This window comes from Lissotriton vulgaris, chromosome 7, assembly GCF_964263255.1.
Source record: "Lissotriton vulgaris chromosome 7, aLisVul1.2, whole genome shotgun sequence".
NCBI lineage: Eukaryota > Metazoa > Chordata > Amphibia > Caudata > Salamandridae > Lissotriton > Lissotriton vulgaris.
In genome coordinates, this window is record NC_141695.1 from 652,543,764 (window position 1) to 652,687,942 (window position 144,179).

Consider the following 144,179-nt stretch of genomic DNA (forward strand, 5'->3'; position numbering starts at 1 on the left):
AATGGGAAAAAGTATTGAGCCTTTCCACGACTAAGGAACGATAGAATTGGCAAGTGCATGCTTAAAGACTGTTGTTAATTGTTTTACCCAGAATCCATGAGAGGCTTTAAACCTGCTGCGGGGACTCCGTTGGGGCCTGGGGCACCATCTGTTCTCATTTTTTAAATTAGGTTAATTATCTCGACCTTAGTGATGACAAGAGTCTTGGTGACTTTTTGTATTTCTACAGGAGTTTGCTGTGTTTGGGTATAAGAACTGTTCTGATGTGTTGTATATAGTTGCTTTGCGTACTTGACCCACTCTGAGCCTACACCCCATTTTCCTTGATCTACCGCTATGGCTGTGTTGCTTAATGTATCTCCAAAGTTGGATGTGTCCTTTTTCTTTGAGGAAATTAAATATTTTCAGCCACTCAGCCTCGATTTTTTTTAGTCGTATTTCCCATACTTTCTTTCTGTGCTCCCTGCGAAGCACTGTTATTGCTGGTGTTTGTGAATTTGGGACACCTTTTTTTCTTGCCTTCAAGGCCTTTGAGAGATGTGTTTGGTCTGAACTAAGGCCCTTGGTTTTATTTGTGCTGGTGGGCATTGGGGATAGGAGGTCTGTGCTTTGGAGATTCCAGTACATTCCCCAAGAACCGTTTTTAATTCATCTAAGAATGTTTTCCAAATCTCCAAGGGGGATTCAAGGTGTGTGCCTGTGGAGCTCAACTCTTTATGTTTAATCCAATCCAGGGGCTTCATTTATGAGGCTGTGCATCACTTTTACACCGCCGGTGTGTCACTTTTTGTGACGCACCAGTGGTGTAACAAATGTGCCTCGTTGCGCCATATTTACATAGTGACGCATCTAGGTAGATGCGTCACTTTGTAAACCCCTGCACCACAATATATCTGCGCCAGGTATAATGTATGCAAGGAGGGCGTATTGAAGCAAGGAAGGGTCGTAGAAGTGACGCAGTGAAATCTATGAGATTTCACTGCGTCACTTTTAGGACGCCGTTGCATCAAAATGTTGCGCCTGCCTCACAGCAGGCGTAAGACTGACACAGGCCCTTTCACATGGGACTTGCCCCATGTGAAAGGACGCATTGCTGGAGTTGCGTCACTTTTGTGACACCCTCCAGAAATGCGTCACTTTGCGCTTACATATACGTACAAAATACTGACGTATCAGTAACTCCTTGCGACATGATGCGTCATACATTAAATATGACGCATCAGGAATGTCACAAGGAGTGCGCACTGAGAAGTGACGCATCACTGCTTTCACACAGCGATGCGTCATTTCTCATAAATGAGGCCCCAGGAGTTCTGGTTGTAAATTTGTGGACCATTTTATTCTTCCTAATACTTTGTGGTGCTCTTCACCGGTTGGAACCCCCAGTGTTTCCAATTGTTTTGCAAGTTTCCTGTGTAGCTGAAGAGATACCCTCAATGGTCTATGGTCACTCTTGTCCCTATTTCCTACTTCGAAGTTGTTAGAAAATGGTGCCAGATAATCCGCAATGAAGATGTTGTCGATTGTGGACTTGTCTCTGAAGGTGTGGAGAGGGAACCAGAGGGGATCCGCAGCTTTTTTGATGGTGTGGGCAGAAATCATATTGTGAGTGAAAAGGAGGCACTGCAGAGGGGCCAATTCGGTCTGGGTGGGAGTGTCCATTTTTGAGTGCCCCAACTCTCGGATATTCATGTCCCCAACAATAATTTGAAAATGTGAGACATATTTATTTATGAGGTCCATTTTAGTTGACAATATTTGTAGTATTTGCTTTTTTTGCTGGGAGGCAGGGTTGATGTAGCAGTTAATTAACAAGAGACAAATTGGGTTATTGTTACTTTTTAATTGCAAATCAGTACCGCTTGCAGATTAGCGGTGTTCGTTGTTAATAAAGTTGCCTCTATTCTGCGGGCTTGGCTAATAAAAATTGAGAGCCTGCCTGATGCTCTCCCAAAGATGTTACGTTTTATGGCTGCACAGTGAAGTTCGAAAAAGCCAGGGAGAATTGGAGGTTCAGTAGCCCATGTCTCTTGAAAGCACAGGATGTCATTTTCGCAAAGCTAATTGCTTACTGAGTTGCACCCAAGCAATATTTTTAGCCCAGCAACCTTCCATGTTCAAGTGTGATGGACAGCTGTATGTTATTTCCCGGTGCTCCAGTCGTGAACAGATGACAAACAGTCTTTATGGTGTTAGAGGTGCAGATGTGGTGGCTGTCCGTCTGGACCAGTATGAGTGCCATACGTGATGGAGTGCTTTGGCCCACTATTGTGTACTGTCCTGTGGTCAAGCGTACTTGTTATCCTGTAGGCATTGTGAAGTCTTGACTTTGCAGCTGGGCTTTTCCCCGATTGACTGCTCACTGTCCCCCTTAGGACAGAATAGAAGCCTTTCCTTGGCAGTGAGGCTGCTAGTAGGTGTGGGTATTTCTCAGGTATGGGGAAAGCGATGTCAATGCCCCAATCAACCATTTGGGCTATTTCATCTGGTGTTAGCGCCACCTGAGAGTGATGACTCAGCCCAATTGAGGTTGACTTCCCGTGAGAGTCACTGGAGAGACACAGGAACTTAACCCAGGCCAGGTCGTTTGAGTGTGCTTCTGAGAGGGACGGGATATGCTTGAAAAGTCAGAGTATGTTGCCTCTATTTAGAATGTCATGTCGGCCTTTGATGAAGCATCGCGGGGTGAGGATTACCTAATGAGTGGTTTTGGTGTCCTGGATTGCTTTGGGCTGAAAACTAGAACCCGTCTGTACAATGCTTAAGTTGGAGCTTGGGTCTGGGTCCCGTTGGCGTACCTCAGGGCAGTAGACAGGATTTTGAAGTGGCTTCATTGTTCACGTTTGAGCATGAATAACACATTCATTTTTTGTTGTTGGTTCTTGTTAGAAAGGGGGTCTCTAGTTGACAATGGTTTGCACCTTTGTCCAAGTAGGGAACCTTCTTCCTAGTCAGACTAAGGGGGATGCACTTCTAAAATTAAACCCATGCTCACTCCCTTGGTAGCTTGGCACGAGCAGACAAGCTTATCTCAGAGACAGTGTGTAAAGCATTTGTGAACACATATGGTAGTACAGTGAAAACACTACAAATGGACACCACACCAGCTTAGAAAAGTGATTGTAGTGTGTATACATTTTAAATAGTGGGGAAATCAAAGGGGGGGAGGAAGAGGTGGTGCTGTGTGGCACCGAGGTGGGCATGTCCTCCTCTTGCGAAAGTAACTGTAATCAGAAAGGTCCACCTCGAAGAGGGTTAGTGTGTATCCTGTTGACTATGGAGTACACACACTTTGTTAAAATACCCCTCACACACCAAACGGGCCCTTGGTGTCATGCTTCATCATCGGGGTCTTCCCGCCCGGCTGCCGGACGGGGCAGTGCTGCGACAAGCGACTACGCTGGAGCACCTTTTTAAATGTGGGTACTATGTGAGTGAATTTGAGTGAGAGTCAGTGGGGTCAGTAGTGACTACCACGGAAGCCACGGACGGAGGAGGAAGCACAACGAGGCAGGGGGTTGATTGGACCCTCAAATACCCTTCGGTCTAGTGTTGGCTCATGAGGCACTGATCCTCACCCTAATAAGCATACTACATCAGTATCTTAGTATTTAGCTAGGGATGTGTATTAAAATATAAATTGTATATCCATACACATTGATCGTTTCCACACTTTTTTGTACATACACGCTATTGTGGCGATACATTAGTGAGTGACAGGGGGATCTCTTACCCCGGTCCTGACGAAGGGGCATGGCGCCCCGAAACATGTTGACCCGCACAGGAAAGTAAGCCCATTAACCAGCTTACCCTTTCCGATACCACCTTTTTTAACAATACCAGCCAGTGCTTAATAAATAGTTTTTTCTATCACTAGGCCAGGTATTTTTTAACATCACTTTTTTATCACCCCTGACCCCACTGTAGGGCAGCCATGTTCCTGTAATTTGTGTGATAGAGCGCAAGATTGCTCTTTGAAATCCGTCAGTAGGCTGCAGTTCCTGCGGATCTGAAGGAACTGGACGAAAGGGAGGTTCTCTCTCAGTGGTCTTGGGTGGAAGCTGTTGAACCGCAGTAAAGAGTTCCTTGTTGTCGGTTTGTAAAAGGAAGTAGTGCGCAGGGTGCCATGTTCTGCTGTAATGTTGAGGTCCAGGAATGCCAAATTGGAGGCACTGGAGTTACTTGTGAAACTAAGGAATGGGTCAAGTTAGAAAAGTGTTTAATGTTTCCTGTGTGCCCTCCCAGATCACAAGGATGTCATCTATGTATCTGCACCGAGTTTTAATGTTATCCGAATATGGATGAGTGAGTGACAACATATGTTTCTGTTCGAAGTGGTGGACATACAGCCCTGCCACGCTTGGCGCAAAACGCTGCCCATTGATGTTCCATTCATTTGCAGGTGGTAGGTCCCATCGTACTCGAAGTAGTTCTCCTTGAGCGCTAGGGCTGCGCAATCTAGAATGAAGTGCCTTAGGGTATGGTAGGTCCAAGGGGTTTGCATGAGCACATCATGTAGTACTTGGAGTGTGGCATCTTGAGGGAGACTGGTATAAAGACTTTCTATATCAAGTCCCACCAGGAGTTGGGTGGTATGGTCAAAATTCTCATTCTTGATAGTGTTAAGGCAATGTTTGGTATCCTTAATGTAAGTGGGGGCCTGTTGGACCAGTGGATTAAGGAAATATTCACAGTACCAAGAAAGAGGTCCCAGTAGTGAATTGATCCCCGATACTATGGGTCTTCCTGGGGGTGGTATTCTGCCCTTGTGTACTTTGGGCATAGTGTAGAAGTAAGGAACTTTTGCATTTCTGTTGCAGAAGTAATCCGCTTCTTGAGTTGAAATATGGTCAGCGTCACTAGCTCTCTTGACCTGGGTGTGTATTGTGGTCTGTAGATCTGTTGTAGGATCTTTGTTCAGGCGTTTATAATTACGGGTGTCGCTGAGCAGTCTGCGGCATTCTTTATCGTAATCAGTTTTGTCCATGAGAATGATCTCTCCCCCCTTATCAGCTGGTTTAATGATCAGGTTAGGGTTGTTCTGCAGGCGTTTGCTGACATCACTATCTTGTTTAGACAGGTTACTGAAGGTGCCTTTTTGGTTAAATTTCTCTATGTCAGTGAAGACCGCTTGCTCAAAGGTAGAGATTTCGGTGGGTACACTGGTAGGTGGTGGCACAAAGGTGGATTTCAGCCTTAGCCCTGTCTCATTGGGATTGTTGTTAATGGCCTCCTCATCTGTGGTGACTCTTTCAAAGAAGGCCTTTAATTTGAGTTTTCTAAAAAACTCGGCCAGTTTGACGTGGAGTTTGAACTTATCCATTCTTGTGGTTGGGACAAAGGAAAGACCTTTGTTGAGAACCACAGTTTCTCTCTCTGTCAAAGGTGTGCTTGATAGGTTAAATACCAAGGAAGTCGCTGTTGAGTGGTTACTATTTGCTCGTCCCTGGTTGCTCCTGGGATTTGTTGCGTGTATTCGCACTGACTTGGTCCTCTTCTTCCACCAAGTGGACTTGTTGGTGGTTTTTCCTTCTGCCGCATGATCTTCGGCTCTGTCCTAAAAAAAGATGTCTTTGGTTCCCTTGGTAAAAAGGCATAGGACCCGGTGGGTAGAGTGCTGGGTACCCATAGAATGCGTGCTGCATTTGTCCAAACTGTGGAGTACCATAGCTGTGCGTTTGTTGTGGCCCCTGCCAGGTTTGTGGCCAACGTTGGCCTCGTCGTTCTCTGCTGCGTTGTTTATTGGAGCCGGATCTGGAGTCGTTTGATATAGAGGCATTGTCTCCTGAACTGTCACTTGTTCCTTCTGTCTTGTTGGGGGGACATAGTTATCATCAGCATATGGGTATACCTTGGAGTAGTTGAATTTTTGTAGATCTTTCTGGAATTTGTTAATTCTGCTTGAGTCAGGTAATCTTTATATTCAATTCTCACAAAAAGTATCCTGGAGTCAGAAGTACGCTCTAATCACAGACAACCGTTGGCATGACAAAGAAAGTGATTGTGAACTAAATTAAACTAGGCAACACGTGATACCATATAAACAAATGCACGTGCGACACATACACAAGGTGAGAATTTTCCCATCAGTTGTCGATCTGTTGCACCACTTTTACATCATTTGGGTTCTCCTTATCCAGGAGTTAGTGTGCACACAGTCACACAAGTTGGAAAAGAGGACTGTGAGAGTAAGGAGACTCTACGTTTTATCTAGTGAGTGGTGTCAGTGTGGTGTTACAACTGAAAAAAGCAGTGCAAGTGAAATAATTAGTGAAGTGAATAAAATTAGGTGAGACTGAGTAGAAGTGAAGGCTTTAATATTTTCTCCCAGCTCCCTAAATGTAAAAACAATAGTGAGGTAGCAGATTTAACAGAATATCCGCTCAGCGAGTGGTCAACATGTTTCTGCATATGAGGAAAAAGTGCCTCTGCATTCTTCAGGACCTAGGTGTTGCTACTGATGTTCAATATAGTGAAAGATAAGGATAAAAAGGAATCATATCACCTGTTCGTCAGGTACAGATCCTCCGCCACAATCTAAAAGTAGTCATGTCAATGAGAAAAGAAAGTGAGAAGAAACAAACATTAGTGACTCATACGATATCAAGCAAAATGCGTATGAAACGGCTACCATAGTTTAAACGAACGGAACCATTAACGTTGCCGCAAGCGATATACTGCAACTTCCCACTGGGAAGGAGTACATTCTAGCCGTGTTCACATCGCATATCTAACAAACACACACACGGCGTTCAAATGGGCCACACCCTATCCGCTCGGTGCCTCCCCAGTCTAGCGCAGAGGAACGCCCGGAGACACCGATGGATAGGTAAGCACGGTAGCAGTCCGCTCCACAGTGTGTGTGTTTGTTAGATATGCGATGTAAACACGGCTAGAATGTGCTCCTTCCCAGTGGGAAGTTGCAGTATATAGCTCGCAGCAACGTTAATGGTTCCATTTGTTTAAACTATGGTTGCCGTTTCATACGCATTTTGCCTGCTATCGTATGAGTCACTAACTGCCAAAAAGTAGCATAGAACCTGGCCCTATGCTTGCGACTGATGCCGACATAGCTTTTCTGCCGAAAAGTAGCATAAAACCTGGTCCTATGCTTGTGACTGATGCCGACATAGCTTTTCAGACGCTTTTTGTCTGATATTAAAGTTTAAACAAAATGTCGCAATGCAAGCTAATATTTGTTCATGTGTGTGCTATATATGCGGCCCCTCCTTGTGGTGGGAATGATTGATTCGCTTTTGAGCACAGGCAGTATAACATATGGAGTCTTTTCCTAAAAAAAACACAGGGAGTTTATGAATACTGAGGCTAAACAGACGTGTTCTCTGACACTATATACCACTCTAGGTGTCTCAGTATACTAGTCATTAATGTGGATTTTACTTCCCTATGGGACAAACGGTGGAATGTTTTTACAATTGTGTATCTTTTCATAACAGAGCGGTGCTCCTCAATTACCTGAGCTGCAGCCAGGTGAGGTGAGGCGCTATCCCCACAGAAACTGGGTGAGTGATATCATGCTAACTAAATGCAATGCCATGATCACAGAAATAACACTACTGATGAGTGTATTTTTTCAAAAAATGTTTGTTTCTTCTCAATTTCTTTTCTCAGTGACATTTTGACCACTCGCTGAGCGGATATTCTGTTAAATCTGCTACCTCACTATTGTTTTTACGTTTAGGGAGCTGGGAGAAAATATTAAAGCCTTCACTTCTACTAAGTATCACCTAATTTGATTCACTTCACTAATTATTTCACTTGCACTGCTTTTTTCAGTTGTAACACCACACTGACACCACTCACTAGATAAAACGTAGAGTCTCCTTACTCTCACAGTCCTCTTTTCCAACTTGTGTGACTGTGTGCAAACTAACTCCTGGGTAAGGAGAACCCAAATGATGTAAAAGTGGTGGGACAGATCGACAACTGATGAGAAAATTCTCACCTTGGGTATGTGTTGCACGTGCATTTGTTTATATGGTATCACATGTTTAATTTAGTTCACAATCACTTTCTTTGTCATGCCAAGGGTTGTCTGTGATTAGAGCGTACTTCTGACTCCTGGATACTTTTTGTGTGAATTAGGTTATGGTGAGGGGCATATATCCAGTGTGGAGTCGTTAAACTAGCCCTTGGACCCTCTTCTAAGTAGTGTTTGTTATAATCTTTATATTCAGCCATCTCTCTGTTCTGGTCGTCTAGTTTCTTCTTGTATGATGTATGATGTTATTTTGAAATGACTCTCCGTGGCTTGGATGTCAATGACTATGCCTTCTTTTAATAATGAGTACTAGCCAGTCTGAGGTGCAGTGCAGTGCCAGGCTATCTGGGCCCAGTCTTTCCTAAAGGTCGCATCATCCAGGAATATTCTGGGAGCATTGGTGACAAGGAGTCCCCTTGGTGCTGTATTATTGCGAAGGTATTGGGCGAGTATGACGCCATGTAAGATGGTTCTTCTCTGATTCCGTTTTTTCTCTGTCAATGTGTCCCAATCAGTTGTTTGAGCTATGGTGTTTAAGATATTGAAATCTACCAGGAAAGAGGGTTCAGTAAGGATCTCACTGATGTCATCTTCACTGAAAGTTAGGCCATGGTTTTCTGCCATGGTTAATATCAATTACCTTTCGCAGCTGTGCGCTGCCTATATATGTCGTTATCAAAGAAGAGAGAGGACTAGGTAGCTAGTCCGTATCCCCTGGGTTATATGTATAATCAATAAGGACTAGCCTATTTGTGAAGTTTTACGCTTGATTCAAAACTGTATGGCAAGGTACAAACCATTCTGTTTGTTCATGAAGCCTTTTGAGTCAAGCGTAAAACTTCCCAAATAGGCTAGTCCTTATTGTTTTCCATAAATGTCTGGGTTTGGTAGGTTTCCCTATATAGCTGCTGAGCAGGGACCAAACATGCATATGCCCTCCCTTGTAAAACCAGGTTGTTTTGTGATAGATAGTTGTGATGTCTCCACAATATGTTTTAGGCCCTTGCCTGTCATGTGTATTTGGCCTACCCACAGAAGTGATGTACCATTTTTATCAAGAGACCCGGGGGAAAGTGGGGTGGTAAGAAATTGGTGTCAGCCCTGTGATACCATAAATGTGAGGGGATCCATGAAAGTCACACCTCCCTGGACTTCCCCTGGTGTCTAGTTTTCAGAAATGTCTGGAATTGGTAGGTTTCCCGGGATGGCCGTTGAGTCTGAAATCACGAACGCAGGTGACTCCCTTGCAAAACAAGGTCTTTTTGTAATCAACATTTTTGAAGTTTCCAAAGTACATTCTGATCTGTTTTCTGTCATGGCACTAGGCATACCCACATAATTGAGTTACCATTCTTATCCGGAGACTTAGGGGAATGCTGGATTGGTAGAGGTTTGTTGCTCTCCTTAGATTCCAGAACTTTACATCACAGAAATGTGAGGAAAATATGTTTTTTTTCAAATGTGTGAGGTTTGCAAGGGATTCTGAGTAACAGAACCTGGTAAAAACCACACATATCACCCAATCCTGGATTCCCCAGATGGTCTCGTTTAAAAATGTTTGCAGGTTTGCTATGTTTTTCTAAGTGCCGGATGAGCTGTGTCCATTATGCTTTTTGGGCCATTTCCTGGCACTGGCACTAGGCCTACCCACACAAATGTGGTACCATTTTTTTTGGGAAACTTAGGGGGAATGGTGGGAGGGTGGGTGGGTGTTTCCATCAAAGAAATATGAGGAAAATGTGTTTATTGTTTACAAAGTTTGTGGTTTGCAAGGGATTCTTGGTAACAGAACCTGGTGGGAGCCAAACAAGTTACCATATCCTGGATTACCTTGGTTGTCTAGTTTTTAAAAATGTATAGGTCTGCTAGGTTCCCTTAGGTGCCTGCAGAGCTAGGGTCCAAATTCCATAGCTAGGCACATTGCAAAAAAGTCAGTTTTCATTGGAAACGTGATGTGTATTAGATGGCCTTTATTAATCATTAAATATCCCTGTTATGGTTGTTTTTTGGTATATTTCTTGAAAACTATATGTATGCCAGAAATTGTCACCAATTGAACATGTATGTTCTATGTTCACTTGAGACACCTTGCACTTGCTTTAATCAATTTGAAAACACTTATATAAAATAGTTTACATTCAGCAGTTTCTTGTTGGGGCATAGACCTACCCCAATGTTTGTCAATCAGAGAGGTAAACCTTGCAGTAGTGAAATACAAATTTAATGAGTTTTTCCACACCAGGACATGTAACATTTAAACCCACTAGTCCTACTATTTAAATAAAAATGCACACTGCCCTATGGGCCTTATAGGGATTATCCCATGGGTGACTAATATGTATTAGAAATAAAGCATTAGGGCTATTTCTAATACATGCACTACAGGCTGCAGTGGCAGTCTTGATACTAGTTTTAAAGTTCTACTTTGTGCGTGGCCTAATGAATGCTGCTGAACCATGTACTAGAGACTTATAAGTAAATTAAACATGCAAATCAGTGATCATGGTTGTTTAGTACTTGGCTCCCTCTTTCTTCTCATAAATCAGGGATTTGATCCTCTTTTATGATTTTTCCAACTCTTCATTGTTACGTGTGACCTTCTTTATCACATAATCACTCTTGGTAAGTAAGGACAGACCGTTGTTCTTTAAGACTTCAATTTTTGGCTCAGTTCCTGAACAAATTCCCATAATATGATTTTAATTTCAGTTATCTCTTCCCTGTTTTTGTCTGGAGGCTTATTCTCTCGCGCAATAGTTAGTATTTGCTTGACTCCTGTCATACATTTCTTTTTTTATGACATACATTTCTTCTTTTAATGATACTTAACTTTTCTCCTTTCACTTGCCATCTTTCCAATAATAGACCATTTTCTCTTATCTGTTTCACCACCATCCCTTTCTGGGATTGTTGCTGGCAAGTTGCTATTTCCAGTATGTGTTGGCAAAACTGTGATTTTGCCTACATAATTGGTGGTATTTGGGTATTTATACCATTTCACCATTTCACCACATCGCGTACTGAGAATCCTATTGCAACAGGCATGTCCATGAGCAGCATTTTCCAAGCATAAGCTGCATCTTCCCAAAAAGAGAGACAATTTGTTTTTATGCGAGCAGTCAACACATGTTTTGGGTTGATTCTTTTACCCAAGGTGACCATGTGGATAATTTTTGAGTAAGAAACTACAAATACAAATATGAGTGGCAGTTGTTTTAATATGAGTGACCAGGAAATCAACTACAAATTTAATTTTTGACTAGATTGAAGTTTTACCCAATGGACTGTACGGGTACTTTTTTGAGTACTAAACAATTTTTTTATATAACTGAAGACAATGTCCTAGAGACTAGGAGGCTACTGTACCGACAATAAAAACATCCTCTTCCTGTCCTGAAAATACCTCCCTCTGCTTCATGCAGCCCTTGGTATTTTGGATTTGGGAGGGAAAGCATCACTTTCTCTTTGTCTGCAATCTTTGCTGTAACACATCCTTGGAATTTTTGCATTTTTGGTAAAAGTCAAGTAATCAATGCATTAATTTGCATAAAATGTAGTGTTTTCGGCAAAGCAGACACCACAATGTTTCTTTTTTTTTCTTTTTGTTTGCTTGATGTTGGAGGCCTGGAGCTAGGAGTGTAGGATCTTGGAAGATTAAGTAGTTTTAAGGGATAATGTTTGCACGTCTTAGGAATAGTCGAGCCCTGGTCTTTTTAAATGCAATTTTCAGTGTTTTTTGTGAATTGTGTAAAGTCCTTTTTAATAGTCCTTGGGTTTCATTTCTAAAAAAAAAACATATTTTATGACAGCTGTGCTATATGTTTTTTAAAAATAATTTTAGAGATTTTGGATAGCCTTACACTCAATGACAAATCCAGGTATTTTTATGGCATGTGTCCAATGATATCTAGGGACAGGGTGGCTTGAATCCAAGCCTTGGAAGAATGACATACTCCTTTGTTATCAGCTAATTTATTTCCAATGCACTAACCAATAATTTTATTATGAGTGTGTGTATGTTATGGCAGCATTGATATTGAGTTTTACTTTTTTTTCTAAAACATTTAAAAGTATTTTGGAGGGAAAACTGATTTTGTCCCTGTCTATTTTTGGTGGGGGGATTTTTCAAGTTTTTTTCTGACATTGCTTATTTACTGGTGGTGGGTAAAGGCCAGTCCCATGTGTGGGTCCAGACACATTTTGGGAATATCTCTCGAGGCACACCAGCAATGTTTAATATATTTGAGTTTTGACTTCCTACTACAGCATACTATAGCATCTTTATGGGCCTTAGAGGGGCACAAGAGTTTTTTTTAAATTAATTTGGACACATTTATTACTACAAGCCTTCCTGCCGCTGGGTACCCATGGGCCCTGGAGGAGCATAATGTTAGTTGTTGCTGTGTAATGTCAAGCAAAGAATAGTTTAGGTATAATACACAACTTTTAAGCAAAGATTATGATGATGACTTGTATTACATTAGCTAGATTTTATAATTCTCTCTGACGTCTTGCTTCATACTTATTACCTGCAAGCTTACATGTTATCAAGAAGAAATTCTGAGCAGAAGAGAAGTCTGAGAATCAAGACAGTGACAACAGAGTCTAGCTAATTGTTTCTGCTTATGCTAAATGCTAACACATAAAAGAAGAGGGCCTCAAATAAGGAGGTTCTTGCCTAGAAAATGATCATTGAAGAGAAGAAGTATTTTCACACCTCAGGAATTAGGCCCTACAAATTTTTATGAAAACGTGGAATACCTACTGCACCCCACTCCAGGCCTGGAAAAGGCTGGGAGGAGGATTATCTCTGGTTTACAGGTGCCACCACCAAAACGTAAGCCTATGTGTTTATGTTTATGTTTATGTTTATGTTTTGGCAATTTGCATAGCGCGCAAATACCCAGGGGTGTCTCGGCGCTTAACTGATCAGATGATGACAATAACAGATCTTAATGTGGGAACAGCCAAGTTTTTAATTTCTTCCTGAAGCTAAGGAGAGTGGGGGAAGTTTTGATAGTAAGAGGAAGTGAATTCCATAGTCTGGCTGTGGAGATCACAAAGCATCTGTCACCCCAGTTAGCTTTCCTTGTGCGTTGGACGTTGAGCAGATGAGCCGAAGATGAGAGAAGGGTCCTAGAGTTTTCAAGAGGACGGAGAGCATCTTTGAGAAACTGCGGGCCAGAGTCGTTGATGGCTATGTAAGCAATGCACAGTGCCTTAAATTTTGTACGGCTCTTGACAGGAAGCCAGTGAAGCTGTCGAATGTATGGAGTGATGGAGGTGAACTTGGGTATGCCCAGTAAGATCCTGGCTGAGGCGTTCTGCACTAGCTGAACCCTATTGAGAACTTTTTCCTGTGCATTAAGAAGGAGGGCATTACAGTAATCCGTTCAGGTGAAAACGAGGGTACTGATCAGAGTTTTACCAGCTGAAGTGGGAAGGTAGGGGAGAAGCTTCTTGATCTTCTTTAATGTAAAGAAGGAGGTGGAGACTACCAAGTTGACGTGGTGGTGGAAGAGCAGTCTGTCGTCAAACACGACTCCAAGGTTACGAACCTTAGTGACGGGTTCTGGTGCAGGTCCCATCTCATTGGGCCACCAATGGGGGGACCAGGCAGGTTCAAGTTTCCCAAATGTCATTACCTCTGTCTTTTCAGAGTTTAATTTTAGACAGTCTGAAGACATCCAGGAGCTGATGGCAAGCATTCGCTGCAATGATAGCAATCATGGAGAGCAGTGAGTCTGAAACAAGAATGTGCCATATTCAGTAAGATATGGTGCATTCCTGCTATCCCACTGTGCTAGCGCACTATGGGGCTCATTACGATGATGGGCAGAAAGCCTCCTCCTGACAGTCAGAATCTCCTCGACTGTGTCAGAGTGAGCCCTTCCAACCGAATCGGTTGGTTTACATTTTAAACTCCCAATTACAATGTTCACTGTTGGAATGTAAACAGTGTGGTCATTCCGAATCAGTATTCATGTCGGTCGGCACCGCATCATACATCACTATGGACAGTGTTTTTGCCCTTAGGATTATGTTATTGATTTCCAAAAGCCTTTCCACGTCGGCCAGTCTGACACAGAAAGTCTGTCGGAAAGTGACTTTTGGGCCCTTAGCAGGGCTCCCTATGTCCCATAGGCCCGCTGCCTACAGTTGATGGCCAAAGGAGTACCTGAGGGCCCCCCTTGTAAAACCCTGCACTGTGTGGCAGATACTGTGGTGTACCTATGACAAGGTACAAGTTTTTACGCAAACACCCAGTTTTCCCATAGGAGCCTGTGTTGCAGCCGGTTGTCAGGTGGAACACGATTTCTCATAGGGAACAATGAGACTCCGATCAAACAGTGTTCTGTCGCATTGTAATCCGGTGGTCAGAACTACTGACCGCAAGTCGGTGAGTCCCGATTCTGAATTAGTATCGAGCAGAGGCTTTCCGCCCAACATCATATTGAGCCCCTTAGTGCTACCTAGCGCCAACACAGCCACCCTTGCACAATGGTACAATGGTGCCAGCATTGCAGGCAGGATTGCTTTTGTGGAAGATGGGACATAATAGCATCTTTTTTTTCTCTTTAAGTGAGTCGCCCAATGCAGCACACCTGAAAAGAGAAAACAATGACGGGAATAGATATGTCTCTATTGGGAAAGCATACACATTTGACACATTCCCTGTTTACTTATCATGGTAAATTTTGGAATGCACCAAAAGGCATGGGAGGATGAGAGGCAACACCTACTCTCCACCAATGTAAAGCCTTCCAGCAGAGTATTGTAAAGCAGTGTCTTCTGTTACTTGCTTTACTCCAGATTTTCAAAGCCATGCTGGCGGACTTTGTGTGGCATGGTAAATCTGACTTAAGGATTGTGTTGGCATTGCATCACCTTGCATGCAACAGCTACGTCAAGACTTCATAAATATGTGTCAACAATCAACCATCAAGTGTCTGTTCATCAAGTATTTGCCCTACTGCTGAACCCATGAGAAAGTCCATTTATACAATGAGAAGCTTGCAAAAATGTTAGTGCTTGACCGCCTCCCTTTTTCTTTCATGGAAGGAGAGAGGTTTCTTCAATTAGAGTGGACCCTCTGCCCACAATAGAAGGTTCTAAGCCGAACCTATTTTTTCACTGTTCATGTGGCAGCATTGCATCATTAAGTGTTGCAATTGGTTGGTGATGCAATGAAGGGAGCGTTGTTCAGTTTATCAGACTCACAATGGTCATACGGGCCAGTTGTCACACATCAGATTACATGGGCATCACTGCAATCTGGATCTCCTTCAAGAGACTAAAGCAAATGCTAACTGCTGGTCTTACCACTGATGATGCTTTTCTGGGTATTTACTTGAAATAACTACAGATCGTGAATTTCTGTGGTTTTTAAAATTTAAAACATTACATTGTTACTTAACATTTCACCTAAGTATAACGTCACTTGAAGCTTTGTTTTTTCGGTGGATTTCAATTTATTTTATATAAAGTAATATTTTATTACCATATATAAATCTAATCCCCGCCACACAAGGCCAACCTCCTGCATGCAGCGAATCCTACACTGCGCATGGCCTTTGGTGATACAACATAGGCTTCATATTTAGCCATGAGTTCCCCATCTCCTGATGCCCAAACCTATATATTAAGCGGATGTGGCATGTAGCCCCCTTCCCCAAGACTCAATAGGCCCTGGGGGCCCCAGTCCCTGGAGCACAATTCAACTGAATAGTGGAGTGGGCCCACTTCAGCAAGCCTTTATAGGCCCAGGAAGCCCCATTCACCATTGCTGAATTCCAAGGGTATGGAGTGTGGGCCTCATTATTAAGTATGGGCGAATTTTGCGAATCTCGCGTTCGCGAATTTTGCGGATTTGCGAACTCGCAATCCGCAAAATCCGCGAATTCTTGCGAATTTGCGTATTTTTTTTTTTTATGTGTTCGCAAGGATTTCTGCCAGTTCGCGAGGGTTTCGTACCAGTTCGCAATTGCGAACTTACATTTCGTCGCGCAACGGTCGCGAATTATGTTGTTTCTACGTCTGGTTCATCATCACAGGTTCCCAGCACCCTCTGTTTCACCACTGCAACCCTCTGTTACATCAATGCCACCCTCTGGTTCATCATTACTGTAGATTATGGGGGGGAAAAGCAAGCACACCAGCCCTGCTTCAACTGAGATGAATTAATTTGGGTTTAGTTTATTAATGTGTCACTGTTTTAAAATTCCAGTCTGGCACCTGCTTCCTTATCTGTAATTTTGCTTTCTGTTGCAGTGCATTTTTTTTCCCCAGGAGTCAGGACCTTCTTTGTGGCCTACTTGTAGCTATTGTATGAGCCTGCTGTGAGGGTCAGAGCAGGGTCATACAATTGTTGCAACTAGCAACTGAATTCTGGAGGGGCCCCAGTCAGGAAGCACTACCGGGAATTGTTACTAATGATGAGTTTGAACTCTTGCCCCTGCCGAGTGCTTTCAGTTTTGAAAAACTCGTTTTTCTGCAATTTCGCGGGGTTCGCGGGGTGCGAACACGCGCGAGATCGGATTCGGAAGCCGCAAATTCGTGCGAATATGCAATTTGGTTTTTTTGCGGCGTGTTAGTTGGCAAGGTTTTGTGCGTTTTTGCGAGCCGCTCGTAGCGCAAGACGCAAAGTTACCCTCGCGGTCGTTCAAGGGCGCAGCCATCTTGTTTGCCTGACGTATTTCCGTTTCCGGCCGCGACGTGTAATCTCGCATAGTCCGCGGCTTGCCAGTACAGTCTCGCGCGTGTTCGCAAGGAAAATCTCGCGCGAACTTACCCGCGCGGTCGTGAACGGGCGCGGCCATCTTGTTTCTCATTCATTGCTATGGTTCTGGGCATGGTCTTTGTATCCTCTGTCAATCTCTGCCATCCTTTGCTTGTTTGAAGTTTTTTTTGATCTATTTTACTTATTATCTATCCCTCTATTTTTCTAGCCCTATATTTTTGTGTTTACTGCTACTTTTGGTTAATTTTAAACTACTTTTGTAAACTCTTTTCTTTTCTTCTCTTCCCTATTCTATTTTCTTTATTCCTTTCCGCCCAGACCATGGTGAAGGGAGCCGGGAAGCATCCTGAGAAGGGGAAGGGTCCTGCACCCCGTGTCCGGCTCCCGTGCGGGCGTTTGAGGGGGGAGCTAGTGATGCCACGGGAGATCTTTACCCCGGAGGAGGTGGCCCAACTCATTTTTTATGTTCAGCGCCGCCTCCCCAGGACCATCATGGGAGGCGGCAGGATCAGTGCCGGGTACGGGGCCCGGGAGCGCCGGAAGCGGTGGGAGAAGGTGTGCCAGGCCATTTACCACCACTCTCGGGTCTGGCGCACCTACAACCAGGCCACCCACCGCTGGACGGATGTCCTGACCCGTGAGCGAGATCTGCTCGACCTCCTTGGCCTTGAGATCCCCGGGCTTGGTGAGTAGTAGTAGCTATGTCTTTACTACTATGTTTTCTCCTGCTGTGTTATTATATTGCAAATTTTTGTTTTTTACCAAGAGCAATAATGCTGCTCATTACATTGTAGGTAAATTTTATTTCAAAATCTTCTGTGCATTTCAGGTACACTGCTCTCCTTCTTCTCAGTAGTGTTGCTACTATGCTTATTTGTTTTAGATTTTGTGTTCATTTCATTGGCCTGTGAAATTATGTATGAGTGTAGTTGAAAGAACTGCGTAATGCTACACACTAAGGTTCAGATTTTTAATTACCGGCGCATCCCTGCAAAGTTGCAGGGATGCGCCAGTAATTGTGCGTCACCCCACCATCACCCATGGTGCGCCGTATTTACAATGCGGCGCGCCATGGGCCCAAAACGTCACCAAAGCGTTACGCATCTGTGCCGTAAAGGCGGCGCATTGCTGGAGTTGCGTCGCAACGATGGTGCAGCTCCATCAATGCTCTGGGGTGCCCTATCTCCCCAATGCTGCGTCAAGCCGTACGTCTGCTTCAAGCAGGCGCAGGGTTTGAGTCACGCATCATTGTCCTCAAAGTGACTGATTGAAATCTTGTAGATTTCCCTCAGCCACTTTTAGGATGCGTTCCTGCGCAGGAACGCCCTCCCTTGCGCCGGAACACCCCTATTGGCGCAGGGCTTTACAACGTGATGCATCTCCCAGATGCGTCACGTTGTTAATATACGCCGCACCAATGCGCCTCTTTTGTGCTGTCGCTGCGTCACAAAAGTCACGCAACAATGGAGCAAAAGAGCCGCAAGGGCCTTCTAAATCAGCCCCTACAGACTCAAGTCCAGTCCTTCCTTTGTACACATGGCGATAAGAAGAAATAGTGGTGGTGGATTAATAGTTTGAGTATTTTAATGACTGGTGAATGTAGTAGGAAACTTTAGTGTTGTCGCTGATCTTCAATCACGATGGACTTTGGCTGTCACTTTGCGTGCTGCGGACTGCTGCCTGCCAATCCTAGGCAAACCTTTTTAGTACTTTGTTTAGTGAGTTACATAGGGTAGTTTCCAATTCGATGGTCCGCAAATCAAGCAATACTAAAGTAATGACGTAGTCGACCACATGAGATTGGTCAATAATATATCCCGTGGAGTCGTTCCCTATTTGCTATTTCGCAAAAATATTTTGTTACTTTGTTAGTTCTTTTTTAAATGTTTGATTTGGTTGAGAAATATCATCCATGTTTTCTGTTTTTCTTTCTTTCATGTTGTACATAAGCTTCCCCCAGGGGCAAGAGGAGGACACAGGAGGAGGAGGAGGAGGGTGCTGTTGTCGATGCAGGCCAGGACCGGGCAGTCGAGGGCTCCTTTGCTGGCCCCAGTAAGTTTTAATTTTAATATAGAGTACTTATTTTTTCCTAGCGTTCCTCATTCGATTTTTTCTAAATCGTCTTTGATCTTCTTGTAGACAGGATCTAAATTCTTATCCTGCCTCGACTATGACTCCGTGTGGTATTACTAGATTATTCTTATTAGTCTGTCTGTGTAGCTAACTAAGATTGCACATTTGGCATTTCCATTGGACTCCCATTCTAGTCAGCAATAGCTGTATGCACTGAGTGTAGTCCTCTGGGATTGTCCATAATGTCTTTTCAAGTATTCTAAATGTTTATGCTTTGACCATTGCCAACAATAAAAAGGTGAATGACCACCACCAAGAAATAATAAGATACTACTTTACTTTTGGTTTGGATAGGAGGACAATCCATTCTACTACTGTTGCAGGGACAAATCTGCACAAACAGAACTATGGACACTAAATAATGCATCGCTTAGCTTATCAATTATAATAGGTGCTGTAACTGTTAGACTTTCCACATACCTCAGTGATAACAGACTTTGTAGTTGAACCCCCAATCTCCTTACTGACTAGATAGTGTGGCAGAGTCATTTAGCTCCCAAAGTCACCGATGGCAGAGGCACGGACTCATGCTTGCAAAAATTCGAAAACCTTTAGCTCATCCACTCTAGTCTGGAGGACCAAAAACCACAGAGTCTACTTAAGTTTAAAAGCTTTATTAAAACACATTTATTAAATTCAAGTTTGTCATAAAAGTGAACGTGTAACTGAAAATGGAAAAGTGGTTAGTGCTGACGATTAATTGGACACATTTCTTGTGGTCGAGCCGAGCTCTCACCTGGTTTGAACTTGATCCTGCTCGTGTTCTTAGAAGTCAAGGTTCTGTCTGTTAGGAGAAAAAGTGGTGCGTGTTAAAAAGTAAAAAGCAAACATTCATCAGTTGTGCCAAAAAGTGCAGCAAGACAACAGCCTTCCCTGGAAAAAGGGACATTTTTACTCTAGAGTACACAGTCAAAAATTATTAAATTGTACACTTTTTTTCACATTTCTTTCTTCCTCCTAGACCAAATATTATATAGTAGTGAGTGGTGTATTCTAACATTATTAAATGTACTTTGTAGGTGGAACATCTGGAGACGGGGCCAGCGCGGAGGTGGTGGTGGCATTGGACGAGGAGGACAACTCTGGGGAGGAGGCGGTGCAAGTGCCGGACAAGGACATGCCTGTGAGGGTTCACACGGTGGTGGCGGGCAGAGGTAAGCTATACTTTCCTTAGTCATTGAGATTGAAGACTGCAGAGTGTGCTTTCTGCACGGGTGTATTATAAAAAAAGCAGGTAGTAGCCTCCTCTAAATGTACTTCGACTTAGCTGTGAAGTTTTTGGCGAGAAGAATCCCAATCAGATCTGAGGTGAACTTGATGGATGGGATGAACGAAAAGCGAAAGAAGGGTGTAAGTAAGTGTGGAAGCACGAGAAATGTAATGATGACTGGCAAAGAAGAATGATATGTGTTTGCTTGGTCCCCGAGGTGGCTGGGAAGGTAAGAAAATGGTATGGTGCATGGCTGGGTGAATGATGAAGCAAGGATGGGTGGAAGGAGAACAGCCTGGGTGGGTGAGACAGAAACTGTATGTGTGCAATATACTTTGAATGGATGGATGCCTGGATAATTCATGGGACTCTTAGATAGCATATGTGAATCTAGAGAGAGTAGACGGTCACTGGATGAACTAAGTGTTACTTTGAAGAGCATGTAACACCGCACCCGCACGTCCGTTCCAGTGTAGGAAAGGCAAGGAAAAGAAGTTGTAACGTTGTCCAAAGACTACCATGAATAGTAGCAGTAGTTTGTATTGCAACTGCAAGCACAGCATATATCCAGTTATTACGGTGGACACTCTCTACCTCCCTTAATAACTTTAGTTTAGTAGTAGTACGTCATTCATGTGTGGGGGTATCACTGTTCACTCAATAATAAGCAAAGCACCTAAAGTCATCCCATATGTCATCAAATACATCCCATGTGAAGTGATAGATAATCAGATAATTTAGCTTCTTCATTTTCCTTTTCTAATACTCATTTGCACTGTAGGGTGAAAGCTAAATTAATTAAGCAGTAGCCCTTTTAACAGAGTATTCTCAGTGCCACCCGTAATAGAAAAGTAAGAGCTTCACCACCTGCATGTACTGGACCGGTACAGTAACGCAAGTCTGTCTCACTCACCATGGTGTGCGTCTGTTTTTCTCGGGAACAAGTTCACTGCGCTGGCATTATGGCGGCTTGCATAAGATAACGTACCAATTTTCCTAAACAAGAGAGAAGAAGAAGAATAAGAGTGGTGTACTGTCATAGTCGACTGTAATAGAAGTCCATAGTGCTCGTAGAATTTGTTCCTTAAACTCCCACTAATGTTAGAGCAAGGATGAAGAAGTCGGAGGTTACATAGATACTGTCCTCAATAGTTATGCACTGTGCTTTCAATTTGCTACTTGTACTGTGACAACTTTCTGCTCAATCATTTTGTGTTAATCTTAAGGAGCATTGGTTACAGACTATGTCTTTCTTTTTTCATGTAGTTGCTCCTTCCAAATCCAAGACACCATCAAGGAGAAAGGAGCTGGCTCGAATGGCCCGGCAACGGAGGCTGGATGCCACTGTTGCTGAATATCGGCGGCTGGTGGCCCTGGAGGAGGAGGAGACGCAGTCTGGTACAACAACAACGTCCACTGGGACAGCTGCATCCTCCTCTGTGCGTGCTGCCAGCCAGCGCAGTGCTCCAGCGGTACGGAGCTGGGCTACCAAAGCCAAATGCCACCGCCCAGCAGCAAAGAAAGCAGCTGCCCCTCACAGGATTTGCAAGGCACACCGGCGCCGCTTATCCCTCAGACTGTCCTACCTGGAGCAGGAGGTCCATAATTATAAGAACGTGGTGGAGGGCCTCCGCTTCGAACTTGCCACCCTCCGCAAGGAGCATGATGCCCTGGCTGCTAATTCCAACAGCACCCTGCCATAGTGTCCCTTGCCCCTTTTTTAGAGACTTTTGGGGGGTGGGAATTGGGAGTTGTGATTTTTGGGGACTTTTGAAGGACAATCGTTGGGGTTAGGGAGGGTCTTGCGGGAGATTCTTTTGTTAGGGCTATAAAAATATACTTTTTGAAACTTTATCTGACCATACCTGTTTTTTACTGCTTTTGAGTCTGGTGGGTGGGGGTTTAACATAACAGTAAGTTTGTTTTCCTGAATAGTCCTAGGACTTTAGTAGTACTACCGTCAATCAAATCTCTCGTCTCTCCTAATACTCCATTATACTACCTCCAACCAAACGCCTATCTTACCTGTAATTTCTGTTTGCAAGTAGGGCTAGGCCCAGGGCTGTCTCCACGGGAAACAGCAAATAAGGTTGGCAATCCTGGGCGGATAAAATTTCCTCATAGCGGTGGTACTAGTGGTGTGACACAGTGGCAGTTGCTTGCCTATGAAAAAAAAGAAAATGAAATCTGGTTTGTCCTCCTGAGCAATACAAAGGTACAATACAGAATATAGCAGGTGACAGAAGTACACTAGAACAGTGCCACATTGTAGCCTAACAAATGTTAAAGTATAACTAATTCGGTTGAAGTTCTTTGACATTAGCCATGGGTCTTTGTCAAGCAGAGTAAGAATATATCCTCGGATTTCTTCACCAGCCTGTTGCTATCACCTTATCCTCCCCAGCAAGTGTGTGGATTTATTGCTGTAATTTAGTCACACATCAATCAAAACCACACAGCCCGGGGGAAGAGGGTTAGGGTTTGAAAAATGGATGGGTACGGGGGTTTTTGGGAAAGGTTTTGGGAGACAAGAAAAAGTAGCACAGCATGGACACACAATTGTGAACATAAACAAATCTTTGGGTACAAACCTATCCATCAATCTTTGAAAGTGCATACACTACTGCATGCATGTCAGTTAAAAGTAAGTAGTACTTTCGACAACTATGGAAGAAAGAATGCGACAGTACAGGGCGTGGGTGGAAATATTGATAACTATATTCAACATAAGGTCTCTGTAGCCAGATACCTGAGAGCCTTGCTGGTCACTATAAATCCATTCACAACAACACTCAATGGGGTTGGTCTGGAAGGTATAGTAGATAGAAAAGGAGAAATTGCTTTTTTTCTAGGTGTCCCCTCACTCACCAGGGTTGCCCCTTGGTGCCATCCCAGTCCTCTACGGGCTGGGGCGTGCTGCGACTTGCGAATTACGTAGGAGCACTTACAAATGACTATGTGTGGTGCAGATGTGATAGTGGAGTGGACTAAGTGATGTGTTAAGGGATCAATTTAGAAGCCGAGAGAGAGCCAAGAAATGCAGTCACAGTCAGAGAAAAAGGCAAGGGATACTGTATCTATGTGGTTGTAGTGGTCCTGTTGGAAGTGGTAAGTAAGTTGCCTGCAGAAAAAAAATCCTCCTATTAGCGGCACTCCTCCATTGCAGCCGACGCTTCGTCCATCGATGTTGGTCACCAGAAGACACCCTGTCCACTGCCTGCCTGATGCTGAATTGTGGCTCGCTACTGTGAAGCCTGACTCCATCCTTTTTTCCCCATTGCAGAGACTGAAACCCGGCCTGTAATTATTCAACGAAAAACAGGAAGTGATATAATATTACAACACCACTGATAAATAAATATAAGGTATGTAGGCTGTGGAGTGCAAAAAGTCACAATTTGATTTTCCTAGTAGACAGTACAATATTTTTGAAAGTGCGTACTCTGAGTCACCTTTTGAAGGATAAATAAGTATGGGCAAATTAATGTAGCGGATCTTGCCCCTCAAGCTAGGTGTACTGTAAACTGTGTTTTAGAACAAAATTAGATCTTCCTAGCAGTGCTCCCACCCAGACCCTTACTAAAGCCAGTCGCAAAAATGTAGAAGACCCCCAATCAAATCTCAAAAAACGAGGCCTAGCAGAAAACTGGTGACAAAACTTACTTTGAAAGTAAAAGTAGGCCGAAGTACCCCCTTCCTAATTACCCATTACCCACCGTGGATTGCATTGAAACCACTTGCAAGCAACCAAGCAAAAGTAGCCATAGCCAGCATCGCTCCAAGACTCGAAATCCCCCCCACTTAAACACATGCAATAGAAATACTGCTAACCCTAACGAACCCTAAGTTAAGAATAGTGGCAAAGGCTTTCTTTAACTATGCCAAATCCCCCCTTTCCCACCTTGGATTTTCTTCAAATGACTTGCAACCAAAATTACACATTCTCACGAGTGCTCTAAGACCCCAGAACTCAGTTGGAATAATCTAGAACACCCCGAAACACATGCAATCCTGCTGCTAGGGCTAACCCTAACGAACCCTAAGTTACAAAAAGTGCCAAAAGGCTTTTCCGCGAGGATTTTGTCCCAACCCCTTCTACCCGGTATTAGACCTTCCCAGGAATGCCCCAAGACCCGCCAACCCACCCGCCAAGAAGCATAACACCCCCAAACAGGCCAAAAGCAAAATCTCATACTTGAAATATTTCTGGGCCTTCGGTCCAAACGCGCTGCGTAGCTAGGCCATAAGTCGGGGTTGGCACAACGGATTTCCTGAAAAGCAAATGCAATCAAGATTAGAGTGTCCCAGCAATGCTCCCAGACCACGAAACTCACCCACAAACAGACGGAACCCCCCCTAAGAGCACCTCAAAGGCAAGCAAGTCATCAAAAACACAAAAAATTTTCCGCCTGTGATTTGGTCCAAAACACTTTTATCCGGTATTAGAGCTTCACAGCAATGGCCCCAGAGCCGTCAACCCAGGAGAAAACGAGTAGAAGACCCCCAAACAGCCAAAGAGCAAAAGTACAAAAATGGGGACTTAGTCAATTTTTCACAAATTTCCCAAATCACTCCGCGCGCGCTCTGCAGCTAGGCCCTAACTCCCCTCTGCCACCATGGATTTGCTTCAAACCTCTTGCAAAGTAAAGTATGTATAGCCAGCAGTGCTCCCAGACCACGAAACTCACCCACAAACACCAGGAAGCCCCCCAAACAGGCCCCCGAAAACGCTACATAGAGCAAAATGTCAGAAATAGCCAAAAAAAAATCGGCCTGGATTTTGTCCCAACCACTTCTACCCGGTATTAGACCTTCCCAGGAATGCCCCAAGACCCGCCAACCCACCCGCCAAGAAGCATAACACCCCCAAACAGGACAAAAGCAAAATCTCATACTTGCAATATTTCTGGGCCTTCGGTCCAAACGCGCTGCGTAGCTAGGCCATAAGTCGGGGTTGGCACAACGGATTTCCTGAAAAGCAAATGCAATCAAGATTAGAGTGTCCCAGCAGTGCTCCCAGACCACGAAACTCACCCACAAACACCAGGAAGCCCCCCAAACAGGCCCCCGAAAACGCTACATAGAGCAAAATGTCAGAAATAGCCAAAAAAAAATCGGCCTGGATTTTTTCCCAACCACTTCTACCCGGTATTAGACCTTCCCAGGAATGCCCCAAGACCCGCCAACCCACCCGCCAAGAAGCATAACACCCCCAAACAGGCCAAAAGCAAAATCTCATACTTGCAATATTTCTGGGCCTTCGGTCCAAACGCGCTGCGTAGCTAGGCCATAAGTCGGGGTTGGCACGACGGATTTCCTGAAAAGCAAATGCAATCAAGATTAGAGTGTCCCAGCAATGCTCCCAGACCACGAAACTCACCCACAAACAGACGGAACCCCCCCTAAGAGCACCTCAAAGGCAAGCAAGTCATCAAAAACACAAAAAATTTTCCGCCTGGGATTTGGTCCAAAACACTTTTATCCGGTATTAGAGCTTCCCAGCAATGGCCCCAGAGCCGTCAACCCAGGAGAAAACGAGTAGAAGACCCCCAAACAGCCAAAGAGCAAAAGTACAAAAATGGGGACTTAGTCAATTTTTCACAAATTTCCCAAATCACTCCGCGCGCGCTCTGCAGCTAGGCCCTAACTCCCCTCTGCCACCATGGATTTGCTTCAAACCTCTTGCAAAGTAAAGTATATATAGCCAGCAGTGCTCCCAGACCACGAAACTCACCCACAAACACCAGGAAGCCCCCAAACAGGCCCCCGAAAACGCTACATAGAGCAAAATGTCAGAAATAGCCAAAAAAAAATCGGCCTGGATTTTGTCCCAACCACTTCTACCCGGTATTAGACCTTCCCAGGAATGCCCCAAGACCCGCCAAGAAGCATAACACCCCCAAACAGGCCAAAAGCAAAATCTCATACTTGCAATATTTCTGGGCCTTCGGTCCAAACGCGCTGCGTAGCTAGGCCATAAGTCGGGGTTGGCACAACGGATTTCCTGAAAAGCAAATGCAATCAAGATTAGAGTGTCCCAGCAGTGCTCCCAGACCACGAAACTCACCCACAAACACCAGGAAGCCCCACAAACAGGCCCCCAAAAACGCTACATTGAGCAAAATGTCAGAAATAGCCAAAAAAAAATCGGCCTGGATTTTGTCCCAACCACTTCTACCCGGTATTAGACCTTCCCAGGAATGCCCCAAGACCCACCAACCCACCCGCCAAGAAGCATAACACCCCCAAACAGGCCAAAAGCAAAATCTCATACTTGCAATATTTCTGGGCCTTCGGTCCAAACGCGCTGCGTAGCTAGGCCATAAGTCGGGGTTGGCACAACGGATTTCCTGAAAAGCAAATGCAATCAAGATTAGAGTGTCCCAGCAATGCTCCCAGACCACGAAACTCACCCACAAACAGACGGAACCCCCCCTAAGAGCACCTCAAAGGCAAGCAAGTCATCAAAAACACAAAAAATGTTCCGCCTCGGATTTGGTCCAAACCACTTTTAGTGCTTCCCAGCAATGGCCCCAGACCCGTCAACTCACCTGCAAAGAGGTAGAACAACACCCCCACAAGTGCTGAGTCTTTCTTTATTGGGCGTAAACCAGCCCTCTGCTTTGATGGAAATAGGAGTCTGGAGGAGGAGGATAGAGGAGCATGTTCTTCTGAACTTGTGAACCTGAGGAATGCAGACTGCGGCACCTTCAAATCAATTAGCAAACAAGTGAAGACAGTTCTGCTGATGGGCTTGTTTTTGTGATTATCTGATTAAAGTTTGAATTATATTAACTGTGCACAACAAAGAAAGACAGACACACAGGAATAAAAGTGAATAAGGATGAAAAAGAAAGTTATTGATTCGTTGTCTCATTTTCAGGGCTTGGTATCACGGTCCAGGAATAAGAATAAGGCTTCGTCATCATACTCTGCGAATTCAGGCAGGGTGAGCTCAGTGTCACCTGACAGAGTAGAAATTCCCTCATCTATGTTGCTGGCCACCTCCTCTTCATCCGGCACGCTCTCTCGTACTCTGAAATCTGGTGGTATGAGGTGCTGATTCATCTTGATCATTGTTAACCTCTCCACATTTTTGGGCGAGAGGCGGCTCCGTTTGGGAGTTACAATCCCACCAGCCGCACTGAAAACCCGTTCAGAAGACACGCTTGCGAGTGGGCAAGACAAGTAGTTTAAAGCCAGGTTGGTGAGCTGTGGCCACAATTCTTTTTTCCCATGCCAATACGCCAATGGGTCAGAATTAACATAGACCTCTGTTGAGTCATTCAGATAGTCCTTCACCATCGACTCAAGGTCCTCATCCAAGGTTCCTCCACTTTGCTTAGCTCTTGCTGTGCCTCTGACCTTTTGAGAACCAAACCCACGCAGAGCTAGCCAATCCTCTTCAGCCTCCAATGTTTCTGTTGTCTTTCGTGCAGATGATCCGGTTGCCGGTGTCTTTAATGGCTGAGAGGTCACTTGTGCCACAGCCACAGGTGCAGAAGTGGATTGTTTTGACTGGGGATGGCCTGCTGATGTACTGCCATTTCCTTCAATTTCCAGCCGTTCTGTTTCAAACCTCTTGGCTGACAAGGCTAGCCAACGTTTGTACTTTGGAACATGTTCATCATCAAAAGGAAAGAATGCTTGGCCTGCCAGCGCCTTTTTGTAGCGTGGATCCAGAATAGTAGCACAAATGTAATGCTGTTCTGAGTGGATCTTTTTAAGACGTTCATCACCTTGTAGGAGCTCTAATAATTGCTCAGCCAGAAGCAAAGAGTCTTGGTTTTTGTCATCTTTTCCAAACACAGAACACACCTCCTTCAGTTGGTCCTCCAGCATGTACAACAATGGGATAGCTTTTCCCAAATTAGAGTCCTCCTTGCTGACTGCACACGTGAAGAACTCAAAAGGACGAAGCATGCGTGTCAGGCTTTCAACTATGTTCCATTGCGGCCCACCCATCCTCAGCTCCTCTGTACCCTCTTTAAGGAAATATTGATCGAGTTCCGTATACTGCTCATACAGACGCTCAAGCATGTAGAAGGTTGAGTTCCAACGTGTTACCACCTCCTGGATGAGTGCTTTCACTGGCATTTGACGTTGATATAGCAGGCTCCTCAGCTGCTTCCGGGCCTTAAAAGAATGCCTGAAATGCTTGCACATTTTTCGGCAGGTCTCCAATACACTGTACGCTGCACTGCCTTTATTACCCAAGAATTTTTGGACAACCAGGTTTATACAGTGCGCCAAACACGGCACTCTGAAATAGTAACCGTCCCTCATGGCCTTAACTATATTGGCGCCATTGTCCGTGGAAACATAACCAACATTGCGTTTTAGTGGGGACAGCCAGTTAAGGACCTTTGTGTTAAAGACATCCAAAATGTTTTCTGCTGTGTGACGTTTCTCCAAACCAAACATGGCTAGTGTTGCATGTTTCCGAGCACCTTTAAAAACAATGTTCGTGTCAACACCTGCGTTTAGCTTTGCTTTAGCCCCTGAAAAAGAGACCCAGTGTGCAGTGATGCACATGTAATCAGCGCCTGCGCCACTGGTCCACATGTCTGTTGTCAGATGTATAGTGTGAACAGCACTCTTCTGCAAAGCTGCCCCAATCACCTTCAGAACATCTTCATGTAGTGCTGGAACCGCAACTCGGGCAAAATAGAACCGGCTAGGAACCTTCCATTTAGGGCAGAGCGCTGTCACTAATTCTAGAAAACCAACCCCTTCTACAAAAGAAAAAGGGAGAAGGTCCAGAGCTAGCATTTTAGCCAGCTTAGTGTTATACAGACGGGTCATTGGGTGGTTGCGTTCATATTGCGCTTCTGTAAACAACATCTTTTTAATGTTGCCCTGGACCAAGGATTTACGGGATGATGATGATCTCTTCGACCCAGTTACGCTCGCTGATGAACTTTTCCGCATTGATGTCTCACTCTCTCCCACACTCTTAGTGTGGCTCCCATGGGGTGTGCTGCTGACAGGGGAACTGGGTGTAAGTGAAGTGTTTGAATCGTCTTCTTCCTCCTCGTCATCATCAGATGAAAAATCAACGTTTTCATTGCGTGCAATTCCGGCTTCCTTGATCGCGTGTAGGTGCGCAAACCATTGGACATCGTGCGTTCTCCTAAGATGACCTCTCTGGCCTCCGGTACCATAGTTGGAACCCAACTTACCACGACTAACTCGAAGCTTACAAATGCTACAAATGGCTACGTTTTCCTTTTTTGGGCAAACACTAAAGAAGTCCCAAACTGGAGACTTGAAATGTCTTCGGGGGCCGGAGGAGGCGGCGATACTGGTGGTGGTGGTCCTGCTGCTAATGCCAGATGAAGTGGAGGATGTGGATTGCCGAACTTCAGTACGTTTTGCACTTTCACCACCACGAATTGAGGTCGAGGACGAGGTGGGTACCTTCTTGCGAGGAAGAAATATGGAAGCGGTAGGTTTTGGTGTACTACTTAACTCCAAATCTAATGATTCCATTTCCATTGCCTCCTCGCCGACATCATCATCACGCTCAGCAGCTTCTTGGGATAGGGTCAAAATGTCTCTTTGCTGCATGCCCGGTGGGGCTGCAGTGACCTTTGTGATGACTGGCTCGTCGTCATCGTGAGAGGCTTCATCACCAGCAGTATCTATCACTTCTTGTTGAGCCTCATCACACTCCATAGGTTTGAGTTTTTGGACGACCTTCCTTTTACGCTTAGGTACCGGTGTCAGATCATGGTGTGCCTCACTGTCAGACCGCAGTTGTGGTTCCCAAGCTGGATCTGTATCATCAGAAGGAGGTGGGCTTGATGAAGTTGTAGACACCCCCCTTGATCTTTTCCTTGCTAGGGATGTGGAAGACAATGAATGATCATCAGGAGGAGTGGCTTCCAATGATACCTCGGCTTCATTGTCGATTTCCTGATGTGCCCCTACTTCGGGAGGAACAACTATTGTGGGCACTTGTGAACCTCCATGCACCTTTGCTTGCGCATCTCCTTTTGCTGCCTCTCCTTCCACATGTACTTGGGCGTGTACTTGCACATGGTGTTGTTGTTGCGGCTGTGGTTGTTCAACACTTGTCAGATGAGTTACAACAACCTGTGTTGATTCAGGGACATTGCTGCTACTTTCTTGCGATGAGCCAACATCACTGGTCGATGGTGATTGGAGAAGTACACTGACTGCCTCTGAAGCACTCAAGGGCTTTGACTTAAGTTGGCGTGGTGGTGGAGGCACTGAACCCAATGGAGCAGGGGTGCTGCTCCTAGCTTGGTCCCCAGCAGATCCTGCTGCTGCAGGCGTACTTTTTTTTTTCTCCCAAAAAACGTGGCGGGTGGCACACCAGCCTCCTTGGTAACTTGCTTCTTCTGCTCCTTACTAGCAACTTTCTTGCTAGAGGAGCTACGGAGAACTTTCTTTGGGGCCATCTTCTTCAGAGCAGGTCAGACAGCAGGCCGCAGTTGCACGAATTGTAGAGTTGTCTGAGGCCAGACGTGACGTCGCGTGACGTTATGCTGCACACACACACCGCTGCAGGACTTCTTCCTGGCACTGGTGGTTCTCTTGAGTCTTGTGCACCTAAAAAAAATGGAAGACAGAGGAACATCAGTTCAGTTATAGAGCACAAAAAAATTGAAAAACACTGCAAAATCAGCACAATCCCATTCCATCCATGGCCTCCATGATGTTTAAATTCAAGACAACCCACAGAAAGACTAGGCCCATGCAAGACTCACTACCCCTGGGCATAAATAAAGGTTGAAAAGTAAGCAAAATGGTTGGAGGCCTAACAACAAAGCCTGCATTCAAAATGGCCACTTGCCTCCTAGCACATGGCCAGGGCCTGCCTGTACCAGCACTCAAAATGGCCCCCACCCACATGGCCTGTCCCCATGAACACCCCCAAAAATCGAAAAACACTGCAAAATCAGCACAATCCCATTCCATCCATGCCCTCCATGATGTTTAAATTCAAGACACCCCACAGAAAGACTAGGCCCATGCACCACTCACTACCCCTGGTCAAGGCCCCAACAACAGGTCAAAAATCGAAAAACACAGAAAAATCAGCACAATCCCATTCCATCCATGCCCTCCATGATGTTTAAGTTCAAGACAGCCCACAGAAAGACTAGGCCCATGCTAGACTCAAATACCCCTGGTGAAAAGGCCACAAGTACAGGCCCAAAAAACGAAAATCACTGAAAAATCTGCACAATCCCATTCCATCCATGGCCTCCATGATGTTTAAATTCAAGACAACCCACAGAAAGACTAGGCCCATGCAAGACTCACTACCCCTGGGCATAAATAAAGGTTGAAAAGTAGGCAAAATGGTTGGAGGCCTAACAACAAAGCCTGCATTCAAAATGGCCACTTGCCTGCCAGCACATGGCCAGTGCCTGTAGCTGCACTCAAAATGGCCACCAGTCACATGGCATGTCCCTCCCCATGAACACCCCCAAAAATCGAAAAACACTGCAAAATCAGCACAATCCCATTCCATCCATGGCCTCCATGATGTTTAAATTCAAGACAACCCACAGAAAGACTAGGCCCATGCAAGACTCACTACCCCTGGGCATAAATAAAGGTTGAAAAGTAGGCAAAATGGTTGGAGGCCTAACAACAAAGCCTGCATTCAAAATGGCCACTTGCCTCCTAGCACATGGCCAGGGCCTGCCTGTACCAGCACTCAAAATGGCCCCCACCCACATGGCCTGTCCCCATGAACACCCCCAAAAATCGAAAAACACTGCAAAATCAGCACAATCCCATTCCATCCATGCCCTCCATGATGTTTAAATTCAAGACACCCCACAGAAAGACTAGGCCCATGCACCACTCACTACCCCTGGTCAAGGCCCCAACAGCAGGTCAAAAATCGAAAAACACAGAAAAATCAGCACAATCCCATTCCATCCATGCCCTCCGTGATGTTTAAGTTCAAGACAGCCCACAGAAAGACTAGGCCCATGCTAGACTCAAATACCCCTGGTGAAAAGGCCACAAGTACAGGCCCAAAAAACGAAAATCACTGAAAAATCTGCACAATCCCATTCCATCCATGGCCTCCATGATGTTTAAATTCAAGACAACCCACAGAAAGACTAGGCCCATGCACCACTCACTACCCCTGGTCAAGGCCCCAACAACAGGTCAAAAATCGAAAAACACAGAAAAATCAGCACAATCCCATTCCATCCATGCCCTCCATGATGTTTAAGTTCAAGACAGCCCACAGAAAGACTAGGCCCATGCACCACTCACTACCCCTGGTCAAGGCCCCAACAACAGGTCAAAAATCGAAAAACACAGAAAAATCAGCACAATCCCAATTCATCCATGGCCTCCATGATGTTTAAGTTCAAGACAACCCACAGAAAGACTCAGTCCACCCACCACTGAGTACCCCTGGGCAAAAGCCCCCAAAACAGCCCAAAAATCGAAAATTCCAAAATTTTAATTGCAGCAACTGTAATGCCCCAAACAAACTTACTTGTAAAATTTCTAATCCAACAGTGATCCAAAGAAAGTCAAAAAGGCCTCAAATCCAAATATCCAGCAGCATCCACAAAAAGTAATCCTTCCAGCTCCAGACCCAAATGAAAAGTGACCAGGAGATGGACAAAGCACTGGGAGGAGCCTGCTGAACAGGAACAGGAAGTTGAAGACTGTGGGGCACTTCCTTCCTCCCACCCCCCTGCCCCCCTCCCCAAAATGGACTCCTCGCTAAAAAAGTGCAGGCAAATGTCAAACTAAGGAGTTATTCAGATAAAAATCATCATTTCTAGAAGGTTTATGCTGCTTGCTGGTGGATTTCTTGTGCAGAATTGCAAATTTATATTTTCGCTCGCCGCATCTCAAATCTCCCAATTGCGAAGTACCGCGAGACGTGATCTCGCCGTACTCGCGTTGACAAACTATCGCTGGCAAGCAGCGATGACGTAATCGCGCTCGCCAATGCCCGCGGGATCACACAGCAAGATCCAAAATGGCGCAGCACTCGCAAACTATCGAAAAAAACAACTCGGCAAACGATGATAAACGCCGCGCGCCGCAAAAATTGTATCACCAACGCCGCGCGCCGCCAAAAAAATCCGCTGCGTGCGAATTTGCGGATTTTGCGGGAAATTCGCAAATCTCGCGGATTGCGAATTTCCCAAAAATCCGCAAAATCCGCGAGCGTAACGGATTTTCCGCCCATGCTTACTCATTATCTGAATTGTATCAGACTCCGGAGACTTCATCTCCCCAGGCTGAGTAATAAATGTAGGGTGGTGCATGAAACCTCTCTCTTAGCTTAATTAAGTCCCAGGACCCCATTCTCTAGGGTCAAAATATAAATAAAGGGTGAAAGGAGCTGGGCAGCCCCTCTACTCAATTCTTATTAGCTAGTAGAAACCCATCCCCCTGGGCTGTACCTTATTTTAAAATGGAGGGGGGATGCATGACCCCCCTCACCCAAGCCTTATTAGACCCTAGGAACCCAATCCCCTGGGGCGAGTGGTTAATAAAGGTGCCCCATCTGGTTCCCCGCATGGTGCAGAAGCCAGCATTACTTCTAACCAAAGGTAGCAGCTGTATTTATGCTCTTCCCTCAGGGCGGAGGTAATAAGTTGCTCTGTTTTCTTGCCCACATCGGTGAGGGCCAGGAAAAAGAACACAAGTCTGCTCCCAGCGGGCAAAAGCATTTTCATCTTTTACTGGCTGAAGCAGACAAAGGGCTTAAATGTGACCATCAGACTCATGGGGGTGTGGTGGCCTCCCGACTGCCCTATTACAATTAGTGGGGTCCAACTGCCAATGCCCATCCACAGCTGCCCTGGAACCATCATTCCCTAGCAGTCTTGAAGTGGTCAGAAGCAGCAATGTGCTTGGCGAACTGCCATAGTCCCGCCAACCATAATAGGAGTTTCGTCTCCACCATGGTTTTGATGGAATTTCCGGCTCCATGGAAAAATCCTGGCAGAGAGGAAACAATGGGAGCCATACTGGGCCCCCTTATGCCTCTGCACTCTGGGGAGGAGGGACACAACATGTTAACCCTGTATGCACGCCCCATTCCCTTTTGTTTAAAATGATGGGCCTGAGGATGGGGCTCCCAGTGCATTTTTAAGGCTCGGGAGAGGAAGCTGCTCTCTGTATCCCTAAAATAAAAACCATGAATCACCCTCCATGCCTTCGAACACCTAAGCATAATATTAGAAGTTAGGTGCCAGCACTTGTTTTCTTTTTATTTTGCCACAGATTCACGGATGAATGGGTAAAACATGTTTTGGGACCCCTCTTTTGCTTAGCCCCCGCTTGATGATTTACGTAGAAACTTACCATGAGCAAACTAGTCCAAAAGTAGCACTGTCCAAGGCGGTTCTGGAGTGGATTCTCTTCATGATCCTGTGTGTGTCATCAGAGGTGAGGTTGGTCTACTTGGGCAGTGCCTTCTGAGGTCTGGATCCATTGGGTGCAGTGACTGTGGATGGGTCTTGGGTTGCGAAGCTGTAGTAGATCTCCTTGATCTTGTAGTGGAAGAAGGTGGTGAGGTTGTCACAAAGGTCTTGTGTGGTAGGAATAGCAGCTGTGTCTGTGCTGGCTTTGGCAAATTTTTTGACCAGGGTGAAGAGTTCTTTGCTGTTGTGTGCATTAGTGTTGATGCGTTCCTATGTGGCTGCTTTCTTTGTTGTTCTGATGAGATGGTGGTGTGGGGTAACAGCGATGTTGAAGGCTACGTTGTCTGCTGTGATCTTGCTGCACCTCCATCTTTTCTCAAGCCATCTGTAGAGGCACCTGGACTCTTGGAGAGTGGGCGAGAACCAGCTAGCTTTCTTGTAGGGCTGCTTGCCTGAGGGTTTCCTGAGGGGATCCATTGTGTCGGTGCAGTTGGAGATCCAACAGTGGAGTTTGCGTGCTGAGGTGTTGGTATCCGTGGATGATGGTGATGGGGTTTCGCTGAGGGAGGCAGTGATCTGGTCCTTGGTGACCTTGTTCCAGCTTCTGCAAGAATTGTTGAAAGAGCAGTGGATGTACTGGTGGTCGGTCCGATGTGCCTGATGGAGATGTTGTTGATTGCAGTGAAGAAAAAGTCAGGCGTGGGTCCTGTTGAGTGGGTTGGAGAGTTGACCAGTTGCTTGAGTGTGATGATGGTGAGGTTCTCCAGGTGGAAATTGAGGTCACTGAGGAGGCTGTAGTCTGTTGCGATGAGAGGGTGGTGAGTGATGAAGTCAGGTATGGCTTCACTGAATGGAGGGGCGTGATCCGGGAGGTTGGTAGATGAGGGAGCCGAATAGGGTGGTGTTGTGTTGGTCTGAATCTGGAACTGGAGGTGGAGATAGAGGTGTTCCACTGATGGAGCAAGTATTCACATGTGACGAGACTTGCTTGTATCAAGAACCTCAAATAACGTTAAAAAGTTAATTAACCACATCGCTGCTACAGCAATTCCCCTGCTGTGCTGAAGGGTCTTCATTCCCATTATACATGACGAGCTCAGCTCGTCATCAGCACAGCTCCACTGTGCCTCATGACGAGCTGAGCTCGTCATGAGCATGGAAGGGGTCAAAAATGTTTGTCTTACTAATATTGCACTTTTACACTAAACTGGGGTGTCCCAGAGACGCTTGCCTATGTGTTTACTAAAAGGTAATAACGCTTGCTTCTAATATGGTCGCTGCTCTGCCGGAATCTAGTCTGCGCATGCGTCGGTCATACCCATGTGATGTGACGCACTCGCAGTTCTGGAGGGAACTTGTTGCTCATGCGCAGTATTGCTAAAATGGCTGCTTTGTTTTCTCACATGCTCCGTGCTTGCACTGCTGCTTTTGCAAAGCTGTTCGTTCTGCCTAACTCCTAATGCTATAGTTATTATAAAGTAAGGGATGTAGTATAGCCATTTACGGTATACAGTGTATTCATTTCTTCCTGTGTTTCTAAATTGTTTTCGCTTACTTTTCATGTATCATCCTCGGGGTGGCCCGGGAGGCGCTGCTACTCCATCTTGAAGCCTGTATAGAACCAGTCATGTGATGGGGGAAAAAGAAAGTCATGCAGCAATGGAACCCAGCCAGCTGGCAGCCGAAGCCAAGATGCTCCTGGGAACCTGAACTCCAACCTAGCTGAAGAAGCTGACTTGTACCTGCATTTGCTACAATTGCATAATTTTACAGCATACCCCATTGTCTGCTAAAACCTCTCTTGCCATGGGAACTGGAATGTAAGGGGTGGGTTCGAAAATAAATATTAAGTCTGAGAAAGTCTAAAATTTAGGAGGTACCATGACCTAACCTCCTCCCTTGCCCAATCAGAAATTAGGGAACTTTTCACTTGCAACATTTGTGGGTGGTACATTGACCCGAAAACAGTATAATTAGCCTAGGTTTAGCTAGAGAAATTGTCTGACTGGTCCGAATAGCTGACCTGTCACTGACCCAACGAACTCTATAGGTGATTGATACAGAGAGCTGCGGAGCACTCTGTCCATAATTTCCACAAACTCAGTTGGAGTTTGGGAAACCTTAAGTGCTGGCGAAGCACTTTGCTGGGAGATTCGAAAACCCAATTGGGGTTTATTGGCAGATTCCTTGCAGAGAGGGGGTAGCGCAGGCGTTACATCCAATGCTGCAGGTGTTGGTCGTACCCTTTGGTGAGCCCAGCCCTGATCCAAATCCTGGGGTTATCCTGTCCTGACTGTCCATGAGCTGCACCTGCTCGCCTACTGGCAGCCTAAGTACTTGAGGATTCTTTCCCGCCTTTCTCAACCGACCCGTGGCCATGGTGGGTTTTTGTCTTTCTTAAACTACTTTCCCTTTTCCCGAATAAAGCATAATTGCCTATTGTTGTTTACCCTGTTTCTCTCCACAAATGTATATTAGCATATTCCATTCTCTCCCTACCCTTATTCAAATACAGAATCATATGCACATATAGTTTGTTCCATTCTTACCCTCCCTTTAGTGAATAAGAACAACTGGAAGAATCAAATTAAAGTTTCGTTTCTTGTAGACCGTTAGAGATAACCAAAAGTCTGCTTTGATTAGTATGTTCCCTTTTCTTACCCGCCTTTAGTGAAGTTGAGAAAGTTTGCTGATCTAAAATTAGCGTATTCCTTATTTTTTCCCTTCCTTTATTTACCGATTTCTAAATGTTTCTTACTTTAATTCATAGTTATACTATCTTCTTACTCTTAGTAATAGGCAGTTTGATCTGTGTAAATTTGTGGCTCATGGCAATTGAAAACGAAGAGAACTAGATAAAGGTTTTGAAAACTTCTTGCGTTTGTGGTTATTATAAAGTACAACCGTTATTTCATATGCTGCATGGTATTTTGCGTTGTTTACCTACTTCTAAACTAGCTCCTGATCCATTGTGAGTTTAGGTACCTGTTACAAGGATTGGTAAGTCTGGTACATGGAAATAGAAAGGAGGAAACTGAATTGCTGATAACAGCGTGTAGGTTACCTGATTTAAAATATATAAATGAAAATTATTTTTTATGGGCCTGAGTGTGCATTGTGTTTGGTCGGGTGACCTGCGCGCTCTATCAGTAATTTTCTGGTAGCAGAGCTATGGTTAGGACTAGTTAAGATAGGTAGATAGGTTACTTGTTTATAAACCGTGAAAAATTAAATGTGCTGCTAAAAATAGTCTTCTTTGCAAAATCGATCGATCAAATGTAAAAATATTGTTTTGAAATGCTATAAAATGTTTTTTTTTAGGTTGTGATGAAATGCTGCTATATGATTCTTAAAATGTATTAACCACTTGTTAGTGATTGTTATATGTTGTCTGGAATCCCTGGGGGAAGAATAGCGGGTGGTGAGGAGAATCCAATTTGCAGTGAGGTCAGTGGCTCGAGGAAAATTAGTGCATGGTTAGGCAGAACTGGAAGCGCTAATTAGGGTTTTCTGCATGAGTAGTTGAATAAATGATAGCAATGAGTTCGCTATTGAAACTTCAGTTGTGATATTACCTAACAATGGTCACACGAGGAAGGAGTAGTAGGTTCATCGGAGCTTGAGTGATAGCAAAGGAGTTCGCTAGTGAAACTTTAGACTTAGTATATATCCCGGAAGGAATGGATGAGTCAAAGTAGTAGCAGGTTCTCTAATGCGTATGTGAAGGGTAGGTAGAAGGGTCTATCCGCAGTATATGAAAAGTAGACAGAAGAGGTCCACTTGCAGTGAAACAAATCTTTCTTTCTAGACACTCAAGTACAGTGGTGAATGTTATACGTTGTAAACTAAATAGAGCACTTGCACTTTAAGAAAGAAATCAAGTGTCCGTTACCTTGTGAAGGAGGGAGTCAGTCGCGGAGCTGCGCTGACGTCACTCTGTGCCACGCTGGTATTGGTTGAAACAGTGGGTGTGTAACGGAGCTGCAATAGAAAGGAGGGGTAAGTGCCGGAGCGCGAGACCGCGTCTCATGGGAAGGCCGCGCACCCATTGGTTCAAGTTGTTTGCAATCACAGTGTTGATTGGTTGGTGAAATTTACAAGATGCGCTAGCATTGGAAGAAAAAAATTTGTAAACAAAAGTACATACTTTAAGCCCGAGTTAAGTTTTACGAGGTATATGTGGTACTCGCTTAATCCCGAGACTCGAACTGATCCTAGGTACTGAGGGTTTGCGAAAGATCAGTGGAAAGGTCGTAGACTGGACGGAATGTACGGAAGCAAGAGAAAAATGACTTTCGCAGACAAAGTCAAAAATTACTTCAAGAAAGGTAAGCCCATAAAAACTAGAGAAGGTGTAATCATTCCACCACCTAATACTCCTGCATCGTTTATGATGTTTGACAAAGAGTATCATACCTGTGTATGGTTGGAAAATTGGGTGGAATATACTAAAAATGACGGAGTTTTAGCTTTTTCTTTAGATGGTACCTTTAATGGTAGAATTTTGTTTAATTTGAGGACCCGAATGAATGATTTACACCCCAGACCAAGACTGACGCAATACGAGGCCCTAGAGGAATGGGAGATTGAGGCCTTTGAGCGAGACAGACCAGAATGGATAAAGGGTTAGCAAAATTTTATCCAAAGAATCAGAGGGAGACCCAAGAGAAAAAATTGAAACAGTGGAGACAGAATATGATGGTACTTGCTGTAGACGAACCCATAGGTGGAAAAAGGACAGAGAAAACTCGACACTTAATAACTGCGGGTGATTCGGAAGATGAATATTTGGAGGATTTATTAATGAAAAATCCACCACCATATGATGAGGAATCTAGGTCTTTGAGTTCGAAAAATCCATTCTTTAGGCCTTCCAGTAATAGAAGGGCCAGTGCATCTGATACAGCAGGTCCAGGTTATAGGCCTAGTGGTAATGAGGGATTTAGCATGCACGATACAACTGTTCCATGTTATAGACTGTCCTGTGGTGAGGGACCAAGTACGACCATTCCAACGGCCCCAAATCTTTATCCACCTTTAATTCCACAAGTAGTACATGAAACCGCCATGGAAAAGGTTTTACAGGATCGAGAAAGAGAAGCCTTTGCTAAACAGAGAAATGAACTCATTCAGAAAATATCCCAGTTAAATTCAAGTCCTGAAGCCGTGACAATTCCAGTAACTATTGGCCCAGTTGTTCTTCTTTATGGGGATAGACAGGTTAGTCCAAAGACTCCAGCTGTAGTGCCGCCAAGAAAAGAGCCTTTAATAGTTGATGACCAGGCAAGTGAATGCGAGTCTGTAATTTCCCTGATGGATTTGCCCATAAGGGAACCGGAAGGCAGTGCACAGAGAAAGAGCACTCAGACTAGTGCAAGAGAGGCCCTGATAGAGACAGCTTCAGGTACTCGAAGTGCCACGGTAGTGACTCCGGAAGAAATAGGTCGATGGACCCGAGAATTAGAAAAAATAAATCCTCAGCCTAAACCATTAGATATTTACAAATTAAGATTAGAATTGGAAGAACTGATGGCTGGGAACGTAGGACTAGACAGGCTAAACACTCTTAGGGAGGAAGAGCTACTGTTCATCTGTAAAAGCTTTACCAGAAATACCAGAGTGTTCCATGAGAAACTAATGGACACCGCAGCTAATATGGGAATCGATGTCAGCAAATCCAAAGTATTGCAGAAACCATACAGAGCAGAATTTTCTGACAAAGACTTAGAAAACATGAACGCGTCAGGGAAAAAGGTGCAGATAAGAGAATTGCTGAACCTGTTACAGAAATGGGGAGACCTAGAAAAATGGAAAACGAGGGGGGCGAAGAAAAAGGAAGACAGTAGGTCCAGACAAGTGTCCTCTGAATATGTCCTAAAAGAAGCTGGCAAGGCAGAAACATGTATCCCATGAGAGAAGTGCCGTGTGGAAAATATGTACATGTTCCCTGGTCCCGACATGATATTGTGTCATTCACAAATGATTTCCCAAAATTACGAGAAAACCCTGTAGAATGGTACAGGCAGGTTGAGAGATTTATTAAATTTCAAAAATGTCTCCTGAAAGATCTAGATGGGTTCTTTGACATCGTAGTTCCCGTAGATTTATGGATAGAATGCAAAATTGCTGTTGATTGGCCCAGTGAGGAGTATGCCAGAGACCCAAGGACAGGAGCCCTCAGCGGAGGTAATGATTAAGTATGACCAGGTAATACTGTATTTGAAAGGCAAGGTGCCTGCTAAAGAAACTGATTGGACCCGTAAAGATAGAACTACCCAAAATCGTGATGAAACTGTACATTCATACTATGAACGACTGTTACAGGTGGTCAAATGTACAGTGGACTAGATAACATTGAGATGAAGGACATGACCCATTTCATTTATCGATTTGTGTTAGTGTTAAGACCTGACATTTCACAGTGGATTAAAGACAATAAAATCTGTTGGCAAGCCAAGCCTATAGGTGAGGTCCTGAAATACGCTAAGTATTGTGAAGATGAGCTGGAAAATAAATGAAAAGAATTAAAAGAAAAGGTTATGTGGGCACAGGTAAAATTAGCATAGCAACAAGAAAAGCAGTTAAGTAAAATGAATAATAATACAGAGAATCAAGGCCCTGGGGGTGGAGGGAAGCCCAGAGTCAAAATGAGCCGAGAGGAGGCCAAAAAGAAGTTCCCCTGTCATGGGTGTGGACAGATAGGGCACTGGAGAGACGAGTGTCCAGCGGTACAGAATGGTAACGTGCCCAATAATGATTTGAATCCACAGGTGCAGAAAGAGGGCCACGAAAGACACAATAACAGTTAAAGCAGCAACAGTTGCCTTGTGCACCTAGGCCAAACTGTAGGAATAGAGCACAACAGAGTGAGAAAGCAGAGGTTTGGGAAGGAAGGGAGGATAGAAATGCAGCAACTTCGCAATTCCTGTTGAATCATACATTCCTCTGTGATGAACCTTAGTGACGGTGCCTGAGGGGGGAGGACGAGGAGTGCGTGCTTGGCGCCTCCTTGCCGGTAGACCAGTCAGGACCATACATTGAAGGAAAGGTTGAAGGAAATTATGTCACCTTTCTGTTGGACATTGGTGCTACCCTTTCTACTGTGAGAACAGCAGATGTTCCAAACCTACCCCTCTCAGGAGAAGCAATCCAAGTAGTGGGTGTTTCTAATCAATTAATTAGTACTCCAGTTACCGAGCCCATGGAGATCACAATAGGGAACTTCAAAGAGATGCACAGATTTGTAGTCTGTGATTCCAGTCCTGTGAACCTATTAGGACGTGACTTGCAGTGCAAAATAAATTGTACCATCTTTAGCACACCAAAAGGCGTTGAAATTCAGACCCCAGATGTAGATGGAATTTATAAATTAATGGTAATAAGGCCTGACTCAGAAATTAAAAGACTGACAATACAAGACTTACCTGAAGAGCTCCAACAGACAGTCAAACCAGAGGCATGGGATTTTACTGGAAAAGATGTAGGATTAATGGCGAATGTAGACCCGATTAAAATAGCCATGAAAGAAGATGCAGTTTACCCGAATACCAAACCGTACAAAATGAGTGCAGAAGTAAAAGCAGGGGTTGCCATTGAAATAAAAAGATTGCTAGAAGCAAACATCATACAGGAGGCAATGAGCAGTCCTTGTAATTCGCCCATAATTAGAATCAAGAAACCGAGTGGTAAGTACAGAGTAGTGCAGGACCTGCGCAAAGTAAACAAAATTGTCGTTCCTTGCTGTCCTATTGTACCAAATCCTGCAGTGATCTGGTACCGAATTCCATGGAATGCTGAATGGTTCACTGTCATTGACCTATGTCACGCATTCTTTTCAATCCCATTGCATCCAGACAGCAAATTCCTTTTCTCATTTGAATTCGACAGTCATGTCTACGTCTGGAAACGTGTCCCTCAGGGGTACACAGAGAGTCATCCAATCTTTAATCAGATTCTGAAAAAATGCCTTGAATCTTTAGTCTTACCTGGAGAATCAGACCTGGTGCAATACATAGACGACCTCTTGGTGGTGTCTAAAAGTCAGAAAGACTGTGTTGTTGACACCATCGCCTTACTGAACCATTTAGGGGAAGGAGGGCATAAAGTATCACCAGACAAATTGCAGTTCTATACCGCTTCAGTGAAATATCTGGGGCACCAGATAGAGAAAGGTATCAGGAAAGTAACCACAGAAAGGATAATTTGAAACATGTATCTACCCAATACTCAGAAAGAGATCAGAATGTTCCTTGGAGTTGTAGGATACTGTAGACAGTGGATTGTGGGTTTTGCAGTTCTAGCAAAACCATTAATAAAAATGACAAAGAAAGGAGCAAAGGACCCAGTGGAGTGGGATGAAGAAAGAATGTCAGCTTCTACCAAATTACGAGACTGTCTGTGTACAGCTCCTGCATTGGGAATGCCTGATTACTCAAAAGAGTTTGCACTGTTTTGTGACACACGCAACAATTGTGCACTGTCAGTCCTGACCCAAGCGCATGGTTTGACTAGACGTCCTGTGGCATTTTTTTCTGCTACTTTAGATCCAGTGGCTGCTGGATTACCTAGATGTCTGAAAGCAGTAGCTGCAACCTGCATGAGTCTTGAGTAGAGCGAATCCATCATTATGGGACATCCTGTAACTGTTTATGTTCCACATGCAGTTGTAATCTTACTGACCCGAACTAAAACCCAGTATCTCACACCTAGTCGGCTGACTAAGTATGAAAGGATTCTGGTGGGAGCTGCAAATGTAACCATTACTCGATGTAACATACTGAATCCAGCTACTCTATTACCAGATTCCCTTATTGCAGAAGTAAAGGGAGAGGTCGGGCATGATTGCATTGACCTGACCGAGTTCAGTACAAAACCACGCCCAGACATTAAAGAAATGCCCTTGCCTGTTGAAGATTATGAACTGTTTGTCGATGGCTCGTGTCTAAGACATGAGGATGGAGGACTAAGTGCTGCATATGCAGTGTGCACATTAGAACGTGTAGTAGAAGCATCCTATTTATTTGGAGTCAAGTCTGCACAAGTAGCCAAATTGATTGCATTGGCAAGAGCCTGTAAAGGTGGGAAAAATAAGAGGACAACTATATATACGGATAGCCAGTATGGCTATGGGGTTGTGCATGACTTCGGCCAATTGTGGCTGCAAAGAGAGTTCCTGACTTCTTCAGGTATCCTATCAGGAATGGGAAAGTTGTACAGGAGCTACTGGAAGTGATCCAGTTACCAAAGGAATTGGCAGTGGTCAAGTGTGCTGCTCACAAATCTGGCAATGACGATGTGACAGCAGGTAATCGATATGCTGACCAAGTAGCCCAATATTGTGCAAAGTATAAAATGTCAGTTAACATCAAGTTGGGGGGAAATGGAAACAGCTGCCAACTTATGGTGTTTGAGGATGTACAATCATGGGAAGAACTGAAAGAATTGCAAAATGCAGCAGGACCAAAGTAAAAGAGAAGGTGGAGAAAGTCTGGCTGTCAGAAAAGGAGTGAGGATGGTGTCATGGTTCACACTGATGGTATGCCTGTATTGCCTGACAGCTTGCTTGCTCCTGTGGCCCGGCTAATACATGGAGATGCACATATAGGCAGGGATGCTATGGTTCGTGTCTTTAAACAGACATGGTTCGATTCGAAGTTCAGGAACATTGCAGAGGCACTCTGCCAGAGGTGCTTAACTTGTCAGCAATTTAATCCTGGAAAGAAAACAGTAGTTTTGCCAGGTACAATCGGAAAAGCAGAAGGTCCCTTTGTCAGATTACAAATTGACTTTATACAGTTACCCCTCTGTAAAGGAATGAGGTACGTCCTTGTCATTGTATGTCTTTTTTCAAAATGGGTAGAAGCTTATCCTGCAAAGAAAAACGATGGTATTACTGCAGCCAAGTTGTTACTGAGGGAATTGATACCTAAGTTCGGTTTTCCAGTTACAATTGAATCAGACAGAGGTGGGCATTTTCAAAATGAAGTAATAGGCCAGCTCTGTGAAGCATTCAAGATTACCCCAAAATTGCACTGTGCATATCGCCCAGAGGCTTCTGGAGTGGTAGAACAACTGAATGGCACTATCAAATCAAGATTAGGAAAAATGTGTGAGTCTACTGGAATGAATTGGATAGACGCCTTGCCCCTTGTCCTGATGGGAATCAGAAGTATTCCAGATCGGAAGAAAGGCCTGAGCCCTCATGAGATACTGATGGGAAGAGAAATGCGACAAGCATGGGTACCAGGACACAAACTGCTAAGCATTTCTGAGGATTTGGTGCTAGAGTACTGCAAGCAACTGGGTGACCAAGTGCGTTCTATCTCTCACCAGATTGGGGAAGACGCCGTCGCCAGGCCAACAACTCCAGCCCATAATCCGAACCCAGGGGATTGGGTTGTGCTAAAGAAACACACCCTGTCGAGTTGCCTTGCACCGAAGTGGGGAAAACCGAGACAAGTGATTCTTGTTACCACAACAGCAGTGAAGTGTGCAGGTGTGCCGAAGTGGATCCATGCCAGCCATACGAAAAGGGTGACAGAAGACGAAGAAACTGAGGCGGAAGGTTGTGAAGCTGAGGGATCTCCTGAAGTTGGTCCTGAAGTAGCTGATGACGAACAACCGAGCACCAGTCAAGATGAGTGGATCCCAGTAATCGACCTGACATTCGATACCATAAGAACCAGAAGACAAACCTACTTAGATAGAGAGTGGGATAGTGAGGACGAGACAGGAATAGAAAGAGACAATCAGATCATCGAAATCCATGTCAAATCTGATAATGAGGAAGGTCAGATAGGGACAGAACACCTGAGATTGAAAAGGGACAAATAGAAAATAGGGCAAAAGTTCAAGCAGAAGAAAATCAAGGGTTCGAAGTGCTTGAACAGGATCAGATAGAAATAGATAAACGTGTTCAAGAAGAAGAAATTGAAATAAAACAAAGCCAAATCCAGCATACACCTGAACCAGGCCAGCTTAGTGACCAGGCAGAAGAAACCGACCCAAGACCTGGAACAAGCCAGACAGATGGGGAAAAAGAAACCATCGAAGCAGATGTGCCACAGCTGAACGAAAATAAAAGAGAACTAGAAGAAAGCCCAGTAGCAGTGCCAGTCAAAAGATTCAAGAAAAAGAAAAGTGAACAAAGATTCATCAAAAGACTGAGACTAAGAATAAAAACTGTGGAGGAAAAGCTTGAGGAAAGGAGACAAGCTTCAAGAGAAAAAGAGAAATCTGGAACCAAGCCTAAGAGAAGAAGTGCCCTAATAATGAGACAAAACAGTAAATATCAGGATCCTGAATGGACTTTTCTGGTATTGGAAGAATTTGAGGATCTTGATATAAGTGACGAGAGTGATGAAGAGGTGATTGCTAATCAAAGTACCGAAGAAGAAGAGCCAACCTGAAATTGCTCTGTGTAAGAAACCTGTATAAAGTTACAAAGAGAGGTTGGAAAACTTCTTTTGAGCCAAAATGTCTGATTCCAGTGTAAATGGAAGACCTAGGCGTAATTGTTGTAAAACATGTTGTCAAATATGTGTATGTAGTATAGCACTAATTCTAATACTCTGGATAGGACTGACTATAACCATTCCATCTATGATGAACGAAAACCAAAGTCTGTACCCCAATAATAACTGACCGGATGACACTGTTGAATCACATACTAGAAATACACCACAAAGTATAGACGCACTGGACAGACCACTTAGCCTGAAACAGACAAAACTTGATTTAGAAGCATCAGATGAGGAAGACTTAAACTTTAACAAAATCCGGAACAAAACTCATTTAAATGTTTTTGCAAACCTATTAGTACATTATGTAGAGACGATGGAGATAGACGACTGTTATGTCTGCATGAAGCTACCCACTTCAGTAGCTGAAGGTGTGACTTACCACCACTTACCCTTGACCTATGGAATTTCCTGTAGTATACTGACTAGCTTATTTTACAGAAGAGGACCATTACAGTATTATTATTCAAACCTTGACGTGACATTTTCTGAACTTCCTGTTCGAAGAAATCTGAACCCTATACATACGACTAGAGATGTAGCCAAATATATGGGTGATTATTTTCTAACTGTAGGAAAAGTTAACATAGATGACGCACACAAGAATAACCTGACCTGTTCTCTACATGAAAAGGAGAAATAATTTCTAGATATGGCAGAGAAGAGAAGAGAAAGTTTCCAAAAGAAGGCCAAAGGCAAAACTCAGAAAGTTCCTATGTGGGGAGAAAATATAGAGAGTACCTCAAATGGTAGAGCAAATGCTGCCTTGTTGCAGGATTTCGAAACGAAGGGGAAACTTTGTCTTCACCGAGAAATGACTAGTTACTATAATAACATATTCATTGGTTCCAGTGAGTGGGAACATAAATATAAGGTAATTAGGGGTTGGGGATTCAAAGATGGGTCAGAGCCAGTGTTTCCTGGAATTTATTTTATATGCGGAAACAAGGCTTATTTCAAATTACCGGACCATTGGTACGGAAGCTGTTACTTTGATATTGTCTTTCCAAAGATATACCATGTGGGGAAAAGCACTGGAAGCATCGAAAAGACTAACATATTAGCACGCACAAAAAGAGAAAGTGCCGGAGAAATAGTGGGAGATATTTTTAGTGCATTGATACCTCCAGTGGGAGTGACTCTGAATACACACAGAATTTGCAAATTGTCAACAGTGGTGGATCGGTTATCTACTGACACTGCTGGAGGTTTCCTGATGGTCAATACCCAGATGGTTGCGATCAGATCTATGGTTTTACAAAACAGGCTTGCTCTTGACACCTTATTAGCAAAAGAGGGCGTAGTCTGTAGAATGATGAAAGCGCAACATTGTTGCACTTACATACCTGAGAAAAGTGTGGAGATCAAAAGGTATGTGAGGAATATTACAAATTTGGAAAAAGAGCTTAAACCACTGGAGGTTGACAGTGCCTGGAAGAGACTAACTGGTGGTCTTTCCTCTGTAGGTCATTGGTTTTCTAACCTAGGGAAAAGTCTTTTGAGTAAAATACTATTGCCAATCATGGGTATAGGTATAGTAGTGGTTTTCATTTTCATTTGTTGTAAATGTCACAAACATCAGAAAAATGATACTGTGAACAAGAGAGGAGTGAAGAGAAATGTGGATGAATTGGAACTGGAGGAACTGAATAATCAGATTTATAAAAGGATGACAAATTCTCACCCTAATAAGGAAACGAAAGAAAAAATGAATCAAATGATTGAGGAGATTGAATTGGGAAATATGTGACAAGTTGGCATCTGGTTCCATTTATAGTGATGATAGTAAATATCATCAAAGAGGGGATTGATGGAGCAAGTATTCGCATGTGACGCGACTTGCTTGTATCAAGAACCTCAAATAATGTTAATAAGTTAATTCAACATGTTTGCACTTTTACACTACACAGGGGTGTCCCAGAGATGCTTGCCTATGTGTTTACTAAAAGGTAATAACGCTTGCTTCTAATATGGTTTCTGCTTTGCGGGAATCTAGTCTGCGCATGCGTCGGTCATACCCATGTGATGTGACGCACTCGCAGTTCTGGAGGGAACTTGTTTCTCATGCGCAGTGTTGCTAAAATGGCCGCTTTGTGGGGTTATCCTGTCCTGACTGTCCATGAGCTGTACCTGCTCGCCTACCGGCAGCCTAAGTCCTTGAGGGTTCTTTCCCGCCTTTCCCAACCGACCCGTGGCCAGGGTTGGTCTGCATTCTGTCCTAGGTAAATATAAATACTACATGGGTGTTTGTCTTTCTTAAACTTCTTTCCCTTTTCCCGAATAAAGCATAATTGCCTATTGTTGTTTACCCTGTTTCTTTCTACAAATAAGATTTTCGTGCAAATTGGGGTATTAGCATGTTCCATTCTTTCCCTACCCTTATTTAAATACAGAATCATATGCACATATAGTTTGTTCCATTCTTACCCTCCCTTTAGTTAATAAGAACATCTGGACGAATCAAATTAAAGTTTCATTTCTTGTAGACCGTTAGAGATAACCGAAAGTCTGCTTTGATTAGTATGTTCCCTTTGGTAAACAACCTTCACAACGCAACTTTTACAACGCAGTGCCTTTACGACGCAACTTTTACAATGCAAACCATTACAACGCATTGCGCTGGGGGGCGCTCTAGGATAGGGAATAGGTTTAATTTACTATCCAACACCTTCCCTACTATCCACGGGGACTGGAGTTATAATAGTAAATTAAACTATTCACTATCCAGCGCCCCAAAGCACTATGCGTTGTAAAGGCATGCGATGTAAAAACCGCGTTGTAAAGGCATGCGTGGTAAAAGTATGCATTGTAACGTCATACATCCGTTCCCTTTTTTTACCCGCTTTTAGTGAAGTTGAGAAAGTCTGCTGATCTAAAATTAGCGTGTTCTTTATTTTTTCCCTTCCTTTATTTACCGATTTCTAAATATTTCTTACTTTAATTCATAGTTATACTATCTTCCTACTCTTAGTAATAGACAGTTTGATCTGTGTAAATTTGTGGCTCATGGCAATTGAAAACGAAGAGAACTAGATAAAGGTTTTGAAAACTTCTTGCGTTTGTGGTTATTATAAAGTACAACCGTTATTTCATATGTTGCATGGTATTTTGCATTGTTTACCTACTTCTAAACTAGCTCCTGATCCATTGTGAGTTTAGGTACCTGTTACAAGGATTGGTAAGTCTGGTAAATGGAAATAGAAAGGAGGAAACTGAATTGCTGATAACAGCGTGTAGGTTACCTGATTTAAAATATATAAATGAAAATTATTTTTTATGGGCCCGAGCGTGCATTGTGTTTCGATGGGTGACCTGCGCGCTCTATCACCACAACAGGTGAGTGGTCATCGAAGCTGGATTTGAGGAAGAGGATATTTTTGTGTATATTGACGATGCCTCCTCTGGGTAAGTTGACGCAGTCCCTGTGGATGATTTTGTAGCTTTGGGGACGACGGTCATGATGTATGGTGTTGAGGTGGGGTTCATCCTGGTTTCCATGAAGGAAGCAACATCGGGGGCAATGGAGTCAAGCAGGTGCCAGATCTCCATGCCTATCTTTTGAGGGAGCAGTTGTTGAGTAGGATGCATCTGAGGTCTGTTGTACTAAGGCTGGGGGACGGGTAGTTGCAGCAGGAGAACAGGCCTTGGGTGTTCTTCGATGAAGCAAGGTGGCAGGTGGTGGAACATTCTGGGTTGAAGACGTAGAGGGTGCTGGCGTCGTAGCAGTGGAGGCTGCAGGAACCAGGGTCGGTGGTGCTGGGCACAGTCAAAGCACGGATGGGCACAGGCTGGCTTGCCTTTGGGAAACCAGTGTGAAAGTAAGGACAAATGAAAACAAGGGGTAGCCCAAACAGATACAGAAAAGGCAGTAAAGAAAAAAAAGAAAGACACAACAGTAATAGAAAAGAAAAAGAAATAACAATACACAAAACACAATTCACCACTGGGCCACCAGGGATGAGGCACAGGCAGGGGCCTCTGGGTGGAGAAGGGCCTCAAACTTTGAGCCAAGGACTCAGTAGGGGAGACCATTACCAGGTGGATCTGTTTTGTGGGGGAAGAGATGAACACTGACAAGTTCAGTGTTTTTTTTTGTGTCCTCATTCGCCTTTAACCCTCTTAATTAATCTAGCCGCCTATTCTTAGCCTTACCGATTGAACTCAGGAGTCTTTAGCATTCTTATATTGGGTCAGGCAAAGGTACGTTTTATAGGTCGGGAGGATGTCAAGGGGTGAGGTTTGGTTTATTCGGTCTTTAACAGACCTGCTGGACCATATCGATACGATTCAGAAAAGGGGGTGGTGATGAACAGAGTGTCTGAATTAAGCAGACCACTCTTACCCAGTCCAAAGATCAGGGCTTGATCCATCACGGTTATTTATCTCACTGCACCATCCCAGCTCAGAACCTGGCTATATGCAAATCAGTCTGTCCCTGGCCCAGTGCATCATGGGAACAGGGCAGACTAAACTACCAAGCCAATTCTTCACCAGAAAGGAGACAAGCTACCGGGGACCGGTTTCTGGCCTTTCAGCTGTCTTCGGCCCGGGTTGCTTGAATCCTGATGATGCAGTGAGAAAGGGACTCATGTCTGAGTATACCCTGCCACACCTATAGTGGCCAAAAACGATTCAGAAAAGGGGGTGGTGATGAACAGAGTGCCTGAATTAAGCAGACCACTCTTACCCAGTCCAAAGATCAGGGCTTGATCCATCACCGTTATTTATCTCACTGCACCATCCCAGCTCAGAACCTGGCTATATGCAAATCAGTCTGTCCCTGGCCCAGTGCATCATGGGAACAGGGCAGACTAAACTACCAAGCCAATTCTTCACCAGAAAGGAGACAAGCTACCGGGGACCGGTTTCTGGCCTTTCAGCCGTCTTCGGCCCGGCTTGCTTGAATCCTGATGATGCAGTGAGAAAGGGACTCATGTCTGAGTATACCCTGCCACACCTATAGTGGCCAAAAACGATTCAGAAAAGGGGGTGGTGATGAACAGAGTGTCTGAATTAAGCAGACCACTCTTACCCAGTCCAAAGATCAGGGCTTGATCCATCGCCGTTATTTATCTCACTGCACCATCCCAGCTCAGAACCTGGCTATATGCAAATCAGTCTGTCCCTGGCCCAGTGCATCATGGGAACAGGGCAGACTAAACTACCAAGCCAATTCTTCACCAGAAAGGAGACAAGCTACCGGGGACCGGTTTCTGGCCTTTCAGCCGTCTTCGGCCGGCTTGCTTGAATCCTGATGATGCAGTGAGAAAGGGACTCATGTCTGAGTATACCCTCCCACACCTATAGTGGCCAAAAACGATTCAGAAAAGGGGGTGGTGATGAACAGAGTGTCTGAATTAAGCAGACCACTCTTACCCAGTCCAAAGATCAGGGCTTGATCCATCACCGTTATTTATCTCACTGCACCATCCCAGCTCAGAACCTGGCTATATGCAAATCAGTCTGTCCCTGGCCCAGTGCATCATGGGAACAGGGCAGACTAAACTACCAAGCCAATTCTTCACCAGAAAGGAGACAAGCTACCGGGGACTGGTTTCTGGCCTTTCAGCCGTCTTCGGCCCGGCTTGCTTGAATCCTGATGATGCAGTGAGAAAGGGACTCATGTCTGAGTATACCCTGCCACACCTATAGTGGCCAAAAACGATTCAGAAAAGGGGGTGGTGATGAACAGAGTGTCTGAATTAAGCAGACCACTCTTACCCAGTCCAAAGATCAGGGCTTGATCCATCACCATTATTTATCTCACTGCACCATCCCAGCTCAGAACCTGGCTATATGCAAATCAGTCTGTCCCTGGCCCAGTGCATCATGGGAACAGGGCAGACTAAACTACCAAGCCAATTCTTCACCAGAAAGGAGACAAGCTACCGGGGACCGGTTTCTGGCCTTTCAGCCGTCTTCGGCCCGGCTTGCTTGAATCCTGATGATGCAGTATAAGAATTGGCTTGGTAGTTTGGTCTGCCCTGTTCCCATGATGCACTGGGCCAGGGTCAGACTAATTTGCATATAGCCAAGTTCTGAGCAGGGATGGTGCAGTGAGCTAAAAAACAGTGATGGATCAAGCCCTGATCTTTGGACTGGGTAAGAGTGGTCTGCTTAATTCAGACACTCTGTTCATCACCACCCCCTTTTCTGGACCATATCGATAGCCTCTGAGCAAACAATAGTTCACGTAGTATCCAAGAAGGCATAATCATAAAAAAAACACAGGCTCTCTAATTCCACTGAATCAGCAGGTCCCAAAATGCAATTTTTTTTTTTACTTCATTGGTCTAGCCATGTCCATCTTGGATACTTTATATAGTGAGGTTAGCCATTCTGAGTGGTTTGATGGAACTGGATCTACCCAATACTTGCAGATTTGTCTCCTGGCCATTAAAATTGCATAGAATAGCAAAGATCTAGCAGGTCCTATGATGTTACCATTAAGGCCAAAGATTATCAGGGGCAGATCTATGTGTATTGGTACTTTCAAAATGTTCTCAAGAGTCTTACGTACATTTTCCCAAAAGGGCCAGATGGAAGGGCAATCCTTAAACATATGAATGTCTGATGCTCCAGCCATCCCACTAAGAGGGGATAAATATGCTCTATGAGCAGTGAACAGATGGATTTCAGCCAAACAGGTTTAACTACTCTATAAAGGGTTTTGAATTAGTCTAGCCATACGAGATCACACCGTATATACATCTGCTCTCCCCATAACTCATCTGTAAGGTTGAAGACCCCATCCACTTCCTCCTTAATTGCCCAATACCACACTGAGACCTCTCTTTTCCCCACAGGTCTCGCCACAAGCTGTTCCTCCAGGTTACTACCTTTCCCAAATGATGTGTTACGACTACACTGGGATTTTACCCAGCTTTCAAGCAGGATATACTTAAATCTGAAAAGGCCTGTCCCTACTCTTTCTCTTAGATCTTCCCAAAAGAGAAAAATATCTTAATTCAACAGATATCCCCACGCTCTAATCCCAGCATCTCTCAGTGGTTTTGTCAAACTATCCTGGAGGCATGCAGGTGTACCTGGGGAGTCCCACAGTGGCGCTAAATTTCAAAAATAATGAAGCCCCACTTTATTTCTTATTGTAGCCCAATTTTTTGCTATCGACTTGAGAACTTTCAATTTTCAATTTTTAAGAATTTTTGATCTCCAAAATAAAACATAAATTCTTCTTCTGGTAAATCTGCCTCCCTTAACTTAGCCCGAAACATATCTCCTCCCCCTCTACTAGTAGGCATTTTCATCAGCATTCTTGAGTGTGAAAGCTGAAATGCCCAGGCATAGTATTGCAGATCGAGCAGCGCCAGTCCCCCTCTATCTCTCTTCCGTCTAAGCTTCTTAAATGCCATCCTAGTCGATCTGTACTTCCAAATGAAGGAATTTACCTCTTGTTGGAATTTTTCGATCAGGTGTTTGTCAAAGAACAGCGGGATGGAATTAAAGAGAAATGAGAGCTTAGACAGGATTGACATTTTAACCAAATGAACCCTCCCCAAGATGGATAATGGGAGGTGAGCTCACGATTTCATCTGTTTCTGACACTCTTTAAAAACTTGATCTAAATTAAGCTCTGTGATTTTTCCTACATCCTGTACGATTCTAACCCCAAAATAATGTATATTGGAACCAATTTGAAATTGTGTGTCTCTTATGTTCCATGCCATTGTTTCAGTTTTTCTGGCATTGATTTCATATCCCGAAACTTGACCAAATTCTTCCGCCCATTTAATAACTACTGGGAAAGCTGTGTCCAAGTCAGCTGTCAGAATCAGGATGTCGTCTGCATACAGGGCCACCCTCCTCACCCACTCTCCAAATGTAAAAGAATTGATATTAAAATCTTCCCTAAGTACCTGTGCAAACGGTTCGATGTACATATTGAAGAGCAGCGGGGAGTGAGGGCAGCCCTGTCTCGTACCCCTAGTAATCTTAAAGTCATCTGTCAAGGTTCCAATCACCAGTAATCCAGCTGTCGGGGCCTGATATAGAAGCTTGATAGCACAACGAAATGTATCGCCCAAGTTACATTTTTCCATGACTTCTGACAGGTAACCCCAGTTTACCCTATCAAAAGCCTTAGTTGCATCTAAAGTTAGGACTCCCAGAGGTAGTATAAAGGTGGAGGCGATATCGATTGCACCGACCAGGTCGTAGGTGAGATCCGCTAATTGACGTCCTTTAAAAGCCTTTTTTGTCTGAGTGGAGAATACTATTGGCCACAACACCCAGCCTGTTTGCCAAAATGGAAGCGAAGAGTTTATAATCTATGTTCAACAGTGATATTGGTCGGTATGACCCCCAATTAGTTGGGTGTTTACCAGGCTTCAAGGTCAATACCACTGTTGCCTCATTCCACGAACTGGGGGGGTTTTCTCCCTCCAATAGTACCTTGTTATATAGTTTGACCAATACTGGAATAATAGTCTCTTTTAAGGATTAATATAATTCTCCTGGGAGCCCATCAGGACCAGCCGCCTTCCCTCTTTTTGACTCTTTTATGACCCTCCTCACTTCCTCTTCTGTGATTTCCCATCCTAAGTCTATTTTTTGATCTCACGTAATAGATGGTAGGATAACCCACCTAACCACCTTTTTGTTTTAGCATTATCATCAATGATAGACTCTTTGTATATATCTTGAAAGAAGTCATGGAAGGCCATACCAATATCTCTATCCGAGGAGCAGCTGGATTGCTCGTCATCTAATGTTATCTCTTTTATATGATTTCGCATCTGATCTGTTTTAACTTTCCAGGCGAGTAATTTCCCTGCCCTTTTCCCATATTCAAAATGGGAGATTTTTCTGAAACTTGCTCTATTAGTGAAACAGCCTCTCCAAAAAGCTTTCATAGTGTCCCAAAGTACGGCAATATTGGCTGTACCTAAGTTATTCTCAAGGAAGTATTTAGTTTCCGTGAGGAGGAAGATTATCTCATCTTCCTCAAACAATATAGTTCGGTCAAATGACCAAGTTCTAGTATGCTGTTGTTGTATACAGTCTATGTTTAAGAGAATTCCTGAATGGTCAGAGAGATGCAATGGAAGAAAATCAATCTCCTTGACTCGATCTTTTAGACTATAACTAATCAAGGCGTAGTCAATTCCTGACTTGTGTTTATATTTCACGTTTCTAAAAGATACTCCTAGTTGGTCACCCGCCCTTTCCCTCCATATATCAGATAAGCCCAATTGGGCCATCACTGTCAAAAGCAACTGCCGAGACCTAGAGGGAACTGCTGCCCTACAGTTTGGCGATGTATCCAGTTTAGGGTTTAACACAATGTTAAAGCCTCCTACCCATATTACTGGATCCGGAAAATCAATGGATGAGAACGGATGGCAGTGAGATGTGAGACGTCATATTTGATTGGGTCTATAGCATCCCACTAAGGTGAAAAATATGCCCCTTAAAGAGATCCTTAGATAAGCCACCTACCTCTATGATCTTCCCTATATTGTAGTAAGTGGGGTCAGCTTGTTTTTTAAAAAGGAACAACACCCTTCTAATATTTACCGTCTGGTCAGTGCAAATAAAAGCATCCACCCACTTCTGACATTTTAACATTTCTTTTGTCTATGTCTTAAGAAGATGGTTTTCCTGGATGGCAATGACCTGCGCCGGTGAGTCTTTTAGATATTGTAAAATTCTAACTCTTCTTCCCTTTGTGCGCAGGCCATTGACATTCGAAGACAAAAATTGCAAATTGGTCATGTTATTCCAACCTTCCCCTTAGCAGATGTTGCCTTAAATCTCTGAACACCAAAGCCTAGCCCTAGCCATACCCAACAGCAACCAGCCATTTGCACTCCAACACTCACATCACTCCTGATCTTCAATGTAAATGGCACTAGGTCTTGACGAATGAGGTATTTTTACTTTTTGTCTCCTTGTGCCCCCCTCCATCCACCTCCCCTCCCCTTGGGAAACTCTATCCCCTTTACTCTGGTCTGATGTGTGACCAGTTTTCCGTCCTATAGCCTCTCTCTCCCATCCCCTTTATTCATGTTATGTGTTTATGCCGGTGTAGCCGTGTATTAGTATAGACCCAAGAAAAACGAGAAACCCCTAAAAAACCTAACCCCGTAGTGAAAGTGGAGATTCTTTTTCTCTTTCCTCCTTCTTTCCTTCCTTTCCTTCCTTTCTTTCCCCTTCTTTCTTCTCTTCCTTGTCCTTTTTTTATTTCCCTTTATCCTCTTTCCTTCTTTTTTCCCTTTCCCCCCTTTTCTCTCCCTCTTTTTGATATGTGAAAAATGAAATATACATATTATATATGAATTTAATTTTTTTCTCTCATTTCTTCCTTTCTCTCTTCCTTGTTACTTTATATTTAGGTATTTCTTTTCTTTTCTCTTTTCCCGTTTTGCTTTCCTTTTTTTTTTATTCGTACTTTCCTGGTTTTTGAGAGAAGCAAATTCAAACACCACGGATATCAATTTAAAGACAGCCGGAGAACTTTGCTCCTTGGATCCAGCTAATGTTTGTAGATATTTTAACCACAGTTTTCAAGCCATGCTATATTTCATCTGCAATAAAAACAAATCCTCCTCTTGGCAAGGTTACTGATTTCTTTTGGCATAAAGTACCCAGCAGGAGGTGTTCCCCATATAAACATACTGTTATGGATAAAGGATACATAAAACTTTGAAACAGAAAGTTATGGTTCTTTACTCTATTTCATGTAACCGTTTGTGATATGTGCCATCTCAAGAGACAGTGATTAAAAATGTCTGAAAAAGCAAGTTCTGCACTTTCAAACCCATAGATGTGGCAAGTACTGGTGCACAAAAATACAGGGCAAAAGGACAAGTACTGACATCAAAAACAAAGGGCAAAAGGACAATATTACCAAAGTGGCATTTTAGATCTCCAAGACCTATAAGTTCCAAAGGAAGAGTGAACAGTTTTTATCTCCAGTCAGACATACACTGACTCAAAAGAAGCATCGGAGTATTTTAATGACTATAATCTTGTGATTCTCTAAACATGGAATGCCAAAAAGGATATACAATGTGTGGCAGACAACTCTAACACTGTTGCTCAAGACTTTCTACATAACAAAATCAGAAAAGATGGAGATGAAGGAGATATGGGACGAGATTTCTGCTGAAAAGTTTCTAACCAAGAAATTGTACAACCTCAGTTTAGATGCTTTCTTCATAGGGAAATTGGTTCCTATGATTGCTGTGATTAGTTGAGCTCAGTCAGTTTGTACTCTAAATCAAAGGGAATAGTTTTGGCAAGTCTAAGCTTTGCAAGCATGTGAAATAGAGTATTGAAGTCTTTCCTGGAAATTCATAACCTTGAAGAGTGAAAAAAATATGTTTGCCACTTAAGGGCTTATTACAATGTCACTGTCGTGGATATGGGTCTGATTGACCTCAGGTCAGCAGTTCCAACTGACTGATTACAATGCGATTTCACATGGTGTGGTCGCATACTCACATTTCCCTAGCATGTGCTATGGCAGTAAACCGGCCACAGCACATACTTCCATAGGGAAATGGGAGGTTATGTTCAACTCTGCACCTCGTGGTAGGCACATCAGGGTGCCTGCCACATGGCACAGGAATCAGCAACGTGGCACCAAAGGTGCCCCATCGACCCTCAACCAGCAAACAGAAGACGGCCCTGCTATGGGCCAATAAACTCGCTTTCTGGCAGGCTTTCCATGTCAGAAAGACCACCATGGAAAGCCTGTCAGAAACTGAGCATCATAATCTGAACAGCATAAGACACCATCCATGTGGATAACATGCTGGTCTCCGACTGGCCCACTGGCTCCTTGAGCCCATTGGAATCCATCCAGAATCACTAGCCGGTTTCACTTCTGACTGTCTAATTTGTAATTAGGTGGTTGGAAGCGAAATTGATGATCTTGGTACGAAAGCCTTTGACCTGATTCCGAGGATTTCCGAACGAGATCGTAATCGGCCCTTTACTATCCAAGAAGGATTCCACATCTAGAAAACATGTGTCTTTATGAACTTCTTCAACCCTACAGACAGAGAAACAATGTAAAAAAGAACATAGATGATGGGAAATGTGTAGTAGTTGGTTGTGATGGTTGTTTGGTACGACAAACAAAAGGAAGTGTAATTAACCACAGAAAACTTAGGGTGTAGTTTAGATCTTGGCAGACAGGTTACTTCATCAAATCAGTTATGAATATCCCATCTTCCAAAATATAAACCCATTATAGCCTCTGGGGTTTATATTTTGGCGAACAGGATATCCGCCACCATTGTGATGGAGTAACCCGTCCACCAAGATCTAAATAAGGCTCTTAGTTTCCAAACACCTGATAAAATTGAGTTTTTCTATTTGGCACTCCTCAAGTCTTAGTGTTCTAAATTGGAATTACTCTGAGACTTTGACTGCTATGAAGATATTTTAAACACTGTGAAAGACAGCATTTAGAGTTTCCAAACTATTGAGAATGTCAAATGATGAGACTGAACAGGAAGAAACAATTGTTGATGAGATAGCTAAGGAGAGTTCACAAAGGAGCCAAAGTTCAGGACTTCTGAGCCAAGATCCTATTGGACAACCTTTTATTAGAGATGAAGCTACCATAGCCACGATTGAGGTGGAGACTGCAAATGCAACAAGCAAGACAGGAAAGTATTGATTTGGATTAGTGGCCATATCAATGTGTGCCTGGGTGTGTCAGTGGCTGTATTAGAGTGTGCCTGAAATGAAATGAAAATGGATTTTATAAAGCGCAAAATAGCTGCCCGGAGGCGTCCTAGCGCTGAAAAACTAACATGTGTTGCCCATAGGGCTGAGTCCAGGAGAGGTTATTTATTTATTGAACAGGAAAGTTTTAAATTTTTTCCTAAAGGAGGTGAGGTCAGAGTTGGACCTAAGGTGGAAGGGAAGACTATTCCACAATTTGGCCGCGTTCAGGGAAAAAGAGCGACCTCCTGATCTAGATCTTTTAACCTTTGGTACTACAGCTAGTAAGGCATTTGTGGATCGAAGTTGTCTGCTGGGAAGGTAGGGGGTAATTAGGGGGCGACTAATCAGTGGTCCGGTTTCCCAGAAAGATTGATGGGCAACACAAAGGGATTTGAAACTGATCCTGTCTTTCACCGGGAGCCAGTGTAATTTTTTCAGTCCGGCCTTCGCGGAGGTCCTGCGAGGGAGTAGGAGCAGGGTTCGGGCCGCACAGTTCTGGATTACCTGCAACTTTTTAAGTGTGGAGTCCGGGGTCCCAAGGTAGAGCGCATTTCCAAAGTCCAGCCTGGCAAGTATCAGTCCCTGGACCACAATTTGTCTGGCCTCAAATGGTAGTAATGGGAGAATCTTTTTCAGCACTCTAATGAGGCCAAAACAGGTAGCAGATAATACAGCGGCCTGATGATTGAGTGTTAGGGACTTGTCCAGCCAGATTCCCAGGCTCTTGATGGTATCTCTGGGGACTGGAGGGGTGCCCAGGCAAGTTGGCCAGATTTGATTAATCGTGGGAGGTGCTCGATGTCCCAGCATCATGACCTCTGTCTTGTCTCCATTAAGTTTGAGACAAGACATGGTCATCCATCGATTAATCTCGCTCAGACATTTGGGCAGGTCCACTGTGCCTACAGGGTCTCTGGCCGATGTGAGGGAGACCACCAGCTGGGTGTCGTCCGCGTAGGTAACGATCTTAATACCATACGGACGGACGACCCCAGCCAGTGGTCTCATATAGACGTTAAACAACGTCGGACTCAATGAGGAGCCCTGTGAAACTCCACAGTTCAGGGGCTTGCTTGTGGGGATAGTTGCTCCCTCAAAGACCTGAAATTGCCTGCTGGAAAGAAAAAAGCGGATCCACTCCAATGCTCCTCCTTGTATCCCAATTTCCTTGAGGCGCTGCAACAAGATGGTGTGATTTACAGTGTCAAAAGCGGCACTGAGATCGAGAAGGACGACTGCCACCGATCCTCCCTGATCCAAGATGCCCCTAGTTTCTTCCAAGACCGCCAGGAGAGCCGACTCCGTCCCATGTTTGGGGCGGAAGCCGGTCTGCGAGGGATCAAGGAGATTATTTTCCTCAAGGAACTTGGTCAAAAGGCCATTGATGTATTTTTCCAGTAATTTGCTGGCCCAGGGGAGCAAGGAAATTGGGCGATAATTGCTGAGATTGGTGATACTAATATTCGGTTTCTTAGCAAGTGCTTTTACCCTCGCTTCCTTCCACTTAGGTGGAACTATATTGGTGGAGATAGAGGCATTGAGTACTTTTAGCATGACCGGTAGGATGATCTGACTGACTGTCCTTAGGAATTTGGGAGGGGCCGAATCGCTGGGGGAGCCCGATTTTACCTGGGTCATTAGGCTAGCTAATAAGTCCTGCTGTAGTAATGGGAAATTCTCCAGAATTGGAGTTTTATATTCTGCTGCTCCATGGTCGGAAAAACCGGCAGTAACTGCCTGATTCTGTGAGTGAATGGCTGGGAAAGCAGAATAGATACTCTCTATTTAATTAAAGAAGTAATCTGCTAGCTCATTGCAACGAGTTTGTAAATCCTCACTATTTATTGGAGGCTGGGGAAGTGCAGTGAGATTTTTTAATATTCTATATATTTCCCTTGAATTGGACCTAGCATCATTAATCTTTTGTGTGCAATGCTGGGATTGGGCTTTTTTGATCTCAAGCTTATAGTTCCTGATGGAGTTTCTATATGCTATTTTGTCGGATTCTGTATATCCCAGACGCCATTTCCTTTCCAGCCTTTTGCACTTGCGTTTTTCCTCCCTAAGCTCTGTAGTGTACCAAGGTGCAGACGTCCTAGATCTTTTGGTGTGAGATTTTACTATAGGAAGAATAGTGTTCAATGACTGAGTGATCCAACTGTTCAAGGTGTCATTTGCTTCTATAGGGTCTGTAGTGATTGGAGGGATTGTGGCTTGGAGCTCACGAGCCCATTCGTCAGTTGACAGTTTCGGCCAGTCTCGAGCCTCCCATAAACCTGTCGGAAGGATAGGCGGTTTGGGGATGCACCAGTTTAGCCGGATGAGTTGATGATCTGTCCATGGGAGAGCAATAGGAGATTCTGTTACTAGACCTAGACAGTTGCTAAATACTGGGTCCAATAAATGTCCTTTCTCATGAGTAGGTGAGGAGACGAGTTGGACCAGCTGTAGTGCCGACAGGTCGGCAATCAGTTCTTGAGCAGCATGATCAGCAGAATCTTCAAAGTGCATGTTTAAATCTCCCAACAGTGTGAAGTTGGCAGATGTAATAGCCAGGTCTGCGATAGCTGAGGGCGCAGAATCTAGAAACTGTCTGGCCGTGCCAGGGGGGCGGTAGGCCAGGATGCCAGAAAAGTTTAGATTTGGCGAAAATTCTAAATTAAACGACACACTTTCACAGTCAGGAACGGAGGTGGAGTTACATCGACAGGTGTAAGTATCTTTAAACACTATTGCCAATCCTCCTCCCCTTCCTGCGATGCGGTCTGTTCTGGCTATTTGGTAGCCATGAGGTAGTGCTTGGACAAGATCGGGCACCGATGAATCGGTTAGCCAAGTCTCTGTAAAGAAAGCTGCATCCGGGTTATGCTCTTCGAGCAGTAAAGATATTTCAGTTTGATGCTTGGGCATCGATCTGCAATTTAGAAGAAACATTTTAAAGGAGTTCTGATGTTCCGTGGGCAGAGGGCCTTTTAGACGGAGATGACAGTGTCGGCACTGGATGGGCAAATTCAGCGGATGATATGAGTGGGCGCACTCTTTATCTACCAAAGGTCTCAATCCTAACAGGTCATTAAAGTTATATTTTATAAGGGGGTCCGACAAATGGACAGGGGTCCCTGGTCCCGTCCAGTCGCGGACAGGCGCAGACGGGCTTGCCTTTGGCGCGCCGCCGGCGCGCCCGCTGTGCCGCCCGCTGCGCGGACGGGATGATGACATCATTTTATACAGATTAGAGGCGGGTGGGAGGCGAGCAACTACTCGAACGCCAACCCTAATTCCCCCCAATATGGCCTCCTAGACCCAGCTTCCCACAGCGTCAGCGCTGACTCGGCTGCGCAGGGAGTGGGGACAAGTGCTGGATGGTCCTGAATTAGGTGTTTTTTTTTAAAAGTAAGTCATAACAATCAGGCGCAAAGCAATTTAAAAAGGCACACAGTTAAAAATAACAGCCCCCAGCTCAAGCCTCAGGGGTCAAACACACGCGCTAGCAATTCAGCGCGCTCGCGTTGCTGTGCTGTTTTTATACGTGGGCGGGCGGGAGGCGAGCAACTACTCGAACACCAACCCTAATTCCCCCCAATATGGCCTTAGTGTGTCTATAGCTGTATTAGTGTTTGGCTTAATGTTCATTGGCTGCAAACCATTGAAAATGGAAGTGTTTCCATCCATTCCCTTCCCCTTTGCGGAGTAGCAAGGACATCTGATTCGCTCACATATTCCAAGGAGGACCTTCCAAAGCTTAATGTTCATTGGCTGCAAACCATTGAAAGTAGAAGTATTGCCAGCCATTCCCTTCCCCTACGCGGAGTATCAGGAACATCTCATTGGGTAGTATGTTCCAAGGAGGACCTTCTCAAGCTTAATGTTCATTGGCTTTGAAGCATTAAAAGTAGAAGTGATGGCAGCCATTCCCTCTCTTCTGCAGAACACCATGGATATTTAATTAACTAAAGTGTTCCGAGTACAAGTTTGCTCCTTTTTTGGTGGGAAACGTTCACTGTTGTCAGCCATTTTTTTACACAAGTACGGGGAAACAAATTAGTAGAAGGGAGGGTATGAACACTATTAACTCTGTACAGTGGTCACAAGGTGGTGGACAAGAACTGTGAAGGTGCAAATTGCTTTTTATATATTTTAAGGGCCGTTTATATAATTTGCGTGGGGCCCACAAATCATGTCGGGAAAATAACAGTGTGTTGCAGTCTTCTTTTTATTAAGTCAGCGGGTGGGATAGTTCACAGGAGCAGTATTTACTTTTCTGACGGGGAGTGCAACATCTTTGGAGTAAATATTATAATATGGATCAGGGGGTTGAAAAAAAGCGCTCTGTTGCTGTCTTAATTTAAATAAGGTTCTGAGTAACCTACTTCTCGGGAGAAATGTTTACTTATAATGTATAGTTATAGTGCGGTGCTTACTTCTGTTGCGGGTAGTGCTATTTTTTGGCAACAAAAGAGTAGGTGTGGTTATGCTGCAAAAAATTAAGTCTAGGTTTGAAACAGTTTTCATTAAGCAATCACAAATGTACTTCCTCGGGAAAGTGTAGCTGAATGTATCGGAGGGGTAATAAATAAAAACTCAATTAATAAATCATCCTTTAAGCGTGGCCACACACTCCTTTTTTTGTCACCTATAGTTTGTGAAAGTGTTGCCCCATACTCTTGTTAAAATAAGAGGGCATCAGTTACTTTTAGTTAAAGTAGAAATGAAGTGCTACAAGAAACATACTCGCACTACATTATCTCGGGTCAGAAGAACAATAACAAAAAAAAACAGTTAAACATAAATTACGTCATATTATCTAGAAATGTACGCTTCATCAAAACATTATTTAAAGCACTATGTATACAGGTTTTTTTTAGGGACTACTATTTTGTAAAATATAAGCAGTGTTGCAAACTGTGAGGTAGTAAGTTATCAACGGAAATAACTGTAGTAAATGTTCTTAATATCTCTCAAAGATAGATCTCTAACCCCTCTGAAGAACTACGTTCACAGTAATAAAATATACACAGTGACTTTATAGTATTCCACAGGAGAAGAAGAATAAGGAGCACCACAGAAAAAACACAATTTTTACAATCTCTATTCTGTAGAAGTTTGGAAAGTTTTGTCGTAGTGCTCCGAGGTCGCTCACTGCTCTGTAACAGATCATGTACTCCATTAAGAATATATAGAAAAGTAGTAGTATATACAATACTATTCCTATATACTCTATAGGGAGAACAAGAATAGGAACCACAACAAAGAAAAAGAGAAATACGAAAATATCAAATAGGAAATGTAGGGTTTATCAAAGGCATTCAGTAAAAAAGTGTCTATGTAAATATCCTTTTTTTACAAACTGCAATTTCGAAAAATATTCTCACTGTAAAAATATTTGATCAGTTAGGTTATAAAGGTCAGTAAGCTGTATTTGAGATGGTTTACTCTTGGCAGCGACAAATCTCCAATTCCTCTTGTTTGAAAATATGACAATATAGAGAGTTTCACTGATGCCACACAAAAAAGGAAAAGGAAAATAAAGTCATAAACACAAAACAAGATCAATAACATATTTCAGCAGTAAATATATTCAAAGCTTTTTTTCCAGAACTTCAAAATCTTTCGCCTTCACGCCGATGGCTCATAAACTCCTCTCAGATCATGATGACTGTGAATCCTGTAATATAAATATTCATAGTATATGATCAAAGGGGGGAAACAGAGTAAGAAGGAGAAGCTGTACACATTACAAATGAATCTTTAGTCTTCGGGTCGATGGGTCAATAACACCTCTGAAGTCTGCTATACTCTGATTATTACAATGTACATAGACACAGTATATAACCTCAAAGGAGCCAGAAAAGGAACAGTGTTTCCTCTATTCTCAGTGTTTCTCAATACAAGCTGCTGATGTTACATATAAATGGCAAAAACAACCAATAACACTTTTTCCGTAATACATATCTTTAAATATTCACAAATAGCTATGCTTTATACATATCTACTATGCCATAATCAGACAAGTTACTACAACTTCTTAATATGTTTTGTCGCAAAAGAAGATTCCGACCCTAGAAAAGGGAACCTGCATTACAGAATGGACACGCGTAAATAACTAATTGAACAACGGGTGTGGTTTATATACTTTTTGGTTATTGAGTAGTCTATGGAAGGAAGATGCGGCTCCGCCCATGTAGATGTCAAGTTTTACAGTTGAAACGTAGTGAAGTATTCACTGTTTCACTTGTGCACGGTTTGGGAAAAGTTACAAAATGTGAAGAAGTAAAGGTTTCACTTTCGATCCTCATAAGTATAAGTTCTTTAATATGTACATATGTTGGAGAGCTTGAAAACTGTTACTTGGCAAATCGGGGTTTTCTATCTCATAACTAAAAACATCTATCAATTGCCGTAATACTAAATAGAAGATTTTTTTTAAATATTGTTCAGAATAGAAGAAAAATAAGTATGTGCTAATATTTCTCATCACTATGGTTTTAAAAATACCAGCATCTGTAAACTGTACAGGTACTCCTGGGAAGGTGTGCCGGCACTGTGGGGCGTTGGGAAGATTAAGCAAGGTGTTGCCCACAGTGACGTAGTGGTGGGCTAATGTGCCGCTGGAGCCGGTAATCAAACTGTGAACGCTATTGTTCGAAGTCAGGTATCATAGCTGCTGCGCCACACTTTTTCCCCACTTATATGTTAATTATTGCTAATTAAGTTTTAAACATTGTTCAATTATACCTTGTAACAGAATACTGTTACAGTTCGTTTTTCACTACAAAATGTATGCACGTCTTTTTAACATTTAAAACAATATAGGTTTCAGTGACATTGTAGTCAGAAATTAGCATTTATAAAAACGTTGAAATTCACTGAAAAAACCATAGGTTTCAGGTAAATTATACTTAGAAATTATCATTTAAAAAACCTTAGAAATTCACTGAAAAAAACATAAGTTTCAGGGACAATATAGTTAGCTGGACATTTCACTCTTACAAAACCATAGAAATTCCACTGCTATAGTTAGTTCAGCTAACTATAACTCATGCACCTGCAATGCACTGCTCATGACGTCACTTATTACATCATTCATGACATGGTCAGTGACACCACTGATGACATGCAATACAACACCAAACCTGTTCCTGCTATATGTGTGGGAATGATGCCTCCATATATCTTTCAATAAAGACGCCCTATTTAGAGTATCACCGCAGTGGATTCTTTTTTCACAATTGTGCCCTAGTGTCCTAGATCACTGCATTAATCTAAAAAGAATGTGGTATATTAACTGCTAGCACCCCCTCGCATCAATGTACTCAAGGCATCAGAGAAGGAGGTGGAAAAGAAAATTAAAAAGTGAGGGAAAAGTTGGCAGAGCCTCACGGAAGTAACACCAAGGGAGGTTTACAAGCTGGTACTCGCCTGCATCCGCAGGTTCTCATCATCAGCCTCTGCCTACTATCAACAAATGAAAAAGTGAGGGGTGCTGGGATAGAAAAAAACAAAACTATATAGTGATTTTCTATGAGTGACCCTACAGGGATTCCACCATCTAATTAAGAAATGTAGTATTCCCTAATTTAAAAATGAGCTCGGCTGCACTGGCTATTCTATTTTATTCCTTGATGTGCGCCTGATCAATTAAAACCAACATGCTTCATTGCCTTACACACTTTGGAGGCAATTTCATCAGGGTGTTAGGGCCATCGTCCTCACTGCACCTCGTTTCTCGGGTTTATTGTACCAGGTGGTGGCCATTGCTTGGCCTACCGGCACCCCCGTAGAAGAACCTGATGTGTCCCTTGTGGCTAAAGTCACAAGGCTCGTAGTAGTCGTTGCATGCAGTAAGTCAACTTGTAGCGGTTGTCCATCAAAACGTTAAGACCCTTGAATCACTGATGGCATCTCAAATGACATCACTGATGACACATACATATATATATGTCACTGTTAGGCCTGACTTGTTCAGCTGGGTTTTCCCCAGACTTTTTGAGTTTTAGCCTCCTGTTTCTGACCTGTTTTTTGTTGGTTTTATGACTCTGGGCACATTACCATTGCTGAACAGTGCTAAAGTGCATTTGCTATCCCTGAGAATTGTTGTCATGAATTGGTGTTTCCTTGATTAGTTTACTTGGTGTACTTTTAAGTCCCTAGTACAGTGCACTGTGTGTGCCCGGGCTTGTAAAACAAAGGCTGCTAGTAGGCTTGCATACTGATTGTGCCACCTACACAAGTAGCCTTGCAAACAAAGTCTCAGGTCTGCCATTGCAGTGCTTGTGTGCAGTCTAGTATTGCAATGTCAACCTGGCAAATGCACAAACTTTCTAGGCCCTAACCATCCCTTTTCTTACATGTAAGTCACCCCTAACGTAGGCCCAAGGTAACCCTGTGGTCAGGGTGCGGTCTATGTGAAAGGTATGACATGCCTTGGTGTCTATGGCATGTCCTGATTGTGAAATACTGCCAATTTATTTTGTTACTATTGTATGGGTATCTGTCCCATAGGGTAGCATGGGGAGTTTGCTCATAGCATCTTATGAGCATTACTGTCCATGAGAACAAGTTAGGAAAATAAAGATTGATATGCCTGAACTCAGAATGTTAACATGCATCTATTAATGCGCGTGATTTTTATATTCTGGGTTTGAAAATACCACTTTTAGAAAGTAGGTATTGTCTTGCCTATTTATCCAGTGTGCCTCTGTTGGGGTTGTGTATTTACTGTCTGGCTTTGTAGTGACAGGGGCTGAGGATGTGCATTCTGTTCAGACAGCCACTTGGGGGTGTTGACCGTTGTCCTACTTTTCCAAGGTGAGTCAGGGCTGGGATGAATAGACCTGAGCAGCATTCAAAGTAGGGGGTGGAGATTTCCTTTACACCTGAATGGGCCTGGTCTGCCAAGGACAATGTAGGCTCCACCTCCTGCCAGGAAGTTACACCAGAGAGAACAGAACTGGCTTTGGATGGGCAAAGAGCTGCTCTGCCACAGAGAGCAAAGGATTTTGTACTAGAAAGAGAGAGGCCAAGACCCCAGATTTTCAGATCACTCTTGAAAATCAAGAGGAACCTGCGCAAAGAAGAAGAGCTGGAGAAACTGAGGAGGAATACTGCCTGTGTGCTGTTTGCTGTCCGGGGTTGGCCTGCAGTGGCTACTTTCTGCCAAGAAAAGGGAAAAATATGTTGCTGTGTCCCCTACTTGAGGAAGATCTCCAAGGGCTTGATGAAGAGCTTGCCTCCTGTTTTGAAGTCTCAAGGACACAAAGATTTAGCCCTAATCTTCCCTGAACTTTCTTACAGGGAGTTCTGACCTGACAAGAGGTGCCTATAGCTGTTCTGTGCCTCTGGAGGTTGTTCTGGTTGAGGGAGCTGGAAAAGCAATGCAACAACTAGAGGCACAACACATCTGTACCTGTTTCTGACTCATCTCAAAAGTAAAGAAACCTACACAGCGACTACCCGGAACTCGAAAAATCTTTGCACGCCTCATTAAATGCACCGGTCTCTGAAGTCCAAGATCACGTACCGATTCCGACGCAAGCCCTGCTGAGGCTGCAAGAACCCACACATCATCCAGGATCATCGCATCACAACGAGGTGCCAGGTCTAACGCATCACCTCCCCACCTAATAAGAAACAAACTAATAACCTCCTCTTCAAGTAAGGAACCAACACATCACCTTCCCTGAGTGTAAGAAACTGATGCATCACCTTCCTTACGACCCTTTTTGTGTGAGCGATACATCCAAGGTACTATGTGTGAAAAGGGTGATATTAGCAATTTGCTTTGAACTGAACTATTTCTACCGTGTGAAAATCACATTTCGTATTACTGTATTATGGATTTTTGCTGTTTTGGTCTTGTTTGGTTTAGATAAAGATTGCTTATTTTTCTAAACTGTTGTGGTGTCCATTTGTAGTGTTTTCACTGTATTACTGTATGTGTTTACAAATGCTTTACACACTGCCTCTGAGATAAGCCTGTCCGCTTGTGCCAAGCTACCGAGGTGAGCAGGAGTTATTTTAGAAGTGTATCCCCTTTACCCTGACTAGGAAGAAGGGTCCCTACTTGGACAAATGTACCTAACTCTGACAACTAGAGACCACCATTTCTAACAGTCACCGTACACGAGGTCCGGAGACCCGGGTCTACAGCGGAGCAGTGTAGAGGTCCTAGTCGGACTCCGGCAGCCCACAATACCGCATCACCAAAATCCACAACATCCAGAGATTACCAGGACACATCGGGATGCTTGAAATATTAATTCACAAAATGCCTCTGCACCAACATGTTTCGGCTTTCGCTTTGGTCATGGTGTGGTTTGAGGTCTGTCATACTAAGTTACATACACACACGCTGCCATTAAAATGAACAAAGGCCTACCAAAGTGCACAGTGCAAGATGAACAAAGAAAAACCATTGCTATCTTGGAATGTATGCAATCCAACTGTCGAATAGGTAAGAACTATGAAGTTACATTGTAAAGTGACATGTATCATATACCATAATTCACAGTTTTGCACAGTTATATTTACAATTGCATTCTCACCTGTTTCGTGCAGTTGCACTAAAGGATCCAAAGAATGTATTAGCGGTACTTAAGGCAGTATAGTATCACATGTGCTACTATAGGGCAAAGGCAATATGAAAAAGATATCATCTGTCCATACAGGTGCTTAATGTATTTACCATCCACACATAATTTTACTTAGAGAAGTAAGACCTCCCAAGTTTTTCAATGAATAGACAAATTGAAAGGGGGTGCCCAGCTGGGCTCATGTTTAATATAGGAAGTAAAATTGCACAGTCAGTTAACCATATTTACATCCATTTGAGATATTAAATATTGAAAGTGGTACAATGTCTAGACATACATAACAGACATTGCATAACAGTTTTCCTACAGTTAATTATTGCAAATTAACATATATCTACCCGCCATGTATTCTAGTGATGTTTTGCTCAAGTGGGCATGTGTAAACACAGTTCTAGTTAACTCAGATTATGATCCCAGGGGTAAGGGTGTGATGCCATCTTGCTACTTTCCACAACCCAACAGTGCTCAATACCTGTGTGAGCAAAATAAAATAGATATATGTTAAAAATACATCTGGTCCCCAGGACAGTGATGGAGGCCAAACGGACCTCCCTCACATTAATTTTTAAGGAAGCCCTGGGGAAGAAGTCCTCCCCCCGGAATAATAAACCCTCTTTTTTTCATAATGCTCCTGAGACCTGGCCACCCAGGGGCCAATAATGAACGAAGCGTGGGAGCCAGCATTTCATTTTTTTATTTAAGCCGTGGATCCTGACACATTTTTCAAAATAAATTTTTAGGCCCTGCGGTGGAACCCCCTTTGGGATTCAGTTGAACCGAGTCCTAAGGTGGCTGCCAAGACTTCCTGGTTTAAATGTTGGCAGTCAATCAAATTTCAGTAGGGTTTCAGTAGGATTTCGGGCTCCTAGGTATCTATATATTTGAAACTCAAATATCTCTGAAACTACTAAATGGATTTACACCAAATCACAAAAAAGCACTCAATCTGGCCCAACATCTAGCTTTCTGACAAATATGGTGCAACTCCGTTTAGTAGTTTGGGGTGTTGTTATGTTCAAAATATATAAAATCTGCATAAACATAAAATGGGTAAAACCCATTTCGGTACCCCTCCTCCTTGATGGATCATGCCAAAAATATCAACACAGCAGCTGAACCAAAAAAGAGAACGTTTTTGGAAACTTTTGTGAAGATTTGTCAAGCAGCGCCAAAGGTATTGGAAAAACCAAAAACTCTTTTCCTATCGAAACTTTGGTCCAAACTACAACTACCTTTATATATATATATACTAGGAACAGTATATTTGAGACAACATCGGTATATGTGGATTTTTTCTTACAAAACCACGTAAAATATTTACCCTCCTATGTAAGGGACACGACCGATTTTATAAGCAAAATTAAGGACACTACATGGAATCCGGAATATCTACTGTTGACAATAGATGTATCTACACTCTACACCTGCATTGCTCATAATGATGGTATTGAAGCGGTAAAATATTATTTATCGGAAAGGGAAACCATATATCAAGAACATAACCTAATGCTGATAGCAATGATTGAGTATTGCCTCTACAACAACATATTCATGTTTAACCATCTATTGTATTGTCAAACCCAGGATGTAGCTATGGGGGCCAGTTTCTCCCCGAGTTATGCCTGTCTCCACATGGGGAGATGGGAGAAACTGGTCCTCATGGGCCAATATGAGGAAACGATGAGATCGAAGGTCAAAATTTGGCTCAGATTCATCAATGACCTTTTCGTGGTATGGCATGGCACAAGAGAGGAGGTTGAAACTTTTGTAACTCAGATTAATCAGAACGATCTTAATCTAACATTTACTGCAGAAATAAGTGCAACAAATGTGAACTTCTTAGATACTGAGGTCTACATAGCTAATAACAAATTAGAAACAAATATACATCGCAAAATAACTGCAGGAAACTCAGTACTACATTCCTCAAGTGCACACCCCCAACATCTAATCAACAGTATACCCTTTGGTGAAATACTACGACTAAAACGGATCTGTAGCACTTCTGAGTCTTTAGAAATAGCACAAAACCAGAGTAAACAGAGGTTTTTAGAAAGAGGCTATACCAAAGAAGTTATAGACCGAGCAATTGCCAAAACCCAGATATTAGATCGCAACATGTTACTGGCTAAAAGCAACAAAACCCAGGTGACCAACCAACTAAAAGAAGGAGGGGCAATCAACAATGACTCAGAGTTTCGCCCCATTATGAGCTACCGTAAACAGCATAAAGAACTAAATAAAATCATACAAGGTAGTTGGCCCATAATCCTTGATGACCTGGTATTAGGACCCCTGCTACCGCAGAGGGTGTCCATTACACATAGCAGGGCGTCATCAATGACGGACTGTTTAGTGATACCCAATCCAGAAATCATAGCAAGTAAAGATTGGTTCAAAACACGCAAAGGTTTTACCAAATGTAAATCGTACAAGGCATGCACACATGGTGAAAATGTTACTACCTATCTGAGCCCATTTAGTGCCAAACCTTATAAAATTACCAAAACACTCTGAATTTTCAGTTTATGTATTGACCTGCCCATGTGGTTCAAAATATGTGGGCAGCACAAAATTACAGGCTCATGTTCGAGTACTCCAACACCTCCGAGCTATTACTAACATGGATAATACGTACCCGGTGGCAAGACATTTCAAAGAATGCCACCAATCTGACAACAAAGGTTTAACATATTATCTAATAGACGCAATACCACCTAACAGACGTGGGGGAGATAGAGAAAGCAAACTACGAAGGTTGGAGACGAGATATATTTTATTATTAGACTCTAAACAGCCCAACGGACTCAATGCAACAGAAGCCCTTTATACGTGCCTAGAATAATTCAAATCCATCTAGAACCGAGGGATATAATACCTGTGGAAGTTCACAAAAGTAATAGGCAGTTACGAGGTATTTAGGATAATAGCAATCCATTTTTAAGGAATGATGATGAGTAATTTTATCCCCATTTGTATCTTGTACATATTCACACACATATTTATTATATTTATTGTGTCAATATTTATTTGTACATAGATATTCAATTTGGAGATATCTGAGATAAAACATGAAACTAGACTAATTCAAAACTATTAAAAACCACTGCCAAGACAGGAAAGGTGGTGAAAAAATTGTATGTGGCAAAGATCCAACAAACAAGTGATCACCCTGAAAGAAAGAAAAAAACTGTATGTATTTAATAAGATCATATGAACTACTTTAGATACACTAACCTATTACAGAACAAATACTAAAATCCAGAATGAGATAGAAAGTCAAAAGTTTATATGACTCAACAATATAGACTACAAAATGATATGAGAACAACAATTTTATGCTGCTACGTCTGATGTATGTTTGCACAAAAACAACATTATGTTTTTTAAAATCACCAGCAATTACCAGCACTTCATATTATGTCTCAATTATGTGAAAATACGTTTTTACTAGTAAGTTTCAATTTTAGCATTTTAGTATTTTACTATTAATGTCTATTATATTTTTATATATTCATATATACAAAAAGTTTTTTTCACAAGTGTTAAGCTATGGAAAAGTTAAATCAATTGATATTTTAACATGAGAATTTTACACTATTTTAGTGTAATAACTTTTTCTTACCTGTAAATACATTTATAACAGGTTGGCTTTGTATGATCAATATATATGAGCTAATTTTGCTTAATATGATCAAACTGCAACACTTGTATGTATTTCACTAATTATATATTTATGCATTAAGAAATATTGAAACAACGACGTAAGTCTATTTACCATTACCATTGAGACTATGATCACGTGAAGCACTGCACAAAATGAGCACTGTCACTTTAAAAAGTTTCCCACAGTACAAACATTTGTCGAGTGAACAAGCGGCGAAAGGCTGCGAAACGCGTCTTTGACTTGGGAATAAACTAAAAAATTCAGCCCTTTAATATGGGTCCGTGTCCTGCTTAATGTGCGCATCGCGTGAGTGACTACGCGGCTCTACTAAAAAGGATTTTTCATGATATATATATATATATATATATATATATATATATATAGACAAATGCAGTCACCGAGCTCCGAATTCAACGACCCAGGAAACCACGCGGATCCAATAATTATATGCACAGTTCTTTATTTAGAAGTCCAACCAGGCAATCTGACGCGTTTCGGGCATCCGCCCTTGCTCACAGACAGTCAGTGCCGGTAATGCATCCGTTTTAAATAGTGCTCACTAAACAGTGAAAAAAAGTGCATTTTTTTCTCCTCTTTTTTTCTTAGTACACCATGTGATAATAAACAGTGAGGACAAACTACAAATGAATGGTAGCCTAGTCTGTCTTCCAAATTGCATGGAAAAAATTATAACAGTTTTGAATGTTACATTTACAGGTTAAAATCCAAATATTCATTGACACAGATAAAACCCATGATATAAAAGTTAAAAAAGTTAAAATAAACTTTTTTTCTATACCAAGCATAAAATGCAGATGCTAAACAATTGTATATAGCCCACAGTAAATATATACATTTGCCTTCCCAATCAATAATTTTGATAGTAAAAAAATAGCTTGTTAAAGTGCATAGTGCATATTAAAAAGGTTAAGTTTTCTATCATAACAGATGCGATTAAAAACCAGTATTAATAATATTGGTAATGTGCAAAATATGCTAAAATGTAAACCATATTTTGTTACATCTGTAACTATCAATGTGCAAACCAGCAAGATATGTAAACATATGACTGTAGCAGCAAAGTGGTAGGGCATGGGCTACAAAGGCATTTAATCACGGGAATATCATGGTCAAAAAAAAAAAGGGAGAACTGTTATAGAAACATGTATTTACACGGAATGCAGAACAAACCAATAATGTCTATGTCCTCAGTAAAGTGTGACAAAGGAAATAAATATAACCACCTAAATGATAAATCACCATAAAGTAATATCAAAATGATACGTGCAACAACCCAGCAAGGAGACAAAAATTATGAAACATGTGGAAAAGGGGGCGGGGGCATGAACCGACCAAAACCCACCACCCAAGGTAATGTACAGAATAGTGGACAGAAACAGGGCCTGAATTACAAAAACACATGTAGGTCTTCCGTGTTATTGAGACCATTGGGGGATCTACTGTCTAGCTCAAGAATGAAATGAGATTCCATTCTTCTCAGCATCTTTAACCTATCCCCGCCTCTCCTAGGTTTATCAATTGCGGAGATGACAAAATAGGACAGACACTCCAGTTTGTTGTTGTGCATTGCCTTGAAGTGCCTGGCTACAGGGTAAGTTGGGTCGTTATTAACAATAGCACGTAGATGCTGGAGGATCCTGACGTGTACAGGCTGTCGAGTGCTGCCGACATACCTGAGTCCACATGTGCAGGTTAAAACATATATGGCAAATTCAGTCTTGCAATTATATTGGCCCCTGATTTGTATTGGGTCTGGACTGAATGGCGTATTATATTGCCGGGTACTTTTGCCAAATTTACAAGCCCTGCAGGAGGTGCAGCGTAAAAAGCCAGATCTAGTTTTCAGCCATTCCTGTTTTTTTCTTAATTCAGGAAAATCATGGCAGACATGGGATCTGAGAGAGGGACCCTTCCTGAAGGTGACAGTGGGAATGTCTGCTAGCTGAGGTTTAAGTACAGGATCAGTGGCAAGCACTGGCCATCTTTTAGAGAGAATAGCTTTTATTTGTCTTGCCTGTCTGCTATATGGCGTGAGGAACCTCGGATTAGTATTGTCCTCATCAGAGGTGCTGGATGTATTGGCACTATTTTTCGTTTCAAGTAAGGAGGCACGGGATCTCGTTTTAGCCTTGGCCAAAGCCATTGTAAGGACAGATTCACGATACCCCGCATATATATAGATGGATGGATGGATGGATGGATGGATAGATAGGTAGATAGATAGATAGATAGATAGATAGATAGATAGATAGATAGATAGATAGATAGATAGATAGATAGATAGATAGATAGATAGATAGATAGATAGATAGATAGATAGATAGATAGATAGATAGATAGATAGATAGATAGATAGATAGATAGATAGATAGATAGATAGATAGATAGATAGATAGATAGATAGACAGATATGTGTATATGAAGCAGGGAAGTAGATATCACTCACAAATAATCAGAATGTGCTTTATTTTAAACTAATCCTATTTTTGATGACGTGTTTCAAAAGAATGTCATGATTACAAAAAAATAAACCATGATGTCTAGCCTTATTGTCCTACTACTCTTTCACTTATGCAAGCAAGGTATTCTGGTTAAGTTAGTCCATCATTATTGATACATAATTTGCCGGTTCATTAAAGAAAATCATTGTTAACTTACTAATTAATTTTCTAAATCCTTCAATGGTATATCAAATGTGTCACGCCTGAATACTAAAAGAGTGCAATTGGTCAACAGCAATATGTTCAGTAGTTATCAGTTGTGATCAATCAATCAGTCAAATGACCTGTAAAGCGTGACTACTCCCCCATAAGAGTCTTAAGGCACTAGGGGGGGGGGGGGGGCTGCTGATCCCTCAAAGGCACTGTGGTTCAGTCGAAGAGCCAGGTTTCAAAGTCCTTCCTGAATTTAGGCAATGACGCTGATTGCCTGAGGTGGAGAGGCAGGGTGTTCCAGATCTTCACTGTGAGGTGGGAGGAGGATCTTTCTCCAGCCATGGTTTTGTGGATATGTGGGATGGTTGCCAGGGCCTCTCATGTGGAGCAGAGGTCTCTTGTGGGTGCATGGAATGGAATGCGAGGAAGTGGTTGAGGTACACAGGTCCTGTGTCGTGTAGTGCTTTGTAGGCACGTGTGAGTAGCTTGAAGGTGTTCCTTTTGTTGATTGGGAGCAAGTGTAGGTCTCTCACATAGCCAGGGATGTGGCTGTGGCAGGTGATAATCAGGATGAGTCTGGCGGAGGTGTCTGAACAATCTGCAGTTTCCTGAGGAGTTTCTGGTTGATGCCTGCATAGAGTGAGTTGTTCTAGTTGAGTCTGCTTATGATGTGTTGGTGGGTGACTGTCTTTCTGGACTCAGTGAGGATCCACTTATAGTTCTTTCGGAGCAGGCAAGGTATGTGGAATCAGTATGATGAGACAGCATTGATCTGGTGGTTCATGGTGAGTGAGGATTCCAGGATGATGCTGAGGTTTTGTGCAAGGTCTGTGGGTGTGGGGAGGTACCGAGATCTGCAACCCATTAGGACTCATCCCAGGCAGAGGGGGTTGAGCCCAGGATGAGGGCTTCAGTCTTCTCTGAATTGAGCTTGATGCAGCTGACCTTCATCCAGGTGGCGAAAGCCTTTGTTCTGCCATGGAAGTTGTTCTTGGTGACTGGGTTCGTTGGTGAGATAGAGAATGAGCTGGGTGTCATTGGCATAGGAGATGATGTTGAGCCTGTGGTTCCTGGCAATGGCTGCGAGTGGGCCATGTAGCTGTCAGATAAAACCTGAAAATTAGCACATGAGTTGGATCTTGTATGGAAGGTAACTTTCTTAAATACAGAATATTGAGCCCAGGAAGGACACCATGTGCTGAGACTGAGGGTCAGTTGCACACACATATTACTTTATACAACCTTCTCCGGCAGCCTTGGAATTTCTAAGGTTATGCTTTGAGTGCATGGTCTTTTGTGAGGGTGATGAGCGAACTCATGACATTTGGTAAGTTGCCGTCTTCCCCACATGCCAAAACAAATACAGGCAGAAAGCTAGAGAGACAAGAAAGACATAGGAGAGAGACAAATGAGTTTGTTACCAGTGAACATGACAATTTCCTGCCACAGGATACAGCTAATCAAGGTCCCATGCTTTTTTACAATTCCATGTCACTCACACAAATTTAATTTCTATCTGCCTTAAATCAAAGGCTAAAAGTTAAGAGAAATAAAGCCATCCACACCTCTAGCATAGTAACTGGCAAAATCAAATAGGTAATGCACAGCCTCTACCACACGGGCTAGCTACATATATGGAAGATGGTTCAAAAGAAAAATGCCTCTAGCAATATGTCTGCCATTCTATGTGTTATGCTGTTGTCCATGCGACTCAGTGTGAAAGCCGCAAGTGGTCAAGAATTTTTTCCTTGCCAGTGAACTTTTTGCTGGCTCCAGATCTTTACAGTGAAGAGGCCAAAGCCATCCTGTATATATCTGCTTTTATCCTGGGAATTTGGATTGGGAGGAAGCAGCATCTCATCCGACTACAGAATTCAACTCTTCAGACTCCAGATCAGCTGAACCTAGCACTTTCCTTTGTGAATCCGCCGTGTAGTTTTCATCTCAATGAATATTCAGGCAATGGAATATTCTGAGCCACCCATCATCGGTATACACCTGTTTAGTGAATGTTTCTGTATAACATTTTGTTAAAATTATTTCAGGTGAAGCCTTAACAGACTTTTGTTATTCTTGTGATGTTATATTTCTATCACAGTTAAATATTAGTAGACAACTAGAACTGTACACAATTTCTTACTGAGAAGACATGGCACGCCTCCTTTGCAGATAAATAAAATTCACATATCCAGGGTTGATTGGGCAAATGAACAATAATCCTTACTAATAATGATTGCTGTATACCGTGTTGACCTCCCCAGTCTCTTGCCTAATAAATCACATCCAGCTCATAGCAATGTGACCAGACTGTGAAACCATACTAAAATGACAGCGGTGGAACAAATTGAACAAAAGACATGTTCCTTGACTCCCATTCCCCTTGTTTATACTCCAGTGGCGGCTGGTGGCATTTGAAAGTGGTGTAGCGTAAATCAATTGTCGTACTGCACTGCAGAAAGTGAGCGTAGCGAGCGAGCCTGAAGCATCTACAGGTGATTCAGGGGGTTCTCCCCTTGAGAAATTTTTGAAAAAAGAGTGGGCAAATGGAGTATTTTCAAGCAAATTTGAGAAAGAGGAAATGACACTGTCAAGAGAGCTCATCTGCACACACAATTCAGAGAAAACTGGGAACAGGAAACCCATTTACTTAAAAAACCAACTAGGACGAGTGAAATTAAGTCAATTTGTGAAGTCACGTAAAACTGTTGTAATGCACCACTTCATTAGGAAGTGTTAAAGGGACTGGCCTCTTATAGGACAGTCTTCGGCCAGGGGTGACATTTGTGCAAGGGCTGCTCTGTGCTGGAAATATATTTCTCTGTACAGTCATCCATGGCGCAGGTGCGTCGTGAAAACAGGCTGTGTGATCTTGCTAACCACATTAGTAGGTGCATGTGATCTTGAACTGTTTATTATCCACTGGCCTGACATCAATGTTCAATGCACCGAGACTCTATGGTTCCTCACTTCTGGTAGTCCAAAGCTGCTTCCCTCAGAATGGCATGTGGGCTCTCGTGTTACAGTGTTCCATAGGTACAAAGCCTCCATTCCTTTGCAAAGGCAATTGCGCAGTTATTAAGTCCACCTCCCCCCACTTTTAATCAAGTGTTGCTGTGCTCTCATTTCAGTCCTCCTATCAGCACCAATGACATAATCATTTGACTGTAACAACAGATGGCTTAATATAGTCAAGTGCGTTAGTGATCTGACATGCACTATATACTAATGCAATTGAATCATCCAGAAAGTGACTAGAGTCATGCATGGGAGAAGGAAGAACTATATCAATAAAACACAATATATTATAGGAAAGGGCCTAATTCCTCTTATGAACACAAAAGGCTCCTTCCAGCTCTTATGGCATCTGACGCCGCAATGAACAGTATTCTATTATTATATGTGTTTTTACTACGACGACTCCAAAGTTGAAGTCTGGTGCCAGAAGGAGGCAGGGTGGATTCCTACAGCTGTAATAAGAGAACAATATTTTATCGCAGCAACAACCTGCGCCCGTTGACTTAACATACGTTTTGCTCACAGTTCCAAATGCACAACAGGGTTTTGTTTTCACCTCTGTACCAATAACACCACCCAAGGTCCCAATGTGTATGATAATCACATTCCCCGCATTGCTGACTCAGTGCCACCCAAGGCCCCGTAAATTAAGTTGTATGCCAATACAATCGCAACCAGGGCATGAAGCATGCAAACAGGAGACACGTTAAACCTGTTTGGCAGTAAAGGCCATTAATGTGTCTCCCATGAACACTACCCAAGAGGCCTCAGTGTTGTTATCTTGTCTGTGGGTGTGTAAAGAGGGGTGTACTGGCGAGTCAATAAAGACAATTCTGAATTTACAGTGTGCTAGTTAGGCACAGAATGTTAGTGCTTGCTTTGCCACACAAAGCAAGTGATGAGACAGCAACACCAACGCAGGTCACTCCTTGTCAAAATTTGTGTTACTGGGTTTGTTTTTCTTATTTTTAAGTATGGTCGAATTTTGCGGATTTGCTGTCTGCGAAATCTCGCGAATTGGCAAAAAAAAACGCGAGTTTGCGTGAAAATCCACAAACTCACGGATTTGCACAAATATACACTAGATTTCTGTTTCTACTAGCTAATCAGTAAGTGCTAGCTCATTGGGTAAATGTATAGTGCTTTTCCGACACTGCAGCTGCGTAAGGGGCCAGAAGAGTTGTCTCCAGTGACCACTTGTGTCTGTAACTTTGCCACCGCGCCGAAAGGCGCCGAGGTCCCTCGAGTGAACTGTCCATCATAGTGAGGAAAGGGCGCGAAGACGTTGCATACCCTAGTATGTGTGGGGCGGGCCAAATGGGAAGGGCTTCTATACGAGTTCACATGCCTCTTGTTTATAAAGGGTCAGAGACCGATCAGAGCAGCAGATGAGAAGGAAGCAGCCTCCTGGTCACAGGAAGCACACAGTGACTGTGCTCACTAGTTGTTTGGGCTGATTATAATGCATTACTGAATTTGAGCTTCAACTCGGGCATGTGCAAAAAATATAAAAATCCGCCTGCGATCGGATTTGCGGATTTTTCGGCAATTTCCCAAAAAAATCCGCAAATTCCGCGAGCGGAATGGATTTTGCGCACATACTTACTTTTTTTTTTAAATAAGGGAAGTTCGTGGTAAGCACACAAAATACTAAAATAACTGCAAAAAAACTGTATAAACGATTATTTGATAGTCAGAAAGAAGGTGTAAAAGCAACCACCGTAAACTGTATTGGTGATTTAACAGAGATGTCTTGTATGTACAGAGGCGTCCTGTATGGTCACACAGAGGCACTGGTATGTGTGTGTATTATGCGGCATGGGTTACACTCTATTATCCGGAAGTGCAGAGATGTCTAGTATGGTCACATGACATGGGTTACACTCATACTATCCGCGAGTTCACCAATGTCTTGTATGGTCTGAAACCGCACAAGAAATCTGAATTCTTCCCACTGACGCCTGCTCTGGGAGTAAATATGAGCAGGATGATCCCATTTGGCCTGTCTCAGGGTCTGAACACCACAGTAAAGTTTGCATCCGAATTTGAATTGAGCAATGCTTCATGCCAGATGGTAGAGGGCACATCGAAGGAACACTGCAGACAGTTTAACTCCCAGAGCAGCTAACCAGGCAGAGCAAAAAAAAACGAATAGTGTAAAAAAAAGTTGCTGATCTCTCGAGCAGGATGTTGGGCCAGATGAAGGCCCAATGCTATGGAAAGCCGCCTATGAAGGTTAAGCCGACAAGCAGGGAAGGATGGTATGGATGGCACTGGTTTCTTTTAACCCTCTAGAAACCTGCCAATTGTTCTGCTGCCTACGAGAGCTTTGTTTTTGCAATAGAAAGAAACATACCAGCTCCTTCCCCTGCTGCGCAAAGCAGCTTGAGGTGCCAGGGTATGTCTTCCAGCAGCTACAGATGCTACGAGGCCCTCATGCTGACAAATGAGGCGCGCACACAGTGACTACTGTACTGGAACCGGCCCAGGGCACGTCCGCCTGGCTTTATTTGCAGGGTCACCTGACTGGTGACGCCTGTGATGGGTTCGTGTTAGTGTGTGTTTAAGAGGGTGAAACACTGGAACATATCCAGCCGTTCACTACATCCCTCCCAAACTTTAATGTAAAGAAATAAACAAAAGTACAACCTGTAAGAAAACAAATAAACAATACATAGCACCAAATGAATCTCTTCAGGCCGTCAACCAGGCAGCCCTGCAGCTTTGGACCGCATGGTCAGGATGCTTTTGTCCATCTTGGCAATGTACTTCTGACTGGCCTGGTCTCGCGGTGTTGGAGTCTGTTTGCAAAGTTCTAGTATCGTGCATCTGGAGCCATGTTGGAATCCACTTTGGAGATCTTGCAGGTGCTCAGGTTCCGGTGGATGACAAAACTACAGCTGTTTAAGGTTGATCTCGTGTATGAGGTCTTTCCTTGGGCGTGATGTACTTGATGATCATTCCAGCTCCTAACAGCCAACCAACTTCAGACGTGCCTCTCTTGCCTGGACTCCTCTCTAACAGGAGCCTCCTGGAGGGCCTTCCTGCCGGGCTGCCATGGGGCCGTGTGGACTGTGCGGGCTTTGTGTAGGCCGCGCGAAGGCATAGCTGAGGAAGTGCCAACAGGAACACAGCCAAGTTTCTCATGTAGCCGCAGAGGGTGGTGTATCAGTCTAGGTGTTCTTGCCATCAGGACTCGGGTTCTATGCCATCCTCCGGTGGTCTTTTTAGGTGATATGCAAAAAAAGAGGTACGCAGTTCCTCTACATGCAAGTAGTGACACAGGCACCCAGGGTGGAGGAGAAATCATCCTTCTGGAACTAGAGCCCTCACACACCCAGCAAGCTAGGTATCATGCTTCATCATATGGGCCTACTCCTCGTCGGGTCGGCGCTGCAATACCCTACGGGCACCCATATAGGGGCTCTTTATCGGAGATCTTTTGTTCCTGCCGTATGGGTGCTGTGGGTGTGAGGGACCTAGTGCATGTGTAGATGTTCTAATATATTGGAACTTAAACAAGAAGGGAATCCTAAGAGCAATTTTATTCTAGGTGGATCCCTACTTGAATAAAAATAATGAGGCGAGGCGACTAACAAGCTACCAAGGGTCAAGAGGCGCTCTACTCCTTGATGGTCGACATGTTTCATGCCAATTAGCCCTATGGATCTGGTGGCGTTTCCTCAGGACCGTGAGAAGTGACTATCTACAGTGAAAGGGGTGTGTAACATGCCCCGTAAATTAATGTGCAAGGGTGGAGTGGAGGATATTACCTACCACTCAAGGATGTACGGAATACTACCCGCAATTCCTGGGACGAACCTGCATGAAAGGTTTATGAAGACGACATTTGGTAATGTTTCAAACGTCGATTGCTCTGCAAGGTGCTAACCGCATGGTAACCTATGACCAATTATTGGTACTGTTTAATGCATGCAGTCATAAAAAATTAAAAGTCTTAAAATGTCAAAAGTAGTAACATATAATTTACAATCAACAAAGCAGCATTGGTCAAATATCACTGTGATGTAATCCTTAGTGTTTAGGTGAGGAGTGGTGAAGTAAATGGTCTCAAAACTCACCTAGTAAGCTTCAAGATTGCGCCCCATCTGTTGCAGCATTAAGTAAGGACATCCATATTAGGATGTCTGGCAACCGTAAATGAAGAATCATAAAATTTGGAGAGTTATATCTCAATGTTCTGTATTACCCAAACATAGGATAGCGTTACATGCTCCTTGCAACTATACTGGGTAAGGCAGGTAGTATGGCAGTATGACGAGGTAGTCAAAAACTGTAACCCCGGTTAATTTCCTGAACCCCAAAAACGTGTGCAGGACCAGCGCGGACATGAGTCCCAAACAGAAATCTCACAAAAGTGATGCGGGACTGTCAGTGATCTTGAGTGTGATAAACACCCGCACACAGCCCCGATCCCATTCGGGGCCCACAAAGGCAAGAGGCCACCGGGAGTACAAGACAGGGGTAGGCTTAGTCACTAAAAAGCCAGCAGACTCCACTGTCAAGATTCCAGCTGCTTACCTGTATCTAGTCGCAGCAGAGTGCAGGCGCCTCTCGAGGTTTAGGAAATACTCACCCGCCTCCGTTGAAAGCCGCGCTGAATCACCTACCCCTTCAAGCTGAAACCAGGATGGTGCCAAACGGCCAGTAGTGATCCATTTTATAGCAACCAAAAGTGCGCCCCTACGGGTTGTTGTGACGCTGAACGGCCCAAGCTGTTGCCGTGGTGTGTCATGTGAATAGGTTCAGAATGTAGATGAACATCGCATATAGCGTGCCAGCCATCTTACAGTGATTAAAAAGTGCTGAACCACCACTTGGGTGATTAATTAAACAATTCAATGCAATGTGTCTTTATTTCGATAAAAAAAATCATGAAAGACGTTTACATTTAAAACATAATTGTCTAATTCATTTTTACAGGTTGGAACATGTTTGTACATTAAAACGATGTTCAAGAAGGAAAGTAGATCCACAATGATAAAGTGCCTGGAATTGTAATAAATAATTAACACTAATAAAACTTCTGACGATTGTGCTGCAATATACAGGAACGGTAATCTCAGATTATAAATATAAATGACCAGGTGAGTACACTTAAAAAAGGTTAGCATAGCCTCATCTTCTTTGCGCGTATGGCCCACATCCAACCTAAAAATTTGGCAACAGTAATCACTATGGGTTCATCAATATCTGTTTTTAAAATCCTGAATGCTTCGTTGCCAGATCTAATGCCCAGAGACAAACACATTGATTTCAGCCATTTATGCCTAGGAATTTTATAAACAGGGCAAATAAATAAGATATGTACTAAAGATTCATTTTGAGTTGGACAGAAAGAGCATTTACTGTGGTTCAGGGCATGCCATTTACTAACAAACATCTTAATTGAGAGTAAACCCACTATAAATTGATGATAAAGTTTCCTATCATTAAACACAGTAATAAAACCCCAATATCATACATACTCTGTGTCATGTTTGTGCTCTAAAACCTCCCTTGTTAGTGACGGCCTTGTTAAGGGGGAAAAGCGCTTTGTTTTGACCATGTTCCAATACACCGCCTCGATTTCCTTGTTTGAAGGAAAGAGATTGTCAACTGGATTTTCCCACATTCTACTCATCCTCATCTTGCTCAATATATCTTTTGCCTGTCTCAGCCAGCGGATTTTGCACATTCGATCTGCCTCCCTGACTTCAAGAAGTGCCTGATTAAGCCCCTGCTAGATATTTCGAACTCTTCTATGGAGTCTGGTCTTTTCCCCTCTCTATGGAAACAGGCACTATTGGTACCCATTCTAAAAAAAACTGGTGCTGACCCATCATGCTTCAACAACTACCGCCCCATTTCACTGCTCCCCAAGCCCGCAAAAGTGTTGGAGAAAGCGGTTCAGGAGCAGCTCTCTGAATATCTATAAACCAATCACCTCCTTCATGACAATCAGTCAGGATTTAGGCCTGATTTTAGCACAGAATCAGCTTTGCTGGAAGTGTCTGAATCTATCCGCGAGTGTGTGGATAGGGGCGAGGAGGCCATGTTGGTCCTCCTCGACCTATCCGCTGCATTTGATACCATCTCGCACGACGCTCTACTGATTCGCTTACAGGAGGTAGGTGTTGGTGGAACTCCCCTGGCTTGGGTGAAATCTTTTTTGTTAAATAGATCTCAACAGGTCTCCCTCGGACCCTTTGTTTCATCTAAAAAACCATTGAGATGGGGGGTTCCGCAGGGATCTGCCCTCAGTCCTCTCTTATTTAATGTTTACCTGAGGCCTTTGGCGGAGTTAGTCGAGGCATGGGGTGTCAGAGTGATCTTTTATGCTGACGACACTCAGCTTGTGTTTTCTTTTAGGGATCACTCTGACAGCTCCATGGCAGACTTCCGCCACTGTCTGGTTAACATCGCCTCATGGATGTCCATCAACAATTTAAAATTGAATACTGACAAGACTGAGGTGCTATTTTTTAATAAAAAATCTCCCATCCCCTCCAACATCTGGTGGCCATCTCAACTCAATCCCCCCCCTGTGCCGGTGCAAGCCGCCCGCAACCTGGGTTTTCAATTTGACACAGCACTGTCTTGCAAGACCCAAATTAATAAGGTGTCATCTGCTTGTTTCGGAAAACTCCGAATGATTAAAAAAATCATTCCTTTTTTACCTCTTGATTCCCGCAGAGCAGTAGTACACGCTCTAATCACATCTCATCTGGACTATTCTAACAGTCTTTATGTTGGCGCCCCGGCATATCTCATTAATCAACTGCAATTAGTGCAGAATTCTGCGGCCCGGCTGATCTGCAACATCCCATACCGCCACTCGATCTCACCCCATCTGGCCAAACTCCATTGGCTACCTGTGAGATTCCGCATCCAGTTCAAGGCCTTGGTCCTTGCTTTCAGAGCCCTCAATGGTCGTGGTCCGGCATACCTAAGGCTCCGAATCAGGCGATCTTTAGCTACAAGGGATCTTAGATCCAACCATCTCGGGCTTATGTTCTGCCCACATTTTCGTCTATCTCGCACCGGCGGTAGGGCATTTGTTGTAGCCACTTCCAGATTGTGGAATGCCCTCCCATTAGAACTCAGATTCCTTTCATCCGAGGTTGCTTTTCGCAGGAAACTTAAAACCTGTTTTTTCTCCCAGATCTAGCTTGTTGGAACTTCCTGTTTGACCCTCTAGGACTACTCACGCTGTCAGCACCGGGACACCCCCGTTGGGGGTAGCTGTTCGCGCTCTACAAGTGACTAAATAAATAAATAAATAGGCGTACAGGGACAATTCTGGAGTAATCCAAAGCCTTCTCCAATAGGCCACTGGTCTAAATTGCGCCATGTCCACAATGGAATACCGCACTGTAAAGGGGGGTCAGGATGCACTCCTGTCTATGGTCGTCTTTTTCATGCTTGTCTCTTTTTCACTAGAATGCGTGCCGATTGAGGTTGTTGCCATGCCCCATTGGCAACAGGGTTATGAACTTCACTGTAGTGGGGGCGCCATCACGCCCCGAACAATCGCACAGCTGAATGTGCCTACAGCCTTCATGTTTCCTTATATTTTCTTATTTCATGTTCATCCTTATTCTTCTATGTTTATTCCACATTTATCATCCTTTATATTCCATTTTCGTCCGAGCCTGCACGCTAAAGTGTACTTGCTGTTTCCGAATTTTTACTGTTCACCCCATGTCCATCCGGACTTTAAAAATGAACAGGACTGAAGCAATAATCCATTTCAGGCAGCGTTTATTAAAAAACCCTATGCATTTCGGGCTCAACGCCCTTCTTCGGGGGTCACTGTAAACAAATAACAGATAACCACAGTCACAATTTATATCTTCCACAATTGAAATGCATTGCTTAATTCTGTCCCAATTGATCTCCATATTACACGGTGCCTTTAAAAACATTTGTTACATTTTACTCAACATCTTGGTCTGTCACGCTATCTGCTTAATGCCAGGCAAGTAAAATAATGTGCTTATATTTAAATTCTATTTCTTATGTCATTACCCCTTTTCAAACAGTTGAAACCCCCTCCGTTTCCTCCCCACATGAAAGCCTCTCGTTGCTCCCTTCATGTCTGCCTCTGCCTCAACTGAGTATCACGCACATTTCTCCTCTCAAGCTGTTACCACACCTTTAACTAAACGGCAAGCCGTGTGCAAAACCACCCTACCCCATCTCACATTTTTACCGCGCCCACACTATTCCATCCTAACTCTACTCTCCGTTCCCTCCCCTGCATCTTTGATGTTAGGTCAACCGGGGTTAAGTTTGCATTATTCCTGTTTAGCACGTACCTGCTGCCTGTTAAAAAACCGTCCCTCCTTGCTCCATCAGAGTTCTATACGTTTCCTCCCAGCATCGCTCTCTTATGCAACTCCTCGTTTCAACTGTCGGTGACGTTTCTAATTACGCTTCTAATTACCCACCCCCCAGCTGCAATTGTTGAGTTTTTTTCATCAGTTACTACATCTCCCAAAATGCTGTTCAAACCGTTTTTGCATACCGATCAATCTCACTGTTTTTAAAAAAACAACAAGTATGCTTTGTTAATATCTCATTTGGGACAAAGCACTTGGTGCAAACACGTATCAAATGTCAACATTAAGTGTCTGTTTTCTTTCATGAAAGTGATTTTTAGGCGTTTTCACTACTGTCTTTAATGGACCACGTCGGTGTTTCTGGCGTGCAGACTCATATTTTTGCGCTTGTGTCATGTTCTTCATCTTGATCCTTGGGTGCTATCCTTTTTTGTAGGGCATTAGTCGAACTGCACTGTAAAGGGGGGTCAGGATGCACTCCTGTCTATGGTCGTCTTTTTCATGCTTGTCTCTTTTTCACTAGAATGCGTGCCGATTGAGGTTGTTGCCATGCCCCATTGGCAACAGGGTTATGAACTTCACTGTAGTGGGGGCGCCATCACGCCCCGAACAATCGCACAGCTGAATGTGCCTACAGCCTTCATGTTTCCTTATATTTTCTTATTTCATGTTCATCCTTATTCTTCTATGTTTATTCCACATTTATCATCCTTTATATTCCATTTTCGTCCGAGCCTGCACGCTAAAGTGTACTTGCTGTTTCCGAATTTTTACTGTTCACCCCATGTCCATCCGGACTTTAAAAATGAACAGGACTGAAGCAATAATCCATTTCAGGCAGCGTTTATTAAAAAACCCTATGCATTTCGGGCTCAACGCCCTTCTTCGGGGGTCACTGTAAACAAATAACAGATAACCACAGTCACAATTTATATCTTCCACAATTGAAATGCATTGCTTAATTCTGTCCCAATTGATCTCCATATTACACGGTGCCTTTAAAAACATTTGTTACATTTTACTCAACATCTTGGTCTGTCACGCTATCTGCTTAATGCCAGGCAAGTAAAATAATGTGCTTATATTTAAATTCTATTTCTTATGTCATTACCCCTTTTCAAACAGTTGAAACCCCCTCCGTTTCCTCCCCACATGAAAGCCTCTCGTTGCTCCCTTCATGTCTGCCTCTGCCTCAACTGAGTATCACGCACATTTCTCCTCTCAAGCTGTTACCACACCTTTAACTAAACGGCAAGCCGTGTGCAAAACCACCCTACCCCATCTCACATTTTTACCGCGCCCACACTATTCCATCCTAACTCTACTCTCCGTTCCCTCCCCTGCATCTTTGATGTTAGGTCAACCGGGGTTAAGTTTGCATTATTCCTGTTTAGCACGTACCTGCTGCCTGTTAAAAAACCGTCCCTCCTTGCTCCATCAGAGTTCTATACGTTTCCTCCCAGCATCGCTCTCTTATGCAACTCCTCGTTTCAACTGTCGGTGACGTTTCTAATTACGCTTCTAATTACCCACCCCCCAGCTGCAATTGTTGAGTTTTTTTCATCAGTTACTACATCTCCCAAAATGCTGTTCAAACCGTTTTTGCATACCGATCAATCTCACTGTTTTTAAAAAAACAACAAGTATGCTTTGTTAATATCTCATTTGGGACAAAGCACTTGGTGCAAACACGTATCAAATGTCAACATTAAGTGTCTGTTTTCTTTCATGAAAGTGATTTTTAGGCGTTTTCACTACTGTCTTTAATGGACCACGTCGGTGTTTCTGGCGTGCAGACTCATATTTTTGCGCTTGTGTCATGTTCTTCATCTTGATCCTTGGGTGCTATCCTTTTTTGTAGGGCATTAGTCGAACTGCACTGTAAAGGGGGGTCAGGATGCACTCCTGTCTATGGTCGTCTTTTTCATGCTTGTCTCTTTTTCACTAGAATGCGTGCCGATTGAGGTTGTTGCCATGCCCCATTGGCAACAGGGTTATGAACTTCACTGTAGTGGGGGCGCCATCACGCCCCGAACAATCGCACAGCTGAATGTGCCTACAGCCTTCATGTTTCCTTATATTTTCTTATTTCATGTTCATCCTTATTCTTCTATGTTTATTCCACATTTATCATCCTTTATATTCCATTTTCGTCCGAGCCTGCACGCTAAAGTGTACTTGCTGTTTCCGAATTTTTACTGTTCACCCCATGTCCATCCGGACTTTAAAAATGAACAGGACTGAAGCAATAATCCATTTCAGGCAGCGTTTATTAAAAAACCCTATGCATTTCGGGCTCAACGCCCTTCTTCGGGGGTCACTGTAAACAAATAACAGATAACCACAGTCACAATTTATATCTTCCACAATTGAAATGCATTGCTTAATTCTGTCCCAATTGATCTCCATATTACACGGTGCCTTTAAAAACATTTGTTACATTTTACTCAACATCTTGGTCTGTCACGCTATCTGCTTAATGCCAGGCAAGTAAAATAATGTGCTTATATTTAAATTCTATTTCTTATGTCATTACCCCTTTTCAAACAGTTGAAACCCCCTCCGTTTCCTCCCCACATGAAAGCCTCTCGTTGCTCCCTTCATGTCTGCCTCTGCCTCAACTGAGTATCACGCACATTTCTCCTCTCAAGCTGTTACCACACCTTTAACTAAACGGCAAGCCGTGTGCAAAACCACCCTACCCCATCTCACATTTTTACCGCGCCCACACTATTCCATCCTAACTCTACTCTCCGTTCCCTCCCCTGCATCTTTGATGTTAGGTCAACCGGGGTTAAGTTTGCATTATTCCTGTTTAGCACGTACCTGCTGCCTGTTAAAAAACCGTCCCTCCTTGCTCCATCAGAGTTCTATACGTTTCCTCCCAGCATCGCTCTCTTATGCAACTCCTCGTTTCAACTGTCGGTGACGTTTCTAATTACGCTTCTAATTACCCACCCCCCAGCTGCAATTGTTGAGTTTTTTTCATCAGTTACTACATCTCCCAAAATGCTGTTCAAACCGTTTTTGCATACCGATCAATCTCACTGTTTTTAAAAAAACAACAAGTATGCTTTGTTAATATCTCATTTGGGACAAAGCACTTGGTGCAAACACGTATCAAATGTCAACATTAAGTGTCTGTTTTCTTTCATGAAAGTGATTTTTAGGCGTTTTCACTACTGTCTTTAATGGACCACGTCGGTGTTTCTGGCGTGCAGACTCATATTTTTGCGCTTGTGTCATGTTCTTCATCTTGATCCTTGGGTGCTATCCTTTTTTGTAGGGCATTAGTCGAACTGCACTGTAAAGGGGGGTCAGGATGCACTCCTGTCTATGGTCGTCTTTTTCATGCTTGTCTCTTTTTCACTAGAATGCGTGCCGATTGAGGTTGTTGCCATGCCCCATTGGCAACAGGGTTATGAACTTCACTGTAGTGGGGGCGCCATCACGCCCCGAACAATCGCACAGCTGAATGTGCCTACAGCCTTCATGTTTCCTTATATTTTCTTATTTCATGTTCATCCTTATTCTTCTATGTTTATTCCACATTTATCATCCTTTATATTCCATTTTCGTCCGAGCCTGCACGCTAAAGTGTACTTGCTGTTTCCGAATTTTTACTGTTCACCCCATGTCCATCCGGACTTTAAAAATGAACAGGACTGAAGCAATAATCCATTTCAGGCAGCGTTTATTAAAAAACCCTATGCATTTCGGGCTCAACGCCCTTCTTCGGGGGTCACTGTAAACAAATAACAGATAACCACAGTCACAATTTATATCTTCCACAATTGAAATGCATTGCTTAATTCTGTCCCAATTGATCTCCATATTACACGGTGCCTTTAAAAACATTTGTTACATTTTACTCAACATCTTGGTCTGTCACGCTATCTGCTTAATGCCAGGCAAGTAAAATAATGTGCTTATATTTAAATTCTATTTCTTATGTCATTACCCCTTTTCAAACAGTTGAAACCCCCTCCGTTTCCTCCCCACATGAAAGCCTCTCGTTGCTCCCTTCATGTCTGCCTCTGCCTCAACTGAGTATCACGCACATTTCTCCTCTCAAGCTGTTACCACACCTTTAACTAAACGGCAAGCCGTGTGCAAAACCACCCTACCCCATCTCACATTTTTACCGCGCCCACACTATTCCATCCTAACTCTACTCTCCGTTCCCTCCCCTGCATCTTTGATGTTAGGTCAACCGGGGTTAAGTTTGCATTATTCCTGTTTAGCACGTACCTGCTGCCTGTTAAATGGAATACCAACACAGATCTAAAAAGAAGGGCAGTAACAGTGTTGATTGGGGAAGACCAGTTATGGCCCTAATGAATTTATTTTGGGCTGTAACCAGAGGGGCTAGGTTGTCAGAACACCATAATTCAGCCCCATATAAAACCGAGGCGCTAATTTTAGAGTTGTATATTTTTAGAACAGGTGCAACGGGCTTGGTGTGGGTGAGACGCTGTTCCTTCAACAGGGCTCCGGACAGTTGGGCGTGTTTGAGGACCAATTGGTCAATATGGGGCTTCTAATTGAGTTTTCTACCTAGAGTAATCCCCAAATATGTAAAGACGCGAGTCTGCTCTAAGAAGGCTTCATTCATAGCTACTCTGCCTTTTATAACCTTATGTTTATGTAGTACCATAAATGTTGTTTTCTTGACATTAACTATAAGGTCAGGGTCCCAACAAAACTCTCTCAAATCTAACAATAGCCAACTGGAGTCCTTTTTGTGTCTTGGAAATTATCAAAGTGTCATCCGGAAACATGAGCAAAGGGATCTTCATGCCTGCAAGGGTAGGAGCGTCAGTGGGATGATTCTGGAAATTCTGCACCCATTGAACCCCCTTTGCAATAGGAAACCTATTGGTAACACTCCCCTGCTGCCCCCAACGTACCTGTGCATAGTTAGAATTATATAATGTAACTAAAATGGCCAGTAGTTCCAATGGCATACCCTGTTCCATGAATGCTCTCCACATTTTGGTTTATGGGTCAAGATCGCAAGCCGACTTAAGGTCAATAAAAGCCGCGTACATGGTACCCCCTCCTATGATTACCACGCACCAGTAAATTAAAATAATCCTTAAAACCTGGTCAATAGTGCTGGTATGTGAACGGAACCCCACCTGCAAAGGAGATAAGATGTCAAATTCCTCTATCCAGGCCTGTATTGGACTTAATGCAGCCTGGCTGTAACTTTTTGAATAAAATCAAGAAGACTGATAGGTCCTGTAGTCGCCTGGGTTGGAGAGGTCCCCTTTCTCAAAGATTGGGAGGATTTCTGCTCCTGACCATGTATCAGGCATGGGAGCTCTAATGGCGATGGCATTCGCAGGTAACTGGATATATGTTACCCAGTTTGCTTTGTCATGCAGAAACAAATCGGCTGGGTTGCAATCCAACCCAGGCACCCTACCTCTCGGAACTGAGTTTAATGTTGTTTCTACCTCTTTCTTTGTAAAGTGCAGAGAGGGTCATGGTCCGCAGTAGCCAACTGGGCCTTATTATGTGAAACCCACTGCTCGGGGGCTACATGGTTAACTAGAGATTGGCTAGGATTGCCACTTCCCTATTTCACAAGATGCCAAAAAGTAACCATGCTTCTCCCTTTGCTCGCCTCGAGCAACTCATCCCAATGTTGCTCATCCAAATCTCTTTTAGCTTTATGTTGGACTAGCTTGTACCCATCCCTCGCCCTTTTGATGTTTCCCATGATCTGTAAGCCTCTCGCTACAGGATTTCCCATACCATGCGGCCACCTTAGGGAAAGAATTGTTCTGGTGTTTTTTTATTTTTGTAATTAAAAAGCCTTTAAGCTTACTGAACAATTCATTGTGGGCCTATAACATCATTGGAATAACTTCCTCTTGTGTAGAACAGTTTTGAAGGGTTGATTTTGCACTTTCCACCAGTTACATGTCGGCCATCTTAGGTTGGCTAATAGTTATGAATGAACTATGGGGCCCACTCTGTTTAGTTCTGGATGGAGAACTGCTAAAGGAATATTTCACATGTGATGTCCCCTTTAGTCATGTTACTGTATACTTTCAGTGATGTTGCTAACTTAACGTTTATTAGTGTTGATTGTCCATCTAAGACAAAGAGCTCCAAGGTATTTCATAAGTTAGTCCTTGGTGGTCTAGCCCTAGTCGATGCACCCATTGTTGTTCCATCTTAAATAGAGCTGACTGTGTAATGCGCGAGTGTGCTTCCCAAATTAGCCATTGTAGACTCTCCGGGACATGGTGATGTTCCTTAAAATGTGTGTAGAGTTTGGTAGTGGTTTTCAAACACCGGATATAACTTTTGTGTCCTGAAATCCTGTTTTTAACTGGCCGCATGGTCATGCCCACATACTTTTTATCAAAAAGGGCAAGTCAGTAATTAAATACACTGGGATGTATTGCAATTGGTGTGGGTGCTCATCCTCTAAGTAAAAGAATCAGTTAATGTTATCTCTTTGGTCTGTTTGGTTTGAGGGCATGCTACACAAGAACCACAAGGATAGTGGCCTTGTACAGGAGGGAAATTCAATAAGGTTTTTTGGAGTTGGGGACAGCTGGTTTAGGTTGTGTATGTACGAGCATATCTTTTAAGTTGCTCATGCGTTTAAACGCAAACCTTGGTTTGGGAGTATTGTGAGATCCTGTGTTATGGATATTCCAGTGTTTATTTATTGTTTTATTCAGTTGGTTGGAACCTGCTGTAAATAAAGTCACACATGTTAGGACATTACTGGGTTCTTTCTGTTTCACCTGGCCTCTCTGTTGTTATTCCTTGCTCTTTTTAATGATTTCTTGACTTGCTGTGGAGGATAATGTTTCTCAATAAGGTTTTTTGCTAGTGAATCTGCCTCAATTTTATAGTCTTTGACAGCACTGCAGTTTCTCCTAATCTGGAGGAATTGCTCAAAAGGCAAATTGTCCTTCAATGCCCGTGGGTGGTGGCTGTGGTATGACAGCAAACTGTTTCTATCAGTAGATTTTTTGTATAAGGAAGTTTGAAGGTGACCCCTTTGAATGCTGATCCTAAAGTCCAGAAATGGTATACTAGTAGCTGAGATAGATCTTGTGAACTTGAGGTATTCGTTCTTCGTGTTGACCCATTTGAAAAATTCTTCACAAGTGTTAAGGTCGCCCTTCCAAAAGACCAATATATCAAGTGTTTCAAATGGGGGTTACTCTGGGGGTAGATAATCTCTTTCTCAAATGTCGCCATGTAGAGGCAGACTACGCTGGGAGCGAAGGTACTACCCATCGAAGTTCCTTGGGCCTGATGGAAAAGTCGGTTCTTAAACTAAAAAAAAATTCAATCAATGCTAGATTAGCATATTGCATGATCAGGGCAACTTGTGTAGGTGACGTTCACTCAACCTGATTCTAAGCTGTTTCTATGACAGTGAGTATGTTGGTATAGAGCTGTTCTAAATCCAATTTTAACAGTAGGTCAATGTCTCGTGTGTCTCCTATCTCTCCCATTATATGTAGTATACCTGTCGTTTCCCTCACATATGATGGAGTCTGTTTCACCAGAGGTTGGAGAAAGTGATCACAAAAAATAGAAAGGGGTTCAAGGATGGAACCTATTCCTGAAACAATCGGTCTCCCTGGGATGGGTGCGTGGTTCCTTGGTTACCAGGAACTCCCCTTCTCTCTTGCTCAACCGTTCATTGTTTTCTGCCTCAAAAAAGATAGTAGCTATCTCGGTGGTCAATCTAGTTGTTGGATTCACTGTGCTAGGGGTGTAGAATTCCTTGTTGTTCAATTGGCGATGGCATTCCTGTTCATAATCTGTGGTGGATTGTACGACCGTTGCCCTACCTTTGTCTGCCTGTTTAATAGTGATGCTGGTGTCATCAGCAAGGGACTTAGCCACTAGTCTTTCGTCTTTAGACAAATTGTTAAAGGAGGGCTCACAGGTCATAGTTTGAAGTTTTTTAAGAACAGCTTGTTCAAAAGTAAGAACTTCCACGGGTACCATGCTGCTGTTGGGGGTAAAGGTTGATGGATATCTTAACCATGAATCTTGTTGGATAGGAGCAGGTTTGTTTTGAAAAAATGCCCACAGAAGGATCTTCCTGAAGAAGTTCTGTACCTCACTGAGATCTCTGATTCTATCCATTTTTGGAGTGGGGACAAAACCCAGCCCCTTCTCAAGGATCATTGATTCAGTCTCAGACAGCACACAGTGTGACAGATTGACAACTAAGTTTTTTGTTCTTCGTTTTGCCCCGTTTCTCCATTGAGCTCTGCTGGTTGACCAGTATTCATCTGTGACCTCCATGCTTCTTGGGCCTGTTGTGGAGCTGCTGCTGACGCATCTAACAGGAACTCCATTGAGACCCTTCCCCCTGGATTGCCACGTGACCACGTGGGCTGTGTGGGCCTTTTCGTTGGCTGCGCTGAGGGGTCGCTGCGGAACTCCCAACAGGGCCACAGCTAAGCCTCATGTAACCCCGAGGGTGGATATTCCCATGGGTGGGTATGGTCTAGTTTGGCAGGCTTCAGGTTGACAGGGACACACAGAAGGTTCCTGGGTGGCTAGCCTCGTTGAACTCCGGTTGGGATCCACTCTGGTGGTGCGATGCTCCTTTGACGTCCTTGGTGATGATGCACCTGGATGATGATGGCAAACACAGTTATTTTCCTTCAGTTGGGCAACAGGCTGCGATTTTCTGCCATGGGTGACCATGTGGAGTGAGGAGGACTAGAGGAATTCGTGGCCACTTGCCTTTGTCTTCCAGCAGTTGCACTTGCCAGGCGTGATGCTATCGATACCAAGCAGCCGGTGACAGGTGAGAGGATGGTCGAATTGCGAAGCATGGGGCCTGGATGCAGATCCAGCACATGTCCTCTGTCCTGTTGCTCTTCTCCATTCCATCTTGCGCACCTGTGGTTGTTGTCTGCCCTGTGGCATTGTACCACTGTTCTTTCTTTCTTTGCGGAGGGGCGTCCAGCCACTCTCTTTTCCTCTTTCCGACCAGGTCCTCACTTGGATGTGGCATTCTGCCACGTGGACATGTTTGCACCACATGGACATCTCGCTGGTCGTGTCCAGTTCTTGGGGCGGTCTTCCCTTTTCTGCGGGCCTGTCGCAGATCTGTCCTGTCAGTGGGACTTGCTTCTCCTCATGGGGTCCTTTTATGGGCACCATCCCCTCCTCCGGGATTTTGCGGTGCTCCTCCTCTCTTTACTCGAAGGCTTCGTGCTTGCACATCGAGGCTGTGCCGTCGGGGCACTTGATCCTGCCTCCCTTGGGACATGCATGGCAGAGTTGGTCACTTCGAGTGACGTGCTCCATGCTGGCGATGCAACTGTGGCAACCGACCACATGTCGCCTGAAGTCGCAGCACATGTTGCCGTGGCGGCTTGCCACGTGGAGTGTGTGACCCTTCTCTTGCCTGTTTTAGGCCTCTAGTGACTCTGTCTTGAGGCAGTGTGAGGGAGGACACTCTGCTGTCTTTGGGCCACTGCAGGGTTTCGCTGGGATGGTGGAGATGTAGAGGATCTCCCTGCGGTCTTCAGCGTTACTTTTCTCTGACTCTCTCTCTTCTGATGTAGTTCTCCTTTCTTGTGTGACCTCTTCTCTCTGGCCAGCACGTAGTGCGCCTTCACAGAGAAAGCAGATCTCTGGCTGCCAGTAGTGGCAGTAGAATTTGCGGGCTTTTACAATCTCTGGTGAACCACTATTACGCCCTCTGGAGGCGTGGCAACTTTGCTGACATTGTGGGCTATGCTGCTCATTTTCCTCTTGGGTGTTGCCTTTTCTTAGACTTCGCTGCTTTGACCTTCTGCTGTGTTTAGTGTCACCCACCACAGGGGGTGTGCTGCACTCTCTGTTATTAGTCTTTTGGCTTTGGTTGATTGGGGCTTGCAGTCTTGGCATTTGCTGTACACCTGGCGGCTCTGTTATTGTGGACACTTGGAGCACAGGGCACTGCAGGCTCATAGGGTGATTGCCCCTCCATCCCCCAGCAACCTCACATGTAAGCTGTACTGCAGGGCCGTCTCGCTGTTTTACTCTTTCTGGGTCAAGGATGTCCAGTGTGTCACAATGTGCATCACTTCCTCAGTGCTGAGGCAAGTTTCATTGGAAACAGCCCATTTACTGGCCTAGGTGGCAGTGTAGCACCTATTGCAGGTCCCGGCAGTCTTTTCATGGGCCTCGACCTTTACTAACAATGCCATTGCTGGGCTTCTTTGCCCCGGGAAGTCTGTGTGAGGGAAAGAATGCAGCCCAAGTGGCCTTGTTTCCCAGTTGAGAGCAAGTACAGTAATTGACCCCGCTCCCGCCACCTGTGCTTCGGCATGGAAGACTGGTTCTGGGGTCATTGGTGGCTGTCTCTGGCTGGGAATGTGGGTGCATAGACTCCCGCAATGTGGCAGGGCTCCAGGCATCACTCTTCCTCAAAACGCGATGGCAGGCAGATGGGAACTGTGTTATGATCTACTGTTTGCCTTTCCCCTTTGCCTATGTATCTCTTCCCTACTGCTCAGCCAGAATGAGTGTTGGTGTGCTTGTATATGTCTGGAATGTTGGATGATTGATGATATTGTGGAATGCATGGGTGCCTGGTGAGGTTGGCAGTGTCAGTTGGTGTGAGCAGACTCAGCAAAAGGAAGGCTGCCCCTAGTGGGGAATCACCTGGACTTTACATCTTCCAGTAATTTATCTGATGCTGTTATCATGTGAATAAGTCTACAATACACTTATACATCACCTGGCTACTGAAGATCTTTTATTTACAACAAACTGCCTCCTTTACCGGCGTTCCAATCCTCGTCTGTGCACTTAAAACAGCTTCCTGCATCAAAAGGGAAGTTCGCCCTCCTCTTCCTAAGGGGACTGGCGGCATTAGGGAGATCGGCTGATGGACGCCTCTGTAGATAGGGCGGACTTTAAGGTGGGGATGTGCTGCTCAGCATGGCGGGCGATGCTTTGTGGGCTGTGATTGTGCTGGCAGCAGAGTGGCCCGTCATTGTGTGCTTTCGAATAGTCTGGAGCACCTTCTGTATGCGTGCTGTGTTTGTCTGGCCTAATCAGCTCACTTAATGGATACAGCCGTGGGCAAACCCGCTGACACCTCATCTGCTGGGAGATGCTCTGCGGCGTAGGGAGCTCACTGGTCGCTATCTGCGGCCACGTTGGCTGCAGGGAAGTCTTGAAGGCTGCGCTCCCCTCATGTTGCAGCTGTCGTTTCTCCCTCTTTCCTTGTCATTGGGGGAGTCCAGGAGCAGCACAGGGTTGATAGTGCCAGTTCTTCCCTCATGCTGGAGCAGGCTTAATCTCGACTTGTTGCAGGGAGAGTGGTTCCAGTGGGTACGTTGGCTGCTTTACTGAAAAGGTAGTTGCTTCGCCCACGCAGACTTTTCAGATGAACACATTGGGCCTCTCTCTACGGTGGGTGACAGCGGGGGCAGGAGCATGCGGGTGGCTACAGAGTCTTTACGGCTGGGTTCCGTCTTCTTCCTTCTCCAACCTCCCTTAGTCGTGCTGGCAGTAGGTTCCTTAAACTGAGGCTACACTTCTCGCAGTGAAGTACCGAACAGTTGACAGCTCAGGCGGGGGATTGACACACTTTGACTGCGGTACTGTAACCGGCCCAGGGCACGTGTACCCGGCCCCTTTTATTTGCAGGTTCACCTGACTGGTGTCGCCTGTGATGGGTGGGTGTTAGTATGTGTTTAACAGGGTGAAACACTAGAACGTGTCCTGCGAACACTACACACACCATCCATGAAAGATTTCACTCATTACTTCCTTGAGGTTTGTAAGGGACCCAGTCGGGGGGAAGGTAATTACAATTTTAAAAAGCGTACCTTCCTCTGCTCAACTTCTCTGCCCTCCGAATCACGGCCGCCGCATCAGCTCCTGCTGCTGCTCCTTGCCCTGCATGCAGGCCACATTGAGAAAAAGGGAGAGTTCGCATGACTGCTTTGGTCAGCCCCAGGCCAACCAAAGCAGTCAGGGCCCATAACAGTGGGCAAACCACTCCCACCTGCCCTCGAGAAGGACTGCCCACCCACATCCAGGCACTTCTGCTTACCATTTTGTGTTCCTACTTCTCGCACTGCTAGGAATAAGTGGGGTGACACCCCCACGCCCCATGGAAGAGCGTCACACCTGCTACACTCACTGGTGTTGCTCGCTCCATGATACCTTATGGTAGTCACAAGCAACTGGATCCAAGCTATTCCTGAAGGACAACCAGCAGCACAGTACTGGTTAGTGCATGTTGTACTCTCACACAGTGGTAATATGGTGGACTGAGTTCACAAATCTGGGTAGTGTATATGTAATCCCAAAGTAGAAATACATATCCAGTACCCACACTAAAAATATACCCTGACAAGTAGGTATGTTCATTCTCCTCATAATAGTTTTAGGGTTTTCTGTGTATGAGTGTCCTCATGTACATGATGTTCTCTCACAGAAAGTCAGCCAGTCTCCCTAAATACAGCAACAATTTCTTGCAGCGTGAGCCTGATTTGATATTTGCGACAGTTCGAACTCTGTTCATTTCATTCACCTTTCTTTTCTTCCTTGTTTGTTTCATTTTAGTCATCTAGCTTGCTTTCCTTTTTCTTTGTAAGTGGTTCTTGTCAACTTATCATCTTGTAAATCAATTAGTCTCCTTGCCTAGGCCTTCTCTCTACTGGTGCAGTGTAATCATTGCATCTACGGCTCATGTGCAGCGTCTGTGCTACATGTGGGCTACTTACAGCATTCCTCTCTGTTTGTTTGCACAGGGTGAAGTCCTTTATGTTTCTAATTTGGCCCTAAGATGCTGCGCCTCCAAAACCCACAGTGGGAGTTACAAACACCAGCCAGCAGACTTGCGTGGCTCTCTCTTTCCTTTGCCCTTTCCCCCCATTGCCTGGGTTTCGCTGACATCCTTGTCATAGTGCAGGGGTGAAGTCAACCTCTAGGGAAAGAGGGACCAGCCTCACTATCCACACTCTCACACTGTGCTCATGACAGCTAGCTCCCAAACCTTTAAGTAGTAGCAAAAAGGTTGCTTCATATATAGGATTTATGTCATTATTCTAGTAGTGTATCTGACCTATGAGTTAACACAGATTTATTTACTGAAATGTACCAGAATGGTGTGACTCATGTAGCCTCTTCTTCCTCTCCCTGAAACTGAAGAGTTCAAGCTTGTTTCCTCTCATTTTCAAATTAGGAATTGTGATGTAAGCCAGCATCTGCTCTACAGAAAATGTCATTTGGAGAACAACGGAAGAAGGAAAGAACATGGGGGCATGGGTGAGAACTGACACTAAAGCAGCGATAATGGGCTTGATAATATGCCCTGGAGCATTCCAATTGAAGCCCATGTTCACACCAGAACATGGACTTCTATTGGAATTCTCAAGGGCAGATTATCAAGCCCATTCTCGCCGCTTTAGCTGCAGTTTTCTGCCGCTAAACCTGCGATAATTTTTAACGCCATTCTTGATAATATGCCCCATGGTCTATATGAAATTTGAGAACAAGATAGACGCTCAACACAAGATTTATAAAAATAATGCACTGTGATCCTTCTAGAGTCTCAATATCATGTTTCTCACTATTTCCTCTCAAGAATACTGAATTGTCAAAAAACACCTGATAGTCTCAATTTTAAGATAAAGCAATGCGGTATGTTTTGTAGGGGCTACTAGGATGACGTTAATTTGGTAGATTTACTTGAACATACCTACATAAGTATCATCATATATCATCCTTTCCCCCCACGATAAGAATAGGAAATAATTTTACGTTGTGAGTCATTAAATATGGAGCACCTTTACATTTCATGTTTTCTTGTAAATGTAATATATTGCATGAATACTTCTCTATTAAGGAACAAGGTGACACTGAAGCGATGCAGAAGCAACACACATTGGTAAATGCATTAAGTTTCGCCTATTTGATGAATATTAAGCTGCTTTTTGTTACAAGTTGTAGCTTGCTGAATAGCTGTACAATATAAGCTACAGAAAGTCTGGTAAAGTGTTCAAAGGTACAAAAAGACAATAGGTTATGCTGTTACGAATGGTATAGTAAAGGTTAGTAATAGTAAATTTTGAAAAATAAAAGAGGGACATGATAGAATGAATTGATGTAATAGCATTAGGTGTTTAAAGGAGTTCTGCCAATGTTTAGGGCTCAGTGCCAGTGCACCTCCTGCACCATTCAAATCATGCCCCGAGTGCCCCTAGTGCCTGCAAGATAACTGCATTTGTAACTGCCTGTTTAGTAGTAAAATATAGCAATATTTGGTGTTTAGAGGAGTTATTACAATGATTGACTCTGGTGCTACTGCACCTGCTGGACCATTCAAATTATGACACTATTGGCTATAAGGTAACTGCACTTGTGACTGCCTGTTTAGGAGTTAATTATTGCAATATTTGGCATGTAGAAGGGTTCCTAGCGCTTTTGTCCCCGGAGTCACTGCACCTGCTGCACCATTGAAATCATGACCCAAGTTCCTGCAAGTGGACTGCACTTGTGACTGCCTGGTTATTAGTAACATATAGCAATATTTGGTGTTTAGTGGAGTTATGACAACTTTTGGCACAGGTGCGAATGCGCCTGCTGCACACTTTAACTCAAATCTCTTGTAACTGCTAGGCAACTGAAATTGAGACTGCCTGTACAGTAGTAAATACAATTCAATAATGCCCACAAAGTGTAAAGAAAGGTGCTAAGGCATGAATAGGAAATGCCAATAATTCTCTAGGCTAAAGCATCTGCTTTACACAAGAAAGTAATACAAAAGCAAGCATTCCAGCATGAGAAACCACCTTTGTCACGACTCTGGAACAACAAGTTCCGGAGTCATTCAAGCCAAACAACAACTTGCCCGAACAATGACTCAGCCTTCACCAAACATTTGCGTGGTTAAGACTGATTCCGACTAGTGTTATTGCAGTATGGGGTTCGGAGGAGCATCGCAAAGGGACAGGTAAGAGGGGTTTGTGGTTAGTTTTTAGGGCGCGTGGGGTTCGTTTTCAGAGAGTGGGGGGTTGGGGTTAGTTTTCAGCGGGTGGGAGGGGTTGGGGTTAGTTTTTAGGGGTGCAGGGTTTGGAGTTCGTTTTAAGGGGGGGAGGTGTTGGGGTTAGATTTTAGGGGGTGCGGGTTTGGGGTTACTATTCCAGGGTTGGGGGTTTGGTGTTAGTTTTTAGAGGGTGTGGGTGATTGTGTTTGTTTTTAGGGTGTGGGGGGATTCGTTTGTAGGGGGTTGTATTCGTTTTTAGAGAGTGTGGGTGATTTAGTTTATTTTTTGGGTGGTGGGAATTAGTCTTTATGGGGTTTTGGGGGGTCAGGGTAGTAGTTGGTAAGTACTTTTTTAACATGCATTCCTTTACCACAAAAAATCATGGTAAAAGAAAGTGTCGTTTAACCAAGGTCATGGTAGCGCCCACGTTGTTAGGGAAGTTGTTATTGTGGAACTCATTGTTCCAAATACAACCGTCCAGCATACTGTTAGAAGCTGTCTGCCTTTTCCATGGGAACAGATCTCATATTATTGTTTACCAGTCCCTGAAGTTTGACAGTGAATGGGGCTTAAACAGTGTGAACAGCTTTATTAGAAAATTGGAATGTGGAGCACTCCATTGAAGACAATACACTGCTCCATGCTTCTACATCCCGGTAAAGGCCGGTAAAGGTTTTCGTAGCTGGGCTATACCGGCTACTTAAGTCCTGCTCCCTTGTTGTTCCATTAACACTGGAGCGGGCCTTTAGTAGCCTGTATAGCCCGCTACGGCGGGCTATAAGGCTATAGTAGAGGATGAGCATTGTAAATGCGTGCAACCAGGGGATGATAAGTATCTGTAAACAGTAAATGCTGTGCGCCTTAAGGCAAAACATAACTGTTAAATGCATTCGGTTTCGCCTATGCGATTAATAAGCTATTTTTTGTTGTAAGTTGTAGTTTGGTGAGCAGGCGTGCAATATAAGTGACTGAAAGTTTGTTAAAACGTTATGATTACAATTACAATAGCCTGATAAAAATAAATCTGTACAAAAGGGGGTGGTGATGAATGGAGCATCTGAATCAATCAAACACTCACACACACTGATTTGCATATAGCCATGTATGAACTGGGGTGGCAGAGTGGGCTAAAGAACGTGATGGATTAAACCCAGATCTTTTGACTGGGTGTGAGTGTTTGATTAGTTCAGATGCTCCGTCCATTACCACCCCCTTTTGTACCGCTTTTGTCCACCATAAGTGTGGCAGGGTATGTTCAGACATGAGTCTCTTGCTCACTTTGCCACTGGATTCTAGCAAGCCGGGCTGAAGACGGCTGGAATGCCAGAAACCGGTCCTCGGAAGCTTGTTTACGGTCCAGGGAAGGCGTGGTTTGGCAGGTCGGGCTAGACTGTTCCCATGAGGCACACGGTCAGACTGATTTGCATATAGCCATGTCTGAACTGGGGTGGCAGAGTCGGCTAAAGAAAGGTGATGGATTAAACCCAGATCTTTTGACTGGGTGTGAGTGTTTGATTGGTTCAGATGCTCCGTCCATTACCACCCCCTTTTGTTCCGCGTTTGGCAGCCATAAGTGTGGCAGGGTATGCTCAGACGTGAGTCCCTTGCTCACTTTGCCACTGGATTCAAGCAAGCCGGGCTGAAGACGGCTGGAATGCCAGAAACCAGTCCTCGGAAGCTTGTTTCCGGTCCAGGGAAGGCATGGCTTGGCAGTTTGGGCTAGACTGTTCCCATGAGGCACAGGGTCAGACTGATTTTCATATAGCCATGTCTGAACTGGGGTGGCAGAGTAGGCTAAAGAGCGTGATGGATTAAACCCAGATCTTTTGACTGGGTGTGGGTGTTTGATTAGTTCAGATGCTCCGTCCATTACCACCCCCTTTTGTACCGCTTTTGGCCACCATAAGTGTGGCAGGGTATGTTCAGACATGAGTCCCTTGCTCACTTTGCCACTGGATTCAAGCAAGCCGGGCTGAAGACGGCTGGAATGCCAGAAACCAGTCCTCGGAAGCTTGTTTATGGTCCAGGAAAGGCATGGCTTGGCAGTTCGGGCTGGACTGTTCCCATGAGGCACAGGGTCAGACTGATTTGCATATAGCCATGTCTGAACTGGGGTGGCAGAGTGGGCTAAAGGAAGGTGATGGATTCAACCCAGATCTTTTGACTGAGTGTGAGTGTTTTATTGGTTCAGATGCTCCGTCCATTACCACCCCCTTTTGTTCCGCTTTTGGCCGCCATAAGTGTGGCAGGGTATGCTCAGACGTGAGTCCCTTGCTCACTTTGCCACTGGATTCAAGCAAGCCGGGCTGAAGACGGCTGGAATGCCAGAAACCGGTCCTCGGAAGCTTGTTTACGGTCCAGGAAAGGCATGGCTTGGCTGTTCGGGCTGGACTGTTCCCATGAGGCACAGGGTCAGACTGATTTGCATATAGCCATGTCTGAACTGGGGTGGCAGAGTGGGCTAAAGAAAGGTAATGGATTAAACCCAGATCTTTTGACTATGTGTGAGTGTTTGATTGGTTCAGATGCTCCGTCCATTACCACCCCCTTTTGTACCGTGTTTGGCCGCCATAAGTGTGGCAGGGTATGCTCAGACATGAGTCCCTTGCTCACTTTGCCACTGGATTCAAGCAAGCCGGGCTGAAGACGGCTGGAATGCCAAAAACCGGTCTTCGGAAGCTTGTTTCCGGTCCAGGGAAGGCATGGCTTGGCAGTTTGAGCTGGACTGTTCCCATGAGGCACAGGGTCAGACTGATTTTCATATAGCCATGTCTGAACAGGGGTGGCAGAGTGGGCTAAAGAACGTGATGGATTAAACCCAGATCTTTTGACTGGGTGTGGGTGTTTGATTAGTTCAGATGCTCCATCCATTACCACCCCCTTTTGTACCGCTTTTGGCCACCATAAGTGTGGCAGGGTATGTTCAGACATGAGTCCCTTGCTCACTTTGCCACTGGATTCAAGCAAGCCGGGCTGAAGACAGCTGGAATGCCAGAAACCAGTCCTCGGAAGCTTGTTTACGGTCCAGGGAAGGCATGGCTTGGCAGTTCGGCTGGACTGTTCCCATGAGGCACAGGGTCAGACTAATTTGCATATAGCCATGTCGGAACTGGGGTGGCAGAGTGGGCTTGAGAAAGGTGATGGATTAAACCCAGATCTTTTGACTCGGTGTGAGTGTTTGATTGGTTCAGATGCTCCGTCCATTACCACCCCCTTTTGTTCCGCTTTTGGCCGCCATAAGTGTGGCAGGGTATGCTCAGACATGAGTCCCTTGCTCACTTTGCCACTGGATTCAAGCAAGCCGGGCTGAAGACGGCTGGAATGCCAAAAACCAGTCCTCGGAAGCTTGTTTCCGGTCCAGGGAAGGCATGGCTTGGCAGTTTGGGCTGGACTGTTCCCATGAGGCACAGGGTCAGACTGATTTTCATATAGCCATGTCTGAACAGGGGTGGCAGAGTGGGCTAAAGAACGTGATGGATTAAACCCAGATCTTTTGACTGGGTGTGGGTGTTTGATTAGTTCAGATGCTCCATCCATTACCACCCCCTTTTGTACCGCTTTTGGCCACCATAAGTGTGGCAGGGTATGTTCAGACATGAGTCCCTTGCTCACTTTGCCACTGGATTCAAGCAAGCCGGGCTGAAGACAGCTGGAATGCCAGAAACCAGTCCTCGGAAGCTTGTTTACGGTCCAGGGAAGGCATGGCTTGGCAGTTCGGGCTGGACTGTTCCCATGAGGCACAGGGTCAGACTGATTTGCATATAGCCATGTCTGAACTGGGGTGGCAGAGTGGGCAAAAGAAAGGTGATGGATTAAACCCAGATCTTTTGACTGGGTGTGAGTGTTTGATTGGTTCAGATGCTCCGTCCATTACCACCCCCTTTTTGTTCCGCTTTTGGCCACCATAAGTGTGGCAGGGTATGCTCAGACGTGAGTCCCTTGCTCACTTTGCCACTGGATTCAAGCAAGCTGGGCTGAAGACGGTTGGAATGCCAGAAACCGGTCTTCTGAAGCTTGTTTCCGGTCCTGGGAAGGCATGGCTTGGCATTTCGGGCTGGACTGTTCCCATGAGGCACAGGGTCAGACTGATTTGCATATAGCCATGTCTGAGCTGGGGTGGCAGAGTAGGCTAAAGAACGGTGATGGATTAAACCCAGATCTTTTGACTGGGTGTGAGTGTTTTATTGGTTCAGATGCTCCGGCCATCACCACCCCCTTTTGTACTGCGTAATAAAAATAAATGGCAGTGAGCAGGCTGACATATAAATCACTGTGTTTAACAAGAAAAAGGTACATGGTTAACTGCTTCAAAAGTATTGCACAGATGACACAAAGAACATGGACGGTGAGGTGGAGAGGAGAGACTAAGAGCAACATGAGTTGGAAAAGTGAGAAGTAAAGGGGAGAGAGACAGTTGTGTCGAGGGCAAGGGAAGATGCAGGAGAGAGTGGAACTGCTGAGGGCAGTGAAACTATGGAGCTTAATATGGGTTCAGGGAGAGGAATATAGAGCCAAACTGTGACTACGTAAATCATAGATATGTCTATCAAGTGCATTAACCACCAGAGTTATTGTGCCAATGTTCGCGTCCCAGAAAAAATCTGGGCCCACCAAGATCTTTGCATGCTGCTGCTATCCCACCTCAGCCTAACACACAAATGGTGCCCCATCAAGCTTATGGTAGCACCGGTACCACCGCCTTAAAGCTAGCATTGTGTGGACTATCGCCGTTTCTTCTTCATAGTGGACCATGTCCAACAACCTCAAGAACTGGAAATAATGTATCCCCATGAAAATGATATGCCTGAAAATACTAATATTACTATATATATATATATATTACCTACTGGCGGTCGCCAGTAGGTATATATAGTTAGGATTTTTTCCCTATGGGATTTCTGAAAATTCTATGTCTAATAACTTTGGCGTTTGTGGACGGAATTGGCTGAAATTTTCTGGAAAATGGCACATTTTGTTTCTGAGCAGCTCCTGGAAATTTGGGGGGGTTTCGGCAAGGGGGGGCTGAGATAAAAGGGGGGTCCCAAAACGCGTTTTTCCCATGTTAATTTCCATAGGGCGGTTGGCCTCACTTTTAGCCCGAACGGCTGAATGGATTTCCACGAAACTTGGCAAAATTGTAGGGACTGGTAGCCCGATGTGCCTTTGCTAGGTCTCAATATATGTGCTTCAGTGGATTTTGAGAAATTAACGTTTAAATCAAGATATATATCTGTAACAGCGGTCCGGGCAGCGATCCGGTTCGCGTACTTTTCGCTTATCGGAACTTTGCGCACGGAAAGCTGATTGGCTCTTCGGTGTCTGTCAACATTCTAAACAGTCCGGTGCAGCCGCCATCTTCTCTCTCGGTAGGATCGAGAGACAAGAGGAGGCCAAAACAAAGAGGGAAATTTCCATAAGGGGGCATAGTAGATCCTCCCTGACCCCCTAGGTTTTATGTGGTGTTTTTAAAAGGGCCCAGCAGGGTCCAAAAAAATATATATTTTCTTTTTTTCGCGATGAGCGTCTAGTACGCGAACCGGAAAGCGTTCTGGGCAGCGTACTATAAGGATAATAGAATGATACACTTTTCAAAGACTGTATGTTAATTGTTTGTTTTTTTTTCTTTTTTTTTTTGTTGTCTTTATTTTTAAAGTTATTTTTGTTATTTTCATTGTTTTTCATACTTTATTAAATTTTCTAACATTTCATTGTCAGAAATGTCATAATTTATTATAGGGTGTAATTGTTTTTCATTTTGAAGCAAGTTGTCTACTGCTTCAACACATTGTAGAAGTTCGTGGTCTCTACTGTCATCCATAAAGTCATCAAGTTTGTCTTGGCTGCTCTCCTTCAGTTCAATCGAAAATGAAATTTGTTGTTCGCCTTCCATTTTGCCTGAAATTTTGAATAAGAAAATATATATTAGTAGAGATAGGGCACTGTTGGGATTAATTTTAGATAGTCATTTTTTATCAGTGAATTTATCTTTTGGCAGTGTATAGTATCAGAGTGGAAATAGGACTATAAAAAAGTGTATGTGATTTAACCAAGACAAGCCTAACTCCATTCATAACTATAACAGAGAAGTCTATCTAAATACATTACTACTACAGAGGGATAGTGTATATGTAGCAGAAAAATTCTATTATATTAAGTTATAGTGCACAATATATTTCGTTTTTAAAAATTATATCTTACCTTCACAAAGAAGTTGAAGTTTTTGGAAGCTATTAAAAGGTGTTGTACAACAAGAAGTAGTAGTCAAAATGGCTGTGTTTTCTTCTCTTCCTTTATATATATTCAAGTATATAACCAATCAAATGTCAGGTAATAAAAGTAGAAAATGAAAGTAACATTTTCATTGGTTGTCAATTCCAACAGTTCAGATGTGTTTTGTGAAGTAATTTACCTCACGGTATTTGGAGAGGTCTAAAGGCTAAATGGCTAAATGAAATTTCAATCAAATTTGTGAGAATGAAAGGGATTGTTATGTAGTATGAGCTAATTTATATTTGGTGAGAGTGTCTCTAGTCGTTTTTCTGTAAATTACTTTCCCACCTTTTTTTTGGACCGCTTCCCGGATAGCGGTCCGGTCCGCGTACTTGGAGCGTAACGGGAGTCCACCATTTTGTGTTTCGGTCGAATCAAGGTATAAAATGGAGGGTAAATAATGTTCTGAATGGGTAGAAGGGGGCATGGTACAAGTATTTTGCCCCCCTACGTTTTCTGAGGGTGGCTGAGGAGGACTATATTTGCGAAGAAAAAACTTTTTTTTGAAATTTTGCGCGGTTAGCTTCCAGTTCGCGTACCGGATAGCGCTCTTTAAGCGTAGTTTGTTGAAAATTACAGAAAAAAGTTAGAAAAAAAATAATAAAAGTGTGTGATCAGATGAAGGGTAGCTCTGAGAAGAGCTTTTGGGTTTATGGTACATTTAGGTACTTATAAGTAGGTACCAATGCACAGTCTTAAATTCAGAATGAAAATTCTGTTGCCCTCATCTGAGAAGTGAACTCCATCTCCTCTGTAGATATCTTGCATGTAGTAACGCAAGTTATTGTTGTACAGAGAGCCCATTCCATGGTCTCTCATGAAAGCTGACACAGATTTGTTTACATGCTTCCTCGCTTTCTCAATTTGTGGACAAAATTGGTTGGACCACCTCCATTTCTGTCTTTGGCATATATTGGAATATACCAAGGCAGTTTGAGGAAAAAGTGCCATTAATTGCTCAAAGGTGTCCTTTAAAAGCATTTCCAGACCTACCCCTGTCAAAGTGCCCAAATCATTACCTCCACAGTGCACTATTAACAGGTCAGGTTTTGGCAAATGCATAAAGGTTTTCACCAATGGTATCAATTGGTGACATTTTAATCCTCTTTGGCCCAACCACTTAATTTCCACATCTTGTAAATTGAGGTTAGGTAAATTTCTGTTCTCAGCATACCTTTGAGCCCAGTGGATGTAACTATGTCCAACAATCCAGACGTTAAACATGGTGGCTGAAGGTTGTTCTGTAGTCAGATGAAGTGTGGTAATGAAAGGGCAGTTGAAACAGTAGGAGTTTCTAAAGAAAAAAAACTGTGGATTTACAATGCTAATGATTCATTAGCAGTGATTGGTGCATTTCCATTTCTGAAAACAGAAAGTTAGGGTGCATGGATGTGTTCTTTGAAAGATGTAATTTGAATGGTCAAGGAAGAAACATTTAATGAAAGATTGCACTGGATACGCAGGTGCACTGAGAGTTCAGAGTTCAATTGAAACATTGTTGTGTGAATTTGCAAACATGAGAGGTCTTCCAGGAGGTGGTTGCTATGGATACAAGGCAGACAGGGCAGAGGGGGGAAGGGTTTTGATTTGAAAAAAGTGAGGGAAGAGGTATGATTGGCTAATATGAGAGATATGTGAAAAGAATATCTGTATTTCTGTGCTTTCAATAGCTGCAGCCTTTGGAGTGCATCCTTTTTCTTCTGCTGAAGACAATTTGGTGTATTTCTCAGACTGTTTTCAAAACTCAAAAAATATTTGCTAAGGTGAGAAAACATTTATTTAATTTAGATAGAGAATAGTATGATTTAAGGAGAAAATGATGAAGAAAGCTGTGTTTATAAAATGTGGTTTTGTCTCTAGTGATATACTAATAGAATTAGTTTCATAGAGAAATTGTAATTGCATATTTGGTGTAACATTCTGGCATGCAGTAACACAAGTTATTGTGGTACATAGAGCCCATTTTATGGTCTGTTATGTAAGCTGAAACAGAGATGTTGCTTTTAAAATCGATTTAAGAAATCAATTTCATTTCTGGATATGTACTGCTAGAGCTTCATAGGTTGTTTTGAGCCATATTTATAAGGTATTTGAGTGTCTAAGATGTTATGTTTTCCTTTTAAAATGTAAAGTGTTCCTCATGGGGCAAGTGTCTTGTAAATACGCTCCCACTTGTGCTTGGCAAATTTAGATTTTGATTATGGGAGTTACCTAGCCATGTTAATAGTGTCCCAAAAATGGTGCTAGTGAATTGCAGAAAACACTTTCATGTGTCTCAAGGACATTTTTAGTCATTTCTCCATGAATGCAGGTATACAATTGATTTATATGCTGTGTTTAAAAACGAATTTTGAAATCAATTACATTTCAGGATATGTACTGTTAGAGCTTCATAGGTTGTTTGGGGTCATATTTAGAAGGCATTTTAGTGTCTTTGATGTTATTTTTCCCTTTTTAAATGGAAAGCGTTCCTCATGGGGCCCTGAGCAGTTCTTAGCCATGTTATTTAATAGGAAGTGGATAACATGGCTAAGAGCATTTGCTGGAAAGTGCATGAATATTGCTGACTTTTCTGCGATGTTATTTTTCCCTTTTTAAATGGAAAGTGTTCCTCTTGGGGCAAGTGTCTTGTAAATACGCTCCCACTTGCGCTTGGCAAATTTAGATTTTGATTATGGGAGTTACGTAGCCATGTTAATAGTGTCCCAAAAATGGTGCTAGGGCATTCCAGAAAACACTTTCATGTGTCTCAAGGACATTTTTAGTCATTTCTCCATGAATGCAGGTATACAATTGATTTATATGCTGTGTTTAAAAACGAATTTTGAAATCAATTACATTTCAGGATATGTTCTGTTAGAGCTTCATAGGTTGTTTGGGGTCATATTTAGAAGGCATTTTAGTGTCTTTGATGTTATTTTTCCCTTTTTAAATGGAAAGCGTTCCTCATGGGGCCCTGAGCACTTCTTAGCCATGTTATCCAATGGGAGGTGGATAACATGGCTAAGAGCATTTGCTTCAAAGGTTGTTTGGGGTTATACACCATTTTTGGGAAATTATTAACATGCCTATCTAACTCCCATAATCAAAATCTAAATTTGCCAACCGCAGGTGGGAGCATTTTTACAATAAATTTGCACCAGGAAGAACGTAAAATAGCATACTAGATACTCAAATGCCTTATAAATATGACCCAAAACATCTTATGAAGCACTAGTAGTGCATATTTCCAGAAATGTATTGGTTTTCATTTAATGATTTACTTCATTGGTAGGCCTTCACATGTTTTTTTATTTTGATATTTTTCAGTGAAAATCTTATCTGCAACCATGTGTTGGCCTCACCTCAAATAAACAAAACAGGTGATGGACTGAATGTGGATCAATGACACACATTTACCCCAGTCTAAAGATCAGGGCCTAAACAAATCTTTAGATAGGCTACATCTTATCGTCATCCTGAATTAATGATTTAAAATATTAGGGAGTGATTTATGAGTGTTGTATGCCTTTTTTGCACCATTGAGTGTCATTTTTGTGATGCAGTGCTGGTGGAAAACATTTGCTATGTTAAATAATTAGTACGGCATTAAGTTTTAGATGATTGTTATTTATTTACTGTTTGGTAATAGTGGTTAATAACATTTTATATTATATTTTTCCACAGATTCAACTGCAGATTCTTTCATAGTTTGGAAAATGCCTTCCAAAAGTCGAATACGAAAGGCTAGAAAACGTCAAAGACAGCAGGATGATGTTTTATTGCAGCAGTCCTCTTCCCCAAATACTTGTCAAAACACCAAGAAAGGTCCGGGTAAGAGCACGAAATCATTCTTAAGAAATATTTGTCATAAAAAAAGTATTTCTCCAAAAAATGTTTCAGTCCTCAAAAAGAAAAGCAATTTAAATGGAAAGGAGAGACCCATCAAAAATGTTACTGGTAGAGGAAGAGAGAACTCTGTGCATGATAGTAGAAGGAAACAACAGTTTAGGGACATTCGACATCGAATGTTCCGTAATAGGATAATAGTTAATTTATTGAAAAATATTAAAAAAAAAGGCCAACAGAAAGCGGCATTTTATAAGAAGAAGAAAAATGTAGAGAAAATTATTGATCATGCTTTTGAAATTAAGCGAAAGTTGTTTATTTTGGTAATCAATAGAATTAGGAAACTAAGCAAGGTAATTTCTGATTTCAAAACTAAAAGTAGATGGAAGAGAGTAGTAAATCGTACTAACTTTTGTGAAGTTTTTTCCGGAGAATGGATGCATAGTTCTAGTTGTGAGGCATTTTTTAATGAGGAGAGTTATTTTCAGGATAATGATTTGGTGTTTGCAGTTGACACCAGTGGTCGAGCTTATGAAGTGAAGGATGGTTGTCCAGTTGAAAAAGAACAACTTGTGACAACAGAGACAGAAGAGGCGCTAAGTGATGAGGTTTTAGGAAGACGTCCTAAGGGTCCTGTGTACATTTGGAAGTGTAGTTCTATTTGCAGTGTGCGACAGGTTTCCATCAATTTGCTTTGTGATTTTATACGGACATTTAATAAGAAAAGTTTGAAGCAGAAAATGAAGTTGTTGCAAGATTTAGATCCTTGCAGAGTGAGACAAATGACAGGTTTGCGTGGTCATTCACTGGCTTGTCTTTCCAGGAGAGTATGCCAGAGTGTTTTTCATCATTTCAGGATGCTAGCAGTGCATCATAATAAAGTGAGAAAATTAGTGAGAATGTTGTATTATGCTAAGAGTCCAGCAATTATGCTTAAACAATTATGTGCTGCTCTTTTGCATGGTTCTGAAATAGATGTGAAGAATATTTGTGAAGAAATTGAGTTTTGTTACTTTGGTAGTAAAGATGAGAATGTTCAAATTGACCCTGAAGTAGAGGGTAATGTGGAAGATAATGTACAGGTTTCCAGTACAGATAATTTTCAGAAGGAAATTGCCACGTTTCAGATGAAATCAAGTGAGAGGCCTAATTTCACTTGTGTATGTTGTCGACGCACTTATTATAAGAATCAGACTAAGGTAGTGGATTTATATGCAAAAAGTGAAAGGGAAAATAATAGTGAATGGAAGGATTTTGCCACATACTTGATGGTAGAAAATTATTTTGATTTGGGATCGGATCAACGTGTGTGTACTTATTGTTGTAATAAATTAAACCAAAACCAGATGCCTGCTAGGGCAGTTCATAATAATCTGGAATTGGTTGAGATTCCTTCTGAATTGAAGGATTTAAATACTTATGAATCTATTTTGATTCAAAGTATCCATCCCTTTCAGGCTATTGTAAGAATGGAGCCAAAGACAGGGAAGTTGCCTCCAGCAGATTTACAGAGAGGATTAAAGGGAAGAGTTGTTTATTTGCCTCTAGATTTGAAGAAAAACATTAACACAATTGGAATAGAAAAAGTGGAAGAGGAACCTCTGGTTATCTTGGTTAATGGGGTTCCGACAAAGAATAAGAAAATATGGCAAGATTTAGTGGATGTTAGGAAAGTCAAAAAGGCAACAGTGTATTTGAAGAAAAATAATAAGTACTACAAGAATGTATATGTTGCAGAAGAGGAAGTAAGTGATGAAGAGGATAGCGATTTGTGTGCTGGCCAAATTGAGAAAGTAGAGGCCTCTAAAAGTGAAGAAATATATGAACATTATAGTGTTCATCCTTTGCATTCCAAGGAAGTCATGGGGAATGCTATTGAGTTGTTTCAAATGAAACAAGCCAAAGGGAGTCCCATTAGTGTTTGGGAGGAAAGTTTGGAAGCTCGGTGTTTCCCACAGCTATTTCCCACAGGTCAAGGAGGAAGATATGATGAGCGACCTCATCAAATTCCTGCGTCTGAATACCGGACTTTACGATTGTATGCAGCAGATCCTAGGTTTCGGCAATGCATTCCCTATTTGTTTCATCTCCTGTTTGAAAGCGATCTGTCTGGACTGTCATATGCAGTGAACCACATCTTAAAAAGTGGTATACAGATGCGAAACATCTCGGCAAGTGACTTTATGCATAAAGTCAATGTCCAAGACAGTATTTTGGATTCTCACTTAATTAATCTCATGGCGTGTCAGCGTGGTACTAATGAGTACTGGTACCGTCGTCATGGTGATTTAAAATGTATGCTGAGGAACTTAGGAACTCCAACATGGTTCCTCACTCTGAGCTGTGCCGAGTATGGCTGGGAAGACTTACTTGAATTTTTACGAGAGGCAAATGGAAACATTGAAAACATCGAATTCAAGACACCCGGAGAACTGTGCTCTTTGGATCCAGTCAATGTATGCAGGTACTTCAATCATAGATTTGAAGCTATGATGTCTTTCATCACAAATAAAAAGAATCCACCTCTTGGACAGGTGTTGGATTTCTTTTGGAGAAAGGAGTACCAAGCAAGAGGTGCCCCTCATATACATATGTTGTTGTGGATCAAGGATGCACCTAAATTTGGAACAGATCCGGATGACTTAGTGATGAATTTCATCGAACAGTATTCTACGTGTGCTGTTCCAAACGCAACGGAGAAGAAAAGTCTAAGAGAACAAGTTCTACGTTTCCAAAGCCATCGTTGTGGAAAGTACTGTCGTCGTAAATTCAGAAACAAGGACAAGTTCTACACCAAATGTCGTTTCAACTTTCCACGACCGGTGATTTCTAAAGGAAGAGTGAACAGTTTGATGTCTTCGCTGCGACATAATGTGACGAGGAAATCACCCAAGAATACATACAATTTGAAAAGGAACGAAGAGTCCAAGTACATCAATGACTACAACCCAGTGATTTTGTCCATGTGGAATGCTAACATGGATATACAGTTTGTGGCTGACAACTGTATGGCTGTGGCTCGGTATGTGACATCTTACATCACCAAAAAAGAAAAGACCGAACTGAAGGATATGTGGGAGGACATTTCTCATGAAAAGAGCCTCAGCAAGAAGTTGTACAGTTTCAGTCTGAAGATGTTGTCGCATCGAGAAATCGGAGCTTACGAATGTTCTGACCGGTTGTCTTCAGCAAGTCTCTATGCCAAATCCAGGAGTCTCGTTTGGGCGAGTCTTGGTCTTGCTGCAACGCGAAATCGAGTTCTAAAACCTGTCCGGGAAATTGAGTATTTGGCAGAAAAGGAACCAAACAGTACCGACATTTTGAAGACCAACATGTTGGATACATATTATCCAAATCGAAGCAGTCACCTTGAGAATGTTTGTCTATATGAGGTTCTCCAAAATTATATATTCAAGAGGAACATCAAAGAAGATATTGAGAAAGGAGTGTATGCTGTAATTGGAAGTGAGGGATGCCTGGTCAAGCAAAGAAAATGCCAATTAGTAAACCATCGAAAATTGAGTGGTGAATCTCCAGAAAAAAAGGAGTTTTTTTATTTAGCACTTTTGCAACTTTTCAAGCCTTGGCGTGCAGAAGAGGAACTGCTTGGAGATTTCCTCTGTTACGAAGACTCTTTCAATGCAGCCAAGGAGTCCATAGAATGTCCTGCTTTTTCTAAATATCAAGAAATGCTAACTTTGGAAATTGAGCAGGAAGCAACGATTGCAGCCGAGATTGCCAGAGACAGTTCTCAGGACAGTCAGAGTTCTGTTTCATTGAGTCAAGATCCACTTGGAGGACCTATTATCGAAAATGAAGCTGCCACTGCTATGAATGAAGTGGAAAGAGCCATGGCACATGCTCAGGAGGATTCAGTTAACTTAGAAGACTTGGAAAAACAACTCAACGTTGAGCAGAGGAAAATATATGATGAAGTTACCACGGAAATTGAGCACGGATTAAGTCATGAGAAGAACAAGTGCTCATGTACATCGTTGAAGCCTGTCTGACTGTACGTGAGTGGAGAAGCGGGAACTGGAAAAAGTTTCCTCATTAAAGCAATCTCTTGTTATTTGCAGGAAAGGACTGAGTCATCGCTGTCTTGTGTTGTCACCGCTCCTACTGGACTGGCAGCACATAACATTAAAGGTATTACTTTGCATCGTCTACTGATGCTGCCGGTGGAGCATGACAACAAATTACAATACAACAAGTTATCTGGAGATGCTTGCTGTGAAGTTTCAAGAGTCTTGAGGAAAATGAAACTACTTATCATTGACGAAGTAAGCATGGTTTCCAATGTCATGCTTGCCTTTGTGCATTTGAGAATGCAAGAAGTACTTAAAACTGAATATGATGTGTTATTTGGTGGGAAACACATCATTGTTTTCGGAGATCTTCTGCAGCTGACACCAGTAAAAGGTCAACCTGTGTTCAAAATACTCACGCATGAAGATACCAGGAAGTGCCTAGGGAGCATTGGCAACGTCAATATATGGTTAAACTTCAATTATGCAGAACTGCATCAAAATATGCGTCAGGCAAAGGATGAAGATTACAAGAATATTCTACAAGATATTAGAATTGGAAAAGTGACCGAGCATGGGAAAGAAGCTTTAAATGCACGATTACTGTCAAATTTATATCCCAAACAAGAGATTGTGCCTGAGAATATTTTTCAGAAAATTACTGAGAAGAAATCCGGGATATGTCTCATGCCAACTCTTGCAGAATGTGCCATCTTCAACAACAAAATGTTGAATTTAGAAAAGCAAGAGATTGTGAAACTTGAAGCTATCGACAAATTAGAGCATATGGGATCAACAATTATTTTGTCAGACAATTTGAAATCAAAATTGGATTCATTAGAGAAGACTATATCTAAAACAGCGGGTTTTGAAAAGACTTTGAATGTGTGTTTAAATTGCCGAATTATTTTGAGAAGGAATTTACATGTAGAAAGAGGTCTGGTAAATGGATCAATGGGTAATGTTGTTGATTTTGAGAAATACAGAAATAGAGATGGAATAGAATTTTTAAAAATTTAATTTGATGGCATTGAGGAAGTACAGCAAATTGGTCGTTGTTCTGCTAGGTTTTTGCTTGTTAAAGATTTATATGTTCGCCGTAAACAGTTTCCTGTTTGCTTGGCATATGCGGTGACAATCCATAAATTGCAAGGTTTAAGTGTAGACTGTGCATTGGTGAATATTGGCAGTTCTGTGTTCAAGGAGGGTATGGCATATGTGGCATTGTCACGAGTTAGAACTTTATCGGGATTGTACTTGATTGACTGTGATGTCACAAACATTTGTGCGGATCTAGATTGTGTTAAGGAATACAATAGGTTAAGAAGAGAGTATGCGCCACATTTGCCTCAATATCCTTTGTTTGAGAAACGTGTGGTAGGCCGCAAACGTAGAAATAGCAGTAATAGTAGGGAGGTTGTTGCAAAAAGACTAAAAGTCAATGAACCGAAAATTGTTAGCAGAAAGAAAGTGGATTCTGTTGAAGATGTTGTCGGTTTTCAATTTGAAAACAGTTCTGGTGTCAACTGCTATGCAAATGTAGTGGTTAATGTTCTCTTTTCACTAGAGAGTTTAAAAGAACAGATTCTGTTGAATTCTGAACAAATTTTATGCTGTTTGTTGAATTCTGTTTTCGAGAAATGTAGCACTGATCGAACAAAAGTAGAAAGTGTGTCTGAAGTTCGTTATCTGTTAGATGAATGTTCAGGTCAAACAGACTTCTCTGAAAATAATCAGCAAGATTGTCAGGAGTTTTTAATGTATATGCTTGATATATTGCAAGTTGAGGGTGTAGATGTAGATCACCTGTTTGGGCTTTCTTATCAATGGCAGCATGACTGCGAGAACTGTATGGTATCAAGTACTACTAGTGTAGACTCAGAAAGATTTATATATTTAACTTTGCCAGACAGTAAATCAGTCTCCTTTAATAAGCTAGTAAATGCAGCGGATCACAACATGGAGTGTAGCCAATGTAAATGTGATATGATGTCAACATTATTTATACGTAGATATGGCCAGTATGTCATTTTAATGATCCAACGTTGTAGGCCTGATGGATCAAAATTGTCAACTTTAATAAAAAAATTTGTGGCTTCTCAGCTGTCAATATCAGGGAGGACTTTTGTTACTGTAGCAATTATCTATCACGATGGTCCATCAACAACATCAGGACATTATACAGCTTACTTAAAGTCTGGAAACGGCTGGTCATTCTGTAATGATTCCGTTGTAACGTTCAAAAAAAAATTGCCGTTTGACCTTAAAAATTCTTACCTGGTGTTTTTAAAACCAAAATTTTAAGTAGAGGGAATGTAAGTCTGCAATGCTGTCTAGATTAAAAATCCAACTATATAAACCTAATGCAAGTAAGTCTGCTTCATAGTAAGCAGTATCAGTGTCATAGGAAAAGGAGAACATGAGTGACAAAGAAGAGTAAGTTATTAGTAGTCCAGGATTGTGAAAATAATCTCAAATATTTTATTTTTGAAAGTTGCGAAAATAGAAAATGTCGGGATTTGATTGGAAGAATAACAAGACTTGCGAATCGCGGCAACATGATTTGGCCTAGTGGAAACATGTGATATAATGAGAGAAGTCTTTTTTTCTATGTAACATATTTTACGTATCGATGGAGGTTTTCTTTCAGAAAGTGGCGGGCTGAAAATATTTGTAGCACAACAGAGTGGATGCTGTTCATAGGAGATCGTTCGACGTCATTGAAAGTAAGTTAATTTTAAGGAGTTTTGAAATCAGATTTCGAAGGTTGTATGGGTTTTTTAAACACAGTCATTTTGATTGTGTTTTTTTTTCCCGCTGTTACATGATGAATACCTTCAAGTCACTGATTTAAGTGAAATTTGATACATTCTGAGAACAGCAAAAATAAACCATTTAACATGTATAATTAATGTTATGCTTTTTGAAATTATGATATATATTTAGAAATGTGAGGTAGATATGGAGAAGCAGAGTCTTCTGTAAGTGTCAATTTTAATGCTTACAGTGCTGTACTTCTAGGTATTGTTTTTTTTTAAAAAAAAGAAATAGGCCTCACCTCAAAGAAAGCTCTTGAAAGCACACATCTTATTTGCATCCTAAAACAATCATTTAAAATGTTTGACACAATTTTATGATGGCTTTACATCTTTTTTGCGCTGTTATTGCATCACTATTGTGAGACATAAGCAATGCAAAAGAAGCATCATGTTTCAAAATAGGCCTCATTTCATCAGCATGAAGATACTGTTTTTTTAAAATAAATATCTTTAGGATTGTGTAGGGGTCGTAGGGAAGTAGAGGTTTCTGTAAATGTCAAAGTTGTTTAAAAACTGTTTCTTCTTGAACCTTTTCCCTTCTTTTTTCTAATTTTTAAATACATGTTTTAATATTTTTGGAAATGTTTGTTCTCTCTTTTACAGATTGAATGTATGAAAAATTTGCTTGAAAAGTTAACATGAATTATAAGGTAAATGTTTTCTACTTTTTTAACCTACATTCCACTGCTGATGATGTCACTGACTATGTTATGATTGATGTAATAAATGGGCATGTTTTACTGCAATGGTAGGTCTTCACATCTATTATCTCGTCTGTATTCTTCAACAAGCATAAATTTGATATGCAACCCAGAGTACGGTTCACCTTAAACAAACTTTTAGAGAGGACACACCTTATCGTCACCCTCACTCAATCATTTAATCTATCACATTTAACATCTATTAGTTCTACTGCTTCATTTCTTTAATCTTTACTTTCCTGTGTTTGCTACTTCTCTCCTTCCTTTCTCTATTACTTAATTTTTCTATTCCTTCCAGTATTTTTCTCAGTCCCTCTCTTCTCATACTTCTTCATTATTATTCACTAATTCTGTCTCTATTAATGTTACTGTTTCTGAATGATCTCCAAAAATTTTTAAAACAAGAACAGTAAGTATAAGGATAGGAAAAGACATTTATGTTACAAGAAAGACAACTATAGGAAGTAAACAGAAAAAACTGTTACTCGCAATCCACTGCTGATGATCTCACTGACCATGTAAAAAATTATGTAATATATGACATGATCAGAAGTGAATTGCGGGTAACAGTATCTTTTCTTTACTCCCTATAGCTGTCTTTTTTTGTAACATAACTGTCTGTTTCCTTTCCTTATACTTACTGTTCCTTTTTTAAAAAAAAAAATTTTGGTACGCTCAAAGTACGCGTACCGGAGTGCGAACTGGGAGCGAACTAATAGAAATAGAGCTTGGCAGAGTTCAAAGAATTCTACCAATTTTTTTAATAATGGGGAGGTAGTTCTGAAAAGAACTGTTTTTTTTTGTTTTTGTTGTTTTAAATTTTTTTTATTAGTTTTCTGAACATTTTTTATATTTTTTTGTTTTTTTCTGAACATTTTGTATTTTTTTTATTTTTGGGGGGGAGGGGGGAAACAAAAATGATTCATCGAAGACGGCTCAACAGGAGCAACAAAAAAAAAAAGAATTTACTTTTTGGGGCGTTTTGGGCACACATGATTGGTGATGGCTCTCATTATCAGGGTAATGCTACTTTCGCGGTAGCAAAGTGTCTGGTTGCACCACACACAGACTTGCTTCACTTCTCCCATGTTGATTTGGATGTTCGGGATCACCTCCCTCGCCTCCGGTCCCGATACCTCCTGAACAACAGATCTTCTTGCCATTTCTGGCGGATTTTGTTGTTGGTCGCGAAGTTGGGCATTGCTGTAATTGTTAGGGTGCCATCGACTCATGTGCCTGTGCATTGTATGATTGCCAAAACTGTACTTTTTGTCTGTGCCCCTTGAAAGTCGTTCGTCGCAAATGCGACAAAAGACGTATCTGGCATTTACTTTCTTTTGGTCAGCAGGAAATTTAAAAAATTGCCAGATATAATTTTCTTTCCTATTATATCTTCTGGGCTCCTCTGGCAAAAACTCGTCATTTTCTTGCTGTTCTTCCTCTTCTTGATTTTCCTCCTCTTCTATAATTAGTGAAGCAGGTAGTCTTTTCTTCCCATGAGGAGGTGGAGGAGGTGGTGGGGGCACACTGGCAGAAGCAACCATTGAAGCCATTGCTGATGAATCAAAAAAGGTCTTTCTCTCACCAAGATGAAAGTCAGAGTGAGGAAAGAAGGAGGGGTTTTCATCATTTGGGAGAAGGAAAAATTCTAAACCAATGAAAAGTGTTAATTTTATATCACATGACCAAGTATTACATCATTAGGAAACCAAAAGTGAAATGAACCAATGAAAAGTGTTATTTTCGAGTCACATGACCTGCTGTGTTTACGTTTCGCGCTTTGCTCCGCTTTCCGGTCCACTTCCGGGTCCGCTAACTTGGCGCGTCCAATGACGTATTACGCGATAACGCAAAACGTCATGCAAACGTAACAGTTACGCTAAAGGAACGTTGACCGGTTCGCGTACTAAGCCGCGGCTTTAAATTGAGCTAACGGGAAGCAGACCGGTTCGCGGACTGGGAGCGGAACAAAAAAAAATGTTTTAAAAAAATTGTCTAAAGAACATGAAAAATATATTTCAAAATTTAAAGAACAATACATTGTACAGCTACAGATATTAGCTTTTAAAAAACCATTGAAATTCAATGAAAAAACCATAGGTTATAGACCATATATAGTTAGGGATTAGCATTTAAAAACCCTTATTTTATTTGCACAAAACCATTGAAATTCCATATATAGTTAGAAGCGCTAACTATATATCGCGCACCCGCAATCCACTGCTGATGATGTCACATATTACATCATTCATGACATGGTCAGTGACATCACTGATGACATCACTGATGACATCTCAAATGACATCACTGATGACATCACTGATGACATCACTGATGACATCACTGATGACATCTCATTTGACATTACTGATCACATCACTGATGATATCATTCATGTGATAATACGATGAACCTCTTCAGACTCTAATATAACCTTAGATACAATCAGTGTAAACAGACACTCACAGACTGTCACTCATCCATGGAGTTACTCACACACCTAGTCAGTCATGCAAAGAATCAATCACACCTCCATTTCCTCAACTATACAGTTATATAAACTTTACTTATTCAAACATATACTAACATATATTTACTCTCTTATACAATCCCTGATACAAGTTCACAATGATCCATACAGCCACTCACACATTCACTGGCTCTTATGCACAGTTATTTATATATGTCAACTCTCACATGTACTGTGTTTTACATATGTACTTACTTTGACATGTAGAACTGAGATATCATTCACTCACCAATACACTCATGCACACAGTCAACCGCCCATACAGCTGTTTCCACATGCACTTTTGAAACCATACATCTAGTGAATCAACTGCTCACACATCTATGCACAGAGTCATACACCTCCCAGCCACCCACACACACACTCAGTCTCCCATACAAATACTTGGGCAACCAATCAATAACCCATATAGTTACTCATATAGCTACTTATCAACACATGCAACAGTTTACAGAACAACAGACATAATGATGCACAAATTAAGACAGTTTAGTCACTAACCCATGCACTCAGTGAGACACATTTAATCACTCACTCATACAGTCAGTCATGCACCTACTAAATCCTTCATCCAGACACTTATACATCCACTCATTCTTCAATATGTAAGACATATTTTAACTTTACAGAAACATACAGTCACTGGATGTTGTCATCAGTGATGTCATTTGAGATGTCATCAGTGATGTCATCAGTGATGTCACTGACCATGTCATGAATGATGTAATATGTGACATCATCAGCAGTGGATTGCGGGTGCGCGATATATAGTTAGCGCTTCTAACTATATATGGAATTTCAATGGTTTTGTGCAAATAAAATAAGGGTTTTTAAATGCTAATCCCTAACTATATATGGTCTATAACCTATGGTTTTTTCATTGAATATATATATATATATATATATATATATATATATATATATATATATATATATAATATAACTACTTATATTATTATGAGGGTATACATGACAAAGAGGAACTGCCCATTTGTGTTAGGGGCAAAATAAGCCTAAGTAGATGTGCAAATTAATGTGAAATCTTATTATGCAAATATATTGTTGTTTATCTGACCACTGTGAACTATAGTTAGCGACAGTTGCCCCTGATATGTTGTGAATGTGCAGCGCACTGTCCTAGCTGCATGAAGCAGACATCTGGGGTAGCGCGTTTTCTCTCTCAAAAAACGACTGTACCCTGCGACCTTCCACAAAACAGCCACTGTCAGTTATAAAAATAAACTTTTTTAGGTTGAGCCTATGCAGATCTATATTCGAGTATGGACTTGTATCTCCACCCACTGTCCCCCATATTTTTCATTGGCTTGTTATGTTAATGTTAATGTTATATGGTCTTGAATAGCGCACGACTGCCCCAGCCAAGGGGCGTCCCGGCGCTATCTGCATGAAACTGAGAGGAAGACAGGTGCAGAGGGAGAGTGCTGGGGAGATTACAATAACAGAAGAGATGAGTTTTAATAGCTTTTCTGAAGGATAGCAGATCATTCAGTCCCCGTATCTGATCTGGGAGTCCAGAGCTTTGCAGCAAGATAGCTGAATGAACGTCCACCCATCCTGGCTAATTTGATGCGGGGAACTACAGCTAGATTCTGTCCTTCAGAACGCAAAGTGCGTCGGGGAACGTATGGAGAATTTGTCATTGCTCTTGTAAATTCTGGCTTCTTATTCAGTAAAAGCCTTGTTAGTCTCTCCTAATTACCACCTTGTCTGCATTTCTAAGCTCCCATGAAGACTGGCCCTTTCATTTCTGTTGTTACGCAGTATGTCTTATTTAGTATGTAAGCACTATTTTCTTTCATGAGTTTCTCCTACTGCAGGCACAACATGTTTTCCTGTAATGTTCAGTGTGCAAGAGCGTTTTCACTTTGCAAGCAGCCCAGTCCAATGGCTGCTGCTTCTTTGAAATGAAATAGGACTCGCATTTACAAGAGTTACAGCTAGTGGCATTGTAATTGGCAATGCCTTTTATTTATGTGTAATTATCAAAACAAATACATAAAAAGCATTGTCATTTACAATGCCAATAGCTTAAACTCTCACAAATGTGAATCCTATTGCATTGCAAATGCTTGTTTTATTATTCTCATGTTGTCTGTAATATCTTGGTAGAGTCTATCAATTGGAAAACCACAGGCCAGTGACTGAATGAATGAATGCAACAACACAACATACAGCTCGGCTTTTTAACCCAGTGTCTGAAAAAAAATCACTTTTTGTCGAAATGTGTGAACTCACAATCATTTAACATCGAGTTCATTTTGACTGCAAATAGTCACAAAAGAACAATTGTGACTGAACTGCGGAACGACGAGAGCACACAAAATGAAACAACTCAACATGTTACCACAGTGTGTATTGCGTTACTGGTCAACTATGTATGGAACACATAAATACATTTGACTTGTTCTTCATTTTATGTAGTTCAATCACGTTATTTCTAAACACAATCAAAATGTTTTTTCCTACCTTGTTGAGCAGAGTCAAGGTGCGCTGAGTCTGCAGTAGTGGAACGGTGGTCTTGCTTCTTAAAATAGTTCTAGCCTCCAAATAAATACATCCAGCTTTAAATGGTTTGGAGAAGAGCTTTCCAAGGACCCGATATTTTTTATTCTCCCAAGTTACTTGATGGTTTTAAGCAAAACCACTGACGAAACAAAAACACACATGTTTGCACTCATCTCAAATAATATTTTATTTGCACCGTAGTAAACCCCCTCATATTTCTAAGAGCAGGGGCGGCTCCTCCACTAGGGCGCAGTGCGAGAAGCAGAAACATAAAATGTGAATAACTTCCCGCTATTACCATTTTATGTTTCGTTGGAGGCAGCCGGGTGGGCAGGGGAGGAATGATTTGCCCACTCTTGAGGGCGTAATGACTGTTTGATCGGTCCTCTGGGCCACCCAAACCAGTCATGGCCTCCCGTAAGCCCCTGGCTCGGTCACATCACCACCAATCACAACGTTGCCATTGCAGCATTGTGATTGGCTTAGGGGAGGAGACGGAGGCTGTCTGCCTCCTGTTCCTCCCAGAGGCAGGGGACCCGGAGCAGGAGCTAAGAAAATGTGGTACCTGGCCAACAGGCAGGTACATTTTTTATTTATTATTTAACCCCCCTATCCCCATGCAACCCTCTGCCCCCCCAACCACAATTAAAGCCGGCTGCGAATGACTAAGAGTTTGAATGTCAAAGTCGTGCTGTTTCCATGGGCGTCCGCAGAAATTTTTCCAGGGGGGGAGCAAAATGTTAACATCATCACCATCCTCCAACATGATATGTACCAGGTGGGGCACAAGAAACACTGGGGAGCAGGGGGAGCCATGGGGGGCAGGAAGCAGGCCGCATATGATCTCATACACCATAGGGTTGCTGTGCCACAGCTATCTCTTTCTTTTGTGGCACCCCAAAATCCATACCTGCCCTGGTCCCTAAAATTACCCCCTAGCACCCTACAACCCATACCTACCCTGAACCCTAAAATTACCCGACCCCCCAAAACTCATATCCTCCCTGAACCCTAAAATTACGCCCCTGGCACCACAAAACCCATACCCACCCTGAACCCTAAAATCACCCCTGGCCCCCAAAACTCATACCCGCCCTAAACCCTAAAATTACCCCCCCTGGCACCCATAACCCATACCCACCCTGACCTCTAAAATTCTCTACCTGGCACCACAAAACCCATACACACCCTGAACCCTACAATTACTCCCTTGCCATCCCATTACCCATACCCGCCCTGACCCCTAAAATTGTCAACCTGGCACCCCAAAACCCATACCCGCCCTGAACCCTAAAATTACCGCCCTGGTACCCCAGAACCCATACCCACCCTGAACCCTAAAATTTTCCCCCAGGCACTCCAAAAGCTGAACACTACATTCTGATTGAGTATCGCGCCGTCTCCCTGCTCGGGGAGGATCTGCTGGTCTAGATCGGCTTGCCCTTCTCTGGAGCTGTTCTGTCCGTCCTGTCCCTCTTCAGGACCCACCGAGCCTGCCTCCGTGCACACTGCCTGGACCTACTCTGTCTGGCCTGGTTCTTTCTCCTTTGGACCCGCTGTCTTCACTGGCGGAGTTAGGGCACAGGTCTCACTTCTCTGAAGCTGCTCTCCCTCACCCAGACCCCCCACTCCTCCTCCACTTGCTCTCTCATCTTCCTTCCTACCTACTTCTCGGTCTCTCTTTCCCCACTGCTTCTCTCTCTCTCTTTCTCACCCCCCTCTTTGCTCACTCTCACCCCCACCGTATCCGTCTCCACAACCCATCAAGTCTTCCTCTGTCTCCCCTCTCTCTACCGCCTCCTCATGTCGGTGATAGGGGGCCCAGGGCCCTCTCTGAAAAAGTGAGCTGGAGGTGACGCTAGGTGTGAAAGCACCAAGGTATGAACTGAGAGAAGAGGCGGGAAGGACTGGGCGGCAGGTAGAGTGTCACTGGCTCTCGGAGAGGTGAGAAGGGGTGGGGAGCAGCCTGAGGACAAAAACAATACCAGAACAAGAGGCAGACGCTCCGCGGGGAGCCTGGTGTAAACTGAAGAAATGTACACTTCTTAGCACTACAAAGCAGCCGGAGGGTGCCTTTCACTAGATCCAAGAACCTGACCCATCGCAAACAAACAGCAGCCACCGGAGAAACCAGCGGTGTCATGAAAACAACAAAGGACAGAGTGACAGACGACTGCCGCCGAAACCTGGAAGTAGAACTTACACCTTTACACCTTTAACAAAAGGCAATTACTGCTGCAAGCACCACATGCCAGAACACTATAAATATATAAATCTCCCATCTTTACTTCGGGTACTGGACCAGTACCTGTGCTATCCTGGAAATCTTCCTGTCCTGAGGTTGGGGGTGTTAGTTACAACTTGTGGCGCCCCCTGCCTAGAAGGTCTATGTATGCGAAGGAACTCAGAATAGAGGTCCTCAATTATGCAAATCTCAAAACCACTACATTTAGACCCTACATTCTTCTAAGCACTTACTGGCTATTTAGTTGGCTACCTGTGTCAAAAAGAATGCAAAAATAAAAACATGTGTTATGGCCATTTGCAAAAGCTTTATTGTGATTAGGAACAACTGTGAACAGATGGACAGAAAAAGAGATTCAGCCCAAAGTTGAAAAGGATGGAAGGATGGCCTTTTTTGTCGCGTTACAAAGTACCTAATTATGGATTCTAGACCTTTTGTACTGTAATATTGGTAATTAGGGAAGGGGATGATACATGAAAATGAAACGGATGTTTCTACAACCATTTTTACTCTATACATCACAAATTACATTTACCTCTTTTACTGGTGTTACTTAACTTGGTTACCTTCATCAAGCTCAAGCAGTCTTGGAGCACGTATTACAATTCTAAAATTAGGTCAGAGTGGACGTTCGAACTGCTTGGTGATCGCTGCCCCACTAACCCCTTGTTTCTGAAGTCACCAGATAGTCACTTAGTGCAGGTGAGAAATGCAGACATCTTTTTGGAAGGATGCTACGGAAATATCTTCCCCAGTCTACTCAGGATCACCTGCTATGTTGAGCTTTTGTTATGTTTTCATACTCATTTCTGTGTCATTGCATGACTCCCCGAGTTTTACTCTTTTCTCTCTCTAACCGTCTCAGTTTGACGACAGCTCGAGCTCAGACTCTAGTGCACAGGTTGGGAGACCATTAAGCGTGTATGAGGCACTGCCCTAGTTTTGGGGCCCGCCAGTGGTGAGAGGTAGCTGTAAAAAGTGGCTCTGCCATCGGCAGCCAGGTGCTTTCCTCACTTTGTCAGTCTACGGTCCTCACAGAGGTCTGAACTCCCTGAGGCCATATTCACCACACAAGCGCAGTCACAGCATCTTAGTCTAGAGCACACGGGTAAGGCAGGCACAGCCCTACTCCACCAATAACACTCTACGCTGTGAGTAGAATATGAGGCACTCAGCAGGGATACCCTAACTGCAGGGCCACTGTAATTATGAGGCAGAGAGGGTCACATAAAGTGGCAGAGTTGATTGAATTATGGGTCAAGAAAAAGCAAATTATGTGGCACATTTTGTGACAGTATAGCTTCATTTTGTCATTTTTAAACTTTTTAACACTGTTTGGGCATTAGTTTCTCCTCATTAGTACGAGTTAAACACCCAAATATAGCATCAAACTACAGAAAGTTGGTCAGTCAACCTTTGCAAAGGACTTTCAACTGCCTGGAAACATGTGCTGCTGCGATTTTAATAACTTTTGAACCATTTGAGCTAGAAACAATTTTTTTCTTAAACTCTGCAGATTATGCGGCATATGTTGGATTATGCAACAAATGCAGCGAATATACAATTTATGCAAAAATCGCCGCACAATTGCATAATTCCAGTGCACTGCCTATTAGTCACATCAATGTACACTTTCCGCTGTTTGGCTATATATACCATTGGGAAGAAGAAAATTATTTGTAAAGAACACATCCCTGAGTTGCATGACAAATCTGTAATGTTGCGGCAATGCGGGCAAGTGCCCTCAATGAGTAAGACTCGGAAGGGCTGTATGATAATTTCCACTCATGAATACATCTTACATATGCCTGATCATTGCGCCTCCTCCCTGCTCTGGACTACAGTGGTGACTACACATGGACTCAGCCCCTCTCCTCTTAGCATTCAAGCTTCCTAACCCATCTGGATATCCCCCCTCTGTACTGACTTATGTCTAACACTTCATTTCCATTCGTTTTCTGCTTGTGTTATCTTTCTTGATAAATGCAACTTATTAAATCATCCATTAATGTCCACCATTTTATGTCAGAGCGGTGCCTACGTTAAAATATTCTCTTTTATTCATATGTGACTATTCTTTCTGCTTAGTAATGTACCTAACAGCAACTCATCTAGGCAGTCCATCACTATAATCCAACAATTATTTGAAAAGACTTTGCCTCAATCTTGTTATTGTGTCAGAGTGCGCTATAAAGTCTGAGGTCTCCTAGCGCTTCTGACTAAATATTATGGAGGGGGTGCAAAGGGCACTCAGAAGGATCTAGAAAAGACTAGAGTCTCCAGGTGTTGTCTAGATGTGATGTGCAATGAGATCCACAGGAGTTCACCTAGAAGAGAGGGCCTAAGGGACGGTGCAGGAAAATGAAGCCCGCGCCTTGTCCTACTGAGCCCTGGCATGCAGAGGAGCTTCAGACTAGAACAGAGAGTGCGAGCTGGATAGTAACCGTGGCTGGAGCACCATGTTCAAGGCATAGTGGCATGGGCATCCGCAGGGGGCAGGAGTGCTGGTGGCACCCAGTGCGACAATGTTAGTTGGCACCCCCAATGACCACCTCCACCACAGATTTTCTCACTAGCACCCTTTAACAGTGACCAAGTCTCCATACCCACTCTCTCAGATGCATTGAATTCATTATATAGCGCTACTCATACCATTAAAGTGTGTCCGAGCACATTGCATCACACACACATTACACAGACAATCAATCATACTTGTGTAAATCAGTGTATAGAAAGTGTTACATAAGCCAAAGGACTAAACGTGTAGGAGTCACATGTCATCCATACTGGTAGGCAATATAGTTTAGGAGTGCTTGGTGTGGAGAAGCACAAACTCAGAGTCAAAAATGAAACAGCACAGTTGGGAGTTTTCTTTAATAATAAGAATCCATTTCTACCCAAATTAACCCTTTTTGCAACATTATTCAATGTTCTATACTTAGCAGAGTGTATGCACTTCTATGATGAAAGTTTATACCTCACTCTTCTATATTAGGACTTTAAGTTATAAATTGAAAGTAACAAAAGGATGGCTCTTTTAAAAGCAGTAACCTGCTGATCTATTTACATTAAATTCACTCTGTAATCTACTTGGTACACGTTCTTTGCAGTAGGCATATTAACCCTCTGTACTACCTTCACATAAGTCAAAAACCTCAACTACACAAAACTCTGATCTCTGGCTAGGAAGAACATTAATCACAGGATTTATCTTGACATTTTTGTGAGGCCCTGCAATTGCAGGAGGAAAGGAACGTGCAGCAGGTGCTTTTAAAATCATAATTAAGTTGTAAACACGGCGCCCCTGGAAGCCAGCACCCGGTACGATGGCACCGGTTGTCCCGCCCTAGAGCAGGCCCTGGCAGGGGGGGCAAGGAGGGGTGCTCCAGGGGGGCAAGCGCCCCTCCTTGCCCCCCCCCCCTACAGACGCCAATGGCTGTTTCTCAGAGCAACGCAGCTCTCAGCTAAAATGAATCATGTAGTTGCAGCTCCTGATGATAAAAAGTAAAGTTTGCCCAGAGCTGTCAAACACTCCCTCGTGTGCTTTCAACTCCTCTCCGGCTTCGCGAACACAGCAGTTTCCTGCATCCGTTTGATTTACACAGCAAGCACAGAGCACTTGGCCACTGTGGCTGGCATTTCTCCATTGTCTTGAACCTTTAAAAATCCTGCCGCATTTATGGCACAGAAGTAATTTAAATTGCCATTGAAACGGGTCAAAATCAGGGAAAAGTGAAGACAGGGAAAGCATCCATGACCGGAAGAGGAACAAAATATAGAAGTTGATGCCTGCTGGTGCCCCAAGAGACGGTGGAGTGCACAAGCCTGTGACTCAGGAGCACTAGGTAGTGTGTGCTTCATCTGAATCTGGGAAGGGAAATAAAATACCCTGAGGATCTGCATGGAGATAATAACAGCGAGATGAGCCAAAGGCACTCGCGTAGTACTATAACTTTAAAGTAAAGTTGTGGTGTATCTTTTAGTGACAGCAGGCCAAGACGCTTAAAAGAAGTTCCACCAAAGTGGATGAACACAGTACTTTGCTAATAGGAAACTGATAAGAAAAACACACACAGAAGATCAGGAATTAGAATGCCTACCACCAATAGAAACAAGGACAATGAAAGTGACAAGAACAAGGACGAAAAAGAAGTGAAGAAGTGAAGGCAGGATGTAAGTCTCTTTTTTTATGTTTGAAAGCTGTATTAAGAGCAATAAAATGATAAACAACAAGAGACATCAGCAGGAAGTAAAAAATACAAGAACAAAATCTAAAGCAATGTCATTGCTAATGTCATAACAGAAAAATAAAAGCATTTTGTGGGATTTTAAGGTTAGAAGGGAGGAGCAAGAAAGTAATGCTACAGCAGAATAGTAATAATATAAAAATAGCTGCAATGCAAACTGTGAAAGGAAACATTCGATCTAATAACAGTATACATATGTAAATCAGTAGTATAAAATAGGAAATTTTCAAAAACATCAAGTAAACAAATAAGGAGAGAGTTTAAGTCCTTCAAGGAGGTTTGAAATTCTCTGCGGTGGTATGATTGGATAATGTACAAGCTAGTTGGTCTAGATATGTAGTGGGGGGTAACCAATAGAGGTCCACATTACGACGTGGTTTACAAGAAGAAGCAAAGGCATCATCAAGTCTGTGGAAATTACATAAGGAGTTCCACCAGTGTTGTACAGAAATCTTTGAGAGGGATTTCCAGTTGGAGGAAATTTGTTGGAATGCAAGTGCTAGCATGAGATCATAAAGACCATGTGAATGTGGTGGAAGATCTAAAGAATCTGAGAGACTGCCCAGAAAGAGATGAATGTTTGAACAAGGAGTAGAAAGTGAAAAATGGGAGAAAGGCAAGACCATATTTTATTCCAAAAAGAAGAGACAGGGGGACAGAGAAAAAATAGATAGAAAAGATCAGCATTTAAAGAGCCACAGATCCAGCATTTAGAATAAGAAGAGGAAGACAACCGAGATAAGGATAGAGGAGAAAGATAAAGCTTATGGTATAGAAAAAACAAGGATTGAGTGAGAGAAGCAGAGAGAGAAATCTTTAAAGATCTAGACCAGAGCTTGTTCCAAAGAGTAACAGACCAATTACAATCAAAATCATGTTCCCAAGAAAATTCCACTTTGGTTTTGGAACGTTCCAGGTTGGGAGAGGAAAAGGATTTATAAATTGAAGATGCTTTAGGAAGAGTAGAAAGAATAACAAGAAGAGGAGACTGAGGAGGTAATGAGGACAAAGAAGGAAGAGAATGGAAAGGGGCGACCACTCGGTCCCCCCGAACGTATGGCAGAGTGCCTCGATCCCCCCGGGAAGCCATTTTTGGGCGGGAGGCGCGTCTCGGCTGGTATGCCCGAAGCGGCGTAGCCGGGGCGCGCTTTTTCCCGCCCTAGAGTGGGCTGGCCTAGACACTGACGCGGCCGGCCACGCCCTCGGGGCAGGCAGGGGCGGGTTTAAGCCCGCCCTGAAGATGGATAAAAAGGGACGCAAGACCAGAAGACATCCTCTTGTTCCTGTGCTCTGAAGCTGCACCTCCTCGCTGCACGTGAGCTCGAGACGGAACGAAGAGCCAATTTTGAGCGTTTTAATCGTTCTTGTTTGTTTTACAGTTACTTTGTTGGAGAATGCCGAAGAAGGTGGGAAAGCGCATGACTACTGACCAGATGCTGCGCGTTCTCATGAAGGAGATGTCCGAGCTAAAGAAGCGGGTGGACAAGAATGAGGAAGGGGGTCCAAAACGTCCTTTGGCGGGAGCAGCCCCGGGAGGGAAAAACAAGAGGCCCAGGAGGGGGGCAGCGGGTGAAGACATCCCGGGTCCCAGTGCCCCGCTCGAGGCTCCAACTCCCGTGCCGAAGGAGGGGAATCCAATTCCCGTTGTGGTCACCCCCGTGTCCGAGGATGATATGCCGCCCGAGCTGGCGGCACAATTGGCAGCGTGGTTGGGTAAAGGTAACGAGGGCGCCACGGCTGTCGATGCGCAGGCGCTGATAAAGCAATTGCGTGAGAAACGGGAAGCAGCCAAGGTGCCCGTGCCGGCTGCAGTAGGGGACAAGACACCAGGGACGATTGCGACCACAGAGGCAGCGTCAGGTGCAGGTAAGCGGCCATTGCCGATCGCGAGGGATGAGTCAACACCCTCTCGGAGAGAAAAGTTGGGGCAACATGTTCCTTTGGCAATTAAGGAAAAGATTTGGGCGGGGGAGTATGTGAACATTTTCTCACTGCTTGTTGATCATTATGAAGTAGAGCATGTGAAGAGTCAGAAGGATCTCATGCATCCGAGTGTTTGGCGCGCAAAAATGGCCGCCTTTAAAGTGAATGAGAATATCGGCAATTGGGGCAATGCTTGGGGAATCTTTACATCAATCTTGGGGGAACGTAGACCTGAGTTGCTTTCCGAGTTCCCAATCTATCAATCACGAATCATGGGGTACTCGACATCGCACCAGGGTAATCATTGGTTCTGTTACGATAATCTGTTCAGAAAGGAAAAGGAGCATAATAAAAGTTTAACCTGGGATTGTTATGATTCCTTGACTTGGGATAAAATGAAGGAGTCAGGAATGTTGAAAATGCCGTTGGTGGGTAGTAATGTTGGCGAATCTTCCCGGCAATATGCGGGGACGCCCTTTCGATCAGGTACGGGTGCCGACGATTACTCGAAACCTGCCGGCAATACCGGAAAAAGGGGTTTCTGCTTTAATTACAACAGAGGTAAATGTACTAGACCCCAGGGATCGTGTAAATTCAAACATGAATGTAGTGGTTGTGGGTCGTCCCATCCTGAGTCCTCGTGCAGAGCCAAAACGGGTGATAACGGGGGGAGAGGAGGTGCCAAACAGGTCTAATATAGTCCGAGGGGCGCCTTTACCTACCCCAATTGATACCCTGGCGATGATTCCCTGGCTCAGTGAATACCCGGATCGTACTTCTGCTGGGGTGCTGCGGAACGGTTTTTCGTATGGTTTCCGCATCCCGGTAGGGGACTTTCAGGGTGTGGAAAAGTGTAAAAATCAACTTTCCGTCCTGCAGCATACGACCGTAGTACAGGATAAGATCTGGAAAGAGGTGACTCGAGGTCGGGTCGCCGGCCCGTTTAGTTTACCCCCGGTCCAGAATTTTGTTTGTTCTCCCTTAGGGGTAGTCCCCAAGAAAGACCCCGGTGAGTTCCGACTGATTCATAATTTATCAGCTCCACGAGGTCTTTCCGTAAATGATGCAATCGATCCAGAAGTGTGTTCGGTGCGGTACGCATCCTTCGATGAGGCCGTAGCCATTTTAAATCGCCTGGGGCCCGGGGCGCTGATGGCGAAGTCAGATATCGAGTCAGCGTTCCGATTGCTCCCGGTACACCCAGACGACCAGCGTCTCCTAGGATTCATGTTTCAGGGTTGTTATTACATGGATAGGTGTATGCCAATGGGGTGCTCTATATCCTGTGCTTATTTCGAGAAATTCAGTAGTTTTCTACAATGGGTCTTCACAAAGAAAACAGGTTTCCAAGATGTAATGCACTACCTTGATGATTTTCTGTTTCTTGGGGCAGCCGGGGATCTTGAATGTGGCCGGGCCTTGGCCGAATTTTGTGTGTTAATGAAACAGTTTGGTGTGCCATTGGCGCCGGGTAAAACAGTGGGTCCTACGACTTGCCTCGAGTTTCTGGGGATCGAGTTGGACTCCATTGAAGGGTGTTTCCGTTTGCCAGCTGAGAAAGTGTTGAAGTTCAGGGCTGCGCTGCAAGTGTGTATAAATGCATCAAAAGTTACGCTGCAACAATTACAGCAGTTGGTGGGACAGTTGAATTTTGCCCTGAGGGTAATACCAATGGCCGCCCCTTTTCCCGTTCAATTGCTCAAGCGATGGTCGGCCTTAAAGAGTGCCATCATCGCACGAGACTATCGGCCGAGATCCGCCAGGACATGCGTATTTGGTTAGCATTTCTGGCGGACTTCAATGGTAGACTTGTCTGGAATAAACCAGCCGTGTCTTCTGAAGAGCTGGGGCTATGGACAGATTCGGCGGGAAGCATAGGTTTTGGCACCATCTTCGGCACAAAATGGTCGGCACAAAGATGGCCGACATGGTGGCATGAGAATGGTCTGACGAGTAATATTGCTTTCCTGGAACTGTTTCCCATCTTGGTGGCCTTGAGAACATGGCCCGATGGGTTCAAAGATCACTCTGTCATATTTTGGTCTGACAATATGACCGTGGTCGAGTGTATCAATAGTCAGGCAGCACGTTGTAAACTGATTCTAAGACTGCTTAAGGAAATTGTTTTACTGTGTATGCAATTGAACGTGCTATTCAGAGCAAAGCATGTTCCAGGGGTGATGAATCAGGCGGCTGACGCACTGTCTCGTTTTCAAATGCAGGCTTTCTCGGGTTTCCTCCCCTCAGCGGACCCAGAGCCGGCACCCTTTCCCGAAGCTCTCTGGTCTCTCGGTGCCCCGAACTTCGTCACCTCGTGGGAGAGAGTCTAGCACCAAGGACGAGGAAGGCATACGAAGGGGCGTTTCGGGCCTATTTAGCCTTTTTGGGGAATGATAGAGAGCGGCTTTGGGGTCACGAGGAATGGGTAGTGAATTTCCTGATGTCCTTACGTAGGACTGGGAAATCGGTGGCTACGGCCCAGAGGCATCGTGCTGCCATTTCCTTTGTTGCCAGAGCACACGCTATCCAGGACCCAACAGCGTCTTTCGTTGTACAGAAAGCGCTGCGTGGGTGGCAACGCCTTGAGGGTCGCAGAGTAGATGAAAGGCGCCCGATAGGTTTGGATAGATTGTCCCAGTTGTTGGCCACACTCCCGGCCACATGTTCATCTCAGTTTGAGGCGGTGCTGTTCCGAGCCGCTTTTACGCTAGCATTTCATGGGGCAATGCGGGTAAGCGAACTAGTTGCAAGGAACAAACTGGATGTGGCAGGGGGTTTGTGCCAAGAACACGTTCAGATCAGGGGAGAAACAATGACTGTCTCCTTTGTAAAGTCCAAGACTGATCAAGATGGGATGGGTGATTGCGTCATCATACGCAGGATTCCTGGGTCCTCCATGTGTCCGGTAAAGTGTTTAGAAGATTACCTAGCACGAAGGGTGGCATCATGGGGGGGGACTTTGTTGAGACACGCTGACGCCACCCCACTGACGAAATTTCAGTTTCAGCGGGTGCTTGCGATGTCAATTGCCGCGGCGGGCTTGAACCCGGGCGAATTTGGGACCCATTCCTTTCGGATAGGGGCTGCTACGGAGGCTACAGCCAGGGGTCTTAATGTTGAGCAAGTGAAACGAGTGGGGCGTTGGTCCTCCAATTGTTACAAAAGATACGTGCGGTTGCACATGTTGTGAAGCTGTAATAATATACTCACGCTTCTTGTTTTTGTTTGGTTTTCAGTTACGCAAGCCTACGAGGCGGGGCGGACTATGCAGTCGACCCTACAACGGGCCAGCGGTCAGACATCACCGGCTGTGAAAAAGGAGGTGTGGGTCGTGGGCCACTCATACGTGAGGCGTGCCGCAGACGTATTCAAAGCAGGTGACATGATTCACGTAGCTGGGGAATACGGGTACAGGATGTCCTTCTACGGAAGGGGCGGTCTCTGTATTGACCAGTTTCAAGCATTTTTCGAGGGTTTGTTAGGGCGGACAAGGTCACCGCCGTCTATAGTTATAGTGCATGTTGGGGGCAATGATTTGGTCACCATCGGTAGACGACTGCTCCTGGAGGCAATGCTTTCCACTGTAAGTTGGTTGGCGAGGAGAGTTCCGGGGTGCACGATTGCATGGTCCCATTTGATTCCACGAAAGGTGTGGCGGGGGGCTATCTCTATTCCTGCTTTGAACCATTCTGTTAGAAAGCTTAACAATAAAGTGAGTAGGTTGTTCCGTTCCAGGACATTGCATTCTATTTCTCATAGCTGTATTAATGATGATAGTATGTATTTGGGGGATGGTGTGCATTTGTCTTGGGTGGGGAATGAGTTACTCTTAGGAGACTACTTAGCATGGCTAAAATCGTTAAAACATGACCTTTAGGTAGGAGTTTTGTGGGGGGTCCGGATAGCCGGTCAACTATCCGGCCTGTGGCGGTAAGGTCATGATCGGTGAGCACTAATTGGAAGATCCCTATGAGTGGGCGTCACCCAACACGGATGGGAGCGCTCGGGGGAGGTGGCCTTTGGCCCCTCAACGGGGAGGCGGTCCCTTCTAAGGATGGGTCGCCGAAAGAAGAGGAAAGGCGGTCAAGGCCCCTTCCTGTGTAGGAGGGGTTACAGCCCCCTCCTGGGGAATTTCCCGGGGCCAGTGACATCTGCGACGGCAGATGCGGTAAGTTGTGTGGGGTTGGGGGGAGGTCTACGGTACCTTCTAGATACCTCACACGAGTCTTCGAACGACCTTTAACTGGCGTCGAGTTGATAGGTGCCCCCGTCAAGTCAAGGGAAATTGGTAGTAGTTGCACATGAGTACGCCTCAGTGCTGTCGCCCCTCCCAAGTGGGGGGGGTATGTCTGGTTAGGGATCTTGACACCGGTTACGACCTTGCCGTTGGCCCTTAAACGTTAGGATGTACAATTTCAATATTTCAAGTAAATGTTTTGTAGGATGTTAGTTCGGCTAGGAGAACCTCTGTATTAGAGAATCTGTTAAGGTTAGCCAAACATCGCAATGTGGTATGAAATTGTACATGAATATAAAATGTTTAATGTTTTAATTTTGTTTTAATAAATACGGCCGGGAGGGTCACTCCCTCCCACTTCCAAAAACTTCAAGAACTGTTTCCAGTTTCCCTCCTTTGGGGGATTGTGTTGAGAGGGGGTGGCGGGTATCTCAGCCATATGGAAAGGGGCAACCACTCGGTCCCCCCGAACGTATGGCAGAGTGCCTCGATCCCCCCGGGAAGCCATTTTTGGGCGGGAGGCGCGTCTCGGCTGGTATGCCCGAAGCGGCGTAGCCGGGGCGCGCTTTTTCCCGCCCTAGAGTGGGCTGGCCTAGACACTGACGCGGCCGGCCACGCCCTCGGGGCAGGCAGGGGCGGGTTTACGCCCGCCCTGAAGATGGATAAAAAGGGACGCAAGACCAGAAGACATCCTCTTGTTCCTGTGCTCTGAAGCTGCACCTCCTCGCTGCACGTGAGCTCGAGACGGAACGAAGAGCCAATTTTGACCCACCCACCAGCCCCTGAGGACAGCCAGTTGTTTTAATAAAATTGATCGATAATTCTATTTCGTTTACAGGTTGTTTTAGTGTTGTGTTGATGTTGAATGTGTAATAAAGATTGGTCTAAGTTTTACAAATTCGGTGATTAAAGAAATTCGGATTTAAGGTCCATTTATAAACAGGCTTTTTCGGTCATAGTGGCCAATGTACTTTCGTTTAGTTAGCATTTGTCGTATTTATTTTGGTCGGGCGGTAAGGTCATGATCGGTGAGCACTAATTGGAAGATCCCTATGAGTGGGCGTCACCCAACACGGATGGGAGCGCTCGGGGGAGGTGGCCTTTGGCCCCTCAACGGGGAGGCGGTCCCTTCTAAGGATGGGTCGCCGAAAGAAGAGGAAAGGCGGTCAAGGCCCCTTCCTGTGTAGGAGGGGTTACAGCCCCCTCCTGGGGAATTTCCCGGGGCCAGTGACATCTGCGACGGCAGATGCGGTAAGTTGTGTGGGGTTGGGGGGAGGTCTACGGTACCTTCTAGATACCTCACACGAGTCTTCGAACGACCTTTAACTGGCGTCGAGTTGATAGGTGCCCCCGTCAAGTCAAGGGAAATTGGTAGTAGTTGCACATGAGTACGCCTCAGTGCTGTCGCCCCTCCCAAGTGGGGGGGGTATGTCTGGTTAGGGATCTTGACACCGGTTACGACCTTGCCGTTGGCCCTTAAACGTTAGGATGTACAATTTCAATATTTCAAGTAAATGTTTTGTAGGATGTTAGTTCGGCTAGGAGAACCTCTGTATTAGAGAATCTGTTAAGGTTAGCCAAACATCGCAATGTGGTATGAAATTGTACATGAATATAAAATGTTTAATGTTTTAATTTTGTTTTAATAAATACGGCCGGGAGGGTCACTCCCTCCCACTTCCAAAAACTTCAAGAACTGTTTCCAGTTTCCCTCCTTTGGGGGATTGTGTTGAGAGGGGGTGGCGGGTATCTCAGCCATATAATAACGATCAAGAATTATGTATAGTAAATGTATGTAAAAAATAGTGAGGGCAGCAGAAGAAAAGCTGAATTTGGGGAAAAGAACGAGGTCAAACACCGTCAAAGAGATGATTGACCCACATTATACCTTTTAATCTCCAAGAAGTCCAACAAATGGGTCTATTATTAAAAAGTAGAAGAGAATTATGCCAAATTGGAGTATTTAGAAAGGATTCCCGCAAAATATCATGCGGAAAGAGCAAAGGCTTTAAGAGAGAAGAAGCATGCTTAAACAGAGGAAGGACAGTTTAAGGAGTTGTGGTAGAGACTCCTAAAATTACCTTGAAAGAAAAGGGTAGCAGCAAGGCACGTTCAATATCGAGCCAAAGAGGAAAAAAGGGAAAAGTATCGGGAGAAAGCCGTCGGGAAGCTTGTCGTAGAGAAAAGGATTTATGATAAAGACGAAAGTCTGGAAAATTAACACCACCGTTCGATTTAGATTTACGAAGATTAAACAAAGAAATTCTAGATTTTCCTCCTTTCCAGAGAAATTTGGAGAGAGAAGAATCAATGTGTTTAAAATAAAGAGCGGGGATGTGAACAGGTAACATAGAAATAACGTAAATAAGAATAGGAGCAACCATCATTTTGATAGAATCGAGACAACCCCATCAGGAAAGGAAAAGGGGGTTCCATGAGGAAAATAATTTCTCAAATCGGGACAAAACTGCAGACATATTTAATGTGATAGAGGAAGAAATGGACTTAGAGAACAAAATGCCAAGATATTTCATCTTTGTGCTACTCCAAGCAAAGCCAGTCGAGGAGAACATATGTGGGAGACAATTAATGGTCAGGGGGAGAATTTCGGTTTTGTCATAATTGATCTTATAGCCCGAGACGGAGGAAAAATGTTCAAATTCGGATAGTAAGGGGGAAGAGAAGATTCTGGGTTGGAGATAAACAAAAGGATATCATCTGCGTATGCAGAAAGCATTAAGTGATCATCACCGTAAGGGAAGCCAGAAATAGAAGCGGTTCAAGGGCCAAAATAAAAAGGAGCAGAGAGAGTGGGCAACCTTGATGTACACCTCTTTGAAGGGTGAGGGAGGAAGAGAGTTGACCATTCACAAGGAATGAAGCTTTGGGAGCAGAGTTTAACAAAGAAATAAGAGAGATAAACTGAAACCATGCCAGCGTAACGAAGCAAACAAAAAGGACCAATCCACTCTATCAAAGGCCTTCTCCGCATAAACAGAAATAGGAGCTAAGGGACTGGAAAGGGAAGAAGCTTTATTCAAAACATTAAGAAAGAGCCGGGAATTGTTAGAGTTATGTCTACCCTTAACAAAACCGCGCTGTTCCTTACCAATAAGATGAGGCATAAGGGGGTCTAAACGCAAACCAAGTAATTTAGCGCAAAGTTTAAAGTCAATGTTAACTAATGAAATCGGACGGTAATTCTTACAATAGTTGGGGTCATGGCCATCCTATGGAATCAAGCAAATGGTAGCATCTTGAAAAGAACCTTCAGCCTTGCCATTAGAATGAAATGATTGGAAAAGTGACAGAAGTTTGGGTAATAAAATATCAGTGAAAGGTAAATAAAACTCCATAGGAAAACCATCAGGGCCCGGTGTTTTACCTGTAGTAAGGGAAGATAAAGCAGCAGAAAGTTCTTGTAATGAGAGATCAAGTTCAAGAGCAGGAAAGTTGAGATGGGAAGTCGTAGGTTTGGATAATTTCTCAAAGTAAGACTGAATAAGGGAAGAGGAGGGAGGAGATTCTGGAGTATAGAGCTGTTGATAAAACATTTGAAATTAATCAAGAATGTCTTTATCTTTATGAAGTATAATATTTTCAGTAGAATAAATGGAGTCTATAAGAGTACGATGTTTACAGGATTTAAGATAGTTCGCCAAGAGTTTACCAGATTTATTGCGACCACCATAATAACGAGCGCTACTGCGAAGAAGAATAGAAGATGCATTATCAGTTGTGAGTTTATTAAAGTCAATTTTAGCACGGAGAAGTTCTGGTGACATACATTTGTCTGAAGAGGTGTAAAATTGATGTTCTAGTTGCTTTTTATGAGCTAGAGAAAGTTTCCATTTCTGAAGAAACTCTCTCTTCTTCCTGGAAACAAAATCAATAATAAAACCCCTTGCAGTAGCTTTATAGGAGTCCCAGAGGATATAGGGAGGTGTATGAGGATCAGAATTCATTTGAAAGAAATCATTAGTAAAGGAGCGAAATAAGAAAGAAAAGTTAGGATCGGAAAGGAGAGCACAATTGAAATGCCAACAAGATGATTTGGGATGAGGTGAGAGCAAGTCAAGGTCTGTCACAATGGGAGCGTGGTCAGAAATAACTATAGGTTCAATTGAGGAAGAGAGGAAGTTTTGAGATAAGGATTGAGAAAGAAAAAATATAGTCCAGTCGAGAAAAAGACGAATGAGGAGGAGAAAAGAAAGGATAGTCCAAAGTGTCTGGATGTAAGAGTCTCCAAGAGTCAATGAGGTTTGTTTGTGAAATGGTATCAAGAAATTGTTTATGAGACTTGTGAGGAGTAAATTGAACCGTGGATTTGTGGTCAAGAAATGGGTCCATAATTTCATTACAGTCTCCACCTAAGAGGAAAAGGTCATTTTTATGTTGAATGCATTCACTCGTAATTAAAGGCCAAAAGGTACAATCAGGTTGGGTAGGGCCATAAACATTGAAAACAGTTAAAGGAATTAAGTTAACTAGTATATTAGCAAGGATCCATCTGCCATCAACATCTTTTCCTCAGACAAGACCTTACATTTCAACTTTTTATGAAGTAGGATTGCAACTTCATTCTTCTTGTTATTAGAGGGGGGAAAAGAACTGTACCAACCCAGTTCCATTTTAATTTAAGGGATTCAAGTTCATTAAGGTGAGTCTCTTGTAGAAGGACAATGTCAGGGGTATATTGAAGCTAAGTGAGAGAGAACTCTCTGCAGTTCAATGGGATTAACAAAACCTTTTACATTCCAAGAGATAACTCTAAATTTTAAATAGGGGGAAGTCAAGGAGAACAATAAATGCAAAATAATATGTATACATCATAAAATCGAAACAAACAAAACGTATATGCCAAATGCAGCCTAAGAAAAAACGAAGAAGGAGAGTAGTAAAAGGAGGAAAAAGTGGAGTGTAATAAGGAACATCAAAAGAAGGATAAATTTGAAGGAAAGCGAAGCAAAGGAGAAAGTCAAAGGGGATAAAGATGAAGTAAGAGAACAGACAGTACATATCCCTAAGAATGACTGAAGTGAACATACCTGAAGGGGAATACAAAAGGGGAAATGGGGTAATGGCGACACTCAACAGGACGACGAACCGCCTGAAGAACAGGGATCCAACTGCACCAGGACACAAAAGGGAACCAAAGGATAGGAGCAAAGTAGGTTAAGGATCAGGGAAGACGAGTTTGCACCTGAAGACAAATAAGAAGAGGAAAACAGCATTAGGAGAGACCTATATAATTAAAGCAACAAATAAACATTTATCACGGAATATGTAAAAATCATAATGAATTTGAAAAGAGACAGCAACAGGAAACCTGTAAGAAGAAACAAGAAAACAAACAAATGTAAATGCCGAGTCAATTGGCCAGGGGAAGGGACAGAGGTGTCCATGCCCCTGCTAGACTGCATGTGAATGAAGTTCTTAAGTTTGCCAGGATCTAGAAAATTCCAAGTACGATTCTGATGAGTAACCTTGAAGGTACATGGGTGGAACAAGCCGTATCTAGTACCAATAGATATCAAATGAGCGTGAAGACTCAGGAATTCCTTTCTTATAGTTGCGGTGGCATTGTAGACATCTTGAGATATAAATACTCTCTGACCAAGCCAAGAAACTTGACGCTTGGCTCTTGCTGCAGAAAGGACGGAGAGTAGATCCATAAATTTCAAGAAGAGAATGATGACTCCACGCGGTTTTGATGAAGTAGATGAACGAGGACCACGTCTGTGGGCTCTCTGAATACTAAGAGAAGTAGTGGGAGGCATATCCTATAATTCTGGAAGAAAAGAAGTGAATAAAGACACAGGATCATCACTCTCCAAGGATTCCGGCAGGCCATAAATATGAAAATTATTTCTCCTGTTCCTATTTTCCAAATCTTCCCTATGTTGCTGGAGAGACAGGACAGATTTTTCCAAAGCAGAGATGTGTTGAGAGTTAGATTGAATCTCCGAAACTTGTTGTTCCACAGCAGTAATTCTATTGTCCATAGACGACCATTTTTCCTTCAAAAGCTGCATATCACCACTCGTCTTCTCTACAAATGGACGTAATGCGCAAATTTCCAACAAAATTAACTCCATAGAGATAGTAGAGGATGACTTATCAGAAGAAGGAGGATCATGTTTCAAGCGCTTAGACAGGGTAGTAGGAGAAGAGGATTTGCTAGACGTAGATGAATTTGAGGAAGAGCGGTTAGGCGTTGCGCCAGCCATTTGAATTCCAATGGTAGAAGAATTTGAGATTGAGGAGGGTGACACTGGTTCACCGTTGGAAGGCGCAAAAAACAAACTTCGGTTTGCGCAATTTACCCATAAACATGTAGTAAATTAAATGTGGGCTGGGTCAGTCAGAGTCGCAAACAATGGAAAGAAGTAAAGGTCGACCTTCAATCTGATCACAAATGTTGAGTTGACTAGTGCAGCACACAAAGAAGACCATGCAAGAAAGAGGCACAACAGATTCCTGTTATACAACGCTAAAGGTGGAGTAAACAACTGAAGAGCTTGAGATGCGATGAACAGTCAGCATATGAGAAAAATGCGCTCCACAAGCAAATAACAGGCAGCAGAATGTGACATCGGCAGGAGGTAGATGAAAAACCAAGTATTCAAATGTTATATCTGATTTGATAAGAATCTCTTGGAGACTAGTGTCTGGAAAATTATGTAGACGCTAAAAATGGAGGCATTTCTGAGATGAAAAGCAGGAAGTAACAATAGTCGGTGAGTCACAAAATAACAAAGGCAACTCAGTAGTCCGTTGTGCAGCGCAAATAAAGAAGACATTCGCTGAAAGGTATGTAAAGTGATGAACAGC